Raw genomic sequence first — 144,179 nt, 5'->3', positions numbered from 1 at the left:
GTGTCAATGAATCGCTTTAATTTAATATAATATTCTTAATATTTCTTCTTATTCGGTTATTCAGTGCTTCGTCGTGTGATTCTGCGTGTGAAACTGACCAGAGAAGTATTTCCGATGAGAAGAGGAAAACCCAAAATGGCCGCTACGTAGGGTCACGCTGCGTGACCTTGCGCGCTTCCGTCATCCCGCAAGTAATCCTGCGTCAGAGTGTAGAGAAGAAAAAGACGTTCTGAACTGGATCATGGGGGTCGCGTAGCCAGGAGATCGCGCATGGAACTCTGCGCTCGGTTGAAAGATGCAGGCAGGCGCCGCCTAACAGCAACCAGTGAGTCAAAGCGATTTTCCGCCTACCTTAATAAACTTGGTAGATGTCGCAGTCAGCTCACGTAGGGATAACAGGCTCAGTAGGCTCACGCAGGCGTTTTCCTGAGATTACTCAATTGTCAGTTCCAATAAATATATGACGATTTTTTTTCCCCAAAAATGTGCAAAATTCCACCACGACGTCCAAAATGATCCGTATCCCATCCTCGTCGCCAATTGTAAAGTAGGTGATGCAAGCTGGATTCCTTGATAGTTCTTTATTCAAGTAAGGCAATAAGGAAGAACAGGTGGTGCCAGGAAGCACAACCGTACAGAGATGTAGCCAGGCTCCAACTGACTGATTCTGTAAGAACATTAGTGATGCAACAAGCATTCTAGAGGCTCGCTCCAACACGAGCCTTAAAGCAATATACAATAAAGAAATATACAACATAAGAGAAAGCCCCGAACTGGGCGAGGAGCAGCACAGCGAGGCTGGTCACCCCGTGGCGGTGAGCCATGCCCCCGTTAGCCAGCCTTCTTTGTGTGGGGTGGTGTTGAACATAGTACTCCCGGACCAATCTGGGTCCATCCCACAAAGGAGCACTAGGCTCAATGGAGGCTCTACAGATATCTGAATTATACATGATCGTTTTCAGAACCAAAAGTGTTTCACTCCATAGAAACATGAACATAACAACATCCTAACCCATCAACTCAGTTAATTGGCTGTATTTATTGCCCAAGCTGGGAAAACTGACCTGTAGCACTCTCTCTTTTTCCTGGGTCAAACTGCTCTATACTGCACCCCAGGCCTGTGGCAAGGTAAACAGGGCTGTTTCTGAACCCTTTACGTTACAGATGAGTACGAGACAACCATTTCCTTTTTCCCTGATGTGATATGTCCTGGACCAGCCACCACTGGTTTCCTGAGCCAGAGGGATGCTTTTATTGGAAAAAATCGATGGGACGCCTCATGGAATCAGAGAATTTTCCTGTGTGTGGGTGATGTCCTTTTATATATCACTGCCCCGAATACTTCTATTGAGAGACTCCTATATTATATGTCCAGGGTATTCCGTAAATATATTGGATTGACCTAAACTGGGGCAAATTTTAATTTTGTCCATATTCCTGCTTTCTTTGTCCAATTATGATTAAATATGAGAGTTTTAAATATTTGGATATGTATGTTATGTAGGCTAGAGAATCATCCCTTCACTTTAACTTGTATGCAGTATTAACTAAATTCAAGGGTGATATGTACGATTGGAGAATACTGGTGTTTTCAAATATGGGAAGTGCTACACTACAAAACAAATTGTGCCCTCTCCCCCCAGGTTTCTTTACTTATGACAGATTTTCTTCGAAATTATGAGCACAGTACTGCATTTCTCTAGAATTATTTTAGAAATGTAATGTCGTATTTTATAACTCCCAAAAATAAATTAATAGATCTTACCTGACTAAAATTTGTAGGGAGCTTTATGAAGAGAGTATTGCACAACCCAATCTATCAATTATTAACGAGCACCACACTTCGCAGTGTGCAATGTCTTGGCTTTTCTATCTCGAATGAATCATCTAGCAGGGCAGATAGACATGCCCTAGGCAACCCTAACTACCCACATGCATTACATGGCAGGGCAAGGGCTGGAAAACTCTCTGAACACACCACTATGGTGATAATAGTTTGGCACACTGCACTACAGCAAATGGGTTGGAGAGACATTCCAACATGCTTACGCCTTTATGGTCTAGCGATAACCTGAAGGACATCCTACAACTGAGAAGCTGTTTGGGACCAGAATGGGCTGAAATCCTTTGATCAATTACAATGCGAATATGAACTAGCTTGTGTGAACTCATTTAAATACTTAAAGCTTAAACATGATTTGGTCACCTGTTTCCCTCAAAATATGCTGATACATGATGGCTCCCCAGTTGTCATGTCGTTATGCCTGACCTCCCAGAGAGACAGGTCAGGCAATGAGGAACAGGAAATGGACACACAGGAAAAGGAGGAGCGAGTAGCCTGTATGCCAGTAGCTTCCTGGCAGGGAATAAAGAAGGTTACCCTCAGCCGAGCTCTGTGTGCTGTGTTTGATTTGGGCGGGCTAAGGCGCGACAATGGCGACGAGGGTGGGATGAGATGATCCCACACACAACGTCGCGCAGCCCAGCCAAGGAACGGCCCCAACGACAAGCCAGCAGCTCCAGAAGCGCCGCTCCACAAGAAAGAGCGCGAAACGGACCGACGCCTACAGCGCCATCCTGGCTCACCGCTGGAGCGGAGTGAAAGAGAGCACACAAGAAAGTGCTCGCGCGACAGCGCCCAGCCGCAGAAGGAGTGAGGAGCCCGGCAGAGCGACAGTGAGGTGAGCGCGAGTGCTCCACCCCGTCGAAGACGCGAAGAGCCCTGCAGAGCGGCAGCAAGGTGAGCGCGAGTGCTCCATCACCGCCGAGGCCAGAGGACCACGAGGGTGAGTCCCGCAGCGTATGCGGCCGTCAGAGAAGTGAAAGCGCGGCCTGCACACGTGACAGAGGCGGCCGGGGCCGGAGAACATGGCGGCCATCTTTAAGTCAGGCGCCAGCCCCCAGTAAACCCACGCTTCCACCACGGCGGCCATCTTAGAGTCAGGCGAGGGCCGTGAATGGGAAAACAAGCGGGAATTTCGCCTCTAACCTCCCACTCAAGCACGATAAAGCTGTAACCAGCCCAAAAGACTGCCACTAACAACAAAATAAAATAATAACCACAAGCTAACGCAAAGAGTGCAGGAACAAGCAAAGACTGCCAACACTCAGCAAAAAGGGATTACAAGCTACTGTAACAGAATACAGAAACACCATGTCGGACAACGATGCTCAAAGCAAGTCCTCAACTGGAGGCGCACCCACGCAACCCAACACGACGATGATGCCTCAAGTTGCGTCCATAGGAGCACCCTTCATGCGACAACCGCAGCCGCTGGTGCTGACGCCTGGCAACACCATGGGGCCTGCGTGGAAAACCTGGAGTGAGGACTTTGAAGACTACATGGAAGGGTCTCTTGTACAGGACTCTAAGCGCAAACTGGTTGCGCTGCGAAATCTTGCTGGCCAAGAAATAGCACAAATAATCAAAGAAATGCCCAATGTCGCCACGGCCACTTATGATGAAGTGAAGGCTGCCCTTGATCGGCGATTCCTACACAAGCGCAATGTCGATTACGAGCGCTATGTGTTCAACCTAGCGTCTCAAGAAAAAGGGGAGTGCATGGGCGATTTCATCACACGCATCAAGAGGATGACGCGTCACTGCGACTTCGAAAACTTCAAGACGGAAGATGCACTGCGGCTCCGCATCATCGATGGCTTCCGTTCAGAATCACTATGCAGACGCCTCCTAAAGAAATCCTACACACTAGAGCAAATCGAAGAACTTACAAGGATTAACGACCAGGCAGAAGATCATGCCAAGAGGATGGAAACACACAAGCCTGAACACAAAGACAAAGACCATAAAGAGCAGGCTTTTCGAATACAATCGCGTACAAGCATCCGCCCAAGGTCGAGTGCACATAGAACAGGCAAGCACCACCGCAGCCCCCGGAGATCATCACCCCGGCGAGACTCACGACAGACAAAACACACTAAACCTGCACCTGCCTGTTATCGATGTGGCCAAGATTACCCCCACTCAGGGCAGTGTCCGGCCATCGGTCAACGATGTCACCGGTGCGGAAAGGACAATCATTTTGAGATAGCTTGCCAAGCCAGACAATCTACCCGAAGGTCACCCACTCCACGATCTAGCACCCGGCACCATGCCCGAGCCGTGACGAGAAAAGAAAGCCACTCATCAGACTCCTCAGGTTCCAGCACCCGCTCGACATACTCCTACCAACGGCACAGCCGATCCACAAGTACGCCTCGCTCTCGTCATCACTCCACGAGGTCACGCCAGGCTCACCGTTCCTCATCCAACAGCTCATCGGCACTCACCACAGTGTCACAAGACAGTGATGAGTACGTCTGCAGAGTGTTCGACTCATCAACAACGATGCAGGACAGTGATGAATATATATGCATGGTGGCCGACCCGGACCGACTCAAACGATATCCGAAGCTAGACATTCTGATAGGAGAACACCCAGCGAAATTTGTCCTGGACTCAGGTGCCTCGTTGAACTATATATGTGCACTGGAGTACCAGAAAATGAAAAACCGACCCAAATTAGAGCCAGCGGCAGTCCGCATCTTCACGTGGATGTGCCGGAAACCTCTGCCTTGCCTTGGTCGATTCCATACCACACTGACCTTCAAGAATAGGAAAATTCCTGCATATGTCCACGTCGTGGAAGGACCCGACTTCGCCGACTGCTTGCTCAGTCTGCCAACGGCGGAACGACTGAAGCTGGTGGAACTGTTGTACATGACGGAAGATGCCCCTGACATCGTGGCAAAGTTCCCGAAACTCTTCAAAGGACTGGGCAAGCTGAGCCACTTCAAAGTAAAGCTCCACATCAATGAGAACATCACACCTGTTGCCCAGCATCACAGGAAAGTGCCCTTCCACCTGCAACAAGCCGTTGATGATGAACTACAAGACCTGTTACAATCCGACATCATAGAGCGCACGTCCGGACCCACCCCATGGGTATCACCGGTGGTGGTGGTCCCGAAGAAAGGACAAGACAACAAAGTCCGGCTGTGTGTGGACATGAGAGCGCCCAACACCGCCATCGAACGTGAGCGCCACCCAGGGCCGCACATCAGTGATATGATCACAAAACTGAACGGGGCCACAATATTCTCCAAACTCGACCTGAACAAAGGTTACCACCAACTAGAGCTCCATGAACAGTCACGTTATATCACGACTTTCACCACGCATCAAGGCCTATTCCGATACACGCGCCTGAATTTCGGCATTTCATCTGCCGCCGAAATCTTCCAGGAAACCATCCGGAAGGTCATACAAGGGATCCCGAATTCCTTCAACTACAGCGACGACCTGCTAGTCTTCGGCAAAGATCAAGTTGAACATGACACCGCGCTGGATAGAGTGTGCCATGCACTGCTGCAGGCCAACCTGACACTGAATGCGAATAAGTGCGAATTCCACAAAAACACCCTCAAATTCTATGGACATACTTTCTCCAGTGAAGGCATGACGCCTGACCCCGACAAGGTGGCCGCACTTGCTGACACTCCGACACCCAAGGACGTAAGCGACCTCCGCTCCTTCCTGGGGATGGCAAGTTACTGCGCGCGATACATTCGTGATTATGCCACCATCAGCTACCCGCTCCGAGAACTGACACGTCAAGGACAACCCTTTGAGTGGTCACGAGCGTGTGCCAAAGCCTTCACAGAAATAAAACAAGCTGTTGGGTCTGCCATCAACCTGGCATACTTTGATACAAACAAAAGAACAGAAATCACCGTCGACGCCAGTCCGGTGGGTTTGGGTGCCATTCTAGCCCAATACCGTGAACACTCTGACCAGCGACACATCATCGCTTACGCGAGCCGTAGCCTCACGGACACGGAGAGGGCGTACTCCCAGCCGGAGAAGGAAAGCCTAGCTGTAGTGTGGGCGTGCGAACACTTTCACTTGTTCGTGTATGGGAAACATTTTACCATCATTACTGATCATCAAGCCCTACTCACAATCTTTGGCAATCCCAACGCAAAGATGCCACCTCGCATCGAACGATGGGGTCTGAGACTCCAAGACTATGTGTACACGATTGTCCACAAGCCAGGCAAAGCTGAAAACCCTGCGGACTATATGTCCCGGCACCCTTTGCCGATTGTCACGAAACCTGAATCTCTGGCGGACGACTACATCCACTTCGTCATTGATGCTGCGTGTCCCCCTGCAGTTCCCCTGGAATCCATCCAGACTGCATCTGCTTCTGACCCGCTGATTCAAACGGTCATGACCCACGTTCGCAACAACTCCTGGCGACACGCCATGAACACCGCGCCTGGATCGGATCCTCCCCTGCACGACCTCGCAGCGTTTCATCGTGTTCATGAGGAACTGTCCATCAGTGACACTGGACTTCTTTTGCGAGGGGGAAGGATCGTGATTCCTCACAACCTGCGCCAAGGCATCATCAATCTAGCTCACGAAGGCCACAGGGACCTGAACGCCACAAAGAAGACTTTGAGAGAACGAGTCTGGTTCCCCTCTCTTGACTCCATGGTGGAGACAACTCTAAAAGACTGTATGACGTGCCAACTAGTGAGCCGTGAAGAACCCCCAGCACCTCTTCAAATGTCTGAATTGCCAGATGAGGTGTGGAAGCAAGTAGCAATTGACTTCTTTGGACCACTCCAATCAGGACAGTACATCATGGTTGTCATGGATGAATATTCAAGATTTCCCTTTGCACACATGATAGCATCCACCAGAGCAACAGCCGTCATTCCCGTACTGGATGACATCTTTGCAGCATGGGGTGTTCCCGCAAGAGTCAAATCCGATAACGGGCCCCTGTTCAATGGCCATGAGTTCGCGGAATTCGCGAAGCATCTCGACTTCAAACATCACAAGATAACTCCACTCTGGCCACAAGCCAATGGCATGGTGGAGAGATTCATGGGAACATTAAAGAGAGCCATCCAACAAGCAGAGATAACACGCCGAGATGTCCAGCAAACCTTGAACGAAGTACTGAGGGCCTACCGGACCACTCCTCACAACACCACGAATCAGTGCCCGGCCACATTAATGCTGGGAAGGACACCGAGGACAAGAGTGCCCATGATAAGCACCACGCCTCACTCAAAGACTGTCACTGTTGACCACGAAACACTTGTCGATATTGATAAGAGAAAGAAACAGAAAATGAAAACATATGCAGACAATCGCCGACACGCTAAAGAAGCTGATATCCGCGAAGGCGACTGGGTCATAGTGAGAGGAGACCGGCGAACGAAAGCAGACAGCCGATACCTGAACCTTCCCCTACAAGTCCACAAGAGGAAAGGAACCATGATTACAGCCAAAGCTGATCACAAGCAAATAACGAGAAATATATCTCATTTCAGAAGACACCATCCTGTGAGCAGGCATGAATCATCCTCTGGACACACCTCAAGTGACTCCACTGGTCAAAGCGACCACGCCGAGATTCAACATCATCAACGTCCAAGAATGACTACCAGTCCTGAGCGACGCAGCCAAACACCAGAGAGAGAGACTCGCCCCAGACGCCAGGTGAGGAAACCACGGCGACTCGTTGAAGAAATGTAGTATCATTTCTTTGTACAAAAGGGGGAGATGTCATGTCGTTATGCCTGACCTCCCAGAGAGACAGGTCAGGCAATGAGGAACAGGAAATGGACACACAGGAAAAGGAGGAGCGAGTAGCCTGTAAGCCAGTAGCTTCCTGGCAGGGAATAAAGAAGGTTACCCTCAGCCGAGCTCTGTGTGCTGTGTTTGATTTGGGCGGGCTAAGGCGCGACACCAGTGGAACGCTGTGTCCTGGAAGAAGCATTTATGAGGAGGTGGTCTCCTCATAAAGGGAGGATTTAGGTTGCCAATGGGAAAAAGCCCTTTTGGCCAATTAGATCGCTCTAGTATTTGAAGTTGCATGATCGTGGGACACTCACAAACCTCTCGCAAGCCTCTTACAAACCCAGCCATCCAGATATGTAAATATTTGAGACTTAAATTCTCAAAAACGACTGCACAGCTTTACACCAAATCACAAAAAAATGACACTTTCTGGACCAAGATCTAGTTTTCGGTCAAATTTGGTGAAATTCCATTCAGCCATTTTACGGTATCTCTGTTCAATTTTCCTATGAAAAATTGCATGGTGAAATTGAGTTTTGGGAACCCCCCCCCCTTTCTGCATGATGGTACTGCATGCCTCATCGCCCCTTTTTAATGGAATTCGGCCCTGAGAAGTAATGTTGCCTGATATATCGGTCCAAAAGAATGTCTTTTACAGAAAAATAAATTCTTTGACAAAGATTGTATAATAGATGCTGATAGAAGTTTTTGGGGATGGTGTGCTGAAGAATGCACAATTTTGCTACTATCTTCTCAAATAGTTCTTGGTGATGGTGAACCTGAACATGTAAGATCAGACTTGTACTGGAATTTTACAATATTGCTATATAGCTTTTTAGCAAATGTATATGAAAATTGTATGCACTATTTGGCTTGATTCTCATATTTTTCTCAAGGGGAAGGCCACCTCTTATTCTGAAACTTCCCAGAGGAAGTCAGGTTTGCTTGTTTCACTCATTGAGAGCTGTTTGGGTGGGTATTTCACTGCACCACTTTTAAAGGTCACCCGCTGTGACTGTCTTCAGACAAGAATACATTAATATGTATTGGTAGGAATCTAAATGTGCTTGTGGCCAATGTTAACCTTCTTTTGTAATGTGTTGTTGTTACTGTATTGCTGATATGTTATTCTAGAGAGAGTACTTTACATGTGTGTGTGTGGAGTTATATGCCAAAATTTAGAATACAAACATATTGACCTGCAACAATACAGACTGCAAGATATCAACTTGTACAATAGCATCAAGATAAGTATACATGAGCAAGCATAGATTAACTATGCAACCTTCACAGCTTCTGACCTTGGGGACATTGTGCTAGTTGACACCTTGAAGCTGATGCTGCTACAGGTCGATATTTACAAGTCAAAATTTTAGTACCACACTGTGTGTGTGTCTGTGTGTGCACTCATTTGTGAGTGTGTGTATGTGTGTGCATGAGGAGACATGAAGGCGCCTGTGGGAGTGCTCACCTCCTATATCCTGTGACTAACAGTCTTATTTTGAGGTTGTTGGATGGGATACTCTATCAGAAATGTGGCAGATGTCCATCTGCTGTATTACAAGTGCATTATAGCCATTGGCACTAGTAATGCATCCGCAAGGATATCCTCCACGTTTTGATAGAGAATTCTGTCCACCAAACTCTAAATAAAGCCTTATGTCTCCCGAGTCTCTCTCATCATGTCAAGTTATCCTCCATCTTCCTCCAGTTTTACCTGCTCTGGGATGAGGAGGCACACAAGCTGCCCTGCAGTAAGTCATGTGATTTGTTCTCTTTTATCTAAAGATTTGCACCTGCATGTCTTGTCTCCATCTGTTGATTGCGAGGAACTGTCCGCCTCTTAATGAGTCCCAGGAACCTGACATTGGGATTTTTTTTAGTTCTGCTTCGACTCAAAATCAATGTAGGTGGTTGAGCCAAGCCCAGGAAAGCCTGTCTTGGCCACAATGTCTGCCTCTGACGTGGCCCTTTTCACAAGCGACTGGTGAGTTAGTTTAGAACCAGGCCAAAAGCCCAGGCACTTCCCCCTTCACTTCCTAATGTTGCTTGTCAAAGAAAAGATATGAGCTTCCTGCCTGGCAGGGGTGTAGCTAGCAGCAGTGCAACTGGTGCACTGGCACCAGACCGAGAAAGATAAAGGCCTCCCCTATCCCAATTAATGGTTGTTTTCTGCCATAAAACCAGGGCATGGATGCCCCCATATTTTGTTACCATTAGGGCACATAGCTTGCTACGCCGTTGTTCCTGCTCCATGAATGGCAGTTGGTACATTTTGTATACATAGCCATAAATAACATCTAAAATGATGCTTATCTGCTTGGACTTTTATCACTGTGACTGAAGCTGCAACTTAAGAGCAGAACATCTAAGTGAAAGGATGTCTATCGTGTGCTGCCATGCTACCTAATGTGTTCGACATAAAGTGTGCAGCCTAGTCACACACTTTGTAGCATTTCTGTTACGTCCATTTTGCTAATGTGTTTAAAAGCCTTTATTGGAGTAGTGTGTTTTTCCTAAAATAGTTTTCTATGATATGTAAGGGTAGGGCAGTGTATTAACATACACATAGGCTGCCTACTTAAAGTCGTACCCTAGAGAACAGCACAGACACATTTCAGTCCAAATAATTTGCTTCATTCTCTTTATGCATTTGCCTCTCTCTAAACGTAAGTGCCCTAACGTTTGTTTAATAATGTCTCACATTAATTTAAGATGTAATGTGTATATTTTGCCATCCAGCTCTTTTGAACGTATTGGGGCTGATTCACAAAATCACGTACGTAAAATAGTACATTTTTTTACTAAAACCTCCAACTTCCCAGTAGTAAAAGGGCAAAGAGGGAACAGCCATTTCCATTTTTACTACTTGCATGTACACTTTCTCTAGTGGTAGACTTGACATCCTTGCCTTTACCCCTCCTGTTATCTGAATTTGTTTTTGTTGGCATTAGGACTGTGCACTTTACCCTCACTAACCAGTGCCAAAGTGTTTGAGCTGTCTTCCTAAAACAACAGAAAATTGGCCTACAGCAGATTGACACATTTAATTTATTTATAAGCCCTTAGTATATGGTGCTATATGTACCCAGGGCCTTGGAATTTAAGGCTACTAGTGGGCCTGCAGCACTCATTGTGCCACCCACTAAAGTAGCCCTTTAAACATGTCTCATGCATGCCATTGCAGCATGTGGTGCAATGTTAAATTGCTATTCAAACTAGCAAAATAAACAGTTTCCCAAGCCTAACCCTTCCTTTTAAGTCACCCCTAAGGTAGGCCCCCAAATAGTCCATAAGATAGAGTGCATTGTATTTAAAAAGTAGGGCATTTGTATTTAAGTTTTACATGTCCTAGTAGTGAAAAACTACTACATTCGTTTTTCCCTACTATAAAGCCTATCTCTCTCAATGGAAAATATTAGGTTACCTTATTACATTTAATAAGTGCTAACTTTTGATTAGGACCAGAAGGGATGTCAAGTTTAGACTCAAATGAATTGTAATATGAAATCCTCTTTATTGTTAACGTTGGATTTGGCTTACACAGCTAGGGGTCTTGAGGAGATGAAGATAACTTGCAGGAGAGAGCCTGGACTCTGCGTTCCACCCCTCCCCCGAACCACCCAATGCGCCTTTCTTTAGTGTTCTGTGCGTTCCCTCCTTCCCCACATACACCTCCCCACATGGGGAATCGAGATGTAGGACCTCACCCTTGTTATGTTACTATGCTGATTTCTATGCTGCTATGCTGTTTCTAGTATATATATCATATGTGTGTGTGTGTGTTTTCATTGGTTTTTGCTGAATCACAGTTTTACAATGATAACATCAATTGGACAGCTACTACCATCATCTCCTTCTCATGCCTTATGCCTTGCCTCTGTTTTGCCTTGTAATTTCTTAATTTTTGTACCAATTGCAATAAAAACCTTTTCTGTTTTTTTTAACATTTGGATTTTAAGTCATAAATCTGAAAATGGCACTTTTAGAAAGTTGTGTGTTCAAAAAGGAGGGAGAAAATGATCCAGAGGGATCAATGGGGGCGTGATTACCACTCCAGTGGAGTGGAAGGTCCAGCCTCAGTCCGTGCCCTCAGTCAGTATTATTTTCAAGAATGGTGGACAAGGCTGTTCCTCGAGGAGGGAGGATAGTGAGATGCCCTGGTCAAAGGGGAAAGTGGTGGCTAAAAGGTGTTAGCCTCCCACTGGGTATCCATTGTGTTGGATATGTTTGCCTCACACACCCTTGCAGGTGTCATGCTTCATCATAGGCGTTGCTCCTCGTCGGGTAGGCGCTGGGGGTCGCGTAACTAGTTAGCATGGAGGAGTCTCGTTCGTTATCGGAATTAACCAGACAAATCGCTCCACCAACTAAGAACGGCCATGCACTTTTAGAAAGTTGTCATTTCCTTGTCCTAACCGATGCAGCCAGTGTCTTGGGTCACATGATTATGAATAGCCTAGCTGTTGTGCTGCCATCATCAAACACACAAAGGAACCTGACACTAGCCTTTTGTCACCCCAGACTTCTTAGAGCTTTGGCAGGGGAAGTATGGCACTTTCCAGAGTCGGATGTGGGGGTAGGCCAGAGTGTTTCACTAATTCAAGGCTTGCACCAAATATAAATATTGGATCCTCAGAACACATCTTCAGTACACTCTTGGACCTGTGGAAGACTTAAAAAGAACTGCCTTGTATTCTAGATTACTGTCCTACTGCTTGAGGCTTATTTTTGTTCCACAGAGGACTGCCCTGCTGGTTTAGGCCTGCCTTGATCCCAGAGAACTGCCCTGAGGCTTGAGGTCTGCCTGACCGCTTGAACCCAGGACTACCAGAGTGACTCTAGAGGCTAGTTCGCTGGCCTCCTGTATGAGCTAGAGAGACATACCAAGCTCCAAAGACCTTGAATCCTGCACCTGACCTGTGCTGGAATGAGTCCTAACCTTGAAGGTTGGATGCAGAGAAACTTTCATCAAAAAGTGCCAGAAGATCTGACAGAAGACCAGGACCTACCTGCCAGCCGATCCACCGAATATGCAATGCTGGTCAGCATGCAAATCCTGTTCAGCGCTCAGCAATGATATCTGGCCTGGTGTGGCCCTCTTTAGCTACAGCATGCAGCTTCTTCCCGCTGCAGGTTTTCAACTTTCAAAACGTTGTCTAAGTCCGAAGGTAAAAATCTTCACCAAGCTCGACTGCGTCCGGCTTCCCAATGACGACACCAACTTCCTCAGCTGGGGATGGGGGTTGGGGGGTGGAGTAGGGGTGGTTCACCGTGCAGCAAGATGGCAGCTCACAAAGAGGACTCTGCCGGCTGAGAACAAAATCCTGCATCAATCTGCCTTAAAGAGAGCACACACACACTGTAGAAAATGACAGTGTACCTGCATTAGGCCTGCGGGTGTTGGCTGGTCCTGATTTGGTGCCCGCAACGCTTACCGGAACCTCGGCATGCGGCGAAGGCAGACCGGGCCTACATCGGCCTTGTAAAGGCAGAGAAAGCCGCTCTGCTGGGCCTCAGGCTGACTGGGCTGGCGCTACTTAATCGAGCGACTGGGCCTAGAGACACATACCTTGCTCCTGCAGAGGTTGTCATCTGGGAGGAATAGAGGTGAGGCCTGCATGGGGGCGACTGAGGACCAGGCCGACATCCAGCCCCCACAGGAGGTCTGCACGCTGTGAGACCGGGTGCGCTCCTGAAGTTGTAGCCCCCTGTTTGAAAGTGAAGGTGACGGGCTGGCTCACCCTCACACTTGCGGAGCCTTGGGGCGGCTGACGAAGAGGCAAAATTATTGAACCTCAGTACAGGTGCCTGAAAGGAGTGGCTGCAAATCGTTGGCGGTGAACATTTCACATCTTCTTTATATATGTGAGGATCAGCCCTACACAACAAGGAGAGTAGCAGGAGAGGGGGGCTGGCGATGCCTGCGGGGGGCAGTGCTGACTGCCCAAGATAGACCTCCTCAAGAACGCACTTGCCTGCTGATGAGGGTACTGGGTGACTTTGAAGTCCTCCATCTGCGCAGACCAGGCAGGGGGAAGCAGCTGAAGGTCTGCGCAAGCTACATGGCGGCTTGCACTTGATCCCTCACTCTGCTACAACACTAACCTACCTCACCCGGAGGTCATCGTGCTCCGGCTGGAGTGGAACTCTCCTCTGAGGCGCTTGAAACCATACCAGTGGACCGCTACTCCGGCCCTAGGCGACACCTCAAACACACAAGAATGGGAAAGCACAATGCAAAACAAGCAAAGCTAACCTTGGAAAAAAGTCTCACTGGTCAACTTGATAACAGCTTTGCGGCTGATCTTTGTGTACCAGACTCGGAAGGAATAATGCTGCAAGATGAGGACATTCGCACCATACTAGTAGATGTCAAAGCCAGCTTACTAACTATAGACTCCAAACTTGATCTTCTCACCTCCCGCCTGGACCATGTAAAACAGAGAGTGGACAAACATGAAACCCGACAAGACTTACTAGAAAATAGAGTCTCTGACATGGACGACCTCCAAGCAGAATCTAAGGAACAGCTACTTCAGATGGATAAAGTTCTTAGTATTATCAAGGCTAAATATGAGGATTTGTATGCCCGATCACAACGCAACAATCTCTGGATCACAGGAATACCTGAAACCACTGCCATATCTAAAATGGAGGACTTTGTCGCAACACTATTACGTGACCTTTTTGATAAAGATCTATCAGCTGTATTCATCGTGGAGCACGCTCATTGTTCCCTGGGACCCAAGCCTACGGTGGGTGTCCCCCAGCCTCCGATCGTGGCTCGCCTGTTCGTTTACCGAAATCACAATTCGGTCCTAAAACTGGCTCGCGAATGAGGCACAATACAGTACCAAGGGAACAGCATCTCCTTCTACCCAGATTTCACCCCACAGGTCCAGGTGGCAAAAGAGAATTTGTCCCAGCAAATAGTATACTGCAGCAGTCTGGCGTATCATACGCTCTCCTATGCCGAACTGCGAGTTTCCCTCGATGGAAAAATGCACTTCTTCACCGATGCCAAGTCTACACTCAAGTTTGCCAAACACATAGGAGGACCCCCACAGATCCCCAGCCTCTGCTGGGCACTCCCTTGCGGAGGCCGGTCTGAGTGACAATTTCTAACTGTGCTGCCAAGAGGACACAATATAGATGCTGAGGCCAGATGGACTTCTAGATTATAGACCCTTAGATCTTTTGTTGTTGATGTTAAATCTGCTAATTAAAGTAACTGACTATAAGGGCGCAAACCTCACTACAATCTTTGTGATACACCTGCCATAATGGGGGGTTGGTGTGGGTAGTGGGCGTGTTGGGAATAAGTTGTTGTTTGCTGCAACGTCTAAGTTTGCAGCACCTGTGATATGTAACACTAGCTGGGATGGGTCATCACACATGTTGGCACCACTGCATACGATTTCTCCTGCAATATCTGATTAGCACAGCATTGCTCCGGGCTCCTCTTATCATTGGGTTTAATACCATGTCTCTCCCAACACATAACATGGTGACAGTGACAAGCATAACCTGGAATATCCGCGGACTTAAGGACTGCAGAAAAACGTGCCTTGTTCACTCCTGCTTAGCCAGACACAAGGTAGATGTGTGCATCTTACAGGAGACACACCTAAAGGATACCTCAGCATCTAGGCTGTGCGTACGCTGGTGGGGAGACATCTTCACATCTACTTACTCCAACTACTCCAAAGGGGTGGCTGTATTAATTTGCAGGGCACTCCCTTGGAAGACATCCTAGGTCTTGTCAGATCCAAAGTGGTGATACATCCTCCTAGGGGGCACGGTTTACAGGAGACAGCTCACCATTACAGCCATTTACGGTCCCAACATTGACGATCCTGAATTTTTCATACACATTTGGTCAAAAAATCAATCTCTGGGCAATTCCACAATACTCTGGGGTGTTGATTTCAATGCAACGGCAATGCTCTGAGCCCTTACACAAGATAACTATCTGGTTGATGCCTGGAGGCAATTACACTCCACCATAAAAGAGGGCATCTATGTCAAAATGCAACACGGGGCCAGGTCCAGATTGGGACCTCTGGCTGACATCTTGGGATATACACACCTGCCTACCATGCACACTCTCTGATCACGCACCAGTCATGATTGTGTTGCAGTTCCTCGCTCCTTCACCTGGCGCCTTCCACCAGTAGCATTGCTAGATGCTGCATTCTGGGCTGAAATTCACAGGAGTATTCTCTAGTATTTAAAATGTAACACACCTTCAGAGAAATCGCCCAATTCTGTGGGAGGCTTTTAAGGTGGTGATTAGGGTTGTATGCATTGCCAATCAATTAGGGACCACTGGAGTCTGGAAAGTCAATAATTTCAATCTCAAGACCCTACTCTTCTAGCCAGAATCAGAGAAAAACTCTTTGAATTGCAGAAGGAGGTGTACCGGGAGGTGAGAATCTCCACCTGCCATGGCCAAGCCCAGCAATATGGCGAGGGTGATCGTCCTGGCAAAACATTGGCCAACCTGCTTTGGCCCCCTGGGGCATCCTCATATATTACCAGACTTCAGGAGGCAGATGCCACACTGGTACATTCCCCGACCACTCTACTGGACACTATCACGGCATTCTATGCTCAGCTGTACTCCTTTACAGTACAGCAGAGCTGTTGGCATATGAGGATATACTTCAATTGCTGACTGGACCGCGCATGCCCCGCCTACATAGATTGACCGTTCACCCCACTGAAGAGATCATTCAGGTCATACAAAGTCTACCAGGGGACAAGGCTCCAGGGCTAGATGGGCTCACCTCATCCTATTACAAAGATTATGCTACCATACTCGCCCCTCGCCTCCTGGCTGTATACCGAGAAGCACTAGAATCCGAGGCTCTATCGCCTTCAATACGGGAAGCTGCCATTATAACAATGTTAAAACCAGGGAAGTCTCCTACTCTATGCGACTCATATCGACCGCTGTCACTGATAAACACTGACAATAAAACATTCGCCAAACTGCTGGCAAATAGGCTGTAGCCATTGCTCCCACTTATTGCAAGACCTGACCAGTCAGGATTCATACCCGGTTGCTCTACGTCAAACAACTTGCGTACCATATTTGCCCTAATGCACCACCTCGCTCCTCATGTCCCAGTGGTGGCTGATTTGTTAGATGCCACAAAGGCATTAACCTCCCTGGTGGAGATTCCTCTTCACACTCCTAGCTCGGCTGGGACTCAGTCCCACCTTTATACAACAAATACAACTACTATATACCTCTCCAACTGCCCGGTGCGCATGAATGAGCTGATTTCTGACCCTATCTCTATCTCTCGTGGCACCCACCAAGGATGTCCTCTGTTGCCCCTCCTATTTGCCATCGTGATGGAACCTTTGGCAGCCCACCTGCATCAACATCATGCTGATAGGGTTATAGGATTCACCACTAGGGGATTGATAGTTTCCATGTGCGCAGACGATGTTACACCTTACGTTCACGACCCAGAAGTGAATCTTGCTCCAGTAACACAGGAGCAGCTGCGCTTCGTGGGTAAGTCTGGAATTCAAATAACTTGGGCTAAGTCCACCTTATTCCCACTCACTGAAGGCACACACAAATTTGATGCAGAATTTCCGATAAAATGGGTGGATGGCCCTGTGCGCTACCTCAGTAGAGATACACAAGAGCTATGGAATGCAAATTACAGCAGGCTGGTGACTTGGATAGAGGAGAAACTACACATCTGGGCTAAACTGCCTCTAACTCTTACTGGGCAAATAGCAATCACAAAAATGATAATACTGCCCAAGCTGCTGTACCTTTTTGCTAACATTCATATTCCGCTCACCTTACACATCTTCAGGCATCTCAAATCTGCGATGATCAGTCTGGTATGGGCGGGCAAACAACCCAGAGTGTCCTGGGATCTTCTCACCCTCCTGCTGACGCAGGGCACAATGGGGGCCCCGGACCTTACATTATATGCATACTGCGCACAAGCCCAATTTCTGCATATCTGGCTATACCTGACACCTTTTCACCCCCATGTTGCAATTGATAAAGGACCGGGCGCTCCTTACACGTTAACCACTGATCTTTATCATGACTATCAGAACCCCAGATTGGAGATCGACACAGTTGAAACCCTCAGATGGGTGTGGGAGGTCCTGCAGAAGAGGGCAAAACTTAGCCTGTTATGCACCGTCAATCCCACTAGCCAACAATCCCCAGATCCCCCCGCTATTAGACAATCTACCCCATTAGGCTGGTCGAGCGTGTAAACTCCGCATCAACACGTTCTCTGACCTATACCCAAACGGTCAATTCCTCTCCCCACTGCAAACTGCGGAGTCTTCCCAAATAACGTTCTTGGACACACTACTATATTATCAGCTACGTGCAACCTGTTGCGCTCTTCACGACACATTCCAGTCCGCGGCCCCGCCCCTATCTGCTCTAGTGGTCGGGCACCATAAGTGCGGGAACTGTACCTGCTGTGAAGCAACGGAAGAAGGTACTGTGTTAAGTTTTAATAGAATATACTGGAAACATTTGACTTTCACTAATTGCTTAACAAAAAACATAGTGTATGGTATTTGGTGCCCATGTCCAAAACTATACATTGGGAAAACGACACAGGAGGCAAGGCAGAGAATTACCCAGCACAAGTCAAGAATCAGAAAACAGGTACCGAATGCACCCTTGGTCCAACACTGGAGTGCACATGAACATAAAGAAAATGACTTACGCTGGACGATCATCTCCAAAATTGAACATGATTCACGAGGAGGTGATATGGAATTAAAACTAGCTCAACGGGAAGCATTTCTAATAATGAAATATAATACAGCCATAACAGGGCTAAATGAAATCTCTGAGATTTACAGGGGGACCCCTGGTTAAAGCGTTAAACAATCCTCTGCTCACTAAGGAACCTTGCTCCATCTGTAGTGTGAGACCGGAATTACACCTGAATCGTGTACTACCATAACCACAATGCTTTGCGCGGGCATCTGTAACATGAGTGACTAGTTTGGAAGCGAGTACACACTCCAGTCCGTAAGACATCCAGTATTATACTCCCGTCTAATGTTAGACTTAAAATCCAAATGCATTCCTCGAACAGAAATGCTTCAAAAGTCTTATTATTCGCCTAAAGGTCTATGTCCCTTTAAGAAGTCTTGCGATCACATGACCATTACTAGAATCAGGAAGTAGGCTCGTTCGAAAACACCGACAACGCGCCATCTTCATCTGTGGAGGAGAATGCTCGGCGGCACAAGTAAGAATGCTCCCGGGGGTTTAATTTGGTTAATGTAATCATACGCCAATAGCTTAGAGGCAGTATGATTAATCCCTATTCTTTTTGCAGTTCATTTGTGGGAACCGCGGAGAAAAATATAAAAAGCCAAAGCTACGATTCGCCCCCATCCACACCACGAAAAATCCCGGCTAAGCGACAACCACGCTAAGACCGGGTAAGTGTTTGTGAATTGGTATGCTCCACGAAAGCAAGCACATTATGTAAAAACCTTAAGCAGACATTGCTGACTCCAATCTTTCATTTAGGAACCCAAAACAAACATCACAAAGAGGGAAGGTGAGCTTTTTTCCTTGCACAGTTTACACTCAATGAATTTCACCAAGCAACTATAGATTGTCATAAGTGTGATTTTTCGTTTTTTCATGTGTAGACCAATTGGGATAACTCCACACCTGACTATATTGTGACACCTCACACAGGAGAATTAAGGTAGGCGGTGTCAAGCCGGCTGGTGGCTGTGTCTAAACGCAAGTTTATTCCTCAGATAGGTTAACCTGGTATAATCGTTTTTTGTCTTGTAGAAATCGTGTTTGGTCCTGAGGAGAACCCCGCAATAGGGGGTTCGAAACGCGTCGACCCCGTAGGTCCAGTGTCAGTCATAAAAATCTAAAGTACTGAGTCAAACACAATACGATCTTTTCTGACCAAATTTTGTGTTTTCAACATTATAAATGACAATGTATACTGCATTATATGATTTAATGAAATGTTTATATTGACACGGGCCCACACCTCAGAGGTATATGGTTTGTTTAAATGAATATGAATGGTATGTCTGTTGTGAGAAAGATTCAGTGTGGATGTGTTGTATAGTGGTTTATGATCTGTATTGTAAAAATTTGTATCTATTTGTATATTTTGTGTATATTTGGGATATGCACAAGAAATTCTTTTGAAAAAATAAGAAATCTTTTGAAAAAATTATTGAAATAAACTAGTAACAAATGTTACATCAGACTGGTATGTTTTGTTCATAACAGATCTTTGGCTATTAGAAATCAAGTTAGTCCAGTACTGGCAGTTGTGTTGTTAGTTCAGTTTACATTTGACTTAGCCTTACTGGTTAGGAGTCAAGACCCAGTTTTGTTCTCATGACCTATCTGCTCTAGAGCATATACTTATAGACTTCTCCGCCTGCAAGATAATGACACGCATTTACGCAACTACTCAACGCACCTCCCCAGTGACCACTCCCAGATCACTACAGGCCTGGACACCTGAACTGAACAACCCCATCACAGAGACGCATCTGTTCCCGAACTATCGTCTGCGATTAATACATTTTAAATCCTAGTTTGCGTATATCGCACCCCGGTGCAGCTGCACTGGATGAGGCAACGCCCTGATGATGTGTGTTGGCGTTGTAGGGCACCTCAGGCCACATTCCTGCACATAACCTGGATGTGTCCACGAATTGCTAGATTCTGGACAGAAAGGTTTCAACACATTGCAGATATAACTGATAAGGAGTTGGCTTGCTCTCTGCTAGTGGCCCTATTGGGAAATGTAAAACCTGAACATTTACGACTAATTGCCATGCTACTACTACTCACAGAGTGGCTACACATTGGGGTAGGCGACCTGCCCCAGACATTAAAGCTTGGCTGCGAGATGTCACATACTGCCAGTTATCCACCTTTTGGGAACTCATGCCGCTTAGATCCCGGCCTAAGGATATCTGGCTCCCATTCACCTCCTGACTCCGCCAGCAAAGCCCCGGCTCCCCAGTGAAGACACCTCTAATAAAGATATCCGCATTGCAAATATGCTCCCCATATCTTACATAAAAGAATTGCTGTTCCCTGTTCTATTGGGCTGTGGTTGGCTTACTGCACATTACATAGTAGAACTCATTCTCAGTTCCCTTTTGTGCAGGAAGGAAGGAGCGATACCAACTAGTTGTAAAGACACGGCAGGCAATATGTAAGAAATGGATTTTATTGCAGGTGTGCGACGTGACCTTGTATGACAAAAGATAAGCCTTGCTAGTTTCACTCAAATAAGTTGTTATCAAATGCTGCACTTTTGCTCTGTATCTCAGCAAATATTTATATGCCATTTGTTCGTTGTGGTATATATATATGTGCAAAAGCTCAATAAAAAGATGAATAAAAAAACAACTTCCTCGGCCTGGAAATGCAGCTTCTCTTGCTTGGATCTTTTTTCCACCGTCATTGATGGCTTCACAGAGACTTCATCCAGTGCTCCCAGGCGAAGATGAGTCCCCCTCGGACAGAGCCTGCTGACTTGCACTGCTGAACTCTACCTTCTTCTGTACTTCTTTCCAGATCTTCTCATTAAGCCCAAAGGTACGGCAAAGCCGGGCCCACTCCACCACATGTATCTGTCCAGCGCTCCATTGGGGTTCGCCCTAACTTTTGACTTTACCCCAGTCTTACACTGCCAGGTATCTGTGGATGGAGCTTTTGACGCTTTTTGATGCTATTTTTCACTAACAACCTTAAAAATTCATAACTCCCGTTCTGCTAATTGGATTGAATTCATATTGGTCTCATTTTACATCTTAACTTTGATCCTATTTTCGAAATTGGTTTGGGATTTTTCTTGTGCTGTGCTTTCACTTTATAACTGTTTGTATGCTGCTTAAATAATTTACGCAAATTAAGCCTGACTGCTTTTGTACCAAACTACCAGAGGGTTAAGCACAGGTTCGTTTTGTGACTTTTGTAGTTCACCCTGACAAGGATTGTGTTTGTTGCTTGAGTAGGGTTTGTACTCCCCAAACCAATAACCCAATTTCTTATGCATTGGTAGTCCCTGAATATTTCCATTTTAATCTCATTTTAGATGGTTTAAAGGTAACACGAAAACATGTAAGACAACCTAAAAGAGCACTCCAAAATGTGTTTAAGCATTTTTATTTTGCATTAATCCAGTTACAAAGAGCAATGTTGCTCAGTGGCTCAATTTTAGATGGTGCATTTGAGAGCAGCAACAGCTCAAATCCTATCTACTTCGCTTGCTTATGAAATTCACAGTGAGTTTAGGCAAAACACTTTACTATATTAAGGCTGGCCTGACAGCGTGGCTGTCTGCAAGTTCTTTTGTTTACAATATTAAGAGAGGGGGCTTTGGGTCATCCTTTTTCAACCATTAGTTTCTTTTGGTCAGCTGATTTTTGCCATTGCTTTGAGACAGCCCCACGAAGAGTGTTATTCTGCCTTCTAGAAATCACTTTGTTGCAATATAATGCAATAGGGACTATTTACATCTGAAAAATACTCATCACACTTTTTGTCACATTCGGTTCTTTATCTTATATACGCATTGTATACAAAAAGCAATCCTCTTTTTTTGTGTTTTCACTGCAGCTCAATATTTTTTAAATAAGTTTGTCAGTACTCAACTGCAAGCCTAACTCCATCATGGCCACCCCGTTGGCTTTTCTTTTAGTCCGTCGGAGAGGCCAGACCCCATACAACTCCTTAAAATCTTTTCAGATGAACAACAAAAGCTGTGTTTGCAGAAGATTACTTTTAGACATCGACTTAGATTACCTCATAAATCGCTTTTTTTAAATGTTTATTTTAATGCTGTAGTGCTCCGTATGCCACATGAAGATTTAAAATAGTCAAGGAAAATATTCCTGATTTCGAAGTCGTTGATTCTCAACATTCATATCTCATTGTATATGTTTTTTTAACTGCATGGTTTGTGCAGCAGCTTGAGCACCAGCAATCATAATGGATCTCGATGTTGCTGAAGATTTGTTTGCTACAACCATGCACCTCAACCTTCATATTCTGAACGGGCCTGCATGTCATATACCCTAACTCACGTACTCGCCATCCACAGTGTTGTTATACATCATGTTATCAGTGATGTGTGAGGGAAAAAGAAGTGCATGGCGAGGGTGTGAGTTAAGGTTAATTTAGGGTATTAGTTATAGTTAGTTGAGATAATTATAACTGGTGAATTTCAGTGGTTTTATAGTTTAAAACGTTATGTTTTAACTGACATTTTCAACTAAGTATACTGTCCTTTTAACCATTGATGTTATCAGTGAATTTCAAAAGTTTTTTTAATGTAAAGTAGGATATTATTAAAATATTTAACTGAAACATCACTTTATTCTTTGGTTTTTGTAATGCATTTCTAAATTTTTTAAATGTAAAGTATGATGCCCATTGCCGCACATGGTGTCAGTTGGCCACAGGGCCTGGTCTACAGCCAGGTGCCACCCTTAACTCCCTTTGGGTGCCTAGCCGCTCGCCTTATTTTATTTTGTTGCAACACGGAGGCCTACGCTGGGGCCTCAGGCTTGATCTGTGAATCCACTGAACCCCTCCCAAAATCAAATATCATAAATTTGGCTCCACAGGCCCTTCTTGAACCCGTGGGGCCAGAGTATGCCTACCCTTCTCCCTTATGTCTTATTTTATTTTGAAGGACCCGGGAACCGGGTCCCCAAATCCTAAAATGGCGATTTAAATTTTACCTTCAGGTTACGACCAGTTAATCACAAAGCGTGCTTGAGCTTGCATATCCGCAGCGTAAAATATACATGAATGTTTCTCAAAAATTACAGTAAGAAATCGCCAAATCACAAAAAGCAACCTTTCTGGATCAAGATCTATATTTCTGCCAAATTTGGCACAATTCTGTTCAACCCTTTTTGCGGAATTGCTGTTCAATGTACCTGATAAAAATTGAACAGGGTAAACCTATTTTGGGACCCTCCCTTTTTCCTGGTCTTCGCTTCATAGATCACTCCAAAACTGTCCAAGAAGAAGCTGAGATGGATCAGACTTTTTTGGAAAGTTTTGTTAAGATTCGTCAGATGGGCCAAATGTATTACCAAACCTACAAATAAGAAGTGATACAGCGGTTAAAGTAGTGGGGCAGATGTTACCCAGCAACACAAACTGAACCAATCCACCGCCACAACACCGCTTTCAAATTACAAAAACTCCGTAATTGCATGACACACAGCAAGAAACCAATGTCGAATAACAAATAAGGATGTGCCATGTTGGTAGTTCGGGCTGGACTGTTCCCATGAGGCACAGGGTCAGACTGATTTGCATATAGCCATGTCTGAACTGGGGTGGCAGAGTGGGCTAAAGAACGGTGATGGATTAAACTCAGATCTTTTGACTGGGTGTGAGTGTTTGATTGGTTCGGATGCTCTGTCCATCACCACCCCCTTTTGTACCGCTTTTGGCCGGCATAAGTGTGGCAGGGTATGCTCAGACGTGAGTCCCTTACTCACTTTGCCACTGGATTCAAGCAAGCCGGGCTGAAGACGGCTGTAATGCCAGAAACCGGTCCTCGGAAGCTTGTTTCCGGTCCAGGGAAGGCATGGCTTGGTAGTTCGGGCTGGACTGTTCCCCTGAGGCACAGGGTCAGACTGATTTGCATATAGCCATGTCTGAACTGGGGTGGCAGAGTGGGCTAAAGAATGGTGATGGATTAAACCCAGATCTTTTGACTGGGTGTGAGTGTTTGATTGGTTCGGGTGCTCTGTCCATCACCACCCCCTTTTGTACCGATGTTGGTAACAACAGCGCACTAAATGCACACCTCCTTGAGATATAACATACAGACAGGTTACCTCAGTCCGGGGAACATCCTAGAGGCGAGAGATTAATTATATTGCTGGAAAGAAACTGACCTATAAAACTTCGCAACATCCCAAACAACGAGTCATATTGTTTATCCTGCTAGACGGGCCGGCGATGTATATGTCACATTATGGTTATGCAAAACTATTTTTAAAAAATGCAAACAAAGCAGCATTGCGTTTACGGAATGTCAACATTATCTCGTTGTCGTCTAGGCATCCAGGAACTTCGTTCTGTACAGGGGCAACGCTCTGATCTTTCGCACGTTTGCCAGCTTTCTCCCAGTCTGCGGGTCCGAATATATCCTAGGTTTACCGTCGAACAAAACTTTGAGTTGTGCCGGATATAACATAGCATACTCAATATGAAGGTCACGCAGTTTCTGTTTCAAGGGAATTAACTGTTGCCTGGCCTCCTGTACCTTAACCCCTTCCATGCGCATGACGAGCTGAGCTCGTCATGAGTTGCGCCGCTCTCATGCTCATGACGAGCTCAGCTCGTCATGTAACGCGGCTTTTTGCAAAAAGCCGCAAAACGTGAAAATAGCGGCCGCGCGCATGTGGTTAAGAGTGAAAGATGGCGCTTAGTTCCATCCAGCCGTTGAAGTACTCGTTAGATCTGCCCTTTAAAGGTTGTCGGTGAAATACGAACAGGGCCCCACAGTTGCAGTGAAAGTCGAAAGGACAATGCCATTTTCATCTTTTCTGCTAGCTGAACTCTGCTCTGGTTCTTCTACCCACGTGTGTGTGCTTTATAGCAGTAATGTGATATGTTGTTGTCCCGTACAGTGCAGGGTCATGGCTCTGTCTCTGAACCAGCACCGCTGCAGCACCAGTGGGTGCTTCGACTGTAAGATGCGCAAGTCCTGTGCTTTCTGGCAACAATAAAAGTGCAAGGATAACTCTGGTAATTAATGTTCCTGGGAGAGAGACCGGAGTTTTGTCTACTGGTAGTTTTGACTCATCTAAGATAGCACAGAGGGTTAATATGCCTGCTACAAAGGAAATGTGCCATACAGATCATAGAATGCGCATAGCTTAGTGGGTTACTGCTTTTGTCACAAAGGCCCTTTTGCTAGTGTGCAGTTTTTAAGTTACAATCATATTCTAGCACAGTGAGCTATAAGTTTCATCAAGATGCTGCATGCTAACTACATGGTACTGTTTAGAAAGTTATGTTGTTTCCGACTCTTTCAATTTCTTTCAAAGAGTGTTTATTTGGCTAGAAAAAAATTCTTATTAGTAAAGCCAACCATAACCACTGTTCAGTTCAGTTCAAAGACTTTATTCGAGTTCTTTTTGAGACAGTCATAAAAGTGCATATATTAAAAGACAGCTCATACATTGAATATAATAAAAATGTCATATACAAAGCCTATTTACAAATACAATTTGATTATACAAGCAATCTTAATAAATTCAACGATTAATATGTAATACATTGCCTGTGGCTAAATACTTTTTTTAACAACATTCCTACTCTCCAGACCCTATGTACATCGTCCAGAAGCAGTAGCAGCAAGAATGCTGGCCGACATTGTCTCAGCCCATGCACTTTTAATATTGGAACAATCCAGACTTTCCTTAAGTTACTATAAATTCTACAGAAAAGGATCACATGAATTGTCGATTGTTCTGCGCAATTATCACATGGCCACAGACTTAGTTCTCGGGACCAATCATTTACAACCGGGAAACTCACAAGCCTGTGGAAGATACAACATATAAAACGAGTTAATAAAAACCTGTCATAACCACCAGGTACAAATAATAAATAAGACTGGATACTAAAGAAATTAAAACTAGTTGGTTATGCATAACAGTGGGCTTTAGGCTTTCTGCTGATAGTCTTATGGAGTCCAAATGAAGGAGACCCTCTTTCTTTAGCTCCTTTCTACTAATAGATTGCATGGATTTTGGATTAGTGTAATATTCCAGATGCCCGATGTCGGACATAAAATTTCTATTGAACCTCAGCCATGGAATCACTGAGGCTCTTTCGCATTGTAGGCTGTCTGTCAGAATGTCCCAATTTAACTTAGTCTCAGGTTTTACCCATAACCGATGCCAAAGGAGAATAGGCTCCATCTTTATTAGATGTGTGATATAAGAGAGCCCTGGCTCAGAGTGGCAGACATACACAGATAGACTACTAGGGGCTGCTAATATATATATCTCAGGAAGCTGTTTGTAGGGGTTGAGTATCCGCAAATCCACATACACCTGCCCCATACATAGCTGCTGAGAAGCATTTAGCTTTGTAGATCTTTATTAATTCTGAAGGGGGTCTTCTCCCAAGTTTTTTCGCGAAGTTAGCGAGGGCCGTTGTGGATCTTACAAAAGCAAGTTTTTTAGCTGCGATGGCTCGTGTCCATGTGTCATTGCGATCAAAAAGTATGCCCAAGTATGCAAAACTATTTGTGTGCTCAATTTTCTGGCCTTCCAGAAACATATCCCTGCATTTGTGGCTCCCTAGCCCACACCTCATTATATATGTTTTTGCGATGTTTACATTAAGATCCAAGTGGCCCATATACTTAGTATAACTATTTAAGACCCGCTGTAAACCCACTTGAGTGCGAGACATTACGACCGCATCATCATCATAAAGAAGAGCAGGAATAGGGCGTGCCACTATTAGTGAAAAATCTTTATTATCCTTAACAAGTGTCTCGTACAGGCCATTTATGTAGAGATTAAAAAGAAAAGGAGCCATGACGCACCCTTGCCTGACTCCTCTTCTAATAGGGAACGGGGCGGTAAGATCATCGGCTACGCAGAAGCGCACTCGTCCCTTAGCTTCGCAATATAGGCGTCTAAGGGAGTTAATGATTTGCGTATCCACCCCTATCTGTTCAAGAATGACCCACAACTCCCTTTGTCTCACTGAGTCAAAAGCGGCAGTAAGATCTGCAAACGCTAAAACAGTCTACCTCTCTTCATCCGTGTGTACTTCCCAACAAAAATGGCTAAATTAACACTTTGTCCACGGTCCCCAACCCTTCACGGAAGCCATATTGGATATCGGACAGGATATTGTTTTCTTCAACCCAATCTTGTAAACGTTCCGATATGATTCGACCCGATACTTTAGTCATAGCGTCTAGCAAAGAGATGGGTCTGTAACATTTCGGATCCTGACGATCCCCCTTTTTGAAAATCGGGAAGATGGTGGATTGAACCCATGTTGTGGGGAATGGGGCAAGGCAGCTGGCCTTTAAGACCTGGGTAACAATTGGCCCCCAAAGTCCCTTGTTAGATTTCAGAAGACCAATAGGAACCCCATCCGGTCCTGGAGCCTTCCCCCCACACTCGCAGCAAGCGTACGTGTCACCTCCTCCAGTGTAAACCGGAGATCAAAGTACTGAGTCGTGGAGTCGCTGGTAGTTGCCCCATGAGGGTTTAGACTGTGGGTAGCTTGGTTAGGGGCTAAATTGTATACTCCCTAGAAGTGGCCGATCCACTGCTTCTCGGATATAGCAGCCTCTATTGATGGCCCTTCCCCGGAATTCAGGAAAGGTGCTTTTACAACCCTCCAAAATGCCAGACTATCACCCCTTATGGAGTCTTCATGGAGAGATTCCCACGCTTCATTTCTTAGTGTTGTTTTTTTTCCCTAATGGCCGATCTATATTCTGCTCTCACCTTTCTTATTTTTGCAGCATTTTTAGGGTGCTTATGCAGTTCCTGTTTTAGTTTGGAGTATGCATGTGTGCACTTCGATTTAAACCCGCCGCCTTTTGTTCTTTTACTCTTCACCCTAACATACAGCGACTCACCTAACAGCCTTTGTGATTGTCTGGAAGGAGGAAATTATGCTAACGGGGGTAACCGCCTCACTCAAGCAAGTCTCAAAAGCTGGTCGACACTTGTCTATCAGTTTTTTAGTAATCTCTACCATCGACCAGCAAAGACTATATCCATTTATCTTATCAATAAAAATGTCAGATAGGGCCCGGTCGATTGCATCTTGCCTGTCCGGTTTACTGCTGAAAATTTGAACTGAAAGACAGAGTGGAAAGTGGTCACTCAAAGCGATCTCATCCACATGGAATTAGTTTAATCTGTGGGCATAGCTGTTCGATACAAGGATATCATCAATAGTCGAATGACAGCTTCTTCCATTAAAAGTACAGGGCATAGGTGTATTTTCATAGGTTAATTCATTAGCAAAGCCCAAAGTCATACTAAAAATCAAGTTATTATATAAGTCCCCCAGAGCGGAGTGGCAAAAATGGGTGTTACTAATGGCTTCTTCAGGTAAAATGCCACAAGTTTTTTCAGCCTTACTTGGACATTAACTACAATTGAAATCCCCTGCCATTATCACCATCATGTCCCTATGAGTTTTACTCAACAGCGCCTGCAGGTTGTTAAGTAATAGTGTTAGAGTGCTGTGTACTTTATCTGGGGGAGTATTGTTATTGAAGTTTATCAGTAAAATCATGTGGTTTGCCTAAACATGAATAAAAACAAATTGCTAGTAGAGTTCCTCGCTCATTAGCTCTGTTTTCTCCACTGTTAGCATATTGGATATGTAAGTTCCAAGTCCGTCTTTCGCTCTTCCACTCCTGCCTTCTCCTGCCTTTTATAGCTGGAGTGTGGAATGTTTTAAAACCGTTAATGTGTATTACCTCCTTTGTCCATGTTTCCTTAAGGCATATAATATTGTGATTCAATACAAAATCCCCAAATAGGGGGTTCATCAATTTGGAAAGTAACCCAGCAATATTCCAGGATGCTAAATCACAGAATGTTCCCTCTGCTTCAGGGTAGGAGGTTGCTGAACGTACTTGGGTGATTAGTCTACTTTCACAGGTAGATGGTGCCCGTTCTAAGTTGTTGACAACTATTGGATCATTAGAAATCGTCAGGGTTAGATGTGTACTAGCTGTAACCTGTGACACTGTAGTAAGGGGATTTGGTTGAACCAAAGACATCTTATTTTTATTGTTATATACCTTAGTGCTGCAATGTCTATTGGTACTGCAATATCTATTTGCACCGTCCTCAGTATTTGGGGAGAATCTTGAAGAGGGGGCCAGTCAATCTTGGTCTTCTAGGGAGCCAAAGATGGCATAGTGGTTGCTCAGTGGGATGTTATATCTGGACCACTCACTTCTTGTAGTTGGTTCTCCAACAGAGTGAAATCTCACGGGTCGAGGAGGTTGATAGAAGTATCCCAGGGGCAGTATGTTTATATTCTGGGAGGAGATAAACTGATTCCCTACCATATCGATAATGGACTGAACTAGTCTAGGTGATCTAAACGTTATGACCACACAGTCACCTGCTAGTGACTTGCTCGACTTACCCACCCATGGTATTCTGCGCGCCATCTTAAACTCAGAAAAGAGACATTAGTCAGGTCGGTCCTAATGGACAACATGTGAAGTGACTTGTTCCTTAGAGCTGACCAATGCTCAGCGGTGTTATGTGGAAGAGGCAGTGCGTTTGCCAGGACTACCGTATAAGCGTTAGCTTCTGGAGGAAGGTATAGGTTGAGGTTTCTATCTCTATGAGAGCCCTGATAGTCACTAAGTATGTTCAGGTCTAACTGTCCTTGGTCCACCTGTGGTACGTCCTTCCACTGTGTATAAGACATTCAGGGGTGTGGGGCTAATACTATTCCCCAAGGGTGGGCCATCAGGTTGCAATAGTTGCCTTGGCTGATCTAAAGTGCTGGGCAAAGCTCTTGGCATTGAGGGCTGAGTCTGAGCTTGTGCCCCAGTCGTGTTAGCATGCAAACCGGATGATACACCTGCCGTTTTAATAGCTGCTAAGCTGTTTCCCTTTTCCGCCTACTAAGTGTGGCATTCCCCCTCCATCTGTATTGTGGCCTCCTAATGTAGTATTAATGACAGACCCTTCCAATTTAATCAATCTGTTCTCAATCGAGGCTAGTTTTTGGGCCAGAGGATCTATTAGTGCAGTTACCATTGCCTCAAGCTTTTTCCAGAAAGCATCCTCCTGTACGGGAGGTAGGGAACTGGCTAGTGCTGTTGGCAGTTGTGTTGAAAGGGACCCATTACTAGTACCTTTTTCAATATTTCTAGTTTTTGGTCTGGTGACATTTGGGATATCCACTTTCTGACTTTGTCTTTGTGTGCCCCTACCCTTCCTCTTCTTAGAGGGTGATTCCTCGCTGTTGTTGCAGCGTGTGGAAGCTTTCTGACCCCTAGTTGTTACAGGTGAGCTGATTCTTACGCATATTTGTGCGGGGGAGGGGGTATAACCTGTCTCAGTGTCCAGGGTAGAATCTGCAGGGGAAGGGGTTTTATCATTAATAGATTGTAGGAAGAAATAAGGGGCATATTATCGGTAGATTTATTTGGTGGCACCTGGGGTTCTAGCGAAAGCCTACGCTCTGTGAGCTCTATCTCATGTATCAAGGCTGCTTCTGCTCTCAGGAGAAAGGCATCTAAAGTCCCCACAACCCCCTGCCCTGTAACAAACTGGCATTTACTCATCACCAGGGGCAATACCACTTATGAAAATAGGACACCGGGTTTTCCCACTAAAACCCTCAAGTAGTTGTAAAGTACCACAAATCCCAGATATTAGTGGTAGGACCCAGCCCAGCCTCTGCCAGTCTCTGCCAGGCTCAGATGAGCCCGCCCTTGGCCCGGGCGCGCCTGCACGCGTCCCGCGAAACGGGATGCAGCGCCCGCTTTTGAAGTGCTTCCTGGTGCTTCCTTGTGACCCTGGTGTCAGCGCGCCTTCCCGGGAATGCTGGGAGTTGTAGTCCCTGTTACCAGTACACTGGTTGTAAATGGCCGGCCCAAAGGAGAGACAAGCGTTGCGTTGCGGTCCCCTCGGACCGTTATTGGAGCTGGATTCAGGACAATAAGTGATGCAGGTGGCGAACTGGCAGTACGGGACCCCAGGATTCCCACATTCTGAATCCTGAGTTTGTGCTTCTCCAGACTAAGCACTCTGAAAAATTCCTCACAGTATGGATTACGTGAAACCTACACCTCATAGTTCCCTTTTTTTATGTAATATTTTCTATACACTGATTTACACATGTATGATTCCTTGTTTCTGTATTTGTGTGCAATGTAAAGTGCTCGAGACCCAACACTGGTATGAGAAGCACTATAAAACATTTAAAATACATGAGACGGATTACAGGGGGATAAGAAGCCTTGTTGGAGGGTAATAGGGAATCATTGAAGGGTTCCAACAAAGACTGTTGAATCCTGGTGCACTCTAATTTATTCACTCTGCTTTTAAAGCTAATACAATTGAATATATATTATGAAAAATATGTTGTAGAATGCTACATTTTCCCACAAATGTTCTTGGAGCGAGGACCTCCCTCCCCTAAGCCCCCTTTATGACTGTCAGGCTCATTCTCTATGCTCACTCGCCACAGGGCACTCATGTCAAACTTATAAACTCCACTTCTTTCAAATGTCACCAGCCGCCATTGACACACACAGTAGTTATAATTAGGACCACATTTCCATGGGCAATTAACTTTTTGGGGTTTGGTAATAGACTTAGCCCATCTGAATGTACCATCTTAGGATTTGGGGGCCCAGTTCCCGGGTCCTTCAAAATAAAATAAGATATAAGGGAAAAGGGTAGGCATACTTTGGCCCCATGGGTCAAAGAAGGGCCTGTGGAGCCAAATGTACAATATTTGTTTTTGGGAGGGGTTCAGTGGATCCACAGATCAAGCCAGAGCCACCAGCGTGGGCCCCCATGTCGCAACAACAAAAAAATAAGGTTGGTGGCTTAGCACCCGAAGGGAATTAAGGGTGGGAGCTGGCTGCAGACCAGGCCCTGTGGCCAACTGACACCCTGCGCAGCAATGGGCATCTTACTTTACATTACAAAAATGAAGAAATTCATTACAAAGAATAAAGTGATGTTTCAGTTAAATATTGTAATAATATCCTACTTTACATTAAAAAAACTTTTGAAATTCACTGACAAAATCAATGGTTAAAGGGAAGGTATACTGAGTTGAAAATGTCAGTCAAAACATAACGTTTTAAACTAACAAAACCTCTGATATTCATCAGTTATAATTATCTCAACTAACTATAACTAATACCCTAAAGTAACCTTAACTCACACCCTCGCCTTGAACTTCTTTTTCCCTCACACATCACTGATAACGTGTTCAATGACTGCATGAATTCAGATTTGAGAATGTGGGAAGCTCCAACTAGGGGAACCATGGGAAGCATACCTGAAGTAGGTACAGATCAAAACACTTCTGGAAATCAGCATGCCTTGCAGACATCCACTTCTGAAAATCAGCAGAGAAGTCGGAGTAGTGAAAGAGAAGGACAGAGTAATATGTCGAGTCAGGACACAATCAAAGCTGCAATAAAGTTGATAGCTGTAGTGAGATTGAAAGCAGAGGTGGATGAAGTAATCAGTTGGAATTTGCCTTTGGAAAGAATAGAACTGTATGAACAGGATGAATTATTATTGGTGACGAAGGATATCACCCATAAAGGAAGGCGGGCACATAAGAAATTGACTGAATTGGCAAAAACATATGATGTGGATTTGTCCAAAACGAAAATGTTGCAGGGAAATCACAGGTTAAATTGCAGTGATCAGGAATTAGAAGAAAAAAGAGCCACAGGTTTGAAAACTCACATTCAGTAGCTGGTTATAGGGATATTCGCTTGGAGCATACTTGACAAATTAGCAGAAAGATGGTCAAGAAAAAGAGTGTTAGGAAGGTGATGGAAGATATTCCTCCTCCAGGAGGGGGGATCAGGAGTTGAGCTTACCTGTTGCGTGAGGTACCAAGCAGAGGTTATGTATATGTGCCTTGGAGCATGGGTGATTTGTCAGTGTTCACAAATGATTTTCCTCGGCTATAGGAGTAACCTGCTGAATGGTATAACCAAGCCGATCGCTTTGCAAAGATTTCAAAGGTGTTGTGGATTGATTTGAATACACTATTTGACATTGTGGTTCCCAGTGATTTATGGTATGCTTGAAAAACTTTGATTGATTGGCCTTCTACTGAATCAGATTGGGACCTTATAACTCATGGTCCTTTACCTTTTGGTTATGAAAAAGTTCAAACAGGTAATTACATGGCTACAGCCAAAAATAGCTTCACAGGATACTGATTGGGTTAAGATAGCTCAAACAACCCAGGAACCAAAGGAATCAGTACATGCTTACTATGAACTGCTGATACAAGCCTTCAAGCAGTACAGTGGGTTAGACACTTTAGATCCTAAAGATATGGGACAGTTTGTTTCAAACTTTGTGTTAGGATTGAGTCTGGAGATTAGCATTATGATTCAACAGCTCTTAATCTGCTGGCAAAACAGGTCCTTGGACGAGATCCTACGGCATGCCAGATATTGTGGCGATGAGGTGGATTCTAAACACAGGAGAATGAAGGGCAAACTAATGTTTGTCCAGATGAGGAATGCAAATAGAATGGATCAGGTGTAGATGAACATTAGGTCGGAATCAGGGACACAACCAAGGACAGAATCAGAGTGGTCCAAACAATGCCGGGCATGGAAAAGGGAAGGGTGTAGATCTCAAACCAGGGATAGACGTCCAGACGCTTAAGAAAACCACTGCTTGCCATTATTGTCACAAAATCGGGCATTGGAAGCTCAAGTGAAGTGCTAAACCAGCAAATCAGTTGCAGGAAGAAGAAATGGTACGGGTGCCTGATGTTATAAACACAATGAAGAGACCTAGGGGCAGATGTATCAACAAGATTTTTAGTCGCAAACGCTGCGATTCTCAAAAAAGCAGCATTTGCGATTAAAAATTATGAAAAGGGGATGTATGAAGCAAATGGATTCGAAAAATTAAAGAATCACAAAATTTGCGATTCCTTAACTTTGCGCAAGCATTTAAGGAATTGCAAAAAGCGATTTCTTAAATGCTATGTAAGAAACACTTAAGTTTAGCGAATTCACCTTAAGAAATCGCAAATTACCACCAACAGCAAGTTGGTGTTAATTTGCGATTTCTTTCACAAATGCACTTTTCTGCATTTGTAAAGGTGCCATGTGGCGCTCATACATGCCCTAGGGCATGTATGTGCTCCATATGCGCACACAAGTAAACTTCAGGGGTGCAGCAGGGTGTTCTCAAGACACCCTTGCACCCTTGAAATCATTCTCAATTTGCGATTAGCAAATTGCGAATCGCAAATTGAGAATAACTTCCCATTCCTTCCTATGGGCCTCCTGGCCCATAGAAATGAATGGGAAAGTATTCCTTAATTGCGAATTCGCAATTTGCGAATTCGCAATTAAGGAATATTAAGAAATCGCTAAAAAATCGCGATTTTTTTGATACATACCATTTGCAATTCTCAAATAGCGATTCTCAAAAAATCGCTATTTGAGAATCGCAAATAGGTATTTTGATACATCTGCCCCACAGATCCTTAAATGGAGGGGGTCAAAATCAATCAGTGCAAGTACCCCAATTTGGATCACCAAATGCCCCTTATGGACAACCCTGACGAGTTCGATCTGGACTTGTCACAATGACGGTGCCTGAGGGGGAGGAAGACTGTACCCTTGGAGCAGTCTTAGAGGTAGACCGTAGGTGGAGGCAGGAGTCATCCTATTACATTCTTGATTGATGCTTGTGCTATCTGTTCTACTGTGAGATCTACCGTAGTCCCAAGCCTACCCTTCTCAGGACAATCAATCCAAGTTGTAGGAGGTGCTAATAGGAGAATGATGATTCCATTAGCAGAAGAAATACCTGTGAAAATAGGAACTTTCCAGGATCGACACCAGTTTGTGGTGTGCGATTTGAGCCCAGTCTGTTAGGACGTGACCTCCTGTGTAAACTGAATTATACCATCTGTTGCATGCCAAAAGGAGTAGAGCTCCAGACTAATGATGATGACATTGCATTCAAATTAGCGATCCAAAATCACTGTGTAGACATGTTTCCCGTACTAACTGTGGATGACATGCCACCGTCTCTCCTCTGGTGTGGGACTTCACAGGGGAAGGATAGGATTGATTCCAGGAGTTGAGCCAGTTCGCATACAAATACCTCCTAATTGCTTCAGAGAGAGTAGAGGCTTGTAGGGATGATAACATCGTTCTACTGAATCACTTGGCAGAAAACGGGCACAAGGTGTCACCGAGCAAACTTCAGTACTACTGAAGTTCAGTATTTTGGTCATCGCATTGATAAAGGCAATAGGAAGGTGTCACCAGACCGAATTGAGGCGATCATGAAAATGAATGCACCTACCACACAAAAGGAAGTCAAGATGTTTCTGGCAATGGTTGGCTAATGCCGACAATGGATCTCAAATTTCTCACTGAAGGCAAGGCCCTTACAGAGATTGATGCACAAGGATGCGAGCGATCCGGTACCCTGGGATAACAATTGCTTTGTTGCCTTCTTGGAGCTGGGAAAACCTGTGTCCCGCTCCCGCTCTGGGAATGCCTGATTATAACAAAGCATTTTCGCAATTCTGCTGTGAGAGACGGTTGTTCACTATATGTGCTCACTCAGACACACGGGGCTTCCGTAGACCAGTGTCCTATTTATCAGCTACATTAGATCCTGTAGCTTCAGTGTTGCCCGGATGTCTCAGATCCGTTGTTGCAACTAGTGTCAGCATTGAAAGATGTGAAAGCAGTGTGATGGGTCATCCACTTACTGTTTATGTTTCACACTCAGTTGTGCTCCTGATGACGAAAACCAAAACACAGCACTTGACCAACAACAGGCTCACCTGGTATGAGCAGATGTTGTTGGCCTCTGTGAATGTCACCTTGAAGCGATGTTTTGTGTTAAATCCTGCTACATTGTTGCCTGTTCCAAATGTTCAAGGAGAAGATTGTAAAGACCATGACTGTCTGGATGTGACTGAATTCTGTACCAATCCTAGACCCAACATTGTTGATGAGCCTCTACCTGAACCTCATCATGTCCTGTTTGGTGATGGTTCATGCTAAAAGAGAATGAGGGTGACTTGAGAGCAGCTTTTCCTGTGTGCACCATTTCTGGAGTTGTGGAAGCTGCTTGTTCACAGTGAGTACACTCCATGCAAGTTGCTGAAATCATTGCTTTAACTCATACATGTCTTGTTTCTGATCAAACCCAAGTCACCCTCTATACCAATAGCCAGTACAGTTTCAGTGAGGTTCATGACTTTGGACAGCTATGGTCAATGAGGGGGTTCTTAACATCATCAGGACCTCCTATCAGAAATGTGGAATATCTGAGACAATTGTTGGAAGCCGTACAGTGACCGAAGGAAGTGGCAGTTGTGAAATGCTCTGCTCATGGGAAGGGGGAGAATTTTGTGACTATTGGGAATAGGTACCCCGATGAAGTTGTTCGCTTTTGTGCAATTCATGCATGTATCTTTAATGGGGACTATTCTACAGGAAGAACAGATCTCAGAATGATGTTAGCCATGGTAGATACCTGTGATGAGGTCAGGCGACTGCAGGAAGAAGTGTCAGATCAATAACAAGCTGGTTATATTATAGCAGGTTTTGAAAAGAGAGACAACGGCATTTGGATTTCAACTGATGGTAGAGCAGCGCTACCAGATTGTTTGCGGGACCCTATGGCCAGACAAATTCATGGAGCAGTTCACATTGAGAGAGACAGCAATTGTGCGAGTGTTCAGACAAACATGGTTTAGCCCTAGGATCCGCGTGTTTACTGATGCAGTGTGTCATCCATGTGTTACATGTCAACAGCTGAATGCTGGAAAGAAAACTGTCGTTGCCTTGAGTCACATTGGAAGGTCAGGGTCCTTTTAACCAAGTTCAACTGGATTTCATTGAGATGCCTAGGTGCAATGGGCTTAGGTATGTTCTAGTTGTAGTGTGTATTTTTTCATGTTGGCTGGAAGCATATCCGACCAGAAGGTGTGACTGCCTCACAGTAGCCAAGTTATTGCTGAGAGAGTTGCTACCACGCTTTGGATTTCCAACCTTATTGGAGTCGGATAGAGGAATTCACTTTCACAGTGAGTTCATAAAGCTCTTGTGCACTGCCATAAACGTTGCTCAGAGATTTCACTGTAGCTACAGGCCGGAAGCGTCAGGTATTGTGGAGCAGATCAATAGACCTTAAAGATGAGAATAGCAAAGGTTTGCTCTTCGATATCTCTGAATTGGCCTGATGCATTGCCATTGGTGCTGATGAGTTTGCGCAGTATTCCCTTTAGGAGAACCGGATTATCTCCACATGAAAAGGATTGGCTGATGTGGTTCATTATGTGTTTCACCAACCTCGAAAGACCTTTGCATAACTTGGGTCTGGGGGGGCCTGGGTCCTAGTCCTGAAACATGTGAGGAAGAACGTCTTGATGCACGTTGGCGAGGTCCTTACCAGGTGATGTGCTGTGAAATGTGGAGGTTTGCCGAACTGGATTTATGCCTTCCATACCTGCCTAGTTTCGGGACCCTTGGAAGAAAGAGCTCCTCTCCCTGAAGTGATTCCAGCCGTGGTTACCGTTACAAGGGCACCAGAGAGGGCACGCCAAGCTGTGGGGATTCCTGAAGAGGCTGGTTACCCACCAGGTCAAGCTGAGGGGGGTCATGCTACACAAGGCCCAGGTTCAGACTCTTAGGGAGACGGTAACGTTGCGAGTTGTATAGCATCAGACTCAGCTGAAGAGACTGTGTGGAAAGTGGTCGAGTGCTGCAGAAGAAAACTGAGATTGTAGTAGAATCGTGGCCTGTGAGACAGACACGGCAGAACCTAAGACTTGCACCGGAAAGAGATCTTGTGCCTATCTCTGAATCATCTTAATCGGATCAAAGTGACACCGAACAAGAGCAAGGGAGTTTAAGGAGCTTGAGAACAGCAAGAGTACCGTGCCAGTGATAAGCTTCCCCAGAGTGGACTTATCTGGTCACAGATGCTGGGAACAGTGAGATCCGGGAGAGTGAGAGTCGGAAGAGTGAGGAGTGGAACATCAGTGCTGATAATTGAAATTGAACTATTGGTCCCTGGAGTAGAAGCTAATGGAGCTTTCACACTAACTGTACCAGATTCTCCAAGGCTGAGTGGGTTACATGGCTTTATTTTAAGGGATCTCAAATTTCCAGCCTTTGGTATCAGCTACCAGCTCAGGAGATTGCAGCATTTCATATTGAACTTTTACAGCGTGTCATTGAAGAAATTGCTTCTGATCACATAAGGGATGTAAATTGAACTGTGAACTGTAAATAAAAATCCAATTGCTCAAAAGAAGATAACCTAGGTCCGAGTGAAAGAAGAATAAAATTGGGACTTTTCTGTAGAAGAATAAAGAAGGTTAGGGAAGTCTTCCAGCTGTCTAAATAAGAGTAATGAACTGTGTGAAAACTATTTCCCAGGCTTTGAGAAACTGAACTTTGTTGTGCAACAGTAGGAGGCCGAGAAAGAGACTTGCATTTATCCTCTTATACAATCCGAAGTCAGTCGAAAATGGAGTCTGGAAATGCGAACCATAGGCAGAAATGTATAATAGGTACACCTATAGTAGGAGTAATTGTAGTTATAGGCATAATCGTTTTTATGTCTGTTATAGGTTAACAAGAATTTGAAGTTAAGGGAGTGGGAGTACATGGGAAATCCACACCTATCACGTCTAGAGCAAAAGAGGGTGCATTATGAGCTGACAGTGCTTTAATAGAACAGACTAGTCACTTTTTGCACGTAGATATGTCTAAGGGTGATTAGAAGCTGAATGCTTATGCAAAGTTATTGTATGAGTATGTAAATACAATGGATGTAAGAGATTGTTATGTGTGTATGAAGTTACCTGTGTCTGTTGCGGAAGGAATCAGATATCACCACTTGCCTTTGACGTATGGTATTATTTGTAGCTTATTGCTTAGCATGTTCCATGGTAAGGGTCATTACAAATACTATTTCTCAAATTATGATGTAGTGCTTTCAGAGGTTCCAGCTTACAAGCACTTGAACAAGTATGATTATTCCAAACAAGTAGAGAGAATGGGTATGTCATCCCAACTGTTACATTAGGCACAGCTTATGCATATAGGCATAATTTGACATGCATTCTAACTGACCTAGAAAAGAAATGTGTAGATCAAGTGAGTGAAAGATGGACATAGGTCATTGGTAGTTAAGCTCAACAATAGGAAAGGAAATTTAGAATGGACCAAGGAAGAGTTGGCTCACACGGCTAAGGGAAGTTATGGTGCAGTAGCTTTAGATTGGAAACAGCAAGAGAAGGTTTGCATCAGACTAGTACAGACATATTATGATAAGATATTTGTGGGACAGAGTGTGTATTATCATATCTTCACAATTCAAGCCTCTGCAAAAAAATTCTTACAAGGAGCAGTACAAGTGGTACCAAATGCGTATTTCGTTTGTGGGAAAAAGGTTGATGTTCGATTGCCACTGAATTAGTACAGCACATGTTATGTAGCTGTTGTACTTCCTAAGATATGTCATGTGGAGGATTTGAAGAGTTTGAAAGAGAAATTACAACATGGAGGGAGACGTGGTTCCAGTGCAGGAGAGATTGTACGAGATGTGTTTGGAGCGATGATACCAAGTTTGAGAGTGGTCTTAAATGATGTAAAAATTAGAAGATTGTCAACTATAGTGGATAAGTTGTCAGTTAATTCAGCCCAATCAAAGTTGCTTGTAGATGGAGAGATTATTTCGATAAGATTCATGGTAATGCAGAATCATCTTGCTTTAGATGTGCTTTTAGCAAAAGAGGGCGGAGTCTGTAAAATGTTGAGGGTTCAACAGTGCTGTATTTATATCCCAGACCATAGTAATGATCTGAGGAAATATCACTGAGATACATGACTTGGCAATTGAGGGAGTTTGGAGCAAAGCTGTTAAAGGATTTGGGGGCATATCAACAAGCAACGGCGATAAATATCGCTAAGTGCGTTTAGTGCTACTTCAGTTATCGCCGGCTATTGCTGGATGTTATCGCCCGGATATCGGGTTATCAACAACGCGTTGCCCCAGGGCGATAAAAAATCCAGCAAAAGCGGCGATATACGGGAATATCTCTGGAAATCCAGCGATATTCCCACAGCGATGGGGGAAAGCTTGATGATAGCCCTTGTAGTGTAGTTACTAATATTCCCAATAGGCTCAGCGCATTGGAATTGTATATCCTATAGATTAGACGTAGGACTGAGGTAAAATAGGTCTCTATCGAATATACTAAAGTTAATAGTGAGTACCAGCTAGCTCAGACGTCACTAGAAACTTTCCCGAATTCACAAGAAGGGATTAGTTTCTGACAACGTCAAAAACAAGCGAGGGTCCCTGAATTACACAATGCTAGGAGAAGAGGGCAGGGAAAAACTGTCAAAAACACAAATAACCTCTCCTAGAACATTATAAATCTATAGGTAATATATCCATTACTTTATATACAGCATCAAAGTCCCACACAAACAAAATTCTTTAGAAAAATATATGATTTTATTCTTCGCAATTCATCAATGAAAACTATTTCATCAAAAATATATACATAAATATATACAATAGGTCAATTAAATAAACATCATACAGCCCCCAATCATACTCATACTTCCAGGCATCCTCTCAAACAACCACAACGCCGTACACAAACACAAAAGAACAATACAATAATAACAAACCAAGATACAAGTAGAGAAACAGAAAAAGAATTATACAAGCAAAAAAAAGGGCTGACACGCGTTTCGGAAAGGACAATAATCCACAGTTCCTTCGTCAGGGCGCAAGGATCACCATATCATATATAAAATTTCTTCAGGGCGTGGAATCCTTCAATTTTCAAATATTCAATCTTTAACCACTTGGATGCTAAGCCTATTTGTTGATTCCCATGTAATTTCCATTGAAACCAATGGAAACTCCATGACGAGCTGGGCTCGGTATGAGCGTCGAAGGGGTTAATAAGAAGATACCAAAGTTATAAGGGCTGTTTCTTGTGGCTGAACATAGCAAAAATAAACAGTCTCGGGGGGTAGATACAGCCCGCCTGAATTCAATTTAGTAGATGAACACCTGAGATCCAGGGAAAGGTGCCCTGAGAGAGACTCTAAACAAGAGGTCATCGATATCAAAATGGATATAAATGAAAGGTCCAAAACAGGGGGAGCTAACAAGGTCCGGGGTGCTGTAAAAATAAATTCAAGGGGGCCAGAGACAATAAATGGACCCTCCGACGTGCCCAGCACTTCCCAGATGACCCAGGTGGAGAGCTCTTCCTCTAAGATAACCAGGGCTGATACATAGATAAGCAGGTCCGAGCTGGCAAGACGTTTACCCGGGATCCACCGTCAAGTTAGTTTCTGACAACTTTGTTTCCCAAGAATAAGAAATATATCTCTCAGAGTCGTAGAAACAATGGATAAGTATTTCACTCAGTCAATCGTGCATGCTTTGTTTCAACAGAGTTGAAAGGGTTTCTTGAACAGTCTTCTTTCTCATACAAGAAAAGTGAACTGCTATAATCATTACGCAGACTGCAAAGTATAATGCGTACAGCGAGAATAGTATTATAAAATAATACTGTAAAAGCATTGTATGGTTTCTAAGCCACATAAAAATACATACATAAATATACAGGCTAAAAGTACTCAACTGGTGCTTCTAAAATACATCTACCCCAATGTACCTAATCTAAGTATAGTACGCGGGAAGAAGCAAGTATTGTGTAGCATATGTTTCGTTTTTCTTTGCCAAGAATCTACCAAAGGTTTCTCTAGGTTCTAATCAGCTCCATACCTTAGTTTAGAATGAAGGAGGTTTGGTATCTCAATCTCGGGACTTGATTTCCCAAAACCCCGCAAGGGGAGCTTGGAAACACTGGAGCTGGATTCTCGGCAGGAGAAAAGCAGCCTCTTGATCAGTGCGTCAGCTGGAGGGTCGGCTTCCTTCTGCACTTGCTGTAGCGAGCAGCGTCGGGCAAGTAGATAGTCGAACTGCTCCAAACCACCGTAGTTTGCCATAGCAAGTGAAGGCATATTTATACCTTGAAGGTGTTTAGGAATGCCATAGTTTGACGTAAAGTCGGGCATATGAACGTCAGGAAAGAACCCCTAGGGAATAGTTGTTCTTTGCGAAGTACATGAGTTCTTGGACAAATCAATATTCAGGCAAGGGGAAGTTGCCTAACTGCTGAAGCCGATTTTCAAGAAATTGTTGTGACGTTTGGTACGGGTGGAAGTAGCCATGCCTGTATTTGGGTAGCATGGGCTATGCCTAAATAAGGGATTGATTTATATGGCTATATAAGGGCAAAGTTAATTGAACCTATATAAGGGCATGATTTGGGAAAATTCACTCAGAGCTCTAAATGTCACACAACACCCCTGGGGGTTTTATTTTAGCCCGCCAATCCATCCCCGATTACAAATATAGCTGAGTCTCAATTTAAGCAGACGTAAGCTTGCGGCGATAACCGCGGTTAGCGCGGGTTTTAATATCGCCATAGGTGTCAGGGCACAGGCTTGTAAATACCGCTATGTGCGGTTAGCAACTTTTTCCATCTTGTATTCCACAGGAACGCCTACTTTGCATCTCATTGGAGATGGGATGCAGGGCGTTAGCAAAAGCAGTGCTAGAACAAGGAAACAAGTACTAGCGTGTCCTTGCTAATACTGCAATGCCATTATCGCCGCTTTCCGGCCGAAAACGGCTGCAAAAGCAGCGGTAATGGGCTTGATAATATGCCCCTTGGAAAGGTTGGGAGTTGGTTTTCAAGCCTTGGAAAAGGAATTCCTGGTTATATCTTGAAACCAATAGTGATAGTTGTGGTTTGTGTAATCCTGTTGATGAGAACAGTGTGAGCTGACTAGTGGTATAGGTCCAAACAAGCTGAGAATTCTCTTAGGCAGCAAGAGAGGAGATTGGATAGATTGCAGCTCAGTCACTATGAGAATCTAAAGAACCTGGAGAAGTTTCGACAGGGAAGACTGTCTATGACTTCTGTTTAGGTTGGTTCTTTCTACAGGGAGTTGTTTAGAGGATGTTATGACACTAGTCATCAGAGGCGAAAACTGATAGAGTGCAGATTTGCTGCCAGTTGTAGGGTTGCATTATAATTGTGACTAGATCGCGCCAGCATATAGGGCCCGATGTAGGTAATTCTTATTTACCACTTCTTAAATACCGAATTTTACCGATTCGGTATTTAAGAAGTGGTAAATATGAAGGGGGGAGATGTAGGTATTACAGATTCTGCAAATACCGAATCTTTAAGATTCGGTATTTACCGAATCTGTAAATACCGAATCGGTATTGCCCATTGATTCCTATGGGCATTGAAGCCCATAGGAATCAATGGGCAATACCGATTCTGTAATTACAGAATCGGTAAATACCGAATTTTGCAAGGGTGCAGGGGGTGTCACTTTGACACCCTCTGGCACCCCAAAAATAGGCATGTGCGCCATGTGGCACACAGACATGCCCTAAGGGCATGTCTGTCTGTCACATGGCTAGGTGTGCATGCACACATGTGCATGCACACCTGAATTCGGTATTTTAACACCCAATTGGATTGGGTGGTAAAATACCGAATCTGAAAGGCCTGCGGCACTCAAAGATGTGCTACCTACATGTGCTTTTACAGATTCGGTATTTTTACCGAGTCTGTATTTACCGATTCGGTAATTTTACCGAATCTGTAAATACAGATTCGGTAAAATACCGATTCTGTAAAGCATGCTCCTACATCTGAAAACCCTAATACCGGTCGGAAACGGCCGAAATCAGCCGTTTCCGACCGGTATTAGGGCTCCTACATCTGGCCCATAATCTTTAACTGTGTTAACATTGGGTCAGTAGAACATGCATTATAATAACATGAAAAGTGAAGTGTTAGGAATATTTCAATGTAAACGTGAAGAAGTTAATGTTGCACTCCATATGATTAGTTGAAAATACTAACGTGTAGAAGTCGAACATGTAGTTATCGAGCATTTATACTATGGATGCTTATGTAATGTGAAAGTTTGGATGTGCTCAATAATAATGTCAATTTTTTTCATGTGAATTCATGAGGCGTTGTGCCATTTCTTATGTTGACCGAATTCTATAGGCATGAATTGTTTTCTTTCCCCGGAGGCTCTCGTATTAGACTTACTAGTGAATAATGTGCATGTGTAATTTGTTCTTTCTCACGTTTCTGTTTCAGGTAGAGAAATTAATCCTTGTTAGCTAGAATAATCTTTGTTTTAGGAGTTAGGCTAAAGGAATAGAGGATAAATTGAATGCTGATACTGATAACGGCTGTACTTTCTCACCGTAGAGAGCCTGAAAATCAAGGTCATCTAGCCAAGGCATGTGAGCATCGCTGCTGCATGGAAAGTTACCTACAAGGAGGTGGCTTGCTTGGCTGAGGTGATGTTGTATTGCATCTGGGACGATATTTGCAAGTTCTTGTGTTGAAGTTAGAGACAAGGTCGGAGGACTTCTGCCTTGCCTTGAGAGAAAGAGCATCTTAGAAAGAGCTCTGTATCTTTATGCTAGGTGACCCATTCAACGTGAACGGACTTCTTATGAAGCCTTCGTGTGCTGACACCTTAATACTTTTTACCTACGAAACTCCAATGAAGGGAAATGTGGACGTCGAAGCAATAATCTTTTGTGTCCTTATCCTGGAACTGGTTATTCAGTGCATTCTGAACTGTCAATTCACACATCGGTTTGGCTTTGTATTAGTTTCAATGTAATTCTACACCCTCATCTTGAGGTGCATGTATGTCCAATTGTTTCTGGCGTTAAAATAAATTAGCTAACTTAATTGGAAGTCTGTGATTCTTCTGAGTCATTTTTCATCTGAACTCAATTGATCAATTTGCTAATAATGTTCCTCCCCTCCCCACTTTGCTGCAGAGAAAAAGAGACATCAACCTGAGGGTATAAGAGTAAATCTGGAACGTGGAACCCACCTCTTTCAAGAGGTACTGAGAGAAAGGGATGTATGACGTTACAACGCATACTTTTACAACGCCTACCTTTACATCGCAAGTTTTACAACGCATACCATTACAACGCATAGTGCTTTTGGGCGCTGGATAGTGAATAGTTTAATTTACTATTCCAACTCCAGTCCCCGTGGATAGTAGGGAAGGTGTTGGATAGTACATTAAACCTATTCCCTATCCTAGAGCGCCCCCCAGCGCAATGCGTTGTAATAGTTTGCGTTGTAAAAGTTGCATCGTAAAGGCACTGCGTGGTAAAAGTTGCGTTGTAAAGGATGTTTGCCGAGAGAAAGTACTCGGTTTACACCGCTTACCAGGACTGAGGATCCCCTTCAATCCAATTTCTGAACAGCCTCCCGAGTCGCTTAAAAAAGAACAGAATATTAGGCTTTTTCTCTGTTTAAAAAGTTAAAAAATGAAAAGCAAGAACATTCCTTCCATCCTAAGTTGCCTGTTGATTTAGATTACTCAGAGTTGTAGGGGTAACTTTAGACTGTGGCTATGTGAAGTGATTACTTATCATGCGACATTCGTCTTAAGACTGGGAAAAGACGTAACAGTTTAATCTTGAATCATTACTGCACGAAAAATCAGCTTTAACATGTGCGTTCTTTGGTCAGGGGGTCTCCTTATAGATGCCAAACGTGGTGGAGGTAGCGATGGCATAGTGGTCTGCCATGCCACTCATTTATTGAATAATGTCAATGGTAAATCTAACGGGCTGTCACTTGCAACTCGCAACCTATACTTCAAGTGTCACCAGTGAGCCAATCAGTGAGTTAGATTTAGAAACTATAACTAGCCTAAACTGGTTTTTAAACTCCCTTTCAAACCCATGAGGCCATCTTCAAAAGGATAAGAGATTCCCTAGATGTGAACTGTGTAAATCGGTTACTAAATCTGGCTTCCTTGTGTCAGTAAATTCCGTTGACAGATTCTGTACCAATAATTTCCTCAGACCAGCTTCCCCCTGCTTTCCTTTGACAATGACTGGAACACTCTCCAAAGTGTCAATACATATTCCCCCTTTCTTAAGTTGATAAATGCCCAGTCATGGTGCGCTTCTTTGCACTGACTACCAAATGCAACTTGTTCCATGCTCTCCTTTGCCAATGACCATCTGAAAAGCCAAAGGTACGTTATGTTGCATGTCACTGCCCGGAAACAAACTGTTTCTACACTCTCTGTGAGCGCCACTTTGAATTCGAATGAATTAGGGAGGCAACCTTAAATATGCTTAGTAAGCAGTTGTACTTACAATGATGTTACAGAGAAGTAGGAATAACAACATTTCCCTCAGGATCCTCCTCTTCCTGTGGTACCTATTTTCGGATGGCAACGAGGAGCACATTTCATCTTTCACTTATGGTGGACAGCACAAGCTCAGATATTAGGAGCCCCAGAAGCAAATTTGGAAGACAGAACTGAGCGAGTGTGGCTCCCACCCTCTTCCAATCACCAGCAAAGAACACCCGAATTGCTCAACCTGTAACATGCATCACCAGTGTAGTGTCCCTGAGGGTCCCCCCAAGGATCACACGCCACACAGTCTTCTGTAAGGTATCTTTATTTACTCATCCTCTTACTGCTTGCCCAGATGTGTCCTGCTCCTGTCCCCCCCCGCTCCCCATGAACCGCCTCCTGTCCCCCTGACCGGATGTGGTGTCCAGTGTCCTTTGCCCAGTGTCTCTGACTGGTAGAGAGAGATAGAGAGAGAGAGAGAGGGGGAGAGAGAGAGAGAGAGAGAGAGAGAGAGAGAGAGAGAGAGAGACCTTGTCACGTTACATCTCTTCAATCAGTCTCTGTCGTTTCTTGCATGCTCTTTTCAGGCTTGTTTCATTTTCGGTTCCTTGTCCATTGTCTTCTTCCTTCACTGCTGTTGTAGTTGTGGTCAGCGGTTCTTCTTCTTCTATCTTCAGTTCTTTGAAATGCGAACTGTTCCTTGTGATGTTATACCGCCCCGCCGCCGCAGTTATCATCGGTCCTTTCACTTCAATCACAGTCAGCGGGTCTTTCGAGAATGTGCTGTCTGATTTCCTCTGCTGTCGTTGCCGCACTACCACTGTGTCGCCTTCCTTTATTTTTGGTTTGGAGGCATGCCTCCGTTGATCAGCGTAGGCCTTCATCTTTGCCTTCGCTTCTTCATCTTTGACAGCTATGTCGCTTCGGTCTGCATTCATCGTTGCTTCCATTTTTGGCATCCTGGTCTTGCTCGAACGCCCCAGAACTAGTTCGGCCGGACATCGGCCTGTGGAACTGTGAGGGGTGTTCCTGTAGTCCCTCAGTATCTGGCATAGTGTCTGTCCTATCGATATTTGTGTCAATTTCGCTCTTTGGACTGCCTTCTAGATGGTTCCCATGAACCGTTCCGCCATTCCATTTGCTTGTGGCCACAGAGGCGTTGTCTTCCGGTGTCTGATTCCTAGGTATTCCATAAACTTTCGGAATTCTTCTCCCGAGAATGGCAGGCCATTGTCAGTTTTTAGTGTTTGGGGCGAGCCCCATGCGGCGAACACATCATCCATTACTGGTAGGGTTGCATTTGCTGACATGGATGCTACTTGTCTGACTATCGGGAAACGGGAGAACTCATCTATGATGACCAGTAGATATTTTCCTGTCTCTAGTGGTCCATAGAAATCTGCTGCCAATTCGGTCCACACCGCCTTTGGTAGTTCAGACATTTCAAGTGGCTCCGGTTTGGGCGGAGGCCCCGTCACCTGGCAGACGTGGCAACGCATGACAATCGCTTCAATCATGCTATCTAGCCCCGGGAACCACACTTTTTCTCTCAGCATTTTCTTAGTTGCCACTATACCTCGGTGTGACTCGTGTGCCAATTCTATTGTTTGTTTTCTCAGTGTGCGGGGCATCACTATCCTTGTTCCTCTCATCAAGATGCCAATTTCGGTTTCTGAGAGCTCTTCATTAATTTTCTTGAATGCTAGCAGTTCCTCCTTTATTACCCCTTCATCCAGAATGCTATTGTTGTTTATGTGCCTCCACCTTTGTTGTCTGGTCACTTTCTGGATGGCTTGTATGGTGGGGTCTTGTTTTGTCTCCTGTTCCAACTCTGACATTGTTATTGAGGCTGGTGTGTTGTGCTTCAGGATGAAATTCAGATATTCCTCTGCCATTGTCGGGGCCTCAGCTTTGTGTGGCAATGGATGTCTGGACATATAGTCAGCTGGGTTGTGTTCTGTACCAGGCTTGTGTATTATTTTGAAATTATAGTCCATTAGCCTTATTCCCCACCTCTTTATTCGTGGTGGTATCTTAGCGTTTGGATTCCAATAGATTGTAATTAGAGCTTGGTGGTCCATTACTATCGTGAAGGGTTTCCCATATATGAACATGTGATAATGTTTGCAGGCCCACACAACTGCCAGGCTCTCTTTCTCTGGTTGAGAGTATGCTCTCTTAATGTCTGACTGGCTTTTGCTCCCATAGGCCACTACGCATCTTGGTGAGTCCTTTCCTGGTCTGTGTTGCGCCAGTATTGCCCCCAACCCTACTGGGCTTGCGTCTACTGTTAGTTCGGTGCACAACAGTGGATCAAAGTATGCCAGATGATCAACGGCTGTCTCAGTCTCTCTGATTTCCTCAAAAGCCTTGCTGTAATCTTTAGTCCATGCAAAAGTCTGCCCTTGTTTTGTCAGTTCCCGCAGTGGTGCACTTACTATCGCAAAGTCTTTGATATATCTTGCACAGTAGCTGGCAAGACCAAGGAATGACCGGAATTCTGCGACATCACTTGGTGGCTTCGCTCTTTCCAAAGTGTCTACCTTGCTGCGATCTGGCCGCATTCCTTTTTTTGAAAAAATGTGTCCAAAGAACACCAGTTCATCTCGTCCCAATTCACACTTGTCTTCATTTAGTGTGAGGCCAGCCTGTTCTAGCTGTGAGCATACTTCTCTCAACGCTTTGTTGTGTTCTTCATCTGTCTTGCCGAACACCAGGATCTCATCGCTATAGTTCAAACTATTTTTCACTGGCCTTATCACTTGTCTGATAGTCTCTTGGAATATTTCGGCTGCTGACGATATCCCAAAGCTCAGACGTTTATAGCGGAACAGACCTAGGTGTGTGGAGAATGTTGTTAAGTATCTTGATCGCGGATCCAGTTCTAGCTGGTGATATCCCTTGCACAAGTCCAGTTTTGAGAATCGTCTCATTCCTGTCAGGCAGCTGATCATGTCGTCAAGGTGCAGTCCAGGGTGTCTTTCTCTTTCAATTGCCATGTTCGGTACTCTCATTTCAACACAGATCCTGATCTTTGATGTGTTTTTCTTTGGTACGGCCACTATTGGCGACACCCAGGGCGTCGGTCCTTCTGCCGGCTTTATGATGTCCTGTTTCAGTAATGAATCTATTTCTTCCTCTACCTGTGGTTGCAGGTGTATTGGTACTCGCCGGTGGTGCTGAGCTACCGGTTTTTTTGTTTCGTCGATGTGTAGCGTAATTTTCCGCCCTTTTAGCTTCCCTAGTCCTTTTAGTAGTTTGGGATATTCTTTTAGGATGTTTCCCTTTTCTGACATGTTGTATGTCATCTCGAGCAGGCCCATCACTTGTGCTGTGACATTGCTCAGCAGGCACGGTGCTGGAATGTCCCCTCTTAACACATGAATCTCCTCTTTTGTCGTTTGCTTTTTGTATGTTAAGTTCTCTGTGAACTTCCCTAGGTTCGTTACTGGTTTCATTTAACCCCATGTGAACACCTCAACTCTTGATGGTTGTAGCGCTGGTTTTATTTCCATCTTTTCATATTCCGATGCACACATGATGTTACATGTGGCACCGCTGTCAAGCACAAGCGTGCCTTGTGTGGTCCTAAGTCTATTGTCACAGACTCTGTCTTTTTGATTGTTTTCTTATCCACCAGGCAAATGCTTTCCTCAGTTTTGCCTTCATCTGTGGACATGAGGTAAAGTCACTCCACCTTCTTCCTCGTCTCCTGACTCTAATGATGAGCTTCTGTTTGCTGTTTTGATGTGCCTGACATGCCTGCTCGTCGCCGTGCGCGGTCTTCCTGGTCTTCCTCTTTCATTTCTAAACTGCATCCCTTGGCATACACTGGCAAAGTGGTTGCTTCGGTTGCATTTTCTGCAAATTTGACCAAACGCTGGGCATGCGCCTCTATGTGGAAACTCCAAGCAGCATCTGTAGCACTGTGACTCTTGTTGTTTCTTTGTTGTATGTTAGTTTTGTCCCTTCTTCCAGTTGCCGGCGCGGCTGTTGTCTGTCATGCGGTGCGCCTGTTCAATTCGCCTTTCCATTTGCTTTGATTGTAGTTTTGCCCTTGCTTCTGCTCTTGCTAGTGACAGGATGTTCTCTAGCGATGTCGGTTCCTTCAAAATTCGGGTGCGGAACTCTGTGTCATGACACCCTTCGATGATGCGTAGGCGAATTGCTTGTTCGTTGTCATATTTATCGAACTCGCAGTGCGTTACTAGCTTCCTTAGTCGCCGTCGCAAAGTCATCCAAAGACTCATCTGTCTGTTGGAAAGCTATGGTGAAGGTGTATCTTTCGAAATCAATGTTTCTTTGAGGGTCAAATTTGTCTGTCAGGCATTTGATGAGCTTTTTGTATGTTGATATCTCACTTGCTGGTAAAGTCACTAATAGTTCATCCACTTCATCACCCACTAGGTTGAGAAACAGGCCTAGTTTCTTGGCCTCTACTACGTCAGTAGCCTCTATGTATCTCTCAAATCTTGCGATCCATCGCTCCCATCTTATTCCCACTTGTGCCTCTGATATGTTAAATGGGAGGGGTCTGCGATATTGGGCGCTCTGTCTTGGCTCTGCCATAGCTCCTCTCTTTGTTCTTTGTTCTTATGTATTTCTCTTTGTTACTTCCTTTCTTTGTTTCCCCCTCGTGGTGCTCTTTCTGGCACTTGTTTCTTTTAGGGCTCTTTCAGGCCCTTTCCAGCTTTTTCTTGTCGTCTGGAGCTCTTCCTTGCTCTTTATTTTGTTCTCGGCTTTCTTTGCCACCTTTCTCTTTTCTTTTAGGGCTCTTTTCGGCCTTTTTCAGCCTTTTTCCCTTTTGCCTGACTTTAAAATGGCCGCCAGTTCTTTCTGCTTTCTTATTGGCTCCTTCGCCTGACCTATAATTGGATGCCGAGACTCTCACGAGATTTCGGGACCAATCGGGCTTCTTGCCTGACTTCAAAATGGCCGGCCGTCTTTCCTGCACGCTGATTCGTTTATTCCGCCTGTCCTTAAGATGGCCGCCGAGACTCTCGCGAGAGCTCGCGCCAGTTTCTTTATCTTCGCGCTCTTTCACACGGCGCTTACCGGGCACAGGCGATCTTGCTCTCGCAGCGGTCGGGGGGGCTCCCGCGTCGCTGCGCTTCATGGGGTGCTATTTTTCACAGATTCTTGTCTTCTTGCACACGACGCGATCCAGGGTGGGCTCCTGGTTTCACAATCGCGATGCAGACGACACGCGTGACTTCTTTCGACCTCGTCGCCAGTTGTAGTGTCCCTGAGGGTCCCCCCAAGGTTCACACGCCACACAGTCTTCTGTAAGGTATCTTTATTTACTCGTCCTCTTACTGCTTGCCCAGATGCGTCCTGCTCCTGTCCCCGCTCCCCACGATCTGCCTCCTGCCCCCCTGACCGGATGTGGTGTCCGGTGTCCTTTCCCCAGTGTCTTTGACCCTGTGAGTCCTAGTGCCCGACTGCCTGGTCACGACAACCAGTGTCCGCAGTATTGACAGTCTCTCACTGCAGACAGGAGGGCCCCATGGCATGCTGAAGGGCCCTGGACATGCCAGTACGTGCAGGGCTCACAGCATGTGTAAGGGAAGAGGCTTGTGTCAACTGTACAGCCACCTATGAGAAGGTCATGCACTTGCGGCCTACTTCTGAATAGGCAACAACAGAGCTAGCGTACCTCTGAAGTTCACCTTCTTTTGAATGAGGCAACTCCAGAGCACGTCAGAATAGGCATCTTAAAAGCGGGGTTACATACCTCTGAACACATGTAGCCATCCATATTGATTCACACCCAATCCCATGCCAGAGCGCATGGCGGTAGGGGGTTCACAAACCCAGAAACCTTCTTGTCCAAGGAGCTCATCTGACAATGTACACAGGAGTCAGGTGAAGCCGCCAAGTGAACCCTGCGCTGAAGTTGAGAAAGAGCCTCCTCTCACCCCACGCTGCCTAAGTAATGTGCACGTTCTTCACCAGAGCAGAGGCCTGGCCTGGGAGAGCGCCTGTAAGCCAATCCAGACACTGCCCCTGCTGTTACAACAGTGCCTGGATTGGCTGGGGCAGGGCACCTCCATACTCACACTGAGATCGGGGGATGCAACTTTGAGTCACCCCAGGCGCATTGAAGCACAGGTGGAGCGGCCTCTAGTGCGCATGTTGGGCAGTCCGGCGAAAGGCTGCCATCCAACCAGACATGTGCAATTGGGGCCAGGTGCCTGCAGGCTGCCGCGTGGCGCCACTAGTGTACTAAGTAAATACTATCTGTCAATATAAGCCCCACCCCCTCAGCCCCGCCTGCACTGGCTTCACCAGGACCTGCCTCAGGTGCTCTTCTGCTCTGAAAGACTTCATGTTAGTAGTTACATTTTATATAATTTGTTTGAAATACTCACCTTTAATTGCGGGTCCAGGGGCCCCAAATATGAGTAGGGCAATGCCCCTGTGCGCTAAGGGATGCACCGCCCCTGGTGTGTGTGTGTTTGAGAGGCAAGGACATATGCAGATATTTTGATGAGGGTCAATAAGGGCTTAAGTCTGGATGCAAAATTTCAGCTCCTGAAACACTGCTTTGAGGGGTGTAGATGGAAAATATGTGGGGGCGGGGAAGAAAAAACATGAATGAGTTTACTGCCATGTTGTATTTTCATCTTTATGTTTATTATAATATTATAAAGTGCAAACTGATTTTCCCCTCACATGTTCATGGCTTATTAACATGCAAAATAGTTTCTGCTTACAAAGATAACATTATTCAGATTCTGATCACTTATCTCCTTCCCGGGATAGTGCTTTCTCTAAAATGTTCCTTTGTTCTCTTAAATTCTTCTGTAAGATTCTGGATTAGTCTTTGTTCCGAAGAAGGCCATTCTTCAACCAAAGCTTGCTACATTATGGTCAATGAGAAAATTAGTCTAGTTGGTTGAATACACGGTGACTTGGAGGTGGAAAGTGCAGTCTTCTGTTGTGGATAGTAACCAATCCTCAATTTTCCCCAATTTGCCACTAATCTGATTGAAAACCTAAAATTACACAACTTAAACGCCATCACCCTGTAGGCTCTAGTTTTATTTCAATGACTCTATTGTATCACTTTCCCCAAAAAACATCTCCGTCCATCTTCCTTCCTCAAACTCCCTAACTATTAAAGGTCTCCAGGTACAGTACGTTTTCATTTATTTGAACTGAGACTCAACAGACAGTGTCTGCAAATGTATCCCAGTATAAAAACAAGGCCATTTGCAAAACTGTTGGATTGCTTTACTAGCCACACTTTGTAACACAAAGAGTTGTGATGCTTTACCAGCCGCAATTTGTGAAACAATGGATTGGGGTGTCATACTAGTAACACTTTGAGAGAAAGCTATGTGTGGTGCCTTACTAGCTTCAACTTGAGATACGAGTTAGGGTGCATATTAGTCACAATTTTGAAACAGTAAGATCTCTACCCAACCAGAGGGTCCTTCTACGGTTAATCATTGATCAGGAATACAAAGATGTGGCAGCAAATATACTATTTCACCTTCTTGCTGGTGTGCAAAGGTAAATGACACCTGTGGTCACTGATGGCCTGGACTACAGGATAATCAATACATTTTCAAAAATGTCAGCGAGTTTCAGCCCAGCTCTATATGCCTTACAGGAGAACAGCAAGAGGTCTAGAACTGCCAGAGTTGGTAAATTCTGTAGAGACACCTGAATTCAGGCAATAACTGCAAGTCACATATAGAAAATCCTCAATCACATTGCGAGTAGTGATTCACACTCAGAAAGGTCCAGTGGCGCTGGAACATAGTGTGAAACTGGCTCAATGTGCTGTGGTTCATGTGAGCAGCTGAAGATTGTAGTAATGTGTACCACAAACTCAAAGTGAAATGAATGTTCCTGTCTCTCTGAAACAGAAGGGATCACCTTGGCATGAAGCAGTACTCCTGGCAAGTCCACAAATGTTTATAGATTGTTGTTCACCATCTTTCAAAATCCTTATGTGTTGATGTACACTTCTAGTAGGCTGGCCACCGAGTGCAGGCGGTAGAAGATCCCAAAGGGTAGGCAGACATTGACAATGATGTCCCACATGTATCTACCATAGAAAGTTTCTTCTAAATTATTTTTCAGTTGCGGTCGGGCACCAAATGCTGGAAGGACCCAGAACTGTCAGAAAAATAAAGATTAGTTAGTATTTGACAGAAACTAATCAAATGCAAATAAATTATACTTTAACCAATTGCACCCATCCCGTTAATCCAAACAGAAGTATAATTGGGACATCAAAGGCTAAAAATCTATTTCACCATTTGTAAAACTACTCAGTATTGAGAGTCAGCCATGATGCTGATCGAGTGAGAGCAAATTTACATTTGAGACCTGGGAAGATTGCTGTTAGGTATCAGGACTGAAAAACCAACAATTATGCTGGAAAACATTAAGGACCAAATTACGATGGCGGTCAGACGAGCGTCCAAGCACCTTCGTTTCGGAGGAGAAACGATCCGACCATGAGTCGATGGTTCTGTGCTCCATATTAGGATACAACCGCAGTGCAGGCAGTCGTAAAATGCATTTTTCTAGTGTGGCTTGTCCTGGGGCTCAGGTAAAGGGTCGAAGCACAAGATGCACTAGAAAAATGCATTTTGAGCACTTCTATGTACCGTGTGCCAGGCCCCATGTGGTGTCAATAGTAGACATAATGAGGGGTACATGCCACTCGTTTATTGAATAATGTCAACTGTAAATCTAATGGGGCTTTCACTCGCAACTCGAGACCTATACTTAAAGTGTCACCTGTGAGCCAATCACTGAGCTAGATTTGGAAACTGTAACTAGCCTAAACTAACTTTAAACTCCCTTTCAAACCCATGAGGCCATCTTCAAAAACATAAGAGATTCCCTAGCTGGGAATTGTGTAAATTTGTGACTAAATCTGGCTTCCCTGTGCCAGTAAATGCCACTGACAGATTCTGTACTAATGATTTCCCCAGACCAGATTCCCCCTGCTTTCCTTTGACAATGACTGGAACACTCTCCTAGGTGTCAATGCATATTCCCCCTTTCTTGAGTGAATAAATGCCCAGTCATGGTGCTCTTCTTTGCACTGACTACCAAACCCAACTTGTTCCATGCTCTCCTTTGCCTATGACCATCTGAAGGCCAAAGGTATGTTATGTTCCATGTCACTGCTGCCCGCAAACCAACTGTTTCCACTCACTTTGAGTTTATAACGAATTAAGTAGACTGTGTGGACCCAATTATGCTTAATAAGTATATGCAGTTGTACTTACTATGATGTTACAGAGAAGCAGGAATAACAAGATTTCCCTCAGGACTCGTCTCTGCCAATGGTACCTATTTTTGTATGGCACCGAGGAGCACATTTCATTGGTTGGTGTTTTTGGATCTGAAGTTTCTGATGACTCTTTTCCCTGTGTCGTGTTCTCAGGTAAGGAAGAACTATCCCCCTCTGGCAAACGGGAGATGATGTGGCTGTTGGCATAGAAGAAACCTGGAGGATTCTCGTCATGTTGCAGCTCAAAGTCATCGTATGGTTGCCGATGTAGACCTTCAATAATGAAGACGTTCTGAAATGTGTGCTGAAAAATGACAGTCAGGGAATGGACGAGATTGAGAACAGCCATGAGGTGCTTTGCACTGCCGGCTATGATAGCCAAAATGGAATAATAGGAAATACAATACTGCCCAAGGGCTGCTCCCAGCAGTAGGGTCACATCCAATGTCCTGCTTGGGTTCTTATGGTTCACCATGTCTCTTTTATCAAACCTGAAGATGATTGAACCCACAAGGGACATGAGTGACATTACTCCCAGGCTGCATATACTGAAGATGTACAGTAAAATGAGTATCTTAGGATCATCAGAGTCTTTGTTCACCTTAAAGAATATCAAGGTCACCAGTCCTAAAAGAAGCACAGCCATCCCAAAGATGAGGCCCACAAAGTAGGTAGGCATGCAAAAACAAAGCCGGAAAGGTCGTTTGTGCTGGATGTTGTCATCGACAAGGCGCCCAACGTTCCTCCACATAATGTAGGTTAGAGTGGAGGCAAAGAGACTGTACTCGATGTTGAAGGGGTACATGTAATAATATCCATTTTCAAAGACGTGGCACAGGCTGCTGTTACAATGACAGAGCGTGCTGTGGAGTAAGACAGCTAGAGTTGAAAAATAAAAGTAAAACATTTAGCAATCTTCACAAGCAAGTGGCTACGCTGGCAGAAATACATATGTTTAGCACAGAGGACTGACAGATACTTAAGCTAATGAGGTGAGTGGTGACCAACAGGCAAATAAGGCATGAGAGAGCAAGACATGTAAGGTGGGGATGGACTATCAAAATAGTGAGATTTAAATGCTATAGCCAGCATATTGAATACAGATAATTACATATCAATAAGTATAGATGTAACATTCTTACCTCTACATCTACTTACCTTTATGACATACATGTAGATGTGAAGTTAAGAATAGTAAATCTATACTTACCTATATATACTTACCTTCATTATGTTTTAATAGTTGATATTTTGGATAGTAATGTTTTTTTTTATTTTCTGACATAGACTGATGTGTGCAGGGAACCACAGAAGCAGGAGTGTCACTTCTAGTTACTGGAACTTGGCAAACAATAGAAGATCAATCAAGAAGAATGTAGTGTGTGATGATGAGAGGGCTACTCAGGACCAAAAATAGCTCAGGCTTTGGTTTGTGATGGGCAGGGACGGGCTTTAAGAGGGGATCAGTGACAAGTGGGCAGATCAGAAGTGTTGTAAGATTGAGGGTTGAAAAACGATTTGGGATTTCGAGTTATGGCTAAACAACTGCTAAAGACAAGATGCTTAGCGTGGTCTGCTGTACCATCCTGCATCTCTGGTCCTAGCACCATAGGCCTATTTACTGTTTGTCATTGTCCTTTCTTGAATACTACTGAGTTGCATGTCAGACTATCTCTGACAAAAATATTTTATGCCATATCTTAAATATTCCTGACATACATTTAATGTTTTAAATATTGTTTACAAAAACATTGTCCCAGTGGGTGTAGATTCCCTAATGTTAACTTCAAGATACAATATTCTCAAACAATATTTTGTCTATGATATTCTGGTACAATACCCCTACTCCACAATGTCTGATCCAAACCCTTTGGAAGTCTGTTTATTAATCTTGCCATGGATTACCTCTGGTTATTGCATACATCTGGAGATCAGAAGAAAGTTGGAATTGATGGATTTGGTGTTCTGATGATTAGTTAAGCCTTTTGGGATTTTTAAAAACATAAAAAGCCAACAAGCTTTTCGAAGTGGGAGCCTGGGATTCAATTCTTACGTTGACTGCAGAGGGCTTAAAATTTCACTTCCAACTAAGATGCCTCAGAATCTGTCCAACACCTTAATGAGTCATTGGAACCTCTTCCTATACCCGGAAACTCTCTGCGCACAGCTTGAGAATCTTATACATTGGGCTAATTCATTTTTCATCATGAACGTCACTTACGCCCTAATGTAAAGGATTGTATTACTTTTATTTCCAAAAATAGTAACCACTTTCAAATGTTAAGCTTAGAAAGATACAACTTATTCTTCCACAAAGTGCTATTCAATCAATATTTTATTTTCAAGACATATTCTTTTAGAAATATACAACAATAAATATAGCAAAAATAAGATAAAAATATATTTTTCTATATTTGATCAGTATCCAAACTCCATATCGACCATCATAACATGAATCCCAGCACAAATGACCACTAACTTCATATAATCTTAAGAGAGCTCTTTCATACATTTGTTTTGTAAAATATGCAGATACAAGTAAAAAGCATTGTTTTTACAAAATCAACCATTAATCAATAAAATATCTTTTCTGAATTGACTTACTAAAACTGGATAAAGCAATGCCAACATCTTCTTTATTTTAAATAAAGTGACTAATGCTTCTCAGCAATCTGTAGATCCATATTTCCCAAAAATAGGACATAAGAATTGTTCTTCTCTTCTAAGAAAGGCTTACAGTTTAACAAGAGTCGTGTAATTATGGATTTAGCCTTAGATCACGAATACTGTGAAACGCATCTGTCAGTGTATAGAATATGTTTTCTTTAAGACCTCTTATTCTCCAAATCAGGTTACTCTCAATTCTGATTCATAACATTTGATCCAGAGTATGATTTATGAGGAATTTATGTCAAATAATGAAAAATGCCTTGATCTCTAATCACTGGCAAAGAATGCATTACTGACATCTCCATAACCATTTCATTCAGTAATATTTTTACTTGACATAGAATTCGAGCTTTCTAATTTTAAAATCTCGACCAACAGGGCCGAATTTGTAGAAATATTTAGTATTTCTTGTGATGAGATATCTGACTAGTTCAATATAGCCCTTCAAGAATAAACTGATAATTATTTTCCATACTTACTTCTATTAAGCTGGCTGATAAATAGTAAAGAACATGACTGAGACAGTAAGTTGCAGGAGGGAAGACCCACTTATAACCTTACTGCTTGAATAACGGACCATGTTGGCCAAGAGTCTTTTTAACTACAGGCTTTCTAACATTTCCCAATTTAGTCTGGCATCAAGCTCAGCTTCCACAAAATTAATTGAAGCTGTGACGTGTCCTACGCAAATAGGTAATTATGTCAATCTGAACGGGTTCATAGCTCAGCCTCATCTTTTGAATCAATTGTTGAAGACTCCCAAATGTTCTTATTCCTATTGTCTGTATTGACATTGGGTCCTTCTTCCTTGTAACAATCATTAACTTGTTTGCTTGAGCCTACTCCTTAAAGCCAGGCACCGCTGAAATTTAAAACTCAGGAAGAGAGAATAGGCAGGACCACCCTCTCCATAAAAGTCCTTGATTTGTCCTACTCAGGGGATATACACTGGGTTCTTTGTTGTTGGGTAAGTTCTTCTTAATAATTCTTGTATTTTATTTTTCTTCTGTAACATTTGGTACGTTGCCCATATTTGGTAGTTCTTGCCTGCTTTTGGAGCGAAGTTTCGAAGTTCCATGCAAGTGGAATTGCCCTGTGCGGCCACTCTTTAGCAACCTCCAAAGGCACATTTATCTCACCCCCCCCCCCTATTGACAGAAAGAGGGAACTGTCTATGAATAAATTGTGTACATCTTTAAGGTCCCCCTAAGTGCAGGTACTTGTGAAGCTACTTCCACACAATTGCTTAGGCTGGATTTTCGTTCAATCTAAGGGACAGTAAAGGATGACTCTGCTGAGCTAAACCCAAGCCTGGTTCCTACCAGACATTCTGTTTGATTATCTGTAGTCCTATGTCCAAGCTGAGGGCAAAATGTGTTGTTCCTTCTTGATATGGGAAGGGCGGTTTGTATTCAGCTGGCAATGACTACATTCTGATACCCGCTTTGTGACACCATAATTTCAAGGCTCAAACTTTTGATAGGTAGATGCATATAGGGAAGTGTAGATTTACTATTCTTAAATCCACATGTATGTACCTTGACGATATATACATTGTCAAGGTAAAGAGATGTGGAGTTAGGTTTAGAAAAGGTATACATACATACCAGTCAATATTATTGTCCTTGCTTTTTTGGCTATGATATTAATGTACAACGATATTCCCTGCCCGATATACTCCTTCCGTGTCCGTCTCAGAATGTGGTGAGACATTGACATGAGGTGATACTCATTCGAAGTATGTTCCAGTTTGGGGGGGATTACAATTTGCGGTTGTGCTACAGCCATAAGAAGTGCTTCATGTCAGTGGAGGGATCTTCTCGCTATTTAAGGATTGCCAAGGAACAGCAGAACCTTTGACCATATGTATCAAGATACCCATTTGCGATTCCCAAATAGCGATTTTTAAGAAATCGCTATTTGAGAATCACAAATGGGTATGTATGTACAAAATCGATTTTTTTTGCGATTTCTTAAAATTCCTTAATTGCGATTAGCAAATTGCGCATCGCAATTAAGGAATACTTTCCCATTCATTTCTATGGGCCAGGAGGCCCCTAGGAATGAATGGGAAGTTATTCTCAATTTGCGATTCGCAATTTGTAATCGCAAATTGAGAATAATTTCAAGGATGCAGGGGTGTCCAAAGGACACCCTGTTGCACCCCTGAAATATGCATGGGTGCACACGTGGCGCACATACATGCCCCAAGGGCATGTATGTGCGTCACATGGCACTTTGAAAAATGCAAAAATTTGCATTTTTCAAGGAATTCGCAACTTACCACCAACTAGAAGTTGGTGGTAATTTGCGATTCCTTAAGGGCATTTTGCAATTTTTTTTGCTACATACATTGCATTTAAGGAATCGCAAAGTTTGCGATTCCTTAAATGCAATTGCAAAATAAGGAATCAAAAATTTTGTGATTCCTTATTTTGCACCAGATTTTGCTTAGTACATTCCATTTAGCAAATTCGCATTCGCAAAGGCCGAAATTTGTGAATGCGAATTTGCTTGATACGTATGGCCCTTAGTGTAATAAAGATGATCGGTAAGCGGTCCTCAGGGCTTTTCTAGTAAGCCCAGTTTTGCTTATTTCACATCTCTTAGTATGCTTGAAGACCCTGACATCAGATTTTGTTAATATTTCAATATCCTCTTAGTAGTATTCACGTTGGTATATTAGCTAAAAGCCACCAGTGTGGAATTTTAGTTCGTGTACTAAACATCATCTACGCCATCTTGCCGATTCACGTATGAACATACACGACAGCCATTTTAGGTACCATGGTCTCCCTGTTCACGATCGCCCATCAGCACACTTCCCTGAACCTTGCAAGCCTTCCCCGCGCCTCCTGGCTGCCCCCGCGCTCACATTCACAAGCCATGAAACCCCCCCATGACTCTGTCTCAGGGAATCACACCCCGCGCCTGACCAACACCTCCTTTCCGTCCATGAATACCCCTCCTTTGATGACCCCTTCCTCTGAGCCCGACTGCCTGTACGAACCGCTGGTCATCCCTTAGCCCGAGGGTACAGTTTATTGCCCACTACTGTATGCACTCGCCTCTCCTGAAAGAGACCACTATTGATCATGACGTCCCCACCCCCTGAGATTCGATCAGGCGCACACATTCCAAAGGAATCGGCAGAACACTCAGCTGCGTGATAGCCCCTCCCAATCATATGAGGGGAAAGGGCCTCTACTGTTGTCATGTGTTGGAATGGGCCGGAACTGGGGGGGTGCCGGGGATGTCGTTCTCATACTTCACAATGTCCTTGCTGTAATAAAGAACGTTCACATGTCTTAGACCAGTGTATAAAAGACCAGGTCTCAGAGAGGTTGAGAGAGCACCTCGAGACGATACCTTGTTGTCTGATCTGATGTGTTCTACTCCGACGGAATAAACTTGTTTCCTGTCTTCCTGTCTCCAGCGCCTGCCTCTTTATTGAATAACTCAGGTATTAGAGGCGTTTTACGCCGGGCAAATTTAACTTAGGAAACATCTACTGAAATCGCCTGACCATTTTGAATTGATCTTTATCAATTGGCGCCCAACGTGGGGCCCATCAGCGACACGTGGATCCAGTGGGAGAGGTCCCGACGACAGAGTGAACAACTGCAACGATCGGAAGAGCTCCTGTCCGATAGACCCTCGTCTGACAGCCGATCATCTGAACTTCACTGATTCCGAGCAGACCTCTCCCGAGTGATCTACGGTCCTGACTGGGAACCACCAGGAGTGCCGCGATAGCAACAAGAGAATAGAGGACAATCGGGCGCTGGAAGCGGAAGACGAGAAACTGTCCATGCGGTCCGGGTAAGGTCGTGACACACGACAAATTGCGAAATTGATTGATTGATTGTTTGAAAATACTAGTATTACTTATTGACTGTTTCTAAGGAATTCTCTATTTGCAAACAAGCACAGAATCGCCATACTCTGTTTAGTCTTTGCAGATAGTGAAGGGTAGGCAACGCAAGCCTTTAACACGTCGTGCCTATTTTTTCTCCTCATTTATTGATTGATTGAATCGAGCATTGAATTGTTCGAAGTTGGTTCTCTTAAGGATCTTCTCTGCCTGCAAACGGGGAAGAATAGGAATATTCTCTCTCCCTTTGCCGATAGTGAAGGGTAGGTAACGCAAACCTTTAACACGTCGTGCCTATTTCGTTCCTCATTGATTGATTGTTTGCCCGAACATTGACTGTTTTGGGAATTGGTTCTTTTTGGAGGTATTCTCTATTTGCAAATAGTGTAGAATAGAATATTCTGTCCAGTCTTTGCAAGTAGTGAAAAGATAGGTAGTGCAGGCTTTTGCCCCACATTGTAATCCGTCATGCCTATCTTCTCCCCATTGGTTCATAGTTGGGTCAACCCGGACCGCTTATTAGAGATGAACCATCCAGCTCCACTGGAAGGCACCCCTAATAAGGACATGTTTACTAAACAAGGACTAGTCGCTATAGCTTATGGCATAAATATACAAAAAAGGATCCTAAAAGTCAGTGGCCACTGATAGGTTCTTTTGACAAAAATAAAATAAAAACACTAGAAGCAGCTGTAAAAATAAATAAGGCAACGCCCACTATGCTTGATAGTATTGGCATGTGGCGCAAAGAAGCAGAACATCGCAGGAAAAGAGAGGAAGCGAAAATAGTGAGAGAGTTACGAAAAGCCGCCCATCTGGCCGCAAAAGAACTAGATGAAGAAATAAGAAGAAGAGAGGAAGTTAAACAAACGCAAGAATCAGGACTGACAGGCCAATGCCCTGTCAGGACCACCTCTGCGCTCTACCCGGAGATGCCCTCCAAACAGCGGGCAAATGACGAGTTACTGCTCGGTCCTCCAATTATCTACATGCCTCCTCCTTATGCTCCCAGCCAGCCTCTAGCACAACACTCACCAGTTCAAAGTGCAGGTGTGGGTGACCTTAGCGCTAGTGCCCCGGCTCTTACGGCCTTCGCACCAGCCGCATTGGTAACAACAGCAGATGAACATGAGACTAGCAGGCACCTAACAGCCAGACCAAATAGGTTGAGCAAAGATGAGCGGGATGGAATCGACAAGATAGCAAAAACATTGGTAGAACGGAAGGAGAGCGAAGAATATACGATGAATATGCACAATTCACATGCCGGTAGTCACAGACGGCATTTCATTTTACGGTTCAGCTACCACACCCTGAACGCGTATGAGGATAGGTACCAGAATAAAGGTCCTGCTAAATTGACGGCTCTATATAGAAGGGTCGATGTTGGAGATGGAACTGAGAGCGATGTGACGGACCTCTTCATGCAAACGCTTGAGGTCTTCCGCCACCTCGCGGAACAGAAACCAGAGGTCAAGATCACAGTCCCTGAGACGATTGAGCCCTCATTAGAAGCAGCCAACACGATGATGCCTATCAGAGAAGCCGCCCCCTATTGGGTTCCCCCAAGAGGTCAGGGAACAAACGATGATATCAACCACGCAGATGCAAAAGGGAGGGTTGTGTACAACTGGGTTTACCAACCATGGGATCGGCAAGATATTTTACCTTTAGGCAAACCCTGCCCGATTTACGAAAGAACCCTACAGCCTTTTATACAGAACTAGGCACAGCCTTGGGCTCAACCATAATGACTCTAGCGGACATTGATTTGTTTTTCGGGTTGTGTCTGCCGGCTGATGTATGGAAGCAAATCCGGAAAGCCGACCACACAGACCTGTTCGGACACACCTGGAAACAACTCGATGACCTAGATAGGCAGCGAGAGCCCGGAAAGAAACCTGTAAAAGACATACTGGAACTCCCCGACAAAATAGTGCAGAAGCTAAAGACGTTGATCCCAGAAAAGAAGGTAGACTGGTCGGTAGTCACGGCTTGTCACCAGAAACCTCAGGAAGATGTATCAGAATACTTCTCACGATTTGAAACCGTGTTCTCCGACTACAGTGGCCAAGATATGACCACCGCAACCGGACAACACCTATTCGTGCAAAACTACGTAAAGGGGCTATCGCAAGAGGTCTCCCAAAAGTTACAGACTAGCGAGAGTAGTTGGGGAGCCTCTAAACCTGCAGCTATCCTTCAGATGGCTCAGTATTACGAACACCAAAAGAACGAGAACGAAAGGGCAACTGAGAAAAAGAAAAAGGACTTAAAGGAACGAGTAATGATTGCTCAATTGCAGGGAGTGACTACAGGAAGGGAACGGTATAGGGGAAACTACCAGTCGAATGCCCCTAGGAATTCGGCACCTAGAGACCGCAACCCCACACCTGGCGCTCCACGAACCGACCTCGATGAGAACCAGTGTGCATTTTGCAAAGAATTTGGGCATTGGAAGGCTCAATGCCTGACCCTTCGGGAAATGATTAAATATAAAGAAACAAGGGACATGACAAATGGCTCCAAAACTGGAGGGCAAGGACGAGGGCAGACCCGCGACACCACCAATGACCGATCTGACAGACCAAACACATTTGACCGCCCCCGACAGAATCAGTGCCAACAGTCCGACTGCAACAATGCTCACGACTCTGCATAGGACTGCCAGGGGCGAAGGGAGGGATCCAGTCGAGCTCTGTGTTGACCAGCAAGGTCCTTACGTCACTGCTAAGGTCCTGGGTACAAAGTCTCCATTTTTGGTAGACACTGGAGCGACACGTAGTGTATTATCAAAACGACTGATTCCAAGGGCACCCTTGTCTGGCTCACACATTACCTCGATAGGTTTCGATGGGACGCCCTCCACTAATCCCCTGTCTGTACCTATCTCCTTTGACCTAGGAAACAATCCCACTGACACAACATTTCTGCTCTCCTCCAACTCCCCTGACGCCATTATGGGTATTGATTTACTGAAACATTTCCGAGCTACTATTAGGTGTTCCCCGGATGGAGTCCGAGTCATCCTGTACGACAACCCGAGCATTTCCAGACCCTACCCCGCATGACATATGTACACCATAACAGATGCTGACCTATCATTGCTCGATACCCTACCCCTGTACCTATGGGCCAGAAACGACTCGGATGTAGGACGAATGATGATCGATCCTGTACACATAACTGTTCGACCAGATGCAATACTCCCGAAACTCCCACAGTACCGGATATCGCCCGAAGGCGAGAAGGCATTGGTAGCAATTATTCAGTCCTTGGTAGATGCAGGAGTGGTAGAGGAAGTGGTTAGTAATGTCTGCAATAGCCCTATCCTACCCATTATCAAGAAACAAGGTGAGGGAGATGAAAAAGCGTACCGCTTCATCATCGACCTGCGAGAAGTCAACAAAGTGGTGGTGCCACAGTATCCCGTAGTCTCAGACATCGCCACCATTCTGACTCTCATCCCGTCCACTGCCACCACCTTCACCGTTATTGATCTTAAAAATGCATTCTTCTCTATCCCCATCCATCTAGACAGCCGTTATCTCTTCGGCTTCACTTTAAAAAACCGCTCGTACCGATTTTGTAGAGCTCCCCAGGGCTACACTGAAAGTCCCAGCATTTACAGCCAGGCTCTCAAAAGACAGCTGGACGCCGTCCAGCTACCAGATGGAGTGGTGTTGATCCAATATGTTGATGATATCCTTCTGGCGGCCGACACCACTCCACTTGCAATCACAGCCCCTATCCAACTCTTGTACTTTCTTGCGGAGAATGGCCACAAAGTCTCCAAAAAGAAACTACAGTTCTGCCAGCCCCAAGTAACATACCTAGGTCATCTCCTGTCCAAAGAAGGGAGGAAACTTACGCCCGACCGAATCCAAACCATCCTAGACACCCCCATTCCAAAAACACAGAAGCAAGTCCGTTCATTAGTGGGCCTTACTTCTTTCTGCCGACAATGGTTACCAAATTTCAGTCTCATTATGAAACCCCTACTCTCCCTGTTGGCCAAAGATGTTCCGTTCCCACTCCCTTGGACTCCCGAATGCCAAGCATCCTTTAAGGAGTTGCGGGATGCCCTTTGCTCGGCACCCGTTCTAGGAACACCAGATTACTCCAAGCCCTTCTCCCTCTTCACTCACGAAAGGGAGGGATGCGCATTGTCTGTTCTAACTCAGCCCATCGGCGCCAAACAACGCCCTTGTGCCTACTTCTCTGCCACTCTTGATCCAGTCGCCAGAGCTCTACCTGCCTGCCTTCGAGCAGTAGCCGCTGCTGCTGTCTCTATCCGCCAGAGTGAGGGAATTGTACTTTCAAACTCCCTCACGGTATTAGTGCCCCATGCAGTTGACACCCTTTTGAACCAGACTAAGACTCAACATCTGACTAGCGCACGACTAACAGGGTACGAACTGACTCTACTTGCACCCCACATCACCCTGAAGAGATGCACGACATTGAATCCTGCTACACTGTTACCCTTGCCCGAAAATGACCCCGATGTGCCCCCTATACACGACTGTGTGACCCTCACGGACGAACAGACTAGGAGTAGAATTGACCTCCGAGACATTGCTCTTACAGATCCTGATGGAGAACTATGGGTAGATGGCTCTTGTATCAAACTCCCAGACGGCACCACTTCTGCTGCCTATGTGGTGACGACATCTCGAACAGTAGTTGAAACCGCTCGCATCACACAACGATCCGCACAGGCAGCAGAACTAATTGCCCTCACACGAGCATGTATCATAGCAGCAGGAACCACGGCAAACATTTACATGGACAGTGTTAGACGGGGACCCTGAGGGTCGGCCGGATACCGAGGGAGAGATCCCCGAGGGGGACCGTCTCCGGCGATCGTACAGACAAGTACCCTCCCTCCCCACAAACAGGCACCACACCAAGTCGAGTTCAAGGTTTTATATAAGGTTCTTAAGGCAAGGATATCAGCGATACAGGATAACTTGGACCCGGGGGTCCTCTCACTTCTAGTCTCTGTAGGGAAAGGGGGTAGCGGGACAGTCTTGGTACCGGATCGGTACAGGTTGTGGTAAAAGGCGAGCTCACAATCCTCGAGCTGGAGGGTCTGTGGATCGGGCCGCGGCAGCGCCAGTAGGCCAAGGTGATAGTCTCATAAGCAGAGGGCCGCGGCAGCGCCAGCAGGCCAAGTCGATGGTTTCACGAGGCAGAGGGCCGCGGCAGCGCCAGCAGGCCAAGACGATGGTTTCACGAGGCAGAGGGCCGCGGCAGCGCCAGCAGGCCAAGACGATGGTTTCACGAGGCAGAGGGCCGCGGCAGCGCCAGCAGGCCAAGACGATGGTTTCACGAGGCAGAGGGCCGCGGCAGCGCCAGCAGGCCAAGACGATGGTTTCACGAGGCAGAGGGCCGCGGCAGCGCCAGCAGGCCAAGACGATGGTTTCACGAGGCAGAGGGCCGCGGCAGCGCCAGCAGGCCAAGTCACGGATGAGTTCTTCTCGGGTCTCTCGACTCCAGGATACAACTGCCTTCCTGGTCTGGCCCTGCCCCAGTTATAGGTCTGGTCCCCTTTGATGTCCGGACCCTCGCGCCTGGGGGCCGGGAGGTCCGGGATGAGGGAGTCCAGACACCCAGCAGGGGGGTGGAGCCAGCGCCCAGGCGGCCTGGGGTGATCGACACCTGGCGGAGGAGAGCCGTTGACGATTCCTTCTCCCATTGACTCGCCAAGTGATCACTCTGCCTCCTGGGAGGATGGTGGGGCCTCGATGTCGGGACCGGCCGGGCCCGGGGTTAGGGTCGAGTTGAGGCCACGCGGCCTCGTGCTGCAGTGCCCCAAGATGGCGGCCGGGTCGATGTCGTGGTGTGGATGGTGACCCGGGCCAGCTGGGTCCGGAGCTGGTGTCTTGTAGTGGAGGGATTGCAGGGTACTTCGGGTGGTCGTTTGTGGACCCTGGCTGGGGATGCAGGGAGAGCCAGGGTCCTGGTCCCATTGCGGGGAGGGGGGACAGCTCGAACATGCGGCCTGTCCAACATGCGTCCCCCCCAGCTGAAGGCGGGGAGAGTCAGCCATCTTCCTGGGGACTCTCCTCGCTGAGGCGGAAAAAGCGTGACAGGCCGTCGGCGTTGGCGTGGTCCTGGCCTGGACGATGTTCCACCGTGAAGTCCATCCCCTGCAGGGAGATGGACCAGCGCAACAGCTTCGGGTTCTCCCCCCGCATTTGCATCAGCCATTGCAGGGGTCGGTGGTCTGTTTGCACCCGGAAGTGGGTGCCGAAGAGGTATGGCCGGAGCTTCTTGAGTGCCCAGACTACGGCGAAGGCCTCCCTCTCAATGGTGCTCCAGCGCTGTTCTCGGGGCAAGAGGCGTCTGCTGATGAAGACCACCGGATGGTCGACCCCTTCGGTGTTGAGTTGGGAGAGGACGGCCCCCACACCATGATCGGAGGCGTCCGTCTGCACAATGAATTCCCGGCTGTAGTCGGGAGCCTGGAGCACGGGGGCTGTGCACATGGCGGTCTTTAGCTTCTCGAAGGCTGATTGGCAGTCCGGGGTCCAGTTGACGGTTTTGGGGCTCTTTTTGGAGGTGAGCTCTGTGAGGGGCCCCACGATGCTGCCATAGTCCTTCACGAACCGCCGGTAGTATCCGGTGAGCCCCAGGAAGGCCCGGACCTCCGTTTGGCTCGTAGGGGGTTGCCAGGCCTGGATGGCAGCAATCTTGAGTTGGAGAGGGGCCACCAGCCCGCTTCCCACTTGGTGTCCCAGGTAGGTCACGGACCCTTGGCCAACTTGGCACTTGCTGGCCTTGATGGTGAGCCCGGCTTGCTGGAGGGCGTGTAGAACCTCCCGCAGGTGGCGGAGGTGGTCGGTCCACTGGTGGCTGTACACAGCAATGTCGTCCAGGTAGGCGGCGCTGAAGCCTTCCAGGCCCGCCAGTACCTGGTTTACCAGCCGTTGGAACGTTGCCGGGGCGTTTTTCATGCCGAAGGGCATGACTTTAAAGTGGTAGTGCCCGTCTGGGGTAGAGAAGGCGGATCGTTCTTGGGCCCTAGGGGTGAGGCCGATCTGCCAGTAGCCCGCTGTTAGGTCGAAGATGCTCAGGTAGCGGGCGGCCCCCATCCGGTCAATTAGCTCGTCTGCCCGGGGGATGGGATGAGCGTCGGTCCGGGTAACTGCATTCAGCCCTCGATAGTCCACGCAGAACCGGAGCTCAGGGGCAACGCCCGGGGCAGCTGCCTTGGGAACCAGGACGACTGGGCTCGCCCAGGGACTGTCTGAGGGTTCGATCACTCCTAGGGTCAGCATCTTGGACACCTCGGTCTGGATGCAGGCTCGTACCCGGTCTGGTACGCGGTATGCTCGGTGTCGAATAGGAGGGCTGTCCCCGGTGTCCACATCGTGGAGGCACCAGGGGGTGACTCCGGGGGTGAGGGAGAACAGGGAGGCGAACTGCCTCAGGAGCGTTTGGCAGTCTTGGCGTTGCTCCGGGGACAGGGCCTCGGAGAGCTGGACCCCTTCCACTGAGCCATCCTGCTCGAGGGCCCTCAGTAAGTCCGGAAGGGGTTCGGAGTCTTCTTCTGTCCCAGTATCGGTAGCCATCAGGAGGCTGAGTTCGGATCGCACAAAATGGGGTTTGAGCCTGTTGGCATGGAGGACCCGTAGGGGGTTCCGGGCAGTCTCCATGTCGATTAAATAGGTGACGGGCCCCTTGCGTTCGATTACCTTGAAGGGCCCGGACCATCTGTCTTGGAGGGCACAGGGCTCAACCGGGGACATCACCCAGACCTGTTGTCCAGGTTCGAACTCAATGGAGGACGTGTGCTGATCGTACCACCTCTTCATGTCCTCCTGACTGGCCTCGAGGTTGGCTTTGGCGGTGTCTCGGAACCGCCGGGTCTGGTTGCGGAGAGCCAGGAGATACCGGTAGATGTCCGGGGGAGTTTTCTGGGGAGGCTGCTCCCAACCTTCCTTGACTAGGCTGAGGGGGCCCCGGACGGGGTGCCCGTACAGTAGTTCAAAGGGGCTGAAGCCGAGGGACTTCTGCGGGACCTCCCGATAGGCAAACAGGAGGCATGGAAGCAGTACGTCCCACTGGCGTCGAAGGGGTTCTTCTAGACCCATAATCATCCCCTTGAGGGTGCGGTTGAATCTCTCGACCAGTCCGTTTCTTTGCGGGTGATAGGGGGTCGTGAATTTGTAGGTGACCCCGCATTGCTGCCAGAGGGACTTCATATATCTGGAGATAAAGTTCGTGCCCCTGTCACTGACGACCTCCCGGGGGAACCCCACCCGGGAGAAGATCCCCATCAGGGCCCGGCCCACCACGGGGGCCGTCACAGTCCGAAGAGGGATGGCCTCGGGATAGCGGGTGGCGTGGTCTACGAGGACCAGGATGAACCGGTGTCCTTGGGCTGTTCGAGGGTCGAGGGGCCCCACAATGTCTATTCCCACTCGTTCAAACGGGGTGGTGACGACAGGAAAGGGTTGTAATGGTGCTTTGATTTTTCGGCCACTTTTTCCGCTGGCCTGGCAGGTGGGGCAGGCCTTGCAGTGGTTGGTGACATCCTTCCGCATGTGGGGCCAGAAAAAATGGGTCACCAGGCGGTCGTAGGTTTTATCCTGCCCCAGGTGTCCGGCAAGGGGGACATCGTGGGCTAAGTTCAGGAGGAAGTCTCGGAAGCGAAGGGGCACCACCAGCACCCGACTGGCCCCTAGTTCTGCAATTTTCTGCTCGCTGTAGAGCAGGTCTTGGTCCCAGTAGATCCAGTGGGCCCCCGAGGTATCCCCGGTGCTCTGGGCCAGGGCTTGCTGCCGGAGCCCTTCGAGAGAAGGACAGGTTTTTTGCTCGGCCCGGAATTGTTCCTGCGTGGGGCCTCCCTCCTGCCGCCATTGTGCCAGGTCAGGGACGTCCCGAAGCTGGTCGGGTCCTTCTTCGGTTTGGGTCAAGGGAATGGCTTCTGGGGCGGCCTCCTCTGGGAGGAGCGCGGGAGGAGGTTCTGGCCACTCGGGCTCTTCTGGGCTGGGGACCGCGCGGGCGGTCATGGACCGGGTCGTGACGCAGACCCATTCGGGGAGGCCAAGCATCCCCAGGTGCTCCCTCCGTTCGACAGCTGCCCAGGGAGAGCTTTCAAGGTCGTTTCCTAGGAGGCAGTCCACGGGGGCATCATCGCGGACAGTTACTTTTAACATCCCTGTTACTCCTCCCCACTCGAAGGGGACGCAGGCCATGTGGCATAGGCTTTCGGAGTTGTCGGCTGATCGAACAGGGCAAAGAATGTTCGGCAAGATTTGGTCTGGAGTGACGAGGTGGCGTCGGACCGCCGTTACACTGGCCCCGGTGTCGCGGAGGGCTTCCGCCCGGCGACCATTGATGTTAACCCATTGACCGTACTTCTGTGTGTTGGCGGGAAGGGGGGCCCGCGGAATCATGTCTCTCTCCCCTAAGCAGACCAGTGCCATGGCGGCGGGTGCCCATTCCGAGGGATCGGTCTCGTACTCCTCTTGGTCTTCCGGGATTATTTCCTCCCCTAGGGTCGCCGCTGCAACTTGGCGGGGAGTCGTGTTCGGATTCTTTGGGCAGTTGGGATCACTGGCGTAGTGGCCGGGTCGCTGGCACCTGTGGCACGTAATGTTGGCCCGGAAACCGGCCCGGACGGCAGGGCTTCCCCGGCCAACCGGGGTCGAGGGGTTTCTGGGGGGTGACGAGGGGCCGGGGTCTCTCCCCCGACCCTGACTTCCTCCTCCCCCTCGGGGGCGATACGATCTGGATACTTCGCTGGGTGCGCTCCGGCCAACTCGGGTGCTTTCCCACCGGTCGGCTTCGGCGGCGAGTTGTCGAGGGTCGGTGAGCTTGCTGTCCAGGAGGTGTTGCCGGAGCTCCACGAAGCAGTTGTTCGACAGGTGTTCCCATACGATAAGGTCAAAGAGTTGTTCGTAGGTGGTTACTTTGTTGCCCTTGATCCACCCCTCGAAGGCTCGGCTAAAAAAGTTCACGTACTCCACCCAAGTTGTACCCGGAATCCGTTTGCAGTCGCGGAACCGTTGGCGGTACATCTCAGGTGTGAGCCCGTATCGAGTGAGGAGGGCGGCCTTCATGTGGTCGTAGGAGGTCATTAGCTGGTCCGGGAGTTGCAGCAGGGCGTCCCGCCCTTCGTTGACAAACCTCCCCCATAATCCGGCTCCCCAATCGCTTCGGGGAATCCGGTGGGAGGTCATTGCCACCTCATAGGCTTTAAACCACTGCTGGATATCATCGTTCTTGTGGTATTCCCGGATGACATCTTTGGGGATGTGAACCTTGGGCTCGGTCGAGGCAGACGGGGTCGGTCGTTCGGGGAGCCCGAGGTCTTTATTCTGTTTCTGAATCTCCAGTGCTTTGAGATTGCGCTCATGTTCGTACTCTAGTCTCTTTTCCTCTAGCTCCCTCTGTCTTTGCTTGTCTTCCCGCTCTTCCCTGAGCCGTAAGTGTTCCAGGGTTATTTTTTGTTCTGCCAGCTTGAGTTCCCCATCCAAGCGAAGTCGGGCAAGTTCTAATTCGTGGAGTCTGGTTTTTTCTCTTTCTCGGATCTCTTCCAGGGAGAGATCCGCTCTTTCTTTAGTTGGTGCGGGGCTCGTTTCGGTTGTTTGTGTTCGGGGTACGGCCGTACCCGTTTCTGCCCAAGCTTCTAGGGCTCGTTTGAAGTCTTCCTTTGTGCTAAGACCTGTGGTTGGAAGTCCAAGTTCTATGCAATATTGCTTCAGTTCCCGGTGGTTGTAGTCTTCCAATTTTTCCATCTGAAATTTTTCCGTTGTTCCGCTCTCTATTGACATGGTTGTTGTGTGTGGTGGGGCGAGTGACTTTCTGTACGATTATGCGTAGGTCCGGATCCCGTCGCTGGCCACCAATGTTAGACGGGGACCCTGAGGGTCGGCCGGATACCGAGGGAGAGATCCCCGAGGGGGACCGTCTCCGGCGATCGTACAGACAAGTACCCTCCCTCCCCACAAACAGGCACCACACCAAGTCGAGTTCAAGGTTTTATATAAGGTTCTTAAGGCAAGGATATCAGCGATACAGGATAACTTGGACCCGGGGGTCCTCTCACTTCTAGTCTCTGTAGGGAAAGGGGGTAGCGGGACAGTCTTGGTACCGGATCGGTACAGGTTGTGGTAAAAGGCGAGCTCACAATCCTCGAGCTGGAGGGTCTGTGGATCGGGCCGCGGCAGCGCCAGTAGGCCAAGGTGATAGTCTCATAAGCAGAGGGCCGCGGCAGCGCCAGCAGGCCAAGTCGATGGTTTCACGAGGCAGAGGGCCGCGGCAGCGCCAGCAGGCCAAGACGATGGTTTCACGAGGCAGAGGGCCGCGGCAGCGCCAGCAGGCCAAGACGATGGTTTCACGAGGCAGAGGGCCGCGGCAGCGCCAGCAGGCCAAGACGATGGTTTCACGAGGCAGAGGGCCGCGGCAGCGCCAGCAGGCCAAGACGATGGTTTCACGAGGCAGAGGGCCGCGGCAGCGCCAGCAGGTCAAGACGATGGTTTCACGAGGCAGAGGGCCGCGGCAGCGCCAGCAGGCCAAGTCACGGATGAGTTCTTCTCGGGTCTCTCGACTCCAGGATACAACTGCCTTCCTGGTCTGGCCCTGCCCCAGTTATAGGTCTGGTCCCCTTTGATGTCCGGACCCTCGCGCCTGGGGGCCGGGAGGTCCGGGATGAGGGAGTCCAGACACCCAGCAGGGGGGTGGAGCCAGCGCCCAGGCGGCCTGGGGTGATCGACACCTGGCGGAGGAGAGCCGTTGACGATTCCTTCTCCCATTGACTCGCCAAGTGATCACTCTGCCTCCTGGGAGGATGGTGGGGCCTCGATGTCGGGACCGGCCGGGCCCGGGGTTAGGGTCGAGTTGAGGCCACGCGGCCTCGTGCTGCAGTGCCCCAAGATGGCGGCCGGGTCGATGTCGTGGTGTGGATGGTGACCCGGGCCAGCTGGGTCCGGAGCTGGTGTCTTGTAGTGGAGGGATTGCAGGGTACTTCGGGTGGTCGTTTGTGGACCCTGGCTGGGGATGCAGGGAGAGCCAGGGTCCTGGTCCCATTGCGGGGAGGGGGGACAGCTCGAACATGCGGCCTGTCCAACAGACAGCCAGTATGCCTTCGGGGTGGTTCATCATTTTGGGCTCCTGTGGAGGGAAAGGGGATTCCTGACGTCCCACGGTACACCCATCCTTCACGGAGATTTAGTCTCCACCCTGATTGAAGCAGTTCTTCTCCCCAGACAATTAGCAGTGATCAAATGCCAGGCACACAAGAAGGTGACAGATTTAGTTGGACAGGGAAACGCACTAGCCGACAGCACTGCCCGAACCACAGCTGAGAATAGGACAACGACACGCATGTATGTGACCAGGTCACAAGCAGAAAAATGGACTGACGCTAGGGAAACGATCAGGGACATCCAATCGGCCAGCACACCACACGAATTGACTGAGTGGGCGCGGGTGGGTCTAAGGGACGATGAAGGCTGCTGGCGGACAAAAGACACGAACAAATGGTTGCTGCCTGATGCATATTTGATCCCCATACTGACAATGGCACACTCCCCTGCACACATAGGCTCTGCCCCCATGATTGAACTCATTTCCAAAGTTTGGCACAACAACAAGATCCCCGACTCGGCCAAACGCCTAGTCCAGCAGTGCCTTATCTGCTTACAACACAACCCCGGGAAAGGAACTGTGGTACCCCGGGGAGGGTTTGGGATCCCCGACCACCCCTTTGAGGTCCTTCAGATGGATTACATCCAGCTAGAGAGGTGCCAAGGCTTGAAGTACGTTTTAGTCATTGTATGTGCCTTCAGCAAATGGGTGGAAGCCTATCCGACCCGAGATAACACTGCCATGACTACTGCCAAAGTACTACTGAAAGAGTTTTTCCCCCGCTACGGCCTTTGTCGAATTTTATGGAGCGACACTGGCCCCCACTTCATAGCTGAAGTTATCCAACTAATCCTGAAGGGGTTGGGGGTAAAACAAAGGTTCCATGCGGTCTTCCACCCCCAATCCGCTGGCCTGGTTGAACGACACAACGCTACACTGAAACTGAAACTGTCAAAAATAGTGGCCACCACAGGACTTAAGTGGCCAGATGCCCTTCCACTGGCATTACTATCGATGCGCTCCACTCCCACTAAGCACCACTTGACCCCCTACGAAGTTGTGTTTGGGCGGCCTATGAACCTCTGGACTGCCCCCAAACCGACCTCCATTCACGACGTCCCCGACGTCCTGCTGTCAGATTATTTATACAAGTTAACTAAAACATTGTCTGTCATTCATCAACAGGTGCAGCAGGCCATCCCCGATGCTTCCAGGGGTCCCGGTCACGATATCCAACCGGGTGACTACATCCTAGTCCGGAACTTTCAACGAGCGAAGAGTCTGGAACCCCGGTGGACGGGCCCCTGGCAAGTACTGATCACCACTCGGACGGCTCTTCGAGTGGAGGGGAAGAAGCACTGGCTGCACGCCCACCACTGCAAAAAGGTTTCCTCGACCCTGGCCACGACAGACAACGTCAGCACCCAAGAAGAGCTCCTGAACAAAGACCGACCATCACTGAACTGCTATCCTGATACCGAGGCACTTGAACTTGCAAAACACTCTGATCCCACTGTGCCATCTCGAGAAGGGTATTTCCTGCGTCGAAAGGAGGGAGCTTCGGCTAAGTAGGCCACTGACTAAGTTAAAAATCTCAGAACGGTGACCCAAAGCAACCAAGGGTTACCCGGAGAGAAGCTAAACAAAGTCTGTGGTTCTGCCCACTACCGAGCACCTTGAAGATGAAGATGATGGAAGCGCCAGATAAGAAGATGATGGAAGCGCCAGATAAGAAGACGTCGGAAGCAACAGGAAATACCCACTACAGGAACCCAAAGACTGACAATTTGCACAAATCAAAGACAATCGCTTTCTTCATTGTCTTCCTCTTTTGCCTCCTCCTCATGACCTCCTTCTGGATCTTGGAGGAAAGCACACCCGCCCACCAGATGTTGCCAACCACTGTCCAGCCAACGACCATGAAACAGCACCACCTGATCACCCTTTCACCTCAGCTCCGAGAAAGGCGTAGGGAGTTCTGGAACAATTCCTTCGTACAACTGTTGCACCAGCACAACCTTGCTGCAAATGCCACGAACTGCTGGATCTGTGGGTTGCTCCCACATGCTACCGGACACTCCATCCCCTTCATCCCTTCTCCTTTCTCAGTTCACGGCTCCTGCCTCGCCTGGTTGATCCTCATGCAGGAAAGCCACAAGGACAACGCCGCTTCTGGTCAGACAGTGTCACACTTCTACTATGGGTTCTGGCTGAACAAGACAGGAAAGCCCTTTTGTCCTGCAATTTCAGGTTCAACCTTCCTTACGAACATCCCTGCCAAAGAAAGGGTCGAAATGCAAGTGCTCCACAATCCAGCCAGACCCACCTTCTCCCACCTGCGGAAACAAACGGCTGCCACCCTGACCGTGGCCCTGTCTGTCATCAATGTCACAGGACTCGTATGCCTCGAAGGACAAGGAACGCAGCTGGTGGGTCACAGTTCTTGTCGCATCACCAAAACCTTGGTCTCAGCTGACCCCCCCACCTTTGTTGCTTCCCCGAATATGTACTTTGTTTGTGGCACCAAAGCTTACACTTGGCTCCCAAAAGGCTGGAGGGGTACGTGCTACATCGCCTTCATTCTTCCTCCCACGTATGTGGCTCCAGCCAACCACCACCGGCAAAAGCGCGCCGGAGATGTTGAACAAGCCGACTCCACCGGAGCACAGTTCCTGGATGCAGCAAAGGGACTTGTTCCTCTGTGGGGACCAATGGCAAATAGCCGCGCTATCCGACACCTGACTCAGGCATTAGAAACAACCATTAACATCACCACTGGCATCCTCGCCAACAACACGGCTGAGCTTCAGGCCGTCCGCCTGGTGGCTCTTCAAAACCGTCTTGTTCTAGATGTGGTTCTGGCCGACCGCGGAGGAGCATGCCGCATCATCGGCTCCAGCTGTTGCACCTACGTGCCAGATAACTCACCTTCAGTCTACAAGGCAATCAAACACCTCCACAGACTGTCCTCAGAGGTTCACCAGGAGCAGGAAGGATGGTCGCTTGGAGGCTGGTTCTGGGACACTTTGAAGAACTGGGGATGGAGATTGTTCACGTTTTTATTGATACCAATCATGATACTGTGTGGGTGTTGCCTAGTTATTCAATGTTTACCACCTTTATGTGCACTCATTTCCAACTGTATGTGCCCAAAGAATTTGAACTTTAAACCTGAGCACATGAGTCCCCTATACGAGATAGAGGTGCGTGGTCTCATGGGGATCGATCCGAACTGACAAGCTGGCGAGACATGTTAAAGGGAGGACTGTGGAATTTTAGTTCGTGTACTAAACATCATCTACGCCATCTTGCCGATTCACGTATGAACATACACGACAGCCATTTTAGGTACCATGGTCTCCCTGTTCACGATCGCCCATCAGCACACTTCCCTGAACCTTGCAAGCCTTCCCCGCGCCTCCTGGCTGCCCCCGCGCTCACATGCACAAGCCATGAAACCCCCCCCATGACTCTGTCTCAGGGAATCACACCCCGCGCCTGACCAACACCTCCTTTCCGTCCATGAATACCCCTCCTTTGATGACCCCTTCCTCTGAGCCCGACTGCCTGTACGAACCGCTGGTCATCCCTTAGCCCGAGGGTACAGTTTATTGCCCACTACTGTATGCACTCACCTCTCCTGAAAGAGACCACTATTGATCATGACGTCCCCACCCCCTGAGATTCGATCAGGCGCACACATTCCAAAGGAATCGGCAGAACACTCAGCTGCGTGATAGCCCCTCCCAATCATATGAGGGGAAAGGGCCTCTACTGTTGTCATGTGTTGGAATGGGCCGGAACTGGGGGGGTGCCGGGGATGTCGTTCTCATACTTCACAATGTCCTTGCTGTAATAAAGAACGTTCACATGTCTTAGACCAGTGTATAAAAGACCAGGTCTCAGAGAGGTTGAGAGAGCACCTCGAGACGATACCTTGTTGTCTGATCTGATGTGTTCTACTCCGACGGAATAAACTTGTTTCCTGTCTTCCTGTCTCCAGCGCCTGCCTCTTTATTGAATAACTCCGTAAGGTATTAGAGGCGTTTTACGCCGGGCAAATTTAACTTAGGAAACATCTACTGAAATCGCCTGACCATTTTGAATTGATCTTTATCACCAGGACATGGATTGAATGTCTCCGGCGTCTGTTCACCAAACCAGAGCCTGAACTCTCACTTCGAGTCACATTTAGTACTATGGTTGGTTTCATTTCTTTCATCCTGTGATAAACAAAAGTGGATTGTGGTGCGAATACATGAAGTTCGTCTGAATTCGAAGCCTGTCACAGATGTAAAAACAAGGCAGGTGGCAGTGGGGAAATCGCAAAACAAACTACAAAGCTCCTGGTTCAGTTACAACTCATGCAGTGTGCACAGTTTTACCTCAACCACGTTCTACTTGTAAGTTGCTAGGGAGCACCCCACAAACTGCACGGACTGCATGAAACACCCTAAATCTGCCACTTTCACTAGTTCATTGGTGGAGTGGATTTGGGTTGTTTTTATAGCCCAGTTTTGCGTGCTGTAGGGTTGGAAATAAATATTTAATTTCGCTCATTTCAAATTTCAGAAATGTGTTTTTGCTGTTCCCTATTTAATGCCGTCAAATAGCAATGACTATTTGTTTCAAACAAGATGCAGGTGTTTTTTCGAGTCTAGTGGGGAGGTCCTACATGATGAACACCTTGGCACTTAATATTTTACAAATTAAACACTGGCAAAGGCAAAGCTAGTGCACTGAATCAGGCATGCAGTTCTGTCACCCATCATAAGCTTTCCCCCTTCCCTGGTAGACTTTTATGATGTGTGCGGCTTGGCGTACCTCTCAGAGGCAGGGCACTCCTGTGGTGGTCAGATGTGTGGTTGTCCTCTGTACTCTGATTCTGCACTTTGTGAAGAAACGCCTGGTGAAGGCGGTGCTCTTCCTCCTCCTCGCTGTGGTGGTTCGACTCGTCTGTGACCGCCGCCATCCATACGACCAGGTTAGTGACAAAGACCAGCATTAGGCTGTACCTGGAAAGGAAGATAAAAGGAGCGACACGCACAAAGATTAATGTTTATTAGAGTTTTACACTCTGGTGTGGCCTTCTAGTAGCTTAAAATGCTAGCAGCTACTAGCACCTAATAATAACAAGCAAATATCCATGGACGTCAATTCGCCAAAATGCCAGGGGTAGCGGAAGTGACATTACATGCCCTTTGACCTGGTCCTGTGACATCATAGGAAGTGGCATCATATAACTTTTAACCTTAATGACATCATAGAAAGTGATATCATATGCAGCTTTGTACATCACAGGATGTGACAATAACACAGATATATACAAAAAATATTCATAATTTAGACAGGTAAGGGATGGAGCACAAATCGATCCAAAAAGTACATTGTTTTTTTTGTTGCAGATTTATTCGACCTGAAGGTACTGGAGCGCTTTAGATGAGCACCTCTTACGTTACACAAGGACGCATTGTTTTCTCTTCTTTCATGAAGCTCCGCCTTCTCTTTGCCACTAAAATCACCCATATCATTCTATCCAGAATCATGTTCATATTTAAAATAATATGCATTGTTTCCATGGCATGTAACTTTGATCTGCCTTCCTACTCAACACAGATTTACTTATGTTGGGTTCTTGTAAGGCCTTCAGGGCACTATAGTAAGTAGTCCGCGAGAGCTCTTGGTTTATGTACAAAGAATAGATGTATATGCATGTACATGGTAGTTTGCAAAACCTAGCCAAGAGGCAGTTGAGTGCCATACAGGCTCTACAATTATGTAAGGTGACAGTGATCCAATGCCTTGTGGTCTCATAACAAACGGTAAGGAGAAGGTAAAGCACTATAAGGGGAAAAGTGAGCAGCTGGCCCTATATGGTGGCAATGCTGATTTCAGATGTATAATCAATCTGCATCAGGCATAAGGGAGGTTAAATTGGTGATACTGAAAGTGATCTACAAGCACAGGGACACGCCTGCAGCATTAACAATGGACATACTTCTGGCCCTTATGTACATCAATCAACTCTTCCATTACAAGCCAGACCATGAATGCACACTCTACTAGCTGTGTACTGAGCTTTGCACGAAACAAAATGGGCCCTGTCGGTCAACACTAGTTGCATGAAAGGACTTTGGAAATACTCATTACAATATAATACAACACAATACTCTGTGACTACATGTATAAAAGGTGTTTTCCAAAAAGAGTGAGGGATTTGTATAAATAGGTTTTTCCCTATAACAATGAGGCATATAGCCTTGAGATGTCACTTCCTTGCGTAACCATTACCAAGGATTCCAATACTTCTGCTGTCACTGCACATTGCCTATACTAGTCGGTGCCACTTAATGTATTTTTTGCTTGTGCCCTGAGTAACAGGCAACTTTTGAAGTCATGGAATGGAGCTGTGCTGACCATGCTAAGTACATGTTGCCCTGCTGCATCATTTTGAAGGTTGGTTGGTTGCTCTTAATATCCACACAACGACTAAAGGCACCTCATAGAGTTTTCGCCAAAGGTAAATGTTTCTGTTTGTAATGCAATTTTGGTAATGTAGTAATAGGGCAGTTGTTTGATTAACACATGAGTGGTAATCAAGCTACTAATGCACATTTATTAGCAAGGGAACGTTTAGGAGAGATGGGTTACTTGCTGCAGTCTGTCTCCTTATTTTGGAGTGTAAAGGGAGATATGTGTTGGACCACCAGTGAGCACCAATCCCTTGGTTTTTGTAGACCGTCTAGACCTGCAGTCGCAGTGAAGAAACTCAGTGAAATACCAGAGCCTCAGCCGCAAGACCAAGACTTTCAATCTACCCAACGCTCTCACTTGGGGAGGCCACCTATCTCCACGAAGACCTTGCCAGAGATTAGGAGGTGTTTCTCCACAGTAACAGGTCTTCCACTAGTTTACTATAATACCCAACTTCCTTTGAAGGTCTTTTGTACTCCAGGTTTAGGGGTTCAGATGTTGAGGCAGAATCAAGCTGTCAATAAAGGGAGAGGGAAACCCACTAAAACACAAGTCCATGTATGTCTGATGGCTATTAGGGCACAGTCCATGAATGAATGTCCTTGTGCAAGGAATGAAAATTAAATTGGGTCAATGTTCTAGATGAATAAATCAAACTGATATGGTTTAATAACAGAGAGCGAGAGTAGGATTTCCAGCCTGCACCACTGCCTTAGCTATGATATATAGCAGACCTCAGCACTAGAATAGATCCAGCATAAAGTGGGATGACAAGGCATTCTCAATATGCTTTTGCCTTACTACTGTATTGGTACTCAAAGCTCTGAATCAGACTTGTCAAGAATATAGAGTTTCTTTGATTCTACTTATTCAGCTTGATAGCAAAATGTCCTCACATAATCTTATGGATATTAGGTGCAAACCTGGATACTGCTTAGGGTCTCAGTGACCATTAAAGAAGGAAGAGATTACAGTCACATTTCAGTTACAAACACACACACACACCCAAACACCATTGCCTAGGAATACATCTACTTATGTGAATTAATGTGCCTGTTATTGCTGTCCATCTACAGGTTAGACTCGTACGTGTTTTCATACACTCATTTCACCAAGATATGCTCACTCCCTGGATCAAGAGTATGAAAGAGAGTTAAAAGACAATAACACAAGTATTGAATTGGAACTTCAAGAACAGTGCCTAAAAGCTGCATGATTGTGCCAATAAGCACAAAGTAATCATTATGGCATCATTGTTTAATTCACCCATTCAGCGTTAACTGGGGTTATAACATATTTTCAAGGAGGAAAGAAGATGAGGGCATTGGGGTACCGAGGCACCTCTTTCTGCGCTTCATTAATTTGGAGAGTATCCAAAGAGGGGAAGAGGGCAAGCAAAGTGGGGGTGCTACATCAGGATGCCAATAGTGCCCAGAGGGCAGGCTATCCACTAGATTTCTCACTCTGTAGCTACATGCCTTTCTTTCCTCTCCCTCACTGCATTCTTGTATCATTTTCCTGTCCTTTCTACCTTCTTATTCTTTATACCCATATCGCTGTCTTACCCAACTTAACTCTCTCTCCCTCTATATCTCTCTCACTCACTCTGGCTCCCTGTTACCCATCTGACATTCATTTCTGCCTCTCACACAATCTATACTTCTTTATACCTCATCTGCATTCTATGTGTCACTATCATACCTGCCTCCTTCTGCTTACCTACCTCTAACTGTGCGAGGTGAATATTTAGCAAGTGATGCCCTCAGCCATGCACATGTCATGTGTAGAGCTTGCTTACTATCCACCGGAACACTGAATGCTGTTACATGCATTCTCATTTGTTGGTTCCAATATTTTTCCCTCAAAGGAGATGTCTCCAGTTCCAGTGGAGAGATGTTTGGTATGAATTCAAAGTCCTTCCAATTAGGTTTTCGTCGGCCCCTTAGTGCTTTAACAAGTTGATGCATCCAGGCTACGACTGATCATGCACTCGGACGATCTCATGATTATTGAACAGGACTGGATGACGGTGATACTGCATCTGTCATGGACAATTCACCTCCTTCAGAAATTGGGTTTCATAATCAGTCCGAATTCGATACTAGCACTGCATCAATGTGCAGCCTTTCTGGGATCCCAGGTAGATGTGGTGAAAGCCCATTTGCAACTTCTTCCACAGAAAATAAAGGACCTTAAGAAGGAATTGAGGTCAACGTTATGCAACCACCAAACTGTGCTCTCGTGGTCCCTCGCCAGAATAGTGGGGCTGCTAGCCTCTTCGATTCTATTTCTGGACCCAATGCATTACAGGGCCCTATGGAGACTAAAAACCATGCATCTCCGCAAGGGTTTATCATATGTAGAGTGTCAGATTTGTGGGCTCTGAAATTAGCAGGTAGACTGTTTTTTTCTGTAAGAAGTGTCTTTTACTATTATGCGGGGAATAAAAAAACAAATTCTTGTTCTCTTTCAAATCCTGCTTTTCCTTCCAGTCCAACTTTGTGTGTGTTGCTTTGTGTGAAAGCTTATGAAAATTGCACACAAGTGGTGAGACAAGAACCCATGAGTCAGTTACTGATTACTCTCCAAAGGCCTTTAGCCAGGGATGTCAGCTACGTTGGCTCGTTGGATGAAATGGCTGTTAGCTGAGGCTGGCTTGGAAGTTCCACGAATTGGTGCTCACTCTACTAGAGGGGCTATGGCACCAAAAGCATATACATTCGGCTTCTGACTGGAAGATTTAATGAGTGTAGCTGTCTGTTCAACAGAATCTACGTTTTGTTTGTTTTATCATAAAACTTTCATTGAAGTTGTTTCTGTTGTAGTGTGTCAGCTTTGAACAAGCATAATTGGATCCTCCCATCCTGACATAGAATAAAACTGTTCTAGATATCACGTCCAAATATTTTTTTTTATTCTATTAGGGACACAGCTGCAAAGATTATCCCACCCTAGGCAATGCTATCAGTGTTCTGTCATAATGCTTCACATATTACTTTATAGATGTTTTATTTGCTTTGCGGCCCTGATTTAAGCTTGAGTCATGTAGGTGACAGTGGTTAGAATGCTGTTTTTGTTTCTTTCAGGGCCAGAAGAGAGGCAAGAGTGAACATGTAGGCGAGAGGATTCCTTTTGAACACTGCCAGAGCTTCTTGGCTTGGACACGACACGTTGTTTAGTTGGATATTAAAGGATCCTTGAATTGTTGCTGTTATTTGAATCAGCTTCGTTGAGACAGCATTTGACATACCTCACTGCAAAGAAAAAGGAAGGGACATGTTGTTCAGTGTATTTATAGGGTCTGGGGGCCTCTGATGGGTGGTTGGACTATGGTGATCTGGATAATGATCATGGGAAACGTAGTTTTCTGAATGTTTAAAATGTTCGGTTTGGCTGCCCTTTTATTTGCATAATCCTTGCCTCTGAGTCCTTAACAGAATTGAAAATTCTTGATGCAGTAGCTAGAATGTGTTGCACCCTAGCCTTCTCCACGAGAGGTCATACGACACCTGTCAGCCCTGCTTTATTCAGCAGGTTCGGCTGTGCGCAGTGGTTTTCACTTAGAAGACCATGCATTGGATAGGGAAGAGGTGTGGCGCCGTGGCTAGGGTGACTGACTCCGGAATCTGGGGATCACAGTTCGATCCCTGGCACCGGTGGCGGATTAGCCCAGCACCATGTGACTCTGGGCAATAGCTTGCTTAATCTTCCCAACGGTCCCCAGCGCCTAGAGACCCTTGCGGGTGATTGTGCGCTTTACAAATGTGGATTTATTTATTATTGCCAGGCTAACTATAGTTATTTTACAAAACAGAGAGCATTTAAGAAAGTAAAAAGGTTGCATCAGCATTCTGTCTGCCTTCTGCTCGCAGTTTTATCAAGTTGCGAGCTGTCACAAGGGTAGTGCCAGGGGCCATAAGGGGTACATGGGTCTCAGCTGCGAACTCTTGAGATCCCTATATGAAGTCCATAAAATTATTAGAAGTCATTTTTTTTTATTTTTTTTTTTTAAATAGATTGTTATTGCTTTTCAAATGACTTACTTAAACATCTCACAAACACTATTGGGATTGTGTATGAGCCCCACCTTACATCCTAAAGCAGTTAGACATAATAACCTCAGTGTATCCAGCTGCGATTGTTCATCAGTCCCATAGTGAGACAGGAAAATAGTGTTCATCATGGTCCCGGGCGGTTGTCTAACCCTTTGTCCTTTATTGCATTGCAACACAACCTATCATTTATGAATCTCCTCGAGGGTCTTCTTCCTGAACAAATCCCCCAGTAGAGTTCCATCCCACCCCAATTATAAGTCATTTTTTTATTAGTAGTTATAATCCATTGTAACAGTATTTTTTTATCATTTGTGTTGAACATGATATTGTAGAATCTTATCATTAATAAGTATTGCTGGTGATCATAACATTTTATAATATTCTTGTTGATATATAATGCTATTACTTGAATGTTTGGGGAATTCGTTAATACAGCTTATATCTTGTTAGGTGCCTCTTGTGGCCAGGATCACTTCTACAACTCAAACTACTCTTCTGAATTCCAAAGATTCTCTGTGCATCTTAGAAGGAACAAGGGGTGTATTCCGATGTGTAGGTGTCAATAAATAGCACTGCCTCCCTTATTTGACCTCTTATTAGCCACCCACATGATGCATTACACCTAAGTCAATCAGGGAGATAAATGTCGGTGCAACTATGATTGAGTGAGAGGGCTTCCTAGTTAAAGAACTGATGTAAGCAGCGACAAAAGGCTGCTCTATATTTAAAGCATGTCTTTGAGCCTTATTCACCTCAACCATCATTTTCCTTTTGGGACTTACTACATCCAACAGCATTCAAACACACACTCCAAAAGGAAGCCCAGGATCCCTATGCAAATCTGAAGCACTTTGGTGCCTATAGGTATAAAGCCCTGTACAAATTCTACATTACAATCCAATAGAAAGAAACTGCTGAAAAGATTTGGTTGCTCACCTGACTAAGTTGGTATGAAACTGTATGCACTTCTTGCAGGACACCCAGAGAAAGTATGTCTGTAAACAAAAGAAGGAAGTGTAAAAATTCTCAGTGAGTGATTATTGCTTGTTCACTGCATGTTGTACAAACTCAATAACTTTTAGGCATTCAGTCTGAATTTTGTATGTGGCTTTATAGTTCATGAGAGCTGGCAGATAACTAAGACATGTAGCTCAATGCAGCAGTTCAAGCTGTTTGCACTGCTTGCTGTGAGCTCATACACATGTTGATTCAAACAGTGCTGGGCGATATAAGAAGATACCAGGCTTTTGGTGAAAAGAAGCCCTTTGGTGCTCATGCGGCAAATGCCTACTGTTGCCATTTTCAGGTCTGGCTTAGTAGCACAGCTGTCACCAAACGTAATGTGAACACCCTAAACAAGCATTTACAATGCAATAGGTCTTGCATTTGTGAGATTTTGAGCTATTGGCATTGTAAATGGCAATGCCTTTTATAATATTAAAAGGCAGTGTCATTTACAATACCAATAGATCAGACTTTGGCAAAAGCGAGACCTATTGTATTGCAGAGCGAGGTGTCTGTGAAACAAGCGCTACGCTCACCATTAAAGTAAAAAAAAAGAAAGAAACAGAGCGCAGTGTCTCCGAAGCGGGCGCTGTGCTCAACATTAAAGTTTAAAAAAACATAATTAAACTGAGCGTAGTGTCCCTGAAGCAGGCACCGCGCTCAGCTTTCAAGGTTATTAAAAAATTAAATAAAAGCTCAAAGAAAGTGTAGTATCCCGGAAACGGACACCGCGTTCATAATAAAAGTAATTACAACTTTTTTTTAAGAAAAATTTGCCATTGTACCGTGAGTGCTGAGGGGGTAGGGGGCAGCCACTTTAAAAGTTAGAGCGGCATAGTGCTCCATAGGAAAAGTAGCTGCCATTGTCCTGTGTGGGCACGCTGCAAATACAAGAAGCAGCCGCCATAACCCCATTAGTCAATAAAAAAAATAGTGGTCACCGACTTATAACACAGACCCTGTAACAAGCGAAGTAAAAGGTCCAGTCATTATGGGAGGTAACAAATGCAGACAAGGCTGCACCAAGGAGAGACTAATAATCCTATTTATGAATCAGAAGCCAGCCTTTAAGAAGGACAATGACACAACCCAATGACAAATATGGGTGGAGAGTCGGCGGGGCTTCAAGTGCATACTCCAATACAGCATGCCTCACAGAGCAGAGCATGCACGCTGCCTCTAGGTTTGACCTAAATAGTGCTTTTCGAAGTACTAGAGAGGGACTTTAGCTCTGTCCACATGCTGGTAGCCAGGAGTGCTTGTTTGAATTTGGCAGAAGCTGTGTTTTCCAAAGAAGAAAGTGTTTCCCCTCCACAAAGCTGGGATTATTTTGTTTATCCAGCATCCTGAGCCAGCAGCAGTATGGCTGGCTGCCAGGGCTTGACCTTTCAATGCACACACATCACATTGTAATGCTGTTGATGTGTCTCAGATAACTAGATAATATGCAGTGTTTGCTTTCCTCTGGCAGCATCACTGATTCTCCACCAGGGGAGCCATGAAGAATGTATCACAAGCCCAGCATTCTCGCCTCCATCACTAACTTCAGACCGTAGTGTTGTATTTGAGAGCAGTATGGCATGCCAGCGGCTACACTATTCTACATGGATTTTTAGGTCTGGTTTGATAGTGCAACTGTTGCCTTACCTTATGTGATCAACAAAAAATCGTTTTAAGGCTACTACTGAGAGAGGAGCATAAGAGCAGTCTATATGTTGGTTACCCTGAGTACAGGATTTAATAGGCTGAATTTGTGTGCTTCCACTAAAAAGGCTACTTGTATTGCACTTTTTATCTCGTGCTTATACTCATTACAGCAGGACTGAGCTGGTTTGGTGTCATGGCAATAGGCCTGATCTATTTATTATGAAATGTTATGATAAAGGCACTAGGCCTGACAGGTGTGCATCCTGAATATCAGTCAGTCAAAAACACCTTTAGTTGGCTTAAAATATCCATAAAAGTCAATATATGCAAAGTCACAGTTAAATACAATATTAAAAACTTTAGATTTGATACATTTCATTCACACTAATTACTTAAAATAATTGTATATACAGGCCTATCATTTCATCGAATAAATACATTTAAAAAGCCTATACACAACATTAAAGGACACAAACAGTGGGACAGATACTCTATGCCCCTTTCTCATGCTCAATGCACATCTTATGTAGCTGTGCCCTACATAACATACCCGTGGACAATCTAACTGTTTTAAAAAGACAAGTGCTTGTTAGTATCATCTAATGTTTGCTTCGCAAAGAAGTGGGACAATTGTTTTTCAGATAACGAGTGTGAAAATATAAAAAACAAATTAAAGTGAACATTACTTTGCATCGACACCTTATCACAGGGACTTTTGGGGAGTTTTGAAAAAACCCGGACCTCTGTAATGGGCATGCCAACAAGAAGTGGGTAGTGTTAATGTGTAATCGAGTAAGAAGAAATCTGTGCTGAATATGAGCGATAACAGTAAGATAAAGTATGGAGACTGAAGACAAATTTAAACGTAGACCGAGGCTGCTAGGCTGAAGCCTCTGTGCCTCTTGCATGCGCATGTTGTGGCGAAAATTAAGATACAAACGTCTGACCAGGTTCTTTGAGTTGTTTCCAATGCACTATGGCTGGCAGTATAATTCAGAGAGCCCAAATGTTGTGAATATTTGTTTAATGTAAGTTAACCATGGAATCACAGACACATATCAAAGACCAAACAGTCACGAATTATTGGCCTTGCAAACTGATCCAGGATTCCTCCGTAAGCTCAGCCATAAAAATAAGGGACCTAATTTAATACTATATTACAACCTCAAAGTGATATTTTATGGGGAGGAAGATTGTGGAACAGACAATAGCCTTCATAGAAAACTATTTTCCACCTTTTTTAATCACTCAACATTTACGTACCTTCAACCCCTAGTTCCATAGTTCCCTATTGCAACACATTCAATCCTAAAAACATCTCCCTCACTAATTTGAGGCCCAATCTACATGCAAAGCGAAATATACAATCATTAGACCTTTGAAATCGATGAGCCCTTAAATTGAGTAGGAAATTCCAAAAAATAGCTGCATCAAAAGGAATACCCAGGTAGATAATGTTTTGCACTTTAGTCGCCGCAACCCTGGCAATGTGGAATTGCTTAGTTTTGGGGTCCACATTTCATAACAAAAGATTTAGTTGAATTAGCCTTTAAACCAAAGCTGTTCATGAAAGTACCAAAACATATAAAACGGATTGATTTCTATTCGCCATTCTTGCAGTTAAGACCTCGTCCATACGTATAAAAGTTCTGGGATTGGGCAGTTACTCAATTGGGGTATATCTTTTCCTGCCTCTCACCGGAAATTGCTAGATTATTGATGTAAATGAGAAATAGAAAAGGAGTCATGACACTTCCCTGGGAAATCCCTAGAGTATAGTTAATTTTTAGAGGAGACATAGCCATTTACACCGTAATGTATTTTTGCTGAACTATGCCTATGCAACCGGCTGAGTTTGTCAATCAGTGCATTATCAATGCCCAATCCCTCCAAATATCCCACAGTTTAGAGGGATGCACCAAGTCAAAGGCACAGGAGAGGTCCATGAAGGCCATATGAACACTTATTCTCCTGGCATATTTCTTAATAGAGAGGTGTAAATTGCGGCATTGCTCCACCATGCCCAACACTGGATAAAATTGGGACAACAGTTGCCTGGAAGGTAGTAATGGGCCTACAATTGCAGCCCTTAACATGTTTGTGATTATGGTGGCCCAAATGCAGTGTTTTCTTTAAATACGTTTATAGGAACTCCGTCCAGGCCAGGTTCTTTTTCAGAGGGGTTCCTAGTGATTGCATAAATGATGGCCGGGCCGTCAATATATTCCGTCAAACAAAGGGCAGCGTCTATATCACAAACTAGCGATTCAGCCTGGGATCTGTACAAAGTGGATCAAAGAGCTTTCAAAAGTGCTCTACTTAGGTTTTTACTGAGCAAAGGGCCTTGACCTGTGCCTTTAAATTGTAAGAAAAAAAGGGAGAATGAACCACTTTCCAAAATGCTAAGCAGTCTTTTAAGTGCCTGACGGCTTCAAGGTCTCCTCAATCTTTACATCTAATTCCAGCTTTCTTGGTAGCTATTATTTCCTTGTAGGCCTGTCTGGGGTGGCTACTTCTACCTTAGATCGTGGGCATTTCATTAGGGCTAATTTAAGGTATTTGTGGGCAGAAGTGTAGGCATGATTAAACCACCGTGCAGCAGTTTGCTCCTTGAAATTCTGTACACAACATAGAGGAGATAGATTGACACAATGATTTAAAGGCTTCAAGGGCAACCCAAGGACCTTCTTTAGGTAGCAATTGTCTGTGATCAATGTCTCCTAGCAACAAATGATATCATAATCATTAATAGAATTCAATCAGCCAAACTTGGACAATTTATATTGATAGCCTGCCACATTCCACCAGATGCCTCTAGTACTGCTGCATGGAGAAGGGCAAGGATAACATGATGTAGCCAAGGGCATAATAACCAGAGCTTGTGAGTGAAAGTCTTCACTCCGGTCCACTTGTGATCCCCCTTGGGGCTCAGGGATTAAGCTTACATTGTTTCTCAGTCAACACATATGGTCCATTGAGGCAAGGGCCTCAAACGTATGCCTTATTTCCAAGCTCTAAATATGGGCGGGAACAAGATCATTAGGTGTCTTGACAGGGTGGGATCCGGTACACTCAAGACGGGGACTATAAATATACCCTAATGGCTGGCCTTTGATGTGACCTGGTTAAAAAATCAGTGGGTAAAGGGCGGATGGAATTCATTATTACACACTTATCACACAATCCCCAGCTAAGCCCTTTGCTTGTTTACCAACCCAGGGTACCCTTCTAACAATGAGAATTTCTGCATGAAGATCATATGACCACCCTGAGTTCTTTTTGAACCAATGTGCTACTTTATTTTTGACTCAAATGATCCTCATTCTGTGAGAGCGCAAGCTGGGAAACGCTCTCCAGAACAGTAGCAAACGGAGAACATTCATGGGGAATATCAGGAAATGCACCAGGTGTGTAACTGGCAATTCTATTGCTCTGTCTGTTGCTCTGTCCCAGGGTGGCATGTTTTGAGTGCTATCCCTCAAGGCTTCATGTAGCTTCCTACATTCAGCTGGACAGTTCAGGCTGACAGGTCCTTGACCTGTAACAGAAACAGATTGGGCAGCTAATGCTCAATGTTCAGGGTTTGGGAGCTCGGCGTGGGGTCTCTTTCATGCCTTGCTGACATCCTGCAGTAGTTTATTGTAATTTTAACTACATTTGTCACATATTTCTATGATTTTACCTAAAACCTCTGTAAAGAAACCTAGAGAAGTGCTTCCAGCTTCTCAAAACATTTAATGCAGTGCTCCTAGAGCTTGACCTCGAGATCTAACCGGCCCATTGAGACGCTCTTCCTAGATTAGCTGCCTTGCCTCTTACAGCAGCTCTTTGTACCAGCCTTTGGATCTTTTGAGTGGCTACTCCTCACTCCCTCAGCACCCCCTTGTACAATGAGATCATTCCTATCCCTGTCAGTTGCGGATGGGGTAGAAGAAGTAAGGGGTGCTGCAACAATATCAATTGGAGGGTCAAACTTTAAGCAGGGTTTCCCTGTGTTATAATAAGTTGACCAGTCAGTAATATCCTTTCTTCTCCCTGCAGATTGTAGTCGAAAAAGAGCCTGCGTCCTCTGATATCACCTGGCAAGACTTATGTCAGTATCCAACTGTTCATCCATGTGGCAGGTGCTTTCAGCAGAGTAGCGACTATGCAGAAATTGCAGTAATGTGAATGACTTCAGAATATAGGAGAAATACTGAGTCAGGAAGTTCCCCAAAACATCATAAAGAAAACTGCGAGGAGGGCACGTAATTGTAATACAGAGGTTTTCCTAGAACCCACCATTGAAAGGACTTAAACTGATCATTTGGTATGTGCAACTACATATGTGACATCAAACGAGATCAAGAAAATAATATATAGAAACTAGAAGATTCTGAACATTGGAAAATTAAAAGATTGAAGAAACCACTCTTCGCTCACAGAAGGGAGAAGAACCTGACGGACGCTTTAGTTTACACACAGCCTAAGAAAAAGCAGGAAACCACTGTGTCCATTTTATGGAACCTACCAAAGGTGAGGGGTCACTTCCCGTATGGGAACTGTGCCGTATGCCATCTGACGAGACCAACAAAAACCTGGATTTGGTATTGCAAAGAGAATGGAACATTCATACCAGCTGTAATTCAAGCCATCTGCTGTATACAATAATGTGTCCATGTGGCCTCAGATATGTGGGTATGACCAGCAGAAAAGTGAAACTCAGAATAGGGGTACACAAAAGTAACACGAGATGCCGAGAAGTACTGAGAATGCCAAGCCATTATACAGAACTGGGCCACACTAGGGATGATTTCCAATCGAACGTCAGGGAACACCTTTCATGGAAAAGCCAAAAAAGGAACATGACGTGAGTCCTCTTTGAAAAGGAACCGAGAGGGGCATGCAAATCGTTCACCAACGTCTGTGGTTTGAATGATGAGATATCCTGGAGAATAGTGATTGAATAGAGGGGTAACTTTTCCTAGGACCTCTGGCCAGACATATAGGGGCCAGCAGAGTAATACAAAGATATGACATAAAATAAGTAGGAAAGACACCCAGATTCATTGTAAACACTCGTCCCACCGAAACACCTGAGGATATGAATGTGACGTATGAATAAGAGGGGAAGAGTTAGGGTGACCGGATTTTAAGAATCAAAAAATGGCACCGCCAGAAATAAAAGTAGGACTAAAGCCTTTAGTCTTCTATATCTGGCCTGTTCGGTTTTTGCGTAGCCTTAAAAAAAATACAAATATATATATAGTAGGCTTTTAAACATATCTACACACACGCTTACAAGGCTACATTTACTAAACAATATCTATGGCAGGACCTCCACCCTATGAACCCTGCCCTTCTCTCCACCCTGTCGCACCTCTGCTGAAAGAATACTGCTGGAACTCCTCCTGTGATGCTGATGGAAACAGAATAAATGACTTATTTTTTTCACTCTTCTAAAGCCCCCGTGTAAGGAGAGCATACCTTCAAATTCTCATTCCAATTACCAGGCCTTTGTCACAAAAAGGGGGACATTTATTCAATATAAAGAAATGTGTCGGTACACGGAGACAGTCCACCGAAAACCGGGACTGTCCGGGGAAAGCCGGGACTTCTGGTTACCCTAGGCTGATTAGGCACATTTGAGCTGGAAGTATAATCTTATGTGCTGTTCACATGATTATACGGAGGTATATTATCGAAAACAGATAACTATCACTTTGGAGTTGGCAATAATTGGAAATGCAATGGTCTAGCATGACTATGATACATCAAGTTGATATAGCACGTAAAATGCATGCCATGCATGATATCTGGTTTACTTGCAATTGTACCAACAACAGTTAACAAGATGTCTGCAAATCTTAATTTTTTTAGGTGGACACTCTGGGTAATTTCCAAGTGATCAGCAAAGGGGCAAGCAACAACCGAAAAGTTGGTTTGTAAGTATGAGTGTGCCGTGTGAAAAGTGAATGTGGATTAGAAAAGTAGGGGCACACAAATAAGGTTGGATGGAGTAAGGGTTCATCTTGGCCTTGAGGAAAGCCTGGTGACCCAAAAGGCAGAGAAAGAACTGGCTGAAACATGTTGACCTAAACAGACGTGCAGGGTAATAAGTATCTCCAAACACGTAATTTGTTGTTGTTATTTTAGTCCTGAGGCCCTAAGGAATATGCGAACATAGAGGGGATCAGAGGGTAATTTAAATTCCTTCATAGCATCCCTAACAAAAAAAAGAGTAAGAGCTCCCCTGCCTATTGGCTAAGGGTTGGGGTGAGGCCATTCGGGAGCATTAGGCATAACGGTAGAGGACCCAATGATGAAGCATGATACACACATTTTGTGTGAGTGGGGGTCCTTTTTAAACATTAAGCAGTTGCCTGGTGATCAGATTAGAATGGTTAAGAAACTGATTAGGTTATGTAGTTGTTCTCCTTTCTTGTGGTTTAACTAGTGCAGATCAACATCTAGTCTCGGCTCCGCAAATCCAGTTTCCTTGTCAATAGCCCCCATCATGGAAGTCAGATAATTTTTTATTGATTTATATGTAAGGCCCTTCTTGTTTTTTGATTCCTCTGGCAGCGAATTGCACTTCCTTTTCCGCGTGTTCGATTATGGGGTATGTTGCTAATAATCAAAGAAGTGTTACCTTACTTCTTCTTGAGGTCGCAGTCCGAGGGCGAAGAGAGGTGGGCCAGCCCAGCCTCATACAGGTATGGAAAGCCTGGACGTGCTTTGCTCTTAAAATAGACTTTTTTTTCCCACATCCTGGCCAGCGTGACTAGAAGGTGCCTTCAGAGAGCCACAATCACTGGACCCCAACTCTTCCTGGAGACAGCAAAGTTTTTCCAACTCTCCAGTCACCAGTGAGATCTTGGTGCGTCCCGCACAATGGAACTAGAAGGTGCCATTAGAGCACCGCAATCACTGGACACTGCCTCTTCTGGAGACAGCAAACGAGAGCAGTAGGATCCTTAAAGATTTTTCACCCCTCCAACTAAAAGCGAGATCCTTGCATATCCCACGTAGCAGGAGTAGAAGGCACATTTAGAGCTCTGCAATCACTGGGCCCCACCTCCTCCTGGAGACAGCAAATGAGGGCAGTATGGTCCTTGGAGCTTTTCACTCCTCCAGCCACCAGCAAGATCCTGTCATGTCCCCTGCAACGATTGGTTATGGTGACAAATCAATATTAGCAAAAGATATATCCGATGCTGTATGCCTGACTTGTTTATTATGAAAAGTTATGATAAATGTGGTAGGCCTGACATATTGATTGTGAATATGTTAAAGTCAATTGGCATTTATGGGTGGATTGTTACTTCTCTGTATTAAAGCCTATAGATTGATATTTTATTACATATGTAAATATTAAAATGTAACAGATTAACTTTGTAGGGATGGATTTTGGTGCTGGTTACCACCTATAATAAACCGTGGAGGGAGAAGATTTGCACAGTAATAATTCTTGCTACAATCTCTCCTTAGCTGTCTGCCATGCTTTTGCAATAAAAAGTATTTAAATTATGCATACATTCATGTGTATATATATATATATATATATATATATATATATATATATATATATATATATATATATATATATATATATATATATATATATATATCCTACATATAGACACATAGAGGGCCGCTGGGTCAGCTTTGTTCTGCCTTTAATCGGTATGAGTGTCATTTACACTCTGCTTCATGCCATAACAGCATACTGCATGGAGTAATGTTTCAGTCCACATCAGTCATTGCTTCTCTTGGCCTGTGAATAACAGCATTTTCCGATCACATGTATACATCCTCCTGATATGAGGACACTTCAATGTCAGAGCAGATATGCCAGTCCTTTTCTTTCTTTTTTCATGTATTTGTTTCTCCTCTTTTTATGTTATTGTTCCTTAACAGGATACTGCAGTTCTCTAGGCAGTGCAACAGTTCGTTTGCTGTCGCTCTACTTTATCTGCAACATGCTCCACATCCCACTTGGCCACTTCCTCCAAAGCAAGAGACCATTATGGAATGCTGTTTTCTAAAGTGTATCATTGCTTTACCATTCCAAGATGGCCAGCACATTGGTTCAAGATGTGGTGGTCATGCTATAACATTGAAACAATGACAGACTATTTAAAATACCTCTGCAAGAGTGGCACCTGCTGTCTTATCTTGTTCAGTTTGTGATATTTTGCAGTTGTGTTAGCGACAGCATACAGGAATCATTCAGTGGATGGATGAATGAGCTCAAAGATTAGTGACACGGTGAATGTATGAAGAATGTTTGAGCACTTAAACCCATCAATGACACAAAAACAGTTTCATTCATAAGTCAGACCTATTTGAATTGCCAGTTCTTGTTGTGAAAATGCGAGCCCACAACTGGCTATAGCAACTAAAGCAGGGGTTGGTACAGGGTCTGAATGGCAGAAAAGCTTGGCCACACTAAAACGCTTCTTGGTTCTTTGTAGACCTCTTTTGTCAGCAAGTGTGGGAGAATAGTTGCATTCTATATTAAAGGATATTGGTGGGAAGCAGGGTGTCCTCTGAGGTGTGGTGTGAGAATTGGAAAGATACGGAGATTCCAAAAAGTTTTAGTTTTGCACGCATTCACATTCCTTCCTAATATGTTGCCACCCCACCTGTGCAGGTACATTTACTGCAAAAATGATGTTTGCAATTATAGTTGTTCGGATGAGGGGAGCCACCTTAGGTAATAGCAGGCTACCTGGGAGGAACATTGAACCTGCTCACACTTGAAGACAACCAAAAGCAACTGTAATGGTACTGCACTCACCTGGACGATCACAAAGATGGCCTGCATCACGGGGTAGATGATTTTGATTGGTGATTCACAGAGATGGAGAGGCAAAGAATATCCAATTTTAAACACATCCTGCAACAAAATGAACACCCCGAAGAAGACTAGGCCACCTGTACACAAAACACAAAAAAATATGGACATGAGCACCAGAGGTACATGCAGTGTATCACAGACAATGGCAGGTGGGGAGACCTGCAGTGAGGGTAAGTAAGATCACTGCAACGAGGGTCAGAGAGGCTTGAAAGGAGTTCACAGAGACATGTAGAAAGAGGTAGAAACCTGATAGAATGGCCATAGAGTCCTGCAAAGAGGAGCATACAGATCTAAATAAAGGATCGCGGAGATGTGCTGCAGTGCCCAGAGAATCCTGCTGGGCGGGGACAGAGAACAACAGAAAGGGCATAGAGTCCTTTTGGGAGGTTACCGAGATGCAGGAAGAGCCATAGAGTCCTCCATGGAGCCAATGAGAGATGCAGAGAAGGACCTAGAGACTGCTGGAAGAGTACAAAGACACGCAGAAAGCTCAAAGATACCTGCACAAGGGTCGTAAACGTACAGAAAACCATAGACCTATATAGAGGGACACAAACACGTGCAGCATGTGTAAGATAGACGCTGGCAGAGCTGGTCACAGAGAGAGACTCTTAATGTACAGGCTAGTAAAGCATCTGTGGCAATCTTGTAATAAAACAGAAGCACATCAGCATCAATTAAACCCTAGTCTAGCGTGCTTATTATATGCAGTTGTGCTGCTTAAAAGCCTAAATGCCTCTCCCAGTCGCGCCCACTGCGCCTGCTCTCTTACCCCACGGTACATTCAATCTAGGGGTTTACTACAGTGGAAATAAATGCAGATTTGAATTGGGTATGAATGATGGAGTAATTATAGTCGGGGTATAGAATATTAGAGGAGAGGGTCGATTCATGTTTTTGCTCATATTAGTGAAACTGTAGCATGTTTTTGCGTCGTGAGGTGTGACAGGTGCTGGCTTTATAGGCGGCCTGTGAGGAAAGAGAGGGCTGTGCAGGTGCACGTGTGTGAAAGAGAGAGGTCGGTGTTAAGATAAAGGCTGCGCACTTTTCAGAAGACCGAACAAGTATGGCCACCAGAAGAACACCTATATCAAGGAGTAAACGGGCCTACGTGCTACGTCACTAAGTCGATAAGCCAGGAGCCACTTGCTTCCAATTGAGAGAAATTGTCCTGATCACCTGTGTTCAGGCCTCCTTCTCTGGGAGCTTCGTCACACATGTTTAAGAGTTTTTGAGATTTGCACCTGCTATGGCTCAGGACGATAAATGCAAAAACAACAATTGATGGACCGAATGCAGAAAAATGTCATACATTCACCCAGTGCCACTAGAATCAAGCTATCCTGGCTGATGAGGGCTGAATGCCCGAAACCGGACCAGGATGCTTGTTTCCGGTCCATGGAGGACCTGGCTTGGCAGTTCGGGCTGGACTATTCCCATGAGGCACAGGTTCAAGGCTGAGTTGCATATGGCTAGGTCTAAACTGTGGTTCCTTTTAGAGGATGGAGAAGGGCTAGGGTTGCCTATTTCTACAGGACTCTAGAACTGTTTTGCGGAGTAAATTGTCAGCTTCCAGGTGTTCAAAAGAGAGACATTGTTCAAAAGAGAGACATTGTTCAAAAGAGAGACTTTGTTCAGAGAGAAGGAGACGTTGGAGATAGAAGAACGCCAAAACTACCTTGTTTGAGATCATGGAGGCTGGCAACCCGAACCGCAGGGCAAAATGCATAGTTGGCACACTTTTAGGGGTGGTGATTTCTCTTATAGTTTTAGTGGTTACTGTCTCATACATAGTGGGACACGAGAGAGATGCAAATGCAGTCAAGGAAGTCAAGGGAGTGTCAACACAGAGAACAATTACTGTTAATCATAAGGGAAACATCAATGATAAAGACAAAGCTTTGTTAGATGCGGAAATTAAAAGGTTACATACAGATGAATCACAAGGGAACTTTAGGTCAAATGCTTATGCCAAATTACTTTACAAATACATTGATGTCATGGAGGCGAAGAATTGCTACGTTTGTATGCAATTACCTGCTTCTGTGGATGAGGGTATCAGATACCATCATCTTCCATTGACATATGGAATAACATGTAGTTTGCTGTTGAGCATATTTTATGGACGAGATGGGTTCGAGTATTACTTCTCGAATTTTGACTCGGTGTTACCTGAGGTCCCAAATTACAAGCATCTGAATACATGGGACTATTACAAGAGCGAAGACAGGTTACAGAAATTTTTCATTCCATGGAAAACTCTAGATACATGACATGCCCGAAGAAACAATTTGACTTGTCACGTGTCAGAGATTGAGAAAAAGTTTATAGGGCAGGTGGATACTAGATACAGAAGGCAAAAGATTCAAAAAGCTTCAGGACAATGGGAAACAGATTGGACCAAGGAAGAAAGGGAACACCAAAGGAAGGGTAGCAAGGGTCCAATTGCCTTAGATAAAGAGAAAAGGGGGAAACTATGTATTCATAGAAGTCACTCCTATTATGAGAATTTGTTTGTAGGAGAAGTCAGTTGTGAACATGCTTTCCAATTGGAGTATTACTCCAAGGATTTCTTGAAAGAAATGCAAGCAATACCAAATGTATATTTTGTATGTGGAAGAAATGCTTATGTGAAATTACCAGATAATTGGTACGGATCATGCTATTTAGCAATTGTTTTTCCCAAAATATACCATGCCGAGAATTTAGAGACAACAAAGAGAGGAAAACAAGCTAGAGGGAAAAGAGATCTAGGCGCTGAAGAAGTGGTTGGGGATGTATTTGGTGTGATATTCCCCTTTCTCGGATTGATATTGAATGACATCAAGTTTAGGAGATTGGCTACCGTTGTAGATAGGCTATCTGCCAGTACTGCTAGATCATTAATGCTGGTGGAGGGTGAGATGCAATCGATAAGGGCAATGGTTCTTCAGAACCGACTTGCTCTAGACGTTCTGTTAGCCAAAGAGGGAGGAGTTTGTAAGGCTTTGAAGGTCCAGGAATGCTGCACTTACATTCCGGACAATTCAAAACCTTTAGAAAAATACATACGAAACATCACTGCAATTAACCACGAAATTGAGGATCTGACAAAAGTAAACGTGTGGGAAAAAGTAGGTCATGGAATGGGTAAAGTTGGAGGTTGGTTTGCCAACCTAGGAAAGGGTATCGTTTGGTACATACTGAAACCCATCATCATAATTGTGATTTGTGTAATCACTTTGTGGGGATTGGTGCGTTTGTATCAATGGTATAAAGCAAACAGGTTGCAGAGATCTATGAGAGAACAGGAGAGAAGGTTGACAGCGATGCAAGATACACAATATAAGAGTCTGAAGGCATTGGAGACAATGAAACGAAGTGGTACTGCCATGACTTCACTTTAAAGGGTCCTACATTTTAGAGATGGTGTTTTGATGGTGATGACTCCTGAAAGTCATCAAAGGGGGGACTGAGAGAGCACAAATCTGAAAAATGTATAAGTGCACCATATTTACAAGCACGTAGTTAGTTTAAATATACTTTGCACAAGAGTGTCTTATACCCAGTAGTGAAATGTATAGGGTGTTCAAGTAGGGTAACAATAATCATAGCAATGTGAAGACTAATGTAGAAATGTTGGAATGAATATGAAAACCTCACGTTCTCATGTTAAGTGATCATGTAAGAGTTAAGTGAAATCTTGCAAACCAGTTAAATTGTGTAGGCCTCATGGCAATTCACAAGTAAATATAAAAGTGCTGCTAAAATAATGTGAGGTGGGATTAACATGGTTCTTCCAAAATGTATTATCGAATTTAGTATTGAAATATATGCTTTATAGATGTGTTGCATTTTAGAAACGTATGTTAGTTAAGAATACTGTTTAAATCAAGTTAAATGTTTTCAGAGTGCAGGGACCCGCTTCATGTAAATCAAGTAGGCCCGAACAGATAATGTTGTTTCTTTGATCTGCAATGTGCTCGTTAGAGAAGAAGTCGAGAGGCGCCAAGTACAGAGCTCTACATATGTTTTATGACCTATAGATATGGTGGAGTCTGGAATTTGAGGCCCACTGTAGGACGGCCTGTATGCAGGTGCGAGGGGTCTTAATCAGTTGAAATGAATGGGGCTTTGTTCAGTGGCGCTTGGCGCAGGCCTGTAGGAGTTTCCAGGAATTTCAGGGGTACCAGCGCGCTGGAGAAGAAGCCTGGGAACCAAGGTCAACTTTAACGAGGGTCTTGAAGAGTACCATCATGGAGTTTGCTGCTCAAGACTGCACCACGTGAGGGGCATCCCGAGGGGCGTTCCAACCGAAATTGTGATTTTGTATTAGGGAAAGCGACCCGGGAGGAGAGCAGAGCAGATGATTTTGGAAGCCTAAGAGAGCGGTTGGGTAGGCAGATAGGCTGATCACAAGAGACCGCTTTACAGAAGAGACAAAGAGAAGTGCGTGATCTTCATAGGAAGACACCACGGCTGTCACCTTTTTGGGTAAAGATCTTGTTAAGTAGGGATGTCACTTAGTCTAGTGTAGGGACAGACTAACCTGAATTTTCTTTTCTGTAATGACTCTTAAGTTGCAACTTGTATCCATTCTTGCAACCCTGATGATTTTCGAACTTGTACTTATTATTCTGTTTTGTAGACTCAGATTATTCAAAGAATTTATGTTTATAGTGATACCAGTATACCTTTTAAATCTCATCTTGAGAAGTTTGTATCTTCAGTTATCTTTGACTTTATATTAAATCTTTGAACTTTATCATTGGTCAGTGGTCATTTAGAGTGGTGTAAGTTCTTAATTGATTGACCTAGTAGTAGATTGCCTTTTACTCAATGACAGGTACCAACGATCTAGTCGACCTGATTTGGGATCTGGTAAGGTAACTAGAAACCAGAAATCCCGCGTTAACAGTGTCCTACAAAGTGTTATGGATCTGATATGCCTATTCCCCCTGCAAATGCTCACTTGAGCTCCAGATGCCAAGTAATAGAAGGCATGTATAAGCACCAGCTTTCTAAATGCCTGTAAATGCAAATATATTGGAGCAAAACACACAAAGTGATAAATGAGCCACAACATGTTGATTGTTACACAGAATTAAGGATGGTAGGACTGATCAGCTTTAGTAAAGAGACTACTGCCTGTGGAAGCATCACCTGCTTGCACTACACCTAGCAACGCTGAGACAGTAGTACACTAAGAATGACGAGCAATGGCTTAGGTTCAGAATGGAAGTCCACGTATGACTTAGCGGCCAATAGGTCTGGTGGTGCGTGTTAACTTTAAAAGATGAATGTTGATAATTCTGAATCGAAAGCCGTCAACACTGGTAATAAATACGTGACAGATGCTCAGCGTTCGAAATGAGTAAAGACAGAGTAGCACCACCTACCTCTGAGCCAGATGGGGCCTGCATGGGAATCCTTGTACAAGATGTCTTCAGGGTTCTTGAAGGTGTAGTATAGGAGGATGAGCATACAGATGACGGCCAGCGCCATGAGAACAGTCAAGAGAAATAGGACTTCATTTTCCCGAATTTCCACGTGTGGCAAGCCCCCGCTGCTGACCAGAGCACATCCAATCAACAGCATGTTGACGGCCACCAAGACCGACAGTAGACGTCCTCCCTTTTTCTGCATGATGGAAAGGCTTGCTCGGGTAGGATGGGCCCCTGCCTGCTTTTCCACACAGACAGACTCCGTGCGGGGCACATGCTGCGCGACGTCTGCTTCGGGCTCCATTGGATGTCCAGTGAGAGTTCAGTTACTGGCTTGGCTCCTATAAGGAAATCAGTAAGAAAACTCAGATATTGTGGAACATTCTGGAAACTTGAACTATAAAGAATAAAGCTACTGTCCAACATTTCTTGAAGCATCATCAAGGAATTATTTTGCAGTAAAAACATTATAGAGGCAGTGTTCTCAGGCTGATGGCAAAAAAGAATACAATAGCATCAAGAGATGCTGCCGGATGTGAACTGAAATATTATCTAAATACTTTCATATAGAAGTAAGTTGAACCTGCTGTCTCTTGTAAGCAAAAAAGTAGGCCCTACTAAGGATATCATTGATTTGAACCAGCAGTGACCACCCCGCTGACATGTGAAGGACTTGACACATGCATGATCAATGAGCAACAGAGCAGCCAAACATACGTTTAATTGATTATAACCACTGCAGGACTTCAGTACAAACATAACTGTTCCTCATCCAAGTTATCATCAATTTTCATACGACAACTGCTTCACCCCGTGTGTCATCTAGAAACACCAGAGTGGCGCTTCCATGTGAATACTTCAAAACTTGGCCAGAGGCCTCGCTGAATAACGCTAGGGCAGAGGATTTCTTCCCAACATGTAGGGGCCCTGCCCAGGTATAGCTGGTGAGGACCAGGGTAGTACTCCCCTGTAGATGCTTGTGGGACCCACTTGTTAGTGTTACAAGAGCCCCATGGCAGGGCAGGATCATACAGGCAGATGTAGCACTGCCCTTGGTGTTATCGAAGAGCACCGGGGTGGGCCTCCATGCAGACTCCTCTGGCTCTTGGCTCCTGGTTCATCAATTGGTACTAGAGGAAGTTTTCTTGAGCATAACCATAGCCGCAGTCTCGGACACCGGGCACGAGGGTTCAGATGGGGCTTCCCGTAAGGGACATGTAGAACCCTTTCTGAAGAAGTGGTTCTGCCGTAAATGTCTTAAATGTGATTTTTTTTTTCTTGTTTCATAAAAGTTCCAGTTGATGATGATGCACTCTTATTTATTTTGACCCTAATCAAATTATTTCCATCATCTATAAGAAGAGATCACTCACAAAGGTGATGACCTTAATATCTCCTGCGTTGGCTTTCTGGGTAGGTGAGGAAGGTGGAATTCACCAATTATACGCAATGTGGTATGTGATAGAACATGGAAAGCAATATTTTGAGATCAAAGCAGAATGCCCAGCAGTCATCATCAGCATTCACCATCCCTAAGGCACTTACTCTAGACTATGCATTTGGTTGAACGACTGTTCTCAATGTCCATCATCGAAAACGAACCTGATTGTCTGTCCACTATTAATAGAATTGCTTACTATCAAGACACTATAACAAAAATCCCTTCACCATTAAATAACCAAGAATTTCTTCCGCTCGTGCCAAATTTTGGCACGCCTTTCTCACTACTCTCCCATCACATTTTTTGTTTCAGTGTTTATTGTTTAAATGTAAAGTATACTTTTTCAGTGACTGAGCGCTATTTAAAACTATTAAGTACATACGCTGGCCTTTTGAGCTGTCTTAACCGTGCACTTCAAAGATGTAAACAGGAATGCATTAGGGTTCTTTGTCTCACCTTTGATTGTGAAGCCAGTGGGATAAAGCACCCCGCAGAGGGGAGAATTTCCCTTCCAAATCTCTGTTTTTAGCACTGAGCCATGCAGTTGATGATGATAAATGCCGGGGCCTTCTTGGTGCAACAGGGACCCTCACTCTTGGCAGATAGGAGGGCAATGGAACCGGAGTGCAACACCCAGAGATTATATTGAGTGAGGGGGCAGCATCCCCCTGCCCTGACAGCGGTGGCAGTGAGGGCTTGGAAATGGGCAACTAGGACAGTGGGATGGCAGGGTAAACTGACACTGGAGACTCCTCTGTGGGACTCTGACCTTTTGGAGGATTTGCAGAAGACGGAAGGCTGTAGGAAGTGGGATCTACTTGGGATTTCCAAATTAGAAGATGTCTGGAAGGATGGAGGGCTGATCTTGCTGACTTACAGGCCGAATATGAATGGACAGGCAGCTGAGGTGCACTTTCCACCAATGACTAGAAACTGCGCGTTCGCAGACGACATAAACAAAAGGATGGTGCCAGACTGATTCCATGCACCCCTGTAGGATATGTTGTCCCTCTGACCAGCTAGCTTGCTGTGCCACAGTTAGCCCCCCTAAACCACAACTAGTTCTGGCAACTACTGAACGTGACAATTCTGTTCACTCAGGAACTATGGTGACAGATTTCAAACTTTTGATCAGTTACTCATGCTTTCTTTTGCTCTGAGAAGTATACAAAGAAAACACATAGGGGCTTTTTTTCAACATTGAACCGAAGTGATTCTAGTATAAAATATGTGGGCTGCAATGATCATTAGACAGAAGCAGATACAAGTTATGAGTGTCAACAAAGAAAATAAAACAAATAGTGCCACCATCTTGTTCAGGTTATATATGCATACATATAAAAGATTATAACAATCGTTTATACCCCTACGATGCTAACCCTAACCTATGCGTCTGTTGTGTGAATACATGGTTTGCCAAGAAAACCCAGTCTGGATGATCTAATCCATTCACATGATGGGTAAGAGTGTATGACCCCATCTTGGTCATGAACTGGAGCACAGGGTTCTGGGCGCACCCTGCCGAGCCATTCGATGTCCCAAATTTATACTACTCTGCTTCATAATAGCCTCTCACCACTTGACACACTCTGAGAGAAATGAGAGGACATTCTGGGTAGGCTTGAAGATGATGACTGGAGGATGGCGTGAGGATACCTGGGGGTGGTTGCGATCTGGGTAGGTTTTAGGTTAATCCAATTGAACCTCTTTCACAGGGTGTACTATACAAAGACCAACTCTTTCGGATAGGAAGAATAGTGGACGACCAATGTCTGCAGGCTGTTGGATCTGGAGCACCCTGCTTTATATGATTTGGGAGTGCCCGGGGGCCAGAGCATACTGGAAAAGTATAGGCAAACCACTATTGGACATGGTGGGGGTGCCAAGTGAAAATACAATCCTTACCTCGGCCCCTTCTTCACTAGAGCCATGTTTAGAGATCATAACCATCTGGAAACATCAATAGGGCATGGGAGAGTAACAAAAATCTCCTTATGCCTTGGTTCTGTAAAATCGATTTCAACCTAGGAGAAACGATTATTCGAGCATAGTTTCTAAAGGATTTCAATTATATTTACTGCAACAAGAAATCTGAATTGTAATATGTGTGCTGCAAGCTGTTCCTATCGTGTTTGATGTTTGCAACGTTTGTCAGACGATACACATGTAATTCACAGAAGAGGTATTAAATAAAAGCAAATCAGATATTTTAAACGTAATCATCAAATCATTACCAAAACAGTTAAAAGCAAAACATTAGATTCCCAAAAAATATGTTATGGGCGTTGCTCTCATTGATAAATCTGCCAGCGCCCAGCTCACGGGACAAGTGGTTCCGATTGGATTGCCTGTGTTCTGGAAGGACAGTTCAGGTGGTTCCAATTGGATTGCCTGTGTTCTGGAAGGGCAGTTCAGGTGCTTCCAGTTGGATTGCCTGTGTTCTGGAAGGGCAGTTCAGGTAGTTCCAATTGGATTGCCTGTGTTCTGGAAGGGCAGTTCAGGTGGTTCCAATTGGATTGCCTGTGTTCTGGAAGGGCAGTTCAGGTGCTTCCAGTTGTAATGTAATGTAATGGTGTCTTGTAAAGCACCTGAATCACCCCACATGGGGTATCTCCGCGCTGTAGACCGCTGGGGAACCCGTCCTGGCGTTCCCTGTGAGATGGTCCCTGCTGGGTATCTCCTAGGTGAAACCAGGCATCCCCGGCGTATGTGGGAGACCGTTGTGGAGATGAGGCAAGCTAATGCCCAGAGTTGCCGAGTGTGATCCCTGGTTAGCGTAGGCACCAAGGCGAGAATTATCGAGTCCGCTGACCCTGGTCCATGACCCTGCCGCGTCGGGAATTGAACCCTGGTCCCGGGCCGTCTTCTGCTTCCAGGTCTGCCGCCTCTAACCAGTGAGCCACACCACTCCAGTTGGATTGCCTGTGTTCTGGAAGGGCAGTTCAGGTGGTTCCAATTGGATTGCCTGTGTTCTGGAAGGGCAGTTCAGGTGGTTCCAATTGGATTGCCTGTGTTCTGGAAGTGCAGTTCAGGTGGTTCCAATTGGATTGCCTGTGTTCTGGAAGGGCAGTTCAGGTGCTTCCAGTTGGATTGCCTGTGTTCTGGAAGGGCAGTTCAGGTGCTTCCAGTTGGATTGCCTGCAGGGCCGGACTGGCTACCGGGCAGTTTTGTGTGCTGCCGAGCAGGGGGATGATTTCTCAGTGGTATGGGTGTATTTCGTTGATGGGGACCTGCGTGCGCTTTGGAAAAAAAAAAGCAAAACGAGTTTCGTTTTGCGCACACAGGTCCCCATCAACGAAAGCATCCCCCTGCTCGGCAGCACACACAACTGCCCGGTAGCCAGTCCGGCCCTGATTGCCTGTGTTCTGGAAGGGCAGTTCAGGTGCTTCCAGTTGGATTGCCTGTGTTCTGGAAGCATAGTTTCAGGCCTCCGCATACCTAGTGATACAATGACACAATCAGGGCTCATCCACCATCCGCCCTGCGGGGGTCCAGTCTCGTGACTGACGGGTAAACTAGGTAGGACCAGGAGACATTGGAAACGACCATCTGCCACTTAGGTGGGCTCTGTTTAAGGCTCACCATATATAGGTCCATAATTTAAGTAGCTGGGTCTACCCTACATGTACATGAGCACCTGACTGAATAATTATTCCACGTTGGTATTAAGCTATGCTGTGTATTCTGCAAAGTTTGCTCAACAAAAAAAGATAGGAATCACAACTATTAGCCAATCCAGTAGAATCCGTAGAAAGACTACACTAGTGAGTTTTCGAAAGTACGTCAAAGCCTGCCCGTTCTCAATGCCTAACAGTAACGGGAAGGCATTCCGCAACTCTGTCCCCCTTTCTCGAAGGTCGGCCTGGTGGCAAAGAGAGGCTCCGCCATTGAACTGGTGCAAGCAGGCCGATACCGGGGAGCGTTTGTGGTGACGGTGTCCACCTCTCCCTGAGGTGACAGGCGTGAGTCCAACTCCCCGAGCACTGGGAGAGAGTTGAGGGAAGATGTCGATAGTATCAATTAGGCAATGGCGTTACCTGTGTAAAGACACCATCGAAAAGAGTTCTGGAGGCCTCGCCCTGCTTCAATTGTCTGCAAAATGAAACCGGCTTCCTGACTCAGCTGGAGAGCGTAAATCAAGGACAAGTAAGAGTGTCCCAGATGTCAACACTGGAAGGGCGGGCTGCGCTCTTTCCTCTAATCCTGAAGTGCTGCGCTCCAGTATTTCAACTTTGACTGGCGTGCACCCAATAGGACGCAGGACCAACATCCGGCTCACGAGTCGCACGATTGTGGTACACATGTATGTCACACAGTGTAAGGCAATGCAAAATTAACTCGCAAGCTGCTAAACCACAATACTGCTTTAGTGTGAAATTCGGATTGGGGTTCAAACCCCGGACTTCATTGGAAGAACAAAAACGAATTTCACGCGATCTTTGTTATGTTTGTCAAGTAAAAGTTTGCCTTTAGACCAGTGTTTCAATGGTTCTTAATGCACGCGCAGTATGAAACCGAGTGTGCGTGTTAGTGTGCGTGTTCCTCTACCCTGTCAGCCACACCCACGGACTGGCGACACCGGCCCCCCATCCGCCCCCCAATATATTCGCCTGGCCTGCCCCTCCAGGATGAGACCTCGAACACTGGAGGATTTGCGTGTAAGGTACCCGGGAGAATTCCTCGCAGCCTGCGGTCACTAAAAGGCTAGTTTGCGCCTAATAGGTGACTGACCCCTGCCCAGCCGCCCTTGCCTGTTAGAGGCACTGGCCTGCAGGGTAGTCTTCTGGTGTAACCAGCCTCTACAGCTCTTTCTGCCAGGCCAGCCCAGGGCCGGTCCTAGAACTTTTGGGGCCCCGGGCGAAAGGGAAGATGTGAGGCCCCTCTAATTTGCATGTAACATCACAAGAAGTGACCACAGAAAGTGACATCGCGGGACTAATTATCTTATTTGGCATCATTGAAGAGACCTAACGTGGATATCAGTAACAATGACAAAAAGATAAATATACAAATGAAATAAGTCCATATATTTTCAAACTGTATTAAATGGATTACATTTGTCACATTGGATGGAAAAGCTAGTTCCAGGTCTTAGAAAGATGGATGTTTTTTCACTCAATGTTAACTAATCGTTTTCAGATGAGTGCTTGATAGAAATTCCAGTTCTGTCTCATAAAGGGGGGAGATCCTGTTGAGGTAATGAGGGGCGGGATCATTCAAAATATAAAATTACACAAAAGCAAACCTCGCACATTTCAAAAGTCTCCTTTACCATTTTGTGTCATTATGCTGCCACCTTAGGATGACATTAATACTAAGTAATTTCTTTTAACGTATACCTTCTCACCAGTATACCACACGCACATGCTAAGAGTCAAAGGACAATCTTTTTTGTGTGTGGGCTCTTTACTTGCCAGAATTATGTTGAGTGCAAAAACACAACACATACAATACCAAATTACAAGACACCATTGCAAACAAATTAAGATTGTACATAAATAAAAAAGAACAACCGAGACCACTACTAAATCATACATTGACTTGAAGGTATGCTGCAGATTTAAGTTTTTTTTTTAAATCAACGTTTTTGATTTGGTGTTAGAACTGCCGAAATGCAAGTGGCCGGCTTTAGCGCTGGTGGAGCCCTATGCAACAATGTTTGTTAGTGCCCCTAATTACTTCCTCTGCCATGGATTCCCTCACTACCACCCTTTAACAGTGCCCCTCGAGTCTCCATAACCACATTCTCACAGAGATGCATTTAATTTGATTTACAGCGCTACTGATACCAGTGTAGGGTGTCAGAGAAATGTATATCACACACATTATACAGAGACAATCTGTCATAAATGTGTAAATCACTGTATAGGAAATGTTACATAAGACAAAGGACTACAAGGTGTAGGAGTCATCAGACAATCATGTTACTAGGCATTATAGTTTATTAGTGTTTGGTCTGGATAAACACAAACTCTGAATTTAGAACGTAATACCATGGTTGGAGGTTCTCTTTAATAGCCAGAATTGAATTCTATCCAAATGAACCCTTTTTGCAACATTAAGATAACCAAAGACTGTGGGAAAAACATAACCCTCCAATTTATACCTTGAAGTTTGCATGCAGCTCTTAGATGACAGTTAATAGCTCACTGTTCAATGTTAGGATTTTGACTTATTAACTGACTTATTTACAATATGTGCACTTTGTGATCTGCATGGTACATGTTCTTTGCAGCAGGCACATTAATCCTCTGCTCTACCTTTCCACGAGTCAAAACTTCCACTAGACTAAACTTCGATCTCTCTCAAGGAGGAACATTAATCACTGGAGTTATCATGACATTTTTATTGTTGCCGAAAATTGCTGGAGGCCAGGAAGGAGGCAGCTAGTGCTTTTAAAAATATAATATACTTGCAAAGATGACGCCCCCACCTGAAGTGAGCGCTCAGTGCGATGTCACCGGTCCCACCCCCTTAGAGCCTCCCTGCTCAAGGGTCCTGTGACCTTAATGACAGGGTCACTGACCCTCTAGGGCATGGGTACTCAGAAACTTTCTGGGGGGGGGGGAATTTACAGTGTGCTTTTTGGCAGAGGGCCGCACCTGTGGGGGCGGGGTCGGACGGGGAAAGCAAAAAAAAATTGTGACCATCAGGTTTAACACAGGTCCCTGCAGCAGACGCCTTTGTCCACTGAGCCACCAGACCTGGCATACCCACATCTCTTTCTCTCTCTCCCTCCCTCTCTCCCTCCCTCTGTCTCCCTCCCCCTCCCTGTCCCTCCCCCTCCCTGTCTCTCCCCCTCCTTGTCTCTCCCCCTCCCTGTCTCTCTCCCTCCCTGCCTCTCTCCCTCTCTGCCTCTCTCCCTCTGTCTCTCTCCCTCCTTATCTCTCCCTCCTTATCTGTCTCTCTCCCTCTGTCTCTCTCCCTCCATCTCCCTCCCTCTCCCTCCCTCCATCTGTCACCCTCCGTCTGTCACCCTCCGCCTGTCACTCTCCGCCTGTCACCCTCCGCCTGTCACCCTGCCTCTGCCCCATCTCATAAAAACAAAAGTAGCGCCGCTTCACTGGCAAACTCTTTAAAGTGGCGCTAATGTGCTTTGGGTTTGAATAAAATCAATTGTGCCACTTTTTTCGATCCACACTGTCTTGCTTTAGTTATTTTTCAATTTTAACCTTTTATTTCTGTCCGTCCCGAGGGAGCACATTTAAAGTGAAAAATGTCAGAAAAAGACAACCTTTCCAGCAAGCATGTTTTTTTTGGTGGGGGGACGATGAAAGGAAAGAGGGAGTAATGGCTTCAAGGCACAAGGAGGGGGGCCCCACACCTGGATCTTGCTCTAGTGCCTAGAGGCCCAGGGAAAGGGGGCCCCCTCCCCTGGGCCTCCAAGCAGTAAAGAAGCATTTCGTAAAACTCTACCGTGACAGTTCTACTTAAATTTTAAATGTACATTCCCATAAAAAAAACAGGGGATACAAAAGTAAACAGGAGCCAGTTGATCTGGCTGCTCCCTCCTCCCCTCACCCACCTCTCCTTACCTGTGTCTGGCTGGTTCTGCTAACAAAGGGGGTCTTCTGTCACCTAGCAACAAAATGCAGAAAGGCAATGGCTGGTACTTAGCAGAGGTGTTGCCTCGCCCCTGACACTGTGAGCCAACATAATTGCTGGCCTAGTTGCTGTGCAGTTCCTACTTTGTTTGTCCCTTACCCCCCACCCCTGCGCCCCCCAGGAATGCCATCACACCCTGACAGCAAGGCAAGACACCTCGCATTTGTAATTTGATTGCGTGGGGCAGGGGGCCCTGGAGGCTAACTGTGAAAGCATGGCCTTTCACAGTGAAGCAGGGGGCCCCCTGAGCGCGAGGCCCTGGGCAGCTGCCCACACTGCCCATGCCTAGCGCCGGCCCTGGGCCAGCCAAGCTTATATTGATTACCTGTAATGGCACCTGCATTACATGTATGCAGCAGATAAACTAAGCCTGTTGGTTGATTTAATGTTTTTGTGTCTTTTTCTTGTATCGCTTTCAGCACAACAGTAATCCTGATGCTGCCTGTTGAGTGTCATGTATGTGCCTTGTTACACAGTGCATACCCTGCAGAAGGAACGGCATTGGTAGAGATGGGCGCCCGCTCCCTGCCCAGCCGCTGCTGGCACGGGGCAGTGTTTCAGGTGTGGTGCAGTCCATTTTACATCTCGTGACCGCCTCTTTTCAGTGCCACGTTTGCCAAAGTGAAATGGCGGCGCCCTGAAATAAACCTCAATTGGTGCCATCTGTGTAGGGCTGTGGATCCCAGTGTGCAGGAAAATAACCGGTTTGGGCCAACAAGCATCCCAGGTGACTGGGCTATGAGATAATTACAGCCATTAATTGCACACTGATGGCAGGACCTCCCCTACTCTGGGTCCCGGAATCTTTCTGGCCGCCCCAGAACCCGCCCGGCTTTTGCCCCTGCCCCTATACCCTTAGGTCTTTCAGGGGTACTGCTATACCTGTGCTGATAGCCCCTGCTCCTGTCCGCCATCTTTTGTTGATCTTTCCGTCATGCCGCAAGTTCGTGCCTCTTTTTTCATGTCGCCCAGGGGTGGAGTTTGGTCAGTGAGATTGGGGGGTGTAAGCTTCAGATTTCCCAACAATCATGCTGGCATATCATGTTAAAATATATCATGAGATGCAGAACCCGAGGTGGCTAAGGGGCATTGGAAAGAGGGAGAAGTCAGGATTGTTAAGGGTACTTAAGATAATCATTTTCAAAATAACCAAGTTTTAAGGCAGACATGAGAGAGGATGTGTGTTTTTGTCAGTGTGGGCATGTAAAAATCCAGAGTGAAATCCGAAAGACACCTCACCATTCCCAACTGAAAGCCCCCACAGAAAACATTTTTAGGAGCTTGTAACACCCCGACCCCTGAACCCCCATCCCCCAAACTACGCCCCTGCTCATGACACCATGTCTCTTCGCTGATTCTGTCTTCACTCCTTTAGACACTGCATTTACCTCTCATGGTCACCCCCTGACCTGTGCAGCCACACCCCCGTCTCGCTGCCAGGTAATTAAATATGCCCCCCCCCTAATAAACCCAACTCTGCCTCCTCCCAATTGGCATTCATAACCGGCCCCTCCTGATGATATGAAATCAACCTGCTGTTAATAGATCAAAGACTAATGAAGTCACAGCGAAGTTCCACTGCTCTCTGGCATTATGCAATCAATCAATCAATCAATCAGGAGTTTATAAAGCGCACTACTCACCCGTGAGCGTCTCAAGTCTCTGGGGAGGGGGGAGGTGCAGCTCCGGGTCAGTCAAAGAGCCAGGGCTCGAGGTTCTTAATGAAGGTGTGCAGAGTTGGGGAGCATCTGATGTTGACTAGGAGCTCGTGCCAGGTCTTTGCTGCGACGTAGGAGAAGGCTCTTCCACCTGTTCTGCTTCTGCGAATGTGTGGGGTTTCTGCCAGGGCGAGATCGGCGGAGCGGAGGTTCCTTTTGGGTACATGGAAGGAAACTCTTTTGTTGTGGTATTTGGGTCCCATGTTGTGGGGGGATTTGTAGGCATGGGTGAGTAGCTTAAAGGTCACCTTCTTTTCGATGGGGAGCCAGTGGAGGTCTCGTAGGCGCTGAGTCATGTGTTTGTGTCGTGGGGTTCCGAGGACGAGTCTGGCTGCAGTGTTCTGGATGGTTTGGAGTTTGTGTGGCAGGGTTTTGTTGATTCCAGCATAGAGGGCGTTGCCATAGTCCAGTGTGCTGGTTATGAGTGTGTGGGTGAAGTTTTTTCTGTAATTGGGGGATCCACTTGAAGATCTAGCAGAGGATGTGGAGGGTGTTGAAGCAGGTGGAGGTAACGGCGTTGATCTGGCGGGTCAAGGTGAGGGAGGAGTCCAGAATGATGCAGAGGATCTGGGAGTGGTCCGTCGGGGTGGGTGGGTTTCCGAGGGCAGGAGGCCACCAGGAGTTAAATGCTAGAAATTGCAAGAACACCGGCACAGTGTGCTTTGGAAGGTGTAATCAAAACTAAGAGGTAAGATTCATTAATGATGAGAAATTAGAAACTGTAATTGAACTTACAGTATTTTGGATCTCATGTCTCTTGAATTGCAAATTCAATAGGGATTGTCCCTTGCTACATCACAGGGCAACATTGTGTATTAAAACTTTAATTTGAACAGCATTGCTTATCAATTTACTCAAACGTGCCCCAAAAGCTGTCTGTCCAGAGTAGGTCAATACATATAGTCTGCAGTATACAGAAATACGAACACATCTTCAGGCGGCCCATGGACTTAGGCAAGATGCCTGTGGGTTCTTATGGTCAGATAAGTGTTCTTTGCATGGTTTGGACATCTTCCTACACACTGGCGTCCACCTACCATCCGGGGTTGCTACAGTTTAATGGGTCAAGGGTGCTTAGTGCTCACACCCAGGCCCAAATTTACTAACATTTTGCGTCATGGATACACCATTTTTTGGCGGTAAGGCGCAGATTTACTGGGCAAGTTGCTGCACTGCGTTGTGTTAATGGGAGAGCGCTGAACTGCTCCATATTTGCAAAGACATGGCACTGTTCAGCTCTGTCCCTGCACAGGTGCACTTGTGTCTGTCTAGCGCCAACGCAGGTACCCTTGCGCCATGAGGCAAGGGTGCCTTCATTGTGGGCAGAGAGCTGAACAGCGTCATATCTTTGTAAATATGGCACAGTTCAGCTGTCTCCTATTCACGCGCTGTAGCACAGCAGCTTGCCTTACTGCGTGAACTGTTAGTAAGTTTGTGCCCCAGTACTTACTACATTTCACTTAAGCAGCTCAAAATATCTTTGATCCGTAACTGGGGTGAAATTATGGTACCACTTTCTTCTAAACATTTGAGCATATAAAAAGCGATTACAATCCAACTCTGATGTTCTCCTATTTTAAAGATAAATTAAAGGCCCACTTAATTGAATTGTTGGGGTCGTAAAGTTAACAGTCCAGTTGCTAGTAGGTTGCTGATTGGATGCATTTGTGAGCTGTTTAGGGTAAATGGCAATTTTGATGCTTCAATTATTTACGGTCATATTGATATTTGTAATTTTTCTGTTTTTTAATAACTTTTAATCATGCAATTTTATCAATTGATGTTGCCTTTTTTTTCCTTTGCTTTCCATATGTTGCGTTTGTGCTGTGATGTACAAACCTGAGCTTGGTTTTCTCTGCCATTGTTGGACCCTTTGAATAAAAGCACTCTTAATTTATAAACTCATGAGCGACACAGCTGGTGCTGATGGATGCTGGGATTGCAGAGTACCAATGCTGTGTAGTTTTGATTCCACCCCCTGCCTCTTTATTCCACCACTAGACTCCCTTCCCCTTTATTTCAGTCTTGTAGGTTCTTTTTCATCCTTTTTTCCGTCTACTCACTGTTTTTCCATCTGTCTCTTCATCCTCGTTTTGTTTTCTCTCTCTTTTGCTCTAGGTCAAAGTCTGATGAGGAAAACAAAGTGTTGGTTCCCCAAAAAAGTGTTGGCGGGGCCCACCTGAAACCACGCCTGAAATTAACCACTGAATAAAAGAAACATGCAACTAAAACATGTTCCTCGGAGCTCTTGGTGTTGTCTCCTGCCTGGGAATGTTTAAGGGCTCTGTTGTCTCCACGTCTTCTGTTGTTTTGATGCCTCAGGCACCACTCTTGCCTTTTTCCCTCCTCCTTATTTCCAGCTGTAGCGCTAGGAGTACTGGAATCTCTGAGCTAGTAAACAGTGGCAGAGCCTTCCATTCTTCAGGGTAGGCTGTACATGGTGATAACATGTTTTATTATGACGTGTTAATTTGCATGTGTAACTATGCTCAATCCTGAGGACATCAGTTTTTGTTCTGCAGGCCTCACCTGCACAGCAGTTGAATGGCCTCTTCAAACCAAGACTTCCAAGAAGAGGAAGCCGAAAGGTAATGAGTCAAACCAGGAACTTCTCTAAAACTACACTATCTTGAATTCCCTGTTTGAAGAAATACATTGTTCTTGCTGGTGTAATGAAATATAAATACTTCAAAGGATTTCCTCATTTGCTTGTCACCGATTACAATGAAATGAAAGATAATGCCTACATTCCCGCTCCTTGTGACTCAGGACCGCAAGAAAGCTAAGTGTATTTGTGCATTCCCATTTGAGCAAGAAAAGTCTTGGCACTTGGGATTACTCATCTACCAGTAAAGTGTCTCCAAACAGTTCAAAGCCAGGCCATAGGACAAACTTTTCTAGATAGTATCATGCCACTGCTAAACTCTGCTCTATATATTGGCCCTTGTCAACGATTGGATGACTGTTAAAGCTCTATGTTTGGACAATCGTGCTCTTCATGGTAACTCTCCTGCTTTTATCAAGAAAAGTCTTCAACTTTACATCCCTCCACGCTCCCCCCCAGGTCCTCTAAAATAAAACTTTGCATCTCTCAACTCAAGACGCCACACATCAGCAATCGATGTGCAATTAAACGGTCAATGCATAATGTTAGCCTGTGTGTCTTTAATGAAATCTTGATTCTTTACTCTTAACATTTGGATAATCGTCATTCTCTCACCACAGTAGGGCACTCTTTCCCACTAGTGCTTAGAGATGCCATCTCTTCCTTCCTACTTTTGAACGAGTTGTTTAAACCCATTGTTTAATCGGCTCCACCTAATTTAAAAAGGGCAGGACCTTGATTATGTAGGTTTTCACCCCTGGAGCCTTGAAACCTTTGGGTGTTTCAGTTCTCTATAACTGCTACATAACATTAATATTAACATACAGATTGAAAAAGTAGGCGATACCCTGGTCCCATGCCAACACGAGAAACAGCTACAGCACGTGAATCACATGTAAAAGCAAATGGGAAAATAATGTACAAAGGAATCGCATCCAAAAACAAATGGAAAATAATGTACAAATTGAAAAATGTGAAAAAGGAAGGGGTTAATCTCCCTGGACAATATTTGGTTGTGTCAGCTACTATTTACAATATAAGATATTCGGCCATCATCAAAGCTCTTTTCTAGTACTTGGCATGGTATGGATGTGAATGTTAATGGCAACCCCTGGTTAGGTCAGGCGCCTTGAAGAACTCACCGGAAGAGGTCACAGCCAGGTCAAGGAGGTTTGATGGCAGGAGTGGGACAGGGCAGCTATACCTGGTATTTGAAGACCCCTCCTTTGAGTTGTCATGCAGCATGCAAGACTCATTGTTTACCTATGTCTTCCCTAAATGTTTTGATATATTTTATTCACAACTGGTATATTATAGTAGCACATTGAGGTAATCCCACCAGAAAGGGTGCACCTGTACTTGAAAAATGATTTGAGAAAGGAAGTGTAATGCGCCCTTCAAGAAACTGCCCAATGTGATCTAGACTAGACTTCTGGGACTCCACAGTGGTTCCTAAGTCAACAGCGACACCTCAAGACACACAGCCCCAGCCCATAGAGGGTCCCATATAACCCCTGTTCCGAGTGGGACACTGGCTGCTCTCAGGCAATGATTTGGGCGTCTGTGAGTTCCCCCATGAAGCACTTCGCCGGGGGCATTACTGCCACAATTCCGAATGCATACTTAAATCCAATGCAATCATTTCAAGACTGGATTTAACAACACCATAGGCACGGGACTGCAAAATGACTCCGCAGTTCCAGTTACCCCTATGGAATGAGGAATAACAATGGACATTGGTGTTTCCATACCTATTTTTATACGTATTTTCCGAATTTCAGGCTTTTTGCGTGGACATATTTTTTAACAGGTTTGCCCAGGCAAACGTCCTCAATGTTGCCCACTGTAATATCACATCCATAGGTATACTCTATGCCTCTTAATGCCCATTTGGGTGGGAAAGTATTGTTTCCATCTAAACTGGTTTTAAGTTCATGTTTACCATCTTCTGATGGTATTTCTTGCTTGAAAACGCAATAAAGAATACAAATAAAAAAATACAAAACATCAAATTGCTATCAAAAGGTGAGTCGGGCTGAGGGTCGGAGTGCATCCTATTGACACACTGAAGAGGTCCGACCCAGGATACCCATGGACACAGTCGGCTCCAGAGTTCGACACAAGGCAAAAACAAACAAAACGACAGGATTTATTCAGAAATTATGACAGAAAATGAAACACTCTTGTACACTCCCTGTGCGGTCAGACCCCCTGTTGGTAGAGCTCTAGGCTGGACTATGAACCTGCGACATCCAGCTACAACCACTGACACACCATGCGTCAGCACCTCTGACGGCCGCCCTGGTGAAGGTGCCTACCCCTCACTGGTGAAATGACCCATGCCATTCACCTGAGACAGCCCCCACCACCCTCCTGTTCTCCAGGAAAAATACAAGATCCCTCCTATTCTCCCAAAAGCTACTCAAACCCTTTCCCGTTCCCTCTCCAGTCTCCAGCCACTTCTTTCGTTCCCCTCTTAGTCCCCTGATCCATAAGTACATTTTCATGCATCTTCTCCCTGCATTACTTTCTTACTCCACGGCCTTCGGCTAAGGCTCATCTGTGCATCTGCTGCCCACACATACCACTGGCAATGCCAGTGCCACGCAAATAACTTCGCTTCCCCTGCGGGGTGGGGCCGGGTCACACAAACACTACCCCTGCCTTTAAAATATTCAATAGCAATGAAATAACACGAATGATGAACTGACATTCAGTTAGCTGAACTGAATTCAGGGCATGTCCCTGGCACACTCAATGCACTGAATATACTCTTGTGGCTTTGTTATAGGTGCTAGTATTACATAGCACGAAATGATTCATGTTATCGGCCACTAATGGATGAAATACAGTTAGTATTGGTAGCCTTTGAACCACTGTTTTGAAACATTTGCTCTGTAAGCCCTGGACATTCTCCCAATGCAATCAACACTATGTCCCCCATTTACCACCTGCACTCAGCAGGTCATGTTATGTTATGTTATGTTATGTTATGTTATGCAGCCCTGTAGAGTGCACCATTGCCCGGAAGGTATCCTGGTCCTGGTGGTAAATGTGTACAAGGGAGGCCGGAATGGAGGCAGGGGGAGCGAAGGAGGCTGAGAGATTAAGGGAGGGACAAAGAGGTTGTCATGACAGGTGGGAAGCATTGCCCTCCCCCCTTGCCAGAGAAACAGGACGACCTGCACCAGCTTTCAAGACACAGTTGCTGTTGTAGCCAAAACCTCCTGTGATTTTGCAGGGGAGATTTTCTAGTCGGTAAAGTCGAGTCCACTATTCTTACGCCCAAAAAAACACAGGTGCAGGAACACCGAGCCATTTGTGATAATGCGGAGCGATATCCCACCCAAGGGTACCACTCTGCCTGACTCATACTCAGGCCCTTTGTGGTGAAACGTCCGCACTGTGGCATGCTGCAACCCATTTTGATACCCTAAATAACAGAAATCTTTGGTGCCCCAATGTTTGGTAGGTTTCCGTCTAAAATAAACATCTCAACTTTAAAGAATGTTTTAAATTGGGGCGGGCGATTGCAAAATGATCATAAGTCCCATGCAGGACTACTAAGCTAAAGACTGTATTTTAGGTGGAATTTAGGATTGTGTTAGTTTAACACAAATGTGTACATCCTCCAAGCAAGGCAGAAATAAAATCCATCCACACACTACGAAAGGAGTAAGCATGGTCAGGTGAATGAAGGACCACAAACACGGACACTTGGTGAGAATTTGACATGGCAAACTCGTATATTAAAAAAACAAGTCAAATTGGGAATCAGGAGAAATGAGAAAAGCACATCAGATTGGTTTACCAATTCTCAAGGATTGTAATAGCCATGCCACCAGGTTCAAGGGAGAACAAAAGAGGCAGAGAGGCTCCCAGTATGAAGCCTCTTTGAACTTCAAAATGTGTAGCCTCCATAAGTAAGTATGTGCTTTTAGTGTGATGTGTCGCCAGGCATGTTCTAATATTAGCTGCGTCTTCTATGTAGCGTCTGGTACACTGGTACATTTGATTGCACCCGTGTGTCATTGTATCAAGACAGATTTGAAAATGCAGCAAAATCAGGTTTCTCCTGTGTTCTCTTCCAAGTACGTTCAGTATACTTCGACTGGAACTATAACACTCGCCTCTGTGATCCTAGGAGCAGTCGATATCCAGGTTCAACTAGTTCTGAGTTGATGAAACCCTACATGAATTATTTGCATGTACTTCACCCATCGGTTGTGAGGCCAACTGCTACAGCAGACTGTCCAGAGTGTTGTCGTGAGACATCAATCTGTCGTCTTCAAGAAGCATGCGATCACCCTTAAAAAAGGCTCCTTTCTTTATGCGTAATAAAGGGCTTCTTATTTGAATGCCTCTTTTTCGTGCAAGTACGTAGCTTTCACCAAAAAAGAGAGAAACAAAGCACCAGCAAGTGCACGGTTACCTGAGGATGAATTTTCACAAGAGACAAACGAGAGCTACACAAAATGAATTGGAGGAAAGAAGAGATCATTTGAGAAAAATGATCCACCTAGAAAAAAGGAACAGGGTACAGTCACCCCAATAGTGTGGCAAACCACTGTTAACTGGTAAACCCCTTTTGTCAAGATCCACAGAGCTACCTCACCAATTCCACTATTCCAACATTAATATATTAAGTTGCTCATGTGATACTCACTTTTACAACCTGTTAAACATGTCTATGTCACAAACTCAGTCTGCCCATATCCACCACATTGTTCCTCTGAATCTTTGAGATGTGGATGACCATCATGGATACACCAAGCCGCACCTGTTATTTGACATTCTGAATGAGCTCTGGCCTCTAAAATAAATAGTACAGAGGTGCTGTGAATCACGAAGAAGGCTCAGGAAACGAGTGTATGTATGTTAGCATCCAAGGCAGGTACACGTTCTGGAAAGAATCATTTGAATGTAGATCTTCCACGGGGTGAAGAATTAAGAATGTCAGCCCCATAAACAGCAATGAAGATTTGTAGTCACCGTCAACCCCCTACTGTAATCACTGCTGACAGCATGCTATTTTCTGCCAATGGATGGGGACAGCATGCCATTTGCTGGCATTGGATGGTGACAGCATGCTATTTGCTGGCGATGGATGGTGACAGCATGCCATTTGCTGGCGATGGATGGTGACAGCATGCCATTTGCTGCCGATGGTTGGTGACAGCATGCAGTTTGTTGCGGTGGTTGGTGATACTATGCCATTTGCTGGGTGCTTGGTGATAGTATGCCATTTGCTGCGGTGCTTGGTGAGTGCGTAATGAACAGGGGTTCTGCCCATATTACCCTCCCATACCTGGGCAAGGAACATCACATGGATGAGAAAATAGAACAAAAAGGTACTAAGGGATAAATTAAGCAAACGCTACTTCAAAACAGGAAACAATTTATTAACCTGTTTTCTATGCTCTTTTTTTTAACAATAAATGATATGATTTTTGCAAAAGACAAAATATTGAGTCACAAAACAGGGGGGGAGGTGACCAGACTATATACAGTAATCAAAGTTAGGTAATTACAATATATACAAATATACAACTATGTACCCTAAACAAAAAGAAAAACAGGGGGGTAAAGAAAACACTATTAGTTAGCGGTGGTTGGTGAGAGCATGCCATTTGCTGCTGATGTTTGGCAACAGCATGCCATTTGCTGGCGATGGTTGGTGACAGCATGCCATTTGCTGCCAATGGTTGGTGAAAGCATGCTATTTGCTGCGGAGGTTGGTGACAGTATGCCATTTGCTTCGGTGGTTGGTGATAGTATGCCATTTGCTGCGGTGGTTGGTGACAGCATGCCATTTGCTGCTGATGTTTGGCGACAGCATGCCATTTGCTGCTGATGGTTGGTAACAGCATGCAATTCGCTGCTGATGGATGGTGATAACATGCCATTTGCTGCTGATGGATGGCGACAGCATGCCATATGCTGCCGATGGTTGGTGACAGCATACCATTTGCTGCGGTGGTTGGTGACAGCATGCCATTTGCTGCCGATGGTTGGTGACAGCATGCAGTTTGCTGCAGTGGTTAGTGACAGCATGCCATTTTCTGCGGTGGTTGGTGACAGCATGCCATTTTCTGCGGTGGTTGGTTACAGCATGCCATTTGCAGAGGTGGTTGCTGATCGCATACCATTTGCTGTGGTGGTTGCTGATAGCTTGCCATTTGTTGGAGTGGTTGGGGACAGCATGCCATTTGCTGCGATGGTTGGTTACAACATGTCACTTGCTGCGATGGTTACTGAGAGCATGCTACTTGCTGCGATGGTTACTGAGCATACCATTTTCTGCCGATGGATGGTGACAGCATGCCATTTGCTGCAATGGTTGCTAACAGCATCCACTTGCTGCGATGGTTACTGAGAGCATGCCACTTGCTGCAATGGTTACTGAGCATGCCATTTGCTGCCAATGGATGGTGACAGCATGCCATTTGCTGTGATGGTTGCTGACAGCGTCCACTTGCTGCCAATGGTTGGTGACAGAATGCCACTTGCTGCGATGGTTACTGAGAGCATGCCACTTGCTGCGATGGTTACTGAGCATACCATTTGCTGCCAATGGATGGTGATAGCATGCCATTTGCTACCAATGGATGTTGACAGCACGCCATTTGCTGACGATGGTTGGTGATAGCTTGCCATTTGATGAAGATAGCTGGTGACAGGGTGTCCCCCTGCTTGAGAGTCACTAGTGACATGTGACCTCTGTTGTATCTTACTTGTGATATTAATCCCATAATGATGACAGCAAACTTGTTGCTAAAGAGTTCTGGTGACTGCACTTCACCTGCTGAAGATGGCTGAGGGCTGCTTGGCCGAAGATGAAGTTTGCTGGTACTATCCTTGGCTTTGTCCCACTATTGTCATTTCCCTAACCCCCATCCTTGTATTTTGCCAATGCCATCCTGTACTTGGAACTGTACCATTTATTGTATATATCTCTGTCTTGTGTCCTATTGTAACCAAATTGCTCGCTGATTTTGGAACTGTATTGCCTCTTGTATATATCCATGGCTTTGTCTCACTATTGTCATTTCCCTAACCCCATCCTTGTATTTTGCTAATGCCATCGTGTACGCAACATATCTTACCCTGTAAAGCGCTCTGATACCCTAACGGGTCATGTCCGCGCTATATAAAACTTCAAATAAATAAATAAGGGGCCCATTGCTGGTGCCAGCTGCCCGCTGATGAGGTTTAGTGTTAACAGTCCGGCTTGCCCCATGGATAATCAGACATGGCTGTAATCTCCCTACTGGTGAATGCTGTCCCTCTATTGAAGAGAGCCCCATTGCAGAATGTATCTGGTATAGTAAGGGTCCGAGTCAAGGACACACCCCACGTCTACAGGGCATCCTCTGTCTGAAGATGGCACCCCGAGTACCACAGGTATATCTACAGTATTCTTAGTTGGGGATCAATACTGCATCCGTTTCATCGTGAGTTAGCTCTAAATACAACAACTCATTCCTTTATTTAGAGAAATATTATTTCTCTATGATCGATTCACCATAGCAATGACATCTTGTCCGCATTGGGAGGACCACTTTACATGCAGTGTTTACATAAATGATTGTTTGTATTCTTGAGTACATAAAGTTATACATAAATATGACCAAAACACTGTGGTAAACCCGTATATACTTTACTGGCCTTAGATGGTAACATACTGTGATGAGCTGTGAAAGAACAAGTTAAAAAATAAAAATAAAAACATTACAAAAAAAAAGACTTTACTGGCCTTGTAGATTGTGATAGTAGTAGCACTTCGTGGAAAGCGTATAAAAGGCGATATTTTAACATAAAGACACATACATGATCAATTGAGCGCCCCATACACTTCGGAAAATGCTGTGTTGAACCCCGGCTTTAACTGCATGTTTGGCGCTATTAATGTCCAGGTCACAGCCCACCTCTTGCACCAGTAGAACAGTGAGGAACGACTAAAGAAACAAGTCAAAAGGCGATCCCCAGCCAGCACGAACAGTGGATGGCAGGCGCCGAGAACCTTACCTGACTGGAGGACACGGGTGCCTCTGCTCGAGTGCCCTGCAGCCGCCCTCCGCCCTTATATCCTGCGGAGGATGGAATGTGGGTGTCCGGTGTCTGGCAGGCGCTGGGTCTTTCCCAGCTGTTGCTGTAAGACAGTGTCCGCCAGAACTCCGACTACCTGACAATTTAGGGAATGTACATCTGGAGGCGGATCTAGTGACAAGCCCCGATGACAGGATGGCTCATCGGACTGGTTCCGCCCAGGCGCGCCACACCCGGCTGCCGAAGGTAATAGCGCCCCGGCAGCGCTGCCGGAAGCAGGGTTCCGTGGGTGCCATGGCGGGGTGGTCTGCAGCCGGCACCAGCACAGAGAGCAATGCCAAGGGGTGCAACTGGGTCAGGGCACAGGGGTTTATGAGGGGTGTCATAGCGGGTGCCAGCACGGGGGCAGTGAGGAAGGGTCCTCCGTGCCCCCATGCTCCAGGCTGGAGCGAGAGATTGGGCTTTTGGGGAATTGTTAGAGTGGAACCTACCAAAGGGGGCGACGCAGTGGCTCTGCAGCTGAAGCAGGCCACTGGGGTTCATTGGAAGTGGTACTGATGGAGGCAATGTGGGAGGGTCCGAGGCTGGGCCAAGGCACAGTGCCCCCCCCCCCCCCGCGAGTGCCAACACCGAGGGCACTGCCAGGACTGTTTAAGAGCTTCACCGCGCCAGAAGAGGCAGTGCCCCGTCTGTACTGTACATCAAGAAGGGGCTCAACAGCGGTGTCAGCGATACCTTTTGGTCACTGACAAAGTTCTCGATTGTTCAAGTTTGCAGGTTAATTGAAACAGCCCAAGCAGGGAAAAAGTATGTTGATTTTTGTAAACTCGCTACAGGGAGCTCGAGCTCTCTTTTGCACACAGCATATACTACATCGGGTGGGCTTGAGCTCTGCCCCTTGCTCCTGATTGGGTGGGTTGCTGGTCCCGTTCCAATCTCTGCTCCTGATTCAATGGCTGTCATCCCATTTCTTATGTTTATCCCATCACCGGGCACTTAGGTTTCACCCTGCTTTTTGATTGATTGACTGTCTCCTTTAACTGCTGACATTAAAGGTACTATTTTTCCTTATTTTCTTTCAGTCCTGAATTAACACTAGATGCAAGGGCATTTCCTGTCTCTGGCTCCATAGTGCACTCTCTCCCAATCTTATATCTCTTGCCCCACTTCTCAAACCCTTTCATCTCCCAGACCACCCTTGGCTCTTCTGCTTGCTGACCCCACAACTGACCCTCTGCTCCTTGCCTTGACACCATTTTGCAAAGGCTCGATGCTTCTATATCTCTCGGGACCCTCGTTGGATAATTGTTTGCTCTTACCGGATTCCACGCTGCACACTGTGACCTGGTGTGCCTCTGCTGGGCTGAAGCGGCTTCCCTGACGACTCGCCGGACCCGCTTCGCGGGTCCCGCAGCGCGTCTGTGTCCGAGGAGGCTGTTGGCTGCAGGTGACTGTTGGGAGGAGCGCGGGAGTGGTGTTGGGACCAGCGGGGCTGCGAGCTGTAAGGCAGGGACTCCAGCGTCCATGAGCCCCTGCGCGCCCAACCTGCAACACCTGGGCTGCTCTCCCCGCTGGCCACGCCCCCTGCCGACGGAGTGATAAGCGACATTCACTCGCAACTAGCTGGGACCCTCGTTGGATAATTGTTTGCTCTTACCGGATTCCACGCTGCACACTGTGACCTGGTGTGCCTCTGCTGGGCTGAAGCGGCTTCCCTGACGACTCGCCGGACCCGCTTCGCGGGTCACGCAGCACGTCTGTGTCCGAGGAGGCTGTTGGCTGCAGGTGACTGTTGGGAGGAGCGCGGGAGTGGTGTTGGGACCAGCGGGGCTGCGAGCTGTAAGGCAGGGACTCCAGCGTCCAGGAGCCCCTGCGCGCCCAACCTGCAACACCTGGGCTGCTCTCCCCGCTGGCCACGCCCCCCTGCCGACGGAGTGATAAGCGGCATTCACTCGCAACTAGCTGGGACCCTCGTTGGATAATTGTTTGCTCTTACCGGATTCCACGCTGCACACTGTGACCTGGTGTGCCTCTGCTGGGCTGAAGCGGCTTCCCTGACGACTCGCCGGACCCGCAGCGCGTCTGTGTCCGAGGAGGCTGTTGGCTGCAGGTGACTGTTGGGAGGAGCGCGGGAGTGGTGTTGGGACCAGCGGGGCTGCGAGCTGTAAGGCAGGGACTCCAGCATCCAGGAGCCCCTGCGCGCCCAACCTGCAACACCTGGGCTGCTCTCCCCGCTGGCCACGCCCCCCTGCCGACGGAGTGATAAGCGGCATTCACTCGCAACTAGCTGGGACCCTCGTTGGATAATTGTTTGCTCTTACCGGATTCCACGCTGCACACTGTGACCTGGTGTGCCTCTGCTGGGCTGAAGCGGCTTCCCTGACGACTCGCCGGACCCGCTTCGCGGGTCCCGCAGCGCGTCTGTGTCCGAGGAGGCTGTTGGCTGCAGGTGACTGTTGGGAGGAGCGCGGGAGTGGTGTTGGGACCAGCGGGGCTGCGAGCTGTAAGGCAGGGACTCCAGCGTCCAGGAGCCCCTGCGCGCCCAACCTGCAACACCTGGGCTGCTCTCCCCGCTGGCCACGCCCCCCTGCCGACGGAGTGATAAGCGGCATTCACTCGCAACTAGCTGGGACCCTCGTTGGATAATTGTTTGCTCTTACCGGATTCCACGCTGCACACTGTGACCTGGTGTGCCTCTGCTGGGCTGAAGCGGCTTTTCTGACGACTCGCCGGACCCGCTTCGCGGGTCCCGCAGCGCGTCTGTGTCCGAGGAGGCTGTTGGCTGCAGGTGACTGTTGGGAGGAGCGCGGGAGTGGTGTTGGGACCAGCGGGGCTGCGAGCTGTAAGGCAGGGACTCCAGCGTCCAGGAGCCCCTGCGCGCCCAACCTGCAACACCTGGGCTGCTCTCCCCGCTGGCCACGCCCCCCTGCCGACGGAGTGATAAGCGACATTCACTCGCAACTAGCTGGGACCCTCGTTGGATAATTGTTTGCTCTTACCGGATTCCACGCTGCACACTGTGACCTGGTGTGCCTCTGCTGGGCTGAAGCGGCTTCCCTGACGACTCGCCGGACCCGCTTCGCGGGTCACGCAGCACGTCTGTGTCCGAGGAGGCTGTTGGCTGCAGGTGACTGTTGGGAGGAGCGCGGGAGTGGTGTTGGGACCAGCGGGGCTGCGAGCTGTAAGGCAGGGACTCCAGCGTCCAGGAGCCCCTGCGCGCCCAACCTGCAACACCTGGGCTGCTCTCCCCGCTGGCCACGCCCCCCTGCCGACGGAGTGATAAGCGGCATTCACTCGCAACTAGCTGGGACCCTCGTTGGATAATTGTTTGCTCTTACCGGATTCCACGCTGCACACTGTGACCTGGTGTGCCTCTGCTGGGCTGAAGCGGCTTCCCTGACGACTCGCCGGACCCGCAGCGCGTCTGTGTCCGAGGAGGCTGTTGGCTGCAGGTGACTGTTGGGAGGAGCGCGGGAGTGGTGTTGGGACCAGCGGGGCTGCGAGCTGTAAGGCAGGGACTCCAGCGTCCAGGAGCCCCTGCGCGCCCAACCTGCAACACCTGGGCTGCTCTCCCCGCTGGCCACGCCCCCCTGCCGACGGAGTGATAAGCGGCATTCACTCGCAACTAGCTGGGACCCTCGTTGGATAATTGTTTGCTCTTACCGGATTCCACGCTGCACACTGTGACCTGGTGTGCCTCTGCTGGGCTGAAGCGGCTTCCCTGACGACTCGCCGGACCCGCAGCGCGTCTGTGTCCGAGGAGGCTGTTGGCTGCAGGTGACTGTTGGGAGGAGCGCGGGAGTGGTGTTGGGACCAGCGGGGCTGCGAGCTGTAAGGCAGGGACTCCAGCGTCCAGGAGCCCCTGCGCGCCCAACCTGCAACACCTGGGCTGCTCTCCCCGCTGGCCACGCCCCCTTGCCTATCAGCCAACGACCAAACGGAACCACTGTACTTAGGGTCGCAGAGCTTCCGCTACGCGGGAGCGTGCGGGAGCGTCCCGGGAGAAGCCCGGGACAAGGGCGGGACCGTCTGTGGCCGTCCGGGGCCGCTGGAGGCCGGGCTGGGCCATTCCGCTGACATTCGCATACATCTATTAGTTAGCAGCTAAGTGGGTTCCCATCGTTTCAGTATGCCGGACCACCCCAATGGTTCAGTCCTGAGGTCTCCAACGGCCGATGCTGGGCAATCTGTGGTCGGTCCTTTGGATACGTTTTTCAATCGCCCCGCCAACCCTATTGACAAAGAGCTATCGCTGACTGAGAGGCGCGCAGAGCGCAGACTATCAATTGAACTGCTAAAGAACTCGGGGGACAAGCACTCTGGCCAAATTTATCCCGCTTTAGTAACACCATTGTCCTCACTCCAACTACCTGACTTCTGCAATCTGGGTCATGATGCAAGTATGAATGGGGCCAACCAGGGTACTGTGGGTGATTTGATCCTCCCCCGTGCAAGTCCCATCACAACCCCAACCTCCCTACCTGTGGTGTGTGCTCCATTGACCAAATCAAAACCGGGTCTTAAAAGGAAAAGTAACAATACATCTAGGAAAAGCCTTCCCCCTAAACCACCCCATAAACTCAGGAAAGTCAATAAAAGCATGTATCTTAGCAAGGCAGCTACTGTAGAGAGTCGAGGGGGTGAACCTACGCAAGAGGGGGCAACTATACCTTCTGGCAATACAGATCCCAGTCCACCCACTTCTATAGATACAGGGACGGTAACAGTTGACACACAGCCGTGGCTGACTAGCTTGCTTCCCGAAGTAGAACGGATATTACGGTCCCTATTGCTTCCATTAGAGGAACGCATTACCAAGCTTACTGACCGCCTAAACCACTTCGAGCAGGCTACACTTGACAATTTCTTCTTGACTAAGGCACTAATAAAAACACAGTCAAGGCAGGATGGCAACAGCAACTGCAAGACCACTGCCGAAGCCCCACCACATGCTAAGGGACAAAGGGAACATCACAACTCTCCCCTGTCTGCAAAAACTAACAGTGGAGCGGTAAAGAGACCTTCGAAGTCGCTTAATTCGGCACCACTAGGGACTGTCGCAAATGCCCCCATTAGTGCATTAACTGGCCAGTCTGTTGTGCTACAGCCGATGCCTAGCACTAATCGGTTGGGTATTGCAGTGGGAGGAGGAGCGGAGGGCACCAAAAAGGGTACTGCCGTATCACCTGCCCCTGGAATCGGAAACCAGTCATCAACGAACAAATCGATACCCCGCCCTGCCCCTTCTGTCCCCAGACCACCCCTACCACCCTTGAAAAAGCCTCCACACAAGAAACCCCCCATGAACCTCACCCCTGACTCCTTCCCCTATGTAGCAGTCCTGATAAATGTCCCACCACTTCCACCGGGACAGAGAGAAACCTTCCAGATGCTTAAAAACAAAGCCATGCACTGGTTAAGGGTAAATCGGCCTCTACCTGGGGAAGTCGATGGACTCATTCTGGGAGTGAGGCGAATAGATTGGATAGGTTCCACCATTAAAAACCTGGGGGGGGACTGTATTGTGGTCAATTTTCAAGATCCAAGGGTGGTGGGGTGGATAACGAGACAGGGCTGGTGCACGGGCAAGGGAGGTATTGACATTGTTGACCTCACATTTTTCTACCCACGCCCCTCTAGTGTTTTATCCTCCTTGATCGATGAGGTGAATGGCCCCGGAAATTGCCTGTGGCCAGGGATAGCAGCCCCTTCCTCACAGAATCTTATTTACTCTACCACCCCGCTCACCTCTGTTGTGGGCGGGTGGAACGATTTAGGGAAGGGACGGTGACAATCCCCTGATTGCCAGGATAATAATAGGAGCCCAATACCCAACAGAGTGACTGGTACCCCTAACTGCGGAAATTTAAATTCTTCTGTAGAATCCAACTCACCGCTCGCTTCTAGGGAGCATATGGTATTAGGTGGCACAAGGGAACCAGGGATAGTGCTGATTCCCACTGAGCCCACGAACGCCTGTCCCTTGGTGGGAGTTATAGATCTGGTGAATACCATAGAGGCCGGTAGCATCCCGACTGTGACGGATCCACTTATTAGGGTTCTCAGTTGGAATGTGGCCGGGCTGGATAGGAAACTGTCACTGCCTGATTGGAACGCCCTGGTGGAGGACTACTCCATATGTCTGTTCCAGGAAACCTGGTGTAGGGAGCCTTCTCATAAGGCGGGATATTCGTCACACCATATACCAGCGGTACAAACTGAGTGTGGTCGAGGCCGCCCTTCGGGAGGCCTCCTTGTATGGGTAGCTACCGCACTCAATTGTAGGGTGGTTGAGCACGATACCCAATGTCCCGATCTTCTTAATATCACACTAAAAAATCCTAAGGGCCAGGTTATCCTCAATATATTTAACATCTATGCCCGAGGTGTAAAGGGAGGCAGAGAATCCCCCATTATAGCACGGTTGGAAGCCTTGCTTCGATCCTCGCCATACAAGCACTGCACCCTGGTGGGTGGTGATTTTAATTGCACTTTTGAGCCCCTTGGCCTTGAAGTTCTAGAGGATCAATGGTTGTTGACAATAGGTGGGGCATACCGGCTCTAGAGCTTAGACCAATTAAGAAATGGTCGGAAGTGGTGCTCCAGGTCAACTCTATAACATCTGAGTTTGACCTGAGGGCACTCAATGGTAGGACCAACTCTGACAAAAAGGGAGCTCATACCTATAACAGGCCTGCGCATTCCTCCAGAATAGATTATCTTTTTCTCCATATCCATTTATGGAGTTTTGTTAAGGATATGGTCATTATACCCACCGTAGAAAGTGACCACAATCTCCTTTCACTCACCATGTCCAACAGGTGTTTAGATGATTCTGGCAGAAAAAATCTGTGCTCCTCAGTCCCGAATATGTCAGTAGTTTCGAATTGCGGTCGTCGGCTAAAATGGGCCAAGCTGTCACTCTCAACTGAGAAACTATTTTCCATATCACAGATCCTAGCGGCAGCTGTAGGTAACCTTGATCCTCTGGGGAGTGGGGTGGGGGATGTATCTGCAAGATTTTGCAAATTAACCCTGGCTCTTAGTGACCTTTTTATTGTCCCAGGTAGCACCAAGGGAAAGAGACCAGGTTCTTGGGCCAGACAAGGCTGGTTTAACCGCACGTGCAGAGAGGCGAAGACTCTGCTTGTTGACGCAGTTAAATCTAAATCCCAAATAAGGATTAGGGAGGCCAGAAGGTCATATTCATTTTGCCAAAAAGTCGCAAAGAAGGAGTGGGAAGACAACTTCTGGCAGGAACTCCTGACGGCTAGTCGCGGGAGAGATGCGAGAAGTTTTTGGAACTTGGTGGGTAGTAGGAAGCGTCCTGATGACACCTTGAGGACGTGCACTATCACAGCCAAGGCATGGTTTGATCACTTTTCGGGTCTCTACTGTGCTATTGAAGGCCCACTCAACGACCAATTCATTCTCCCCTCCTATCCTATGGATAGAGATATGGTTCTTTTTTTAGCCCAAGAAGTTACGAATTTAATTAAAACCCTTACTCCACTAAAAGCAGCAGGTCCGGATGGGCTACCAGGGGATCTTCTTCGTGCATATCCAGGTGACTGGGGGGTGTTGATCTCCGCTCTCCTCAATGCCATCATGGAGGGAGGGTCTGTTCCAGAGTCCTGGAAAGGGGCTGAGGTAGTCCCAATATTTAAAAAGGGAAATCGTGATCTACCGGGAAACTATAGGCCCATAAGCCTGATAGACTCGACCCAGAAGGTGGCGGGAAAAGCAATTTTGGGTAGGATCCTCTCTTGGGTAGACTAAAACCATATACTATCCGAGATGCAGGCCGGGTTCCGCACAGGCACAGGAACAATTGAACAAGTCTTCAGACTCCTGTTACTGTATTGGAAGGTGGTGGTACTGGGCAAGGGCAGCCTTTATCTGGCCTTTATAGACCTAAAGACTGCCTTTGACCTTGTCCCCCGGGAGGAACTCTGGAGGGTGCTGTACGGCCTTGGGATGCCCCCATACATTGTGGACCTCCTAATGAAATTGCATAAAGCTAACTATGCCCAGGTCAGATGGGGCTTGAATGGGGAGAAGACTGACAAGATCAAGGTAGAGAGGGGTGTACGGCAGGGCTGCGTCCTAGCACCCACCCTCTTCTCGCTTTACGTGAATGGGGTGGTTGACTATTTGCTTGAAGACCCAGCAGACGCCCCCACACTCTGTAATGTTAAGATTCCAACTTTGTTGTTTGCTGACGACACCCTTCTCATCTCGAAAACTCCCCAGGGCCTTCAAAAACTCCTGAACCGGTTCCAGGATTTTTGTGTAATGAGAGGTCTCGTCATAAATGTACAAAAAACTAAATATTTAGTCATGAATCCCCCTAGAAAACTGGGGTGCCCCCCTATCCTGAATTCGATCCCGCTGGAAAAAGTTGCAGAATTCGACTATTTGGGAATTCGGCTGAGCGACAGCATGAGTTGGGTACCCCATACCACTAAAATGACACTGGTTCACAAAAGGGTGGGGGGAGCCTTGCTTAAGGAGTACAGCACATCATCGAAACATTGCGTATCACCAATCATTGATATATACAAGGCTAGAGCGGTACCGGCATCGCTATATGGAGCAGAGTTATGGGGTCTGGGCGGCATGGAGTCTTTGTCTAAAGCAGAGAACAAATTTATTAAAGATTTAATGGCAGTCCCGATGAGCACCCCGACTGTACCGATGCTCATGGACGCAGGCTGTAAACCAATTAAAGACCTGGCCCGCCTCCGGCCCCTCCTACTGTGGGCCCGACTCTGGAGAGTCCCGGAACTAAAATCCTATGCAGACGGGCTGGTAGAGATAATGCATTCGGTCGGCTGGCAAAAGATTAAGTGGCTCAGGGACATTAAATACCTGCTCGGGGAACTAGGTCTGGACTCCTGCTGGCTTACTCATTCAGCTCCCCCAAAGGAGATCCTGAAAAAAATATAGTGGGGTTGGGTGTCCTCAAAACTCATGAGCAACCAACACCACTGCAATTCCACCGCAGCATATTTAAGGATTAAAGATGTCACTGCCTTTGAACCCTTTTTGGACATTATCACCATTCCAATGGACCGGGCTCTGTACATCAAGTTCAGACTAGGAACTTTACCCCTAGCTGACCTCCTTTCCAGATGGAACTCGCAAAAGCAGGTATCACGCTTCTGTGCCCTCTGTTCTGACTGTTGTGAAACTGTGGCGCATTTTCTCCTTGACTGTCCAGACTATGCGCGCCCAAGATCTTTTTGGCTTAAACCGCTTTGTAATGAGATGGGTATCCGCAAGCATTCTGTGGCTCTACGCATTTTACTGACTAACACTGCCCCCCCTATTGTCTGTGCTGTGTCTAAATTTTTAAAATGGGCCTGGTTGATACGTCTTAAAAGACTGTCTTTATCGATTTAATGATTTTTTTAAAAATAACTTATTTATTCTGCTTTTACTATTTGATGTTATGTACAGTCTATGAGTTTCTGATATGTCGTTTTTTATATATTTCTGTGTAATGCTTTTATGATATACGCATATCGAAATAAAGCTATCAATCAATAAATCATATCTCTCTTCCCTGCTTCTTTTTCACTGGCCTGCCACTCTACTCTTTTGGCTTTGCCAGTGCTTGTTAAAATTCACTAGTATTGACAAAGCCAGTACCAATGACCCGCCGTCTTAGAAGGTTCTTTTTATGTACTTCTATCATGTCCTTCAAATGGTGTGTATTGGCAAAGGGCCAGCCATCTTGGAAGCATTAAAATTAGCTTTCCAAGATAGCCTGATAAAGCTACAAGTTTTGCCACTGATTTTGATGCAGTTTCGCAATCAATAGCAAATACAATAGCTGCGACCGAGCCTGTGGAAGTTTATTTCCTTAACTTGAAAATTAGCTGCCACATTTTATCAAGCAGCAATGTGGCAGTCATTTTGGAAGCAGAGAAAATAATGTTCAAGACGGCCAAATTACATTTTCAGTACTTCCAAAATGGCGGTAAATCATCATTAGCCTATTTCTTCCTCTCGTTCTAGTACTTCCTACCTTACCCAGCATCCAAGTCTTTTGTAGGATCAATGCTTCCCACCTAACACTTTTTATGTCTGTCTCCCTACAAACAGAATTAAAAACAATGACCCCCACACAATTGGAGAAAACTCCCAGGTTGTGGGGGTCATTAGGTTTTTGCACTTCAGCATCAAACTATGGGAGTGTTTCTGAAAAACAAAAAACGCATTGTGCATGACCATCAAAGGCATGGTGGATGTGCACAAAATGTTTTGTGCCTTCACTATCACAGAGATCACCCAAGGGCTGGCGGTGATCTCTAGATATGGCAAGGGGCAGGTAATTACGTCATCCACCTGGACAGACAGCGGCCCTCCAACCATACCTTAAATCAGACCCAAAGTCTTTAAACAATTTTTTTGTCCTAAATCTTCCCCAAGGGTTCAGCTGGAGGTGTCTGAAGAGCTCGAATGACTAGATGAAGATCTTCAGGAGGCACTGAAGTCCTCCCTTTTGGTTGCAATAACATAAAAAAAGACAACAAAGGTTACACAAGAGCATCTACCTGCCACGTGAAAGGATTGAATGGCAGACCATTGTAAACTTAAGACGGAGACCAAGAGGTCCAACTGAGAATGTTGCTGAAACAACTGAAGAAGTAGTTCTGGGGATCACTCAGATTGAGACATGTTGGTGAGATAACACCTTGTTGAAAGGACAGCCAGTGATTGTCATAGGCCTGACGAGTAGAAAGCCTATGGAAAGTCTGAATCAAGAGGGGTACTGGAAGAGTGAGATCTGGGTGTTGAAGCCCTGCCCTTTCAACTTTCTCACTTAGAGCTTCAGAAGCTCACACAGGTGGTTGCTAGAGATAGATGGCTCATTGGACGTGAAGTCAGAGGAAGAACATATTCTGTATACACTGATATTTGACAGAGAATGGAAGAACGTAACTTCCTGGCCCAAAATTAAAGGACCACAATCGTGACCCTTCCTGCTGTACTGGGAGATGAGCAATCAACGGGATCAATGGAAAAGGACAGAGTAACTTGATCTCCATAGACTGAGGTGATCATTTATTCCCAAGGTTGTTCAATCAAGGAATCTGGTGAAGAACCAAGAAATTATGGCGTCTACATAGTTGGTTAAAAATTCGACACTGACGTTTAATAATTATCCACAGACTGCTTGGAAGATAGTGCGAGAACTAGTAAACTCCTGGAACAAGGGAAAAAGCAGTATGATTTTCATACTGCTTTAGAACAGGCCACTTCCCGAATGTAAATTGCCTTTATGGGGGCACCACGGCTTCTGCCGAGGTCAGGAGTTGAAAAGTCAGCTGATTCATGATCCTGAACCCTGAACAAAACTGCTGATTGAGGTATGATTTTGTTATTGTGTGTCATTGCAAACTACAATTGTTCCGCCTTGGATCTTTTCCTCAAAAGTCTGTAAAACTCTCTGTACTGATGTTAGTTTCCTCTAATTGGAAGTATATTTCTGCTAGTGCATTGCCCAATGTCCTTGAGCTTAGGTCGACCCGAGGGGGATATTTACAAGGTGATTGTGCCACCAGAACATCACTTTTTCTGATGTTCGGGTGGCACAGTGCCCTGCTTTATATTTACAAACAGCATTAAGCCACTTTGTATGGCTTAATTCAGCTTTGTACATATCATCCCCTTTCATGCAGGTATCTTCATGAAAGGGGCTTGCAATGGGTGTTGATGTGGGTGTTCCACGGCAACACTCACAACACCCATTGCTTTATGAGGCTGCCTCAGATATACGAGGATCTGTGGGTCTTATTTAGAAGCCCCTTGCGCCGCTGGTGCATCACTTTTTGTCACGCAACAGCAGTGCATTTTGCTGCACCATATTTACAAGGACAGGAAAAGCCACGCTGCGTGGCTTTTCCTGTCCTTTTAAATGCAGCTCCTTTACACGCAGAACTTTGCTTGAAAGGAGCTTTCCATGGGTGTTGCTGTGGGTGTTCCAACAAAACACCCATGGAACCTGACACTTTTCCAGATTTACAAGAAATCGTAAACCTAGGAATGCGCCTGAATGCTACAGCTCCCCAGGGGAAGCGTAGGGAAGCGCTACGAGGAGATATATATCCATTTCTCATTGTTTTTTTCTTCTATCTATGCGTGCCGCATTCGGCAGCACACATAGATAGAGGAACTCACCTCATGTGAGGGACACCTACCTGCACATAAACAATCATTAAAATGATATACTTTTTGCAAGATCTATGTGTGCTAACACAGCACACATAGAAATTGAAAAATGCTGTTTTGGATTGTTTACGTGCATTAAAGTGCACATAAACAATCATCCCCATGACGCAGGCATCCTTGCACCATGGTGCAAGGGTGCCTGCATCAGCGCATGGCAGCCAATTGTGCGCCAGTGCACGGGAAAGCACAGGGATAAGACATATTATTGTAAATATGTTGCATCACTGTGCTTTGTAAGTGCTGCAGCATGGCGCAGCCAAAGGGCTTGCAGTGCAGCACTGTGGCATTTTATCGTAAATGCGGCCCTGCAAATCTGAGGTAGCGCCAAAAATGAATTCCACTGAATAGTAGGCGTTAGATTGGTGCAACAAAGAGAAGTACTTTTATTTCTCCTCGTTTTTTGCTCTTTCCATGTGTGCTGCATTCCACAGCACACATTGAAAGAGGAAATCACCTTTAAATATTGTTTATGTGCAGGAAGGTGTCCCTTCCTGCAATCAAACAATCATTCCCTGCAACACAGACACCCTTGCACCATGCACTTTGCACCATAAAGCTGTTGTTATTGCGTTTCACTTTTTCAGTAAGGTAGCTCCCAACTATTTATGTAGGCTTTGTCCCTATTTGCCATCCTGCTCTCTTAGATCAGCAGAAGTCTTATTCTGAAAAATCCTAGCTTTCACTTACTATCGGAGGATGCTCTTTCATTTATTTGTCCAGCAAGGCTTGGAATGTGCTGCCTCTCATTCTTTACCAAATTTCTAATGAAAATCAGTTAAAAAAAAAAATCTAAAAACCTGGTTATTTAGCTATTGATAGTGATTTTTTGAGGGCCACTCACTATCAGTGCTGGGACGCCTGTTTAGCAGCTGTGCTCTTTATAAATCTGATTATTTAATTATTTCATATTGTATTGATGATTGATTCAGGAGAATCTTGTCTAGAGATTTTTGTGTTGGGTTATCACCTCTCTACAATGCAACTTTATAACTTCTGCTATGGTGTTAATGGCATTGAATATCATTGAGATGTATGCATTGTGGCAACCTGCACATATGCTGTTACGATGTTGGAGGCCCCAACCCTTTCTGCACCTTCTGGTGCGTTGCTGGTTGGGGATGAAGTCCCCTTGGCTGCTGAGGGTCTTTGAGGGTGAACAACCCCTCCTGTTACCCCCAGTAAGTCCCACACAGTGGGATTTCTAAGAGGTGTTCAGAAGCCACTCCACCTTTCTCCACCACTCTGCAAACACTCCTCTTGGCGTACTGCTGCTGGGGAGATGAAGTCCCCTTGGTTGCTGAGGGTCCTTGGGGCAAACAAGACCTCCTATTACATTCAGTATTACCCACAGAGTGGAATGGCTGAGAGGTGCTTGGAGGCCAAGCCCCCTTTCTCCAGCACTCTGCAAACACGCCTCCTGGTGCACTGCTGGTGGGGGGATGACGTGCCCTTGGCTGCTGAGGGTCCTTAGTGGCGAACAAGCCCTTCTGTCACCTCCAGTAAGTCCTACAGAGCGTGATTTCTGAGAGGACTTTGTAGGCCTCTCTCGCTTTCTCCACCACTCTGCAAATGCTCCTCCTGGTGCACTGCTGGTTGGGAAATACATGCAAAAAGAACAATTGATGGACAGAATGCAGAACAATGTCATACATTCACCCCAGTACAGAGATCTGGGCTTAAATGTATCGTTTTTTTGCTCCCCGTGCCATTTCAGTTTGAGCCCAGCCATATTAAAATGAGTCTTGGCCCTGCGCCCAATGGGAACAGTCTGGCCCGAAGTGCCAGGCCAAGTCCTCCCTGGACTGGAACCAAGTATCAAATAAAAGTCATTTTGGATGCTGAGGTTTCTTGTGGGCCCAGAAGCCCTCCTCTTACCACTTGTAAGTCTGACACATCAGTATTCCTGAGAGCTGGATGGAGGCCAGCCCTCTTTGTCCATCTCTCTGCAAACGCAACTACTAGAACCATAGAAATTCACTTAAAAAACCCAAAGGTTACAGGGACGTTATAGTTAGGAAGCCATTTTTACTTGAAAAAACTCTTATATGTTTGTATGTTTTCCGTTCTTTTTACATAGTTCAAAGTATTCTCTTCACCTCTGCCAATTGAGCCTCAGCTACGTATTGAAGATAATGTGTTCCTTTAACTACACTTTTGGGACAATGCCCTTTTGTTAGATTCTATTATTATGTTGTAGAGGTGTTTCCTCTTTGAGCTACATAATGTTAATGTCACTTCAGTTTTATTTTTAAGGCCAAGTATTCTACTTGAGGATTGCTAGTTCCCCTTGCTCAAGGGGCTGTCTTGTGACTATCCTCAGTGTCCCTCTGGACAGGTCTCTCTTGAGCACCTTTGAGATGCTGGTGTGATCAAGATTTAGAAGAAATTGTTTAGTACATCTATCAATACAGTAGCTCACGAGCATGCAGTTTTCACCTTGAAGTGATTTTCAGATCCATGTGATCTGGACTGGTTGGAGCACTGGAGTCTCTTAGGCAACTTGGGTCTCACAAAACATGTGATGACAAAGGCAACACTTAGAAAAGGACAAGCGCCCTCACTGCAGCATCCCTTCATGCACTGCACATGAAGAGGAACAGCATGGGCAGCAGCAGCGCAATCTTCTCCCACATAGGTGACATCATGCAATTCTCCCCCCACACACACACACTGAGTAGGAACAGCATAGGCAGCACCAGTGCAACTTTCCCTCATAGAGAATACCCGCATCACAGGTGGCTTCATGCAACCCCCTCCACATACACCAACACACTGAGCAGGAACTGCATGGGCCTCCTTTCCTCACACACAGAGCAGTATGAGCGGCATCAATTGAAGGTTCCCTCACACATAGATCAGATACAGTTTTGAAGGGGTTTTGTAAACTTGAGAAGTTAACAACTTCTTACTTTGCCACTTTCAACTTTACCAGCTTTTCAAAGTACAAGTTGGTGACATTTAAAAAAAAGGGGGGTTAGAAAGGGATCTTGGGTGGCAATGGCAACATTGGTCTCCGCTCCCTGAGCCACAGACACAAGGCATTTGGTGGTTCCATCCCATTGTATGTGGAGGATGGACACAAAGGCCTATATTTACTAATCTTTCACACAGCGCATTGCAGCAAGACAACTTGCTGTGCTGCATTAAGTGAAAGGGAGAGAGCAGAAATGTGCCATATCTAAAAATATGTAGCACACTTCTGCACTCTCACTGCACTAATACTCATCAGGCATCCTATCGTCAATGCGAGCACCCTTGCACCATGGTACAAGGGTGCCCGAGTAATGGGCAGGATTGTTTTTGTACAGAAAGGCATACCTTCCTGCGCAAAAACCATCCCTTGAGGCATTTTCCACTTCCTATGTGGCTGCCCGCTGCACCAGCAGTGGGCCCTCTTAAGAGGGCAGCCCCTTAGTGCCACACACTGGCACACTCATCCTCGCTCCACTCAAAAGGACCCCCGTGGGAGTCCCTCTCTTCCGGCGCTCTCCCAGCATCATTTCCGGCACCTTGGGGGCTGGGGCCAGTTACTTATACCTGCCCCACCCAGGTGCCGGCCTCTGTTCCCCCACCTGACACGCCGTCCACAGGTGCAGACCTCGTTGTGCTATGTCTTGTCATGGTCTTGAGTCAGGAGGCAGCATCCGTGATTTCTTGCGGTGAGTCGGGGGCCCATTGGGGAAGTTTCTCTAGCCTCCTGGCTGCACCCTCTAGGGCCGAATGCTCCTGCCCCTGGACGTTTTGGGGCACACCTGGCACCGTGCTATGGGGAGAAACAATATAAGCACCACTTTTTTCTGCCCAGGGCTGTAGCTCTGAGGCAACTTTTTATGCATTTGCTGTCACAAGCCCCCCCCCCCACGAGGGTCCAAGCCTCAGCAAAGGGGCAAGGTCATCTTTCTGTGTAAACGTGCACTTTTCAATCAGGTTATAGCACAGTGCTAATGCTGCCAGGCTGCGGTTCGATGCAGAATGCAGCACACATAGAAAGAGGAAGTAATAAGGAGAAATAAAGATATTTCTCCTTTTACACCATCCTCTGGAAGGTGTAGCTATTTGATGCAATCCCAGATTTGCAAACCTTTCTAAATCTGGCATGACATGAAATCCGTGGGTGGATGCACGGTAATGCCCATGATCCACTTGTGGAATGCCTCCCGCCATTTGACGGGGACATGTTGGATTGCTTGCTTTTTTATTATGGATGGATGAGACCATATGCACTGAGGGTATGACTCGTGAATATACTCTGATAAGCTACAATGACACCTTTTCAATGTATTTTGCAAACAGACAGATCAATTCACGAATCCAGCAGCATTCTCTTCCACCCGCAGCAATATCATTATTTAAAGATTACAAAAGTTTCCTGAACTAAATGCGTTGGCTGTAAAGCGCATACGGGTGTTGAAACATCTGAAAGATAAATGATCAAAAGATGCACAGGGGCATACCAAAGGCCCTAGCAGCCCCTGCAGTGCGGAGGAGGGAGGGGCCTGAGCTCTAGAGGGCCCCTTCAGCACAGTACATGGCCTGAGAGTTCCGTTATAAGTCCAGAAGGGGGCCCCTCCATGCACTTTGCAGGGGGGCCCTCTGAGGTTACGTTATGCCACTGCTTATGACCTCACATATTACATCACTCATGATGGTCTATTTGATAACTAGGGTTTAGGGTATGTAAGGGTATTTTTAGGGCGGGCACGAGTATTTGGGTGGCAAGGGTATATTTAAGGTTTTGGGGTGGTTGAGTTTAGAGGTTGGAGTGATAAGGTAATCTACATTTGTGTGTGTATATATATATATATATATATATATATATATATACATACATACATATACATATATCACCAAATGCCCTCAGCATTTGCCACAACACTCGACAGTGCTCAAACCATCCGGCCTTCATTCAAATGCATGCCTTCCTGCTTCACAAATTAAAATGCCTGACCCGTTTCAGGGTCGAGGACCCCTCTTCAGAGGCTGCTAAAATGACACACAAGGATCGCTTCACTTGTATTTCCGGCTGTATTTATTTAACAAGTTCCCCAGTGGGCGTTCGTTAATTGCTCCAGCACCATCGCCTGTTGGAAGACAAAAGACATCCAGCAGTCTGAGGCTCGAGTCATTCACTGTCGTGACTCGTGGGCACAGTGTTCTACAAGTAACGCAGCATGCAGAAATGCGACACGACCTACTACAGGTATTTCAACGAAAAGCATCATTTTAAAATAACACACAGACCTACTTAAGGAAATAATGACTTTCGCCTCATGGACTACAAGTCCCAGTAACTGCCAGTTTGACGATGCAATTAACGAACGCCCACTGGGGGGCTTGTTAAATAAATACAGCCGGAAATACAAGTGAAGCGATCCTTGTGTGTCATTTTAGCAGCCTCTGAAGAGGGGTCCTCGACCCTGAAACGCGTCAGGCATTTTAATTTGTGAAGCAGGAAGGCATGCATTTGAATGAAGGCCGGATGGCTTGAGCACTGTCGAGGGCTGTGGCAAATGCTGAGGGCATTTGGTGATACATATATATATATATATATATATATGAAAAAACAATCCTTGTTCCGTCAATGGTCGGCGGAACCCAATAGGTTTGGACCTCCAATAGCCCCTCACAATGCAGCGAAAATCCGACCAAGAAACAGTCACACCTCAAGTGAGTTGCAGGATGGCGATTTATTCAATGAAAGATGTATATATATATATATATCCCACGCTCAAGTTTTCCACGAAACTCACGAGCACTCTGGAGCGGGTGCTGCTCAGCGGGCCGTAGACTCCCGCAATATAAGACGCTCCGAAACTCCTCCACATCGGGAAAAGAAAGAGCAGCACTCCGGTGGTTATAGATACAGCGAGTTAGTTTATTGAGCAAACAAACGTTTCGAAAAAAACCTTCGTCAGTGTTACAACCATTACACGTAATACTCATTTAAAAACGGTCATGTGTGCAAGATGGACATCAAAAAGGGACCAGCCCTCCCTCCACCACAATGAGCGCCATTTTGGAGGAGGTTCCTAAGAATGGAACTAATGCATTATAATACCATGAATTGGTAAACATACATTCAAATGGGCAACAAAAACAATCAAATACAATATATGAAAGTGATAAAGCCGTGGATTGGCGAAGGTCCCTAATAAAGGATGCACATCACGCAGCAAATCAATGTTATTATACCGAGAGACTATATACATGAGTTTGGCACATTTCATAAAACGACAATTTATAAGTCCCATAATGACTTTACTCTAAACAGTCGAATAATCGAGATTTCAAAAGAGGTAACCATCACAACACTAAAGGCAGCCAGACGTCCGTCCGACAGGAAACGAAAGTAATACTATATACAACAATATATTCCAAAAAGAATTTTTTCAGTTGATTGAACATAATTCATAATTCAGTGGCGAGTGCCATAATTGATGCAATTATTCCAGAAAGCCAAATTATGCATTTATGGTGAAAGACACAGAAAGAGTAGCATGCGAGAGATGCAAGACATGACCGGCAGCATTTTCAGTAATTCGCATAGTATAATGCTATCCTAAGAAAAGAATACAATGTGATGCGGCAATTCAAAGATTCAAAAATTAAAAATTTCAAAATTTCAAAAATGCAAAGCAATAAGACAGTAATCATAGCAGGACATACGAAAAAGGATGGAAATCTTCTGAGACAGCCTAGACGTTACTCTAAAACGTTTCAGATGTGAGTGTATCATTTCCCTAGATGTACTATCATGTCTTCCCCGCTATTCATGCCCTTGGGGTACTTAGTGGACAGGTCAATGATATATCACAATTCGAGGCGTCTAAGCCTTCTCAATCTATCCCCACCCCATGGGTTGTATGGAACATGGTCCAACCCAAAGAAGCACAGTTTGTTCCTGTCCTTATTATGATGTTCGGCAAAATGCCGTGCTACTGGGTAAGCAGGGTCCACTTTATCGATAGCCCTGAGATGTTCCAGCACTCTCAATTTAAGTTGGTTTATGGTGCTCCCAATGTATCTAAGACCGCATGGGCATATCAGACAATACACTGCATAGGTAGTGCTACAGGTGATGAATTTTTGTATCTTTTTAGTCCTACCAGCATCAGGGATATCATATTGCAAAACCCTCCGGCTGTTGCTGCACGCCTTACATTTCCCGGATGGAAAGAACCCACTCATATTTCTTAGGGTGTTAGACTGAGTTGGTAAGGGTTCCAGATGACTATGCACCAGCATATCACCCAGGGACCTGGCCTTACTAAAGGTCAATAATGGATGTGGTGGTAGATCTTCTCTTAACACGTCATCTGTGTACAAAATGTGCCAGTTCTTACGCATCATAGCTCGAAGTCTCTCTGCACCCATAGAATATGGGGTGATCATCCTAAAGACATTCTTGATGTTAGTATCTATTCCACCCAATTTCTTATGGAGTAGATCCTTTCTCTGAATCTTTTTCACTTTCTTCAAAGTGCTAGATAAAAGTGGTTCATTGTAGCCTCTTAGTCGGAAGCGGGACAAGCATTCCGAGGCAGCCGCCTCGAAATCTTTATCTTGGCTACTGTTCCTCTTTATTCTTAAGAGTTCCCCATAGGGGATACTCCTAATGAGTTTTGGTGGATGGGCACTCTTAGCGCAAAGAATAGAGTTTCCCGCTGTCTCCTTCCGGTACAGCGCAGTGTGGACACGGCCATCCTCAATATAAACCCGTAGGTCCAAGTAGTTGGCTGCCACCCCGACAGGTGTATATTGTAGATGTTGATGTTAAGAGAGTGGATATATTTCTCTGCCGTGTCCTTGGTCCCCTGCCACACGATGAACAAGTCATCAATGTAGCGGTACCAATGTACCACTTTACCGCTTTCCATGCCCTCTTGGTAGCTTCTGGGCACCCGCTCCTCCCACCAGCCAACGAACAAGTTCGCATAGCTGGGAGCGAAGCAGGTGCCCATAGCTGTACCAGAGGTCTGCCTGTAGAGCCTATCCTCGAACAGAAATATGTTGCGAGTTAAGCAGAATTGCACAAACTCCATTAGCATACTGTTATGTTGTGCAAAACGGATAGAACGTTTATAAAACCCTCGGACAAGGGGGGGAATGTCGTTTTAATGACAAGAGAATACTACCACCAAGAAGCGATGAGGCAACTCTCTGACACAAAGTATTATACAATGACCACCAATGAATTGTATGAATCTAGTATCAGAGAATATGACAATTTGATTTTGAAATGGTATAACCTCTCTATGCTAGGAAAGGATGAGCACATTTTCCTACGCAGCAGTAACCCGATGACACCAACGTTTTACCACTTACCCAAATTGCATAAGAACAACATTTTCCCTCCTGGCCGACCGATTGTGGCATCGATTGGTGGTCTAACAGAGAATATGTCTAAATTTGTAGACAATTACATCTTTCCCCTTGTTTTAAATTTGGAATCCTATGTCCAAGACACCAACTGGCAATCGGACTATCTATTCCTAGTGATGGATATTACCAGCCTATATA

At 46.1% G+C, this 144,179-nt stretch overlaps 1 protein-coding gene across 1 annotated transcript; it reads right to left on the bottom strand.

Moving 5' to 3' along the window:
* Positions 1-53,258: 53,258 nt before the first annotated feature.
* LOC144770173 (proton channel OTOP2-like) lies at positions 53,259-123,533 on the bottom strand. The gene is made up of 7 exons (XM_078654479.1): positions 123,399-123,533; positions 101,957-102,342; positions 96,519-96,655; positions 86,021-86,079; positions 79,380-79,570; positions 55,902-56,785; positions 53,259-54,774 (listed from the first exon to the last, which is right to left on the bottom strand). The coding sequence occupies exons 2-7, from the start codon at positions 102,303-102,305 to the stop codon at positions 54,604-54,606; spliced, it is 1,791 nt and encodes a 596-aa protein (XP_078510605.1). The 5' UTR covers positions 102,306-102,342; positions 123,399-123,533; the 3' UTR covers positions 53,259-54,603.
* Between the last annotated feature and the right edge of the window lie 20,646 nt (positions 123,534-144,179).

This window comes from Lissotriton helveticus, chromosome 7 (genome assembly GCF_964261635.1).
Source record: "Lissotriton helveticus chromosome 7, aLisHel1.1, whole genome shotgun sequence".
NCBI lineage: Eukaryota > Metazoa > Chordata > Amphibia > Caudata > Salamandridae > Lissotriton > Lissotriton helveticus.
This window is presented reverse-complemented; position numbering and strand designations above follow the sequence as displayed.

Excerpts from the sequence above, each read along its gene's own strand:
- LOC144770173 (XM_078654479.1), bottom strand. The coding sequence starts at position 102,305 with ATGGAGCCCGAAGCAGACGTCGCGCAGCATGTGCCCCGCACGGAGTCT. Across the intron at positions 96,656-101,956 it reads AGGCCCCATCTGGCTCAGAG|GTGGCCTAGTCTTCTTCGGG; the intron begins GTAGGTGGTGCT and ends TTTTGTGTACAG. Across the intron at positions 79,571-86,020 it reads TTTCATACCAACTTAGTCAG|GTACAGCCTAATGCTGGTCT; the intron begins GTGAGCAACCAA and ends CTTCCTTTCCAG.